Source organism: Papio anubis, chromosome 9 (genome assembly GCF_008728515.1).
Source record: "Papio anubis isolate 15944 chromosome 9, Panubis1.0, whole genome shotgun sequence".
Taxonomy (NCBI): domain Eukaryota; kingdom Metazoa; phylum Chordata; class Mammalia; order Primates; family Cercopithecidae; genus Papio; species Papio anubis.
The window spans coordinates 82,848,433-82,992,611 of NC_044984.1; the positions used below are offsets into that span (position 1 = coordinate 82,848,433).

The 144,179-nt window shown below is 37.1% G+C and overlaps 1 protein-coding gene and 1 non-coding gene across 3 annotated transcripts; one reads left to right on the forward strand and one right to left on the reverse strand.

Moving 5' to 3' along the window:
* Positions 1 to 14,905: 14,905 nt before the first annotated feature.
* On the reverse strand, positions 14,906 to 103,842 carry KITLG (KIT ligand). 2 transcript variants are annotated; one of them, XM_003906933.5, is made up of 10 exons: positions 103,168 to 103,842; positions 67,111 to 67,224; positions 53,170 to 53,232; positions 39,177 to 39,347; positions 36,814 to 36,970; positions 36,012 to 36,095; positions 29,303 to 29,412; positions 28,586 to 28,653; positions 27,407 to 27,483; positions 14,906 to 19,308 (listed from the first exon to the last, which is right to left on the reverse strand). In XM_003906933.5, the coding sequence occupies exons 1-9, from the start codon at positions 103,180 to 103,182 to the stop codon at positions 27,444 to 27,446; spliced, it is 822 nt and encodes a 273-aa protein (XP_003906982.1). In that variant the 5' UTR covers positions 103,183 to 103,842; the 3' UTR covers positions 14,906 to 19,308; positions 27,407 to 27,443. The 2 variants fall into 2 exon arrangements, with proteins under 2 accessions (XP_003906982.1, XP_003906983.1); XM_003906934.5 differs by lacking the exon at positions 36,012 to 36,095.
* Positions 103,843 to 104,532: 690 nt separating this feature from the next.
* On the forward strand, positions 104,533 to 104,703 carry LOC116269096. Its single transcript, XR_004176406.1, has one exon. It is a non-coding gene; the product is annotated as a U1 spliceosomal RNA (small nuclear RNA).
* The last annotated feature ends 39,476 nt before the right edge of the window (positions 104,704 to 144,179 follow it).

Consider the following 144,179-nt stretch of genomic DNA (forward strand, 5'->3'; position numbering starts at 1 on the left):
GAAGATAGAGGATAGTGATGCTCTTTAGTTGTGATATTTTATGTTGGTCAGATATATTGATACATACTGCATTCAGAAGTATCATTAAAAACAGGAGATTATTAATATTTTGCCTTGTATTTCTAATTGCATATTGTTAGGTTTTGGGCTATTTACTGACAAGATTGTAATTCATGACATCATTGTCCTTGTGTTTAAAAGATCATGCCAACACAATGACTAACCAGGTAGATGGCTATATACAGAAAAATCCAGCCATTGGTATTCATTTCTGTACCCCATGTATAAGAAGTTCATTTATGCTGTCCTGTTTTCAGTGCTAGAAGTTATTTGATTCAGTGAAATTCTATGTGCTCACAATATGCCCGGAACTGTGGTATAAATACTTGAATGGACAAAAAAGAAGTCCCCTAGAGAACTTTTGTTTAGATCCTGTTTGAATTGTGATTCCTAATTCTTGCCAAGTTGTTTGTTGGAATTAACTTTTAAAGAATGCTTTCAAAGGGTAATAGTTTATTCTCTCCCCAACTTCCCCCAAATTAAAGACCCATTAATGTGTGAAGCAAAACTAAAAACAATTTTCAAGAACACAGTGAGTCAAATAGATGGGTGCTTGAGGAGGAAAAAAGTGCCAGATCAAACAGAATTGACAGTTCTAGAAATAAACCCAAAATACACATGGGAATTTAGTGTGTGGCAGATCTGTTATTTCAAGTCAGTGGGGAAAGATCAATTAGTTAACAGGCATTGTTGAGATAGCTGGCTAGTCACTTGGATGAAGAGGAAGCTGCATCTATATTTTAGAACCCAAATAAATCCCTGGTAAAGCAATGATTTAAAATAATAACAACAACAATAATAATAATAATGCTAAAAGGAACCATAAAATTAGAAAAAATACTATTATAAAATGAGCAAGGTCTTTTAAAAAGATATATCACCTATAGGATATAGAAAAAAGAAATGGCACAGTTGACTACAAAAATATTTTAAAAATCCATACAGAAAAATTATACAAAATACAGCTGAAAAATGTCCATATAGCAGAAATTACCAGAAAAGTGTCAAAAGAAAAATCAGAAAATATTTGGTGAGCATGTAATAAGCAAAAGCAGTAATTTTCTAGACATACGAAAACATTCATAGACCTGTAAAAAGATAACAGCTGAAAGAAAAATTGGCAAAAATGTAAAACAAAGAGTTCACAGAAAAAGAAACATAGTCAATAACCATTGATTTTACAAATATAACCTGAAAACCTACATATCCCAGGATTATTGAAGGTGCTTAGCATATATCAGAGAAAAAAACAGAGAAATTTCTGTGCCCCGCTACAGTCTACTATAAAGGTGATGGTGGAGAAGACAATAAATAATGTAAATAATAAGTAACTAATTACACAGTATGTTAGAATCATGGTTCCCAAACTGTGTGCCAAAGCACCCCGGGATGTTACAGCAAAATTATAGGTTCACTGCAGTTTATTTGCAATTTTAAGGGAAACATAGTGCTATGGTCTTAATGTTGGTGTCATCCCAAAACGTATCTTGGAATTTAATCTGCAATGTGATAGTATTAACGGGTGCAGCCTTTTGGGAACTGATAAAGTCTTAAGTGTCCTGCCCTTAAGAATGGGATTAGTACCCTTATAAAAGCAGGTGAAGGGAGTGTGTTTGTCCTCTTCCCTATTTCTGCCATGTGAGGACAGAGTGAGAAGACATTGTATACAAGCTATGGGCCTTTAACAGACACCAAATCTGCTGGCATGTTGATTTTTGACTTTCCAGCCTCTAGAACAATAAGCAATGGATTTATTTTGTTTACAAGTTACTCAGTCTAAGGTATTTTGTTATAGCAGCATACTAAGTCACACAGCAGGATCTGTCAGAAAATACACAAATTACTAGCTGATAAATCTCATATTTTCAACATTAGTTTATACTAAATTTCTTTTAGTGACATCATATCTTTTCAAAACCAGCTTTTTGGTGATTGTGACAAGTAAGTAACTACACAAAAAGCAATGTGCATTGGGAGATGAGGGTGGTGTTGACTCCAAGCATTGACGAGCCATTTAGTGTTCAATAGGCATACACATCCCATTAATGAGTAATTGTTGGTATTTTCAAACAATGTATACATATCATTTTCTTTCAATTTATGTATATTATTTTTTCAAATGACTAGTAATTTGTTAGTACATAAATACTTATTGTTTGAACCTATTTAATAAATGAAATAATTAGATGTTTCTTTTGGCCAGAGGTGCTAATTTTTTGTATTTTTAATAGAGACAGGGTTTCACCATGTTAGTCAGGATGGTCTCAATCTCCTGACCTCATGGTCTGTCTGCCTTGGCCTCCCAAAGTGTTGGAATTACAGGCGTGAGCCACCGCGCCTGGCCAGGGACTGCAATTCTTAGGCAAGTCCTTGTGCCGTGCTGGGCTCCAAACCAGTGGAAATAGGGGACACATGACCTAGTGAGACATCAGCTGGGTTGGCTAAGGGGATGTTTGTGCCACCCCTCCCTCAACCCCAGGCAGTGCAGCTCACAGCAACGAAAAGGAATTCCTTCCTTCTGCTTGAGGAGAGGAGAAAGAAGAGTAAAGAGGATTTTGTCTTGCATCTTGTAGCCACAGTAAGACAGGGCACCAGGCAGCATCATCAGGCCCCCATTCCAGACCGTAGCTCTTGGACGACATTTCCAGACACACCTTAGGCCCTGTGGGAACCCACTGTCTTGAAGGAAAGAACTTATTCTTGGCAGATTTTATTACCTACTGACTAAAGAGGCTTCGAGCCCTGAATAACCAGTGGTGGTACCCAGGTAGTATGCCGTGGGCCTTGGGTAAGGCTCTGCGATATACTGGCTTCAGGTGAGATCCAGCATGTTTGCTGGGGTGATGGCTATGGTGAGAGACTCCTTCTGCTTGAGAATAGCAGAGGGAAAAGAAAAAGGACTTTGTCTTGCACCTTAGGTATGAGTTTGGTCACAGTGGGATAGAGCACCAAGTGGGCTCTTGGGGATCCAATTTCAAGCCTTGGCTTTTGGATGGCATTTCCAGACCCACTCTGGGCCAGAGGGGACCCCATGACCCTGAAAGATGAGTCTCAGGCCTGGCAACATTCACCACAAGCTGGTGAAGAGCCCTTGGGACTTAAGTGAACACTGACAGTAGCCTGGCAGTACTTCCCTTGGACCTTTGGTGGTGGTGGCCATGAGAAGATGCTCCTCTGTCTGTGGAAAAGGGAGGAAAAAGTGGAAAGGACTCTGCCTTGTGATTTAAGTGCCAGCTTAGCTTCAGCAGTACAGAGCACCAAGTAGATTTCTAAAGTTTTTGACTCTAGGTCCCTGGCTCCGGAACAGCATCTCTGGATCAACCTGGGGCCTCAGAAAACTCACTGGCCTGAAGGAAAAGACACAAGCCTGGCTGGCTTCACTACCTGCTGACTGTAGAGTCCTACCACCTTGAACAAACATAGGCAGTAGCCAGATAGTGGTTACGGTGGACCTTGGGCAAGACCCAGTGTCGTGCTGGATTCAGGTATAACCCAGTACAGTCCCTGGTGGTGAACATTGAGTTGCCTGTGTTGTCCCACCCACAGTTCCAGGTGGCACAGCACAGAGAGAGAGAGACTACATATGTTCCAGAGAAAGTTAAGAGAGTGAGAGTTTCTGCCTGGTAATTCAGAGAATTCTTATAGATTTTATCCAAGACCACAAAGGCAGTATCTTTACAAGGCTCTAAGCACAACAGCATTACTGGGGTTGGGGTAATTAGGGGTGTCCCCTAATCCAGATGCATCTTAGATCACAACACCCAAGTCCCTTCGAATACCTGGAAAGCCTTCCCAAGAGAGGCAGGTACAAACAAGCCCACACTGTGAAGACTACAATAAATACCTGACTCTTGAATACAGAGACACCAACATAATATCCACAAGTATCAAGACTATTCAGGAAAACATGTCCTCACCAAATGAACTAAGCAAGGCACCGAGGAAATGCAGATATGTGACCTTTCAGACAAGAATGCAAAACAGCTGTTTTGAGGAAACCTGAAGAAATTCTAGGTAACACAGAGAAGGAATTTAGTAATCTGTCAGATAAATTTAACAAAGAGTTTTAAATAATTAGAAAGAATCAAGTAGAAATTCTGGCGCTAAAAAATGCAATTGACAGGTTTAAGAATGCATCAAAGTTTCTTAATAGCAGAATTAATCAATCAGAAGGAAAAATTAGTGAGCTGGAAGACAGGCTATTTGAAAATACACAGTTAGAGGAGACAAAATAAAAAAGAATGAGAGAGAAAGAGAGAGAGAGAGGTAGAAAGTTTATTCAAAGAGGTAAAAACAGAGAACTTCCCAGACATAGAGAAAGCTATTAATATCCAAGTACGAGAAGGGTACTGAATACCAACCAGATTTAACCCAAAGAAGACTTCCTAAAGGCATTTAATAATTAAACTCTCAAAGGTCAAGGATAAAGAAAGGATCCTAAAAACAACAAGAGAAAAGAAATAAATAACAAACAATGGGGCTCCAATCTGTCTGGAAGCAGACATTTTAGTGGAAACCTTACAGGCCAGGAGAAAGTGGCATGACATATTTAAAGTGCTGAAAGAAAAAAAAAAAAAAACTTTTACACTAGAATAGTAGTTCAGGAAAAATATCCTTCAAACATGAAAAAGAAATAAAGACTTTCCCAGACAAATAAAAGCTGAGGAATTTCATCAACACCAGATCTGTCTTATAAGAAATGCTAAAGAGAATTCTTCAGTCTGAAAGAAAAGGAAGTTAATGAGCAGTAAGAAATCATCTGAAGGTATAAAATTCACTGATAATAGTAATTACACAGACAAACACAGAATATTACAACACTAATTGTGGTGTATAAAATACTCATATCTTAAGTACAAAGACACAAAGATGAACCAATCAAAAATAATAATAACTTTTCAAGAAATAGAAAGCACAATAAGATATAGAGACAACAAAAGTTGTCAGAGCTCTGAGACGAAGTTAAAATGTAGATTTTTATTAGTTTTTTTCTTGCTTGTTTATGCGATCAGTGTTAAATTGTCATCAATTTAAAATAATGGGTTGTAAGATATTATTCGCAAGCAACATATAACATCAAATCTAAAAACATACAATGGATACCCAAAAAATAAAAAGGAAGAAATTAAATTATACCAACAGAGAAAATCACCTTCAACAAAAGGAAGACAGAAAGGAAGGAAAGAAGTAAGAGAAGATCAGAAAACAACAAAATGACAGGAGTAAGTTCTTACTTATCAATAATAACATAGAGTGTAAATGGACTAAACTCTCCAATAATAAAAAATAGAGTGACTAAATAGATTTTTAAAAATAGAGTGGCTGAATGGATAAAAAGAAAACAGACCAAATGATCCGTTTCCTATGATAAACACACTCCACCTATAAAGATACATATTGACTGAAATTAAAGGAATGTAAGTAGATATTCCATGACAGTGGAAACCGATAAAGGGCAGAAGAAGTAGCTATACTTACATCAGACAAAACGGATTTCAAGACAACAATGGTAAGAAAAGACAAAGAAGGTCATTATAGAATAATAAAGGGGGCAATCCATCAAAGGATATGACAGTTGTAAATACATATGCACACAATACTGGAGCACCCAGATATATAAAGCAAATATTATAAGAGCTAAAGAGAGAAATAGGCTCCAATACAATAATAGGTGGAGATTTCAACATCCCCCTTTCAGCATTGGATAGAGCTCTGAGACAGAAAATCAAGAAAATGTTGGACTTAATCTGCACTATAGAACAAATAAACCTAATAGATACTTACAGAAAATCTTATCCAACAGCTGCAGAATACATATTTTTCTTAGCACACAGATCATTCTCAAAAATACACAATATGTTAGGTCACAAAATAAGTCATAAAAGAGTTTAAAAATTGAAATAATACCAAGCATCTTCTCTGACCACACTGGAATAAAACTACAAATCAATAACAAGAGGAATTTTGGAAACTGTACAAGCACATGGAAATTAAACAATGTGCTCCTGAATGATCAGTGGGTCAATGAAGAAATTAAGAAGTAAATAAAAAAATTTCTTGAAGCAAACGATAAGGAAACGCAACATACCAAAACCTATGGGATACAGCAAAAGCAGTAGTAAGAGGGAAGTTTATAGTTATAAGTGCTTACATCAAAAAAGAAGAAAACCTTCAAATAAATAATCTAAGAATGAATCTTAAAGAATTGGAAAAGAAGAGCAAAACAAACCCAAAATAAGTAGAAGAAGAGAAATCATAAAAGTAGGAGCAGAAATAAATGAAATTGAAATGTCAAGAGCAATACAAAAGATCATTGAAATGAAAAGTGGGTTTTTTTGAAAAGATAAACAAAACTGACAAATCTTTAGCCAGATTTAAAAAAAGAGAGAAGACCTAAATAAATAAAATAATAGATGAAAAAGGAGACATTACAACTGATATCATAGAAATTCAAAGGATCATTAATAGCTACTGTGAGCAACTATATGCCCAAAATTGACAAATCTAGAAGAAATGGGTAAATTTCCAGACACAGTCTACTAAGATTGAACCATAAAGAAATCCAAAACATGAACAGGCCAATAACATGTAACAAGATTTAAACTGTAATAAAAAAATCTCCCAGCAAGAGAAGCCTGGGACCTAATGGCTTCACTGCTGAATTCTACCAAACATTTAAAGAAGAGCTAATACCAATCCGACTCAAACTATTTTGAAAAATAGAAGAGGAGGAAATAATTCAAAACTCATTTTACAAGGCTGGTACCACCCTTATACCAAAACTAAACAAACGCACACACACAAAAGGAAAACCATATACAGAAGAATATCCCTGATGAATGATGATGCAAAAATCCTCAACCAAATCTGGCAAACTGAATTTATCAACATATTAAAAATATCATTCATCACGACCAAGTGGGATTTATCCCAGGCATGCAAGGATGGTTCAACATACACAAATCAATCAGTGTGACACATCATATCAACAGAATGAAGGATAAAAACCATATGATCATTTCAATTGATGCCGGGAAATGCATTTGCTAAGTCAACTTCCTTTCATAACAAAATCCTCAAAAAACTGGCCTTAAAAGGAGCATACTTCAACATATGAAAAGCCATGTATGACAGACCCACAGCTAGTATTTTACTAAATGAGGAAAAACTGAAAGCATTTCTTCTAACATACAAAACACGACAAGGATGTCCACTGTCACCACTGTTACCCAACAGTACTGGAAGTCCTAGCTTGAGCAATCAGACAAAAGATGGATATAAAAGGCATCCAAATTGGAAAAGAATAAGTCGAATTATCCTTGTTTGCTGATGATATGATCTTATATTTGGAAAATCCTAAAGACTCCACAAGATAACCATTAGAACTAATAAACAAAGTCAACAAAGTTGCAGGTTACAAAATCAACATCCCCAAATCAGTGGCATTTCTATAGGCCAACAGTGAACAATCTAAAAAAGAAATTAAGAAAGCAATCCTATTCAATCCTATTTAATCCGACAACAGATGAAAATAAAATACAAATCTTAGGAATTAACTAAAGAAGAGAAAGATCTCTACAATAAAATCTACAAGAAACATTGATGCAAGAAATTGAAGAAGACACACAAAAATAATAGAAAGACATTTCATATTATGTATTGGAAGAATTGCTATTGCTAAAATGTTCATACTACCTAAAGCAAGCTACAGAGTCAATGCAATCCCTATGAAAATACCAACGACATTCTCCACAGAAATAGAAAAAAGGATCCTAAAACTTATAGGGAACCACAAAAGACCCAGAATAGCCAAAGCTGTCACAAACAAAAAGAACAAAACTGGAGTAATCACGTTACCTGGCTTCAAATTAAACTACAGAGCTATAGTAACCAAACAGCATGATACTGGCATAAAAACAGTCACAAAGACCAATGGAACAGAATACAGGGCCAAGAAACAAATCCATACATCTGTAGTAAACTCATTTTCAACAAAGCAAGAACATACATTGAGGAAAAGACAGTGTCTGTAAAGGTGCTGGGAAAATGACATCTATATGGAGAACAATGAAACTAGACCCCTATCTCTCATAATATACAAAAATCAAATCAAAATGGATTAAAGACAAATCTAAGACCTCAAACCATGAACCTACTCGAAGAAAATATTGGAGAAACCTTCCAGGATATTGGAGTGGGTAAAGATTTCTTGAGTAATACTCCTTAAGCACAGGAAATCAAAGCAAAAATGAACAAGTGGGATCACATCAAGTTAAAAAACTTCTGCACAGGAAAAGAAACAAGCAATCAACAAAGTGAAGAGACAATCCACAGAGTGAGAGAAAATATTTGCAAACTACTTTTCTGACAAGGGATTAAAAAACAGAATATATAAGGCACTCAACAACTCAATGGGAAAACATTTAATAATTTGATTTAAAACTGGGCAAAATATATGAATGGACATTTCTCAAAAGAGGACATACAAATGGCAAACAGGCATATGAAAAGGTGCTCAACATCACTGATCATCAGAGAAATGCAAATCAAAACTACAGTGAGATATCTATCATCTCCTCCCAGTTAAAATGGCTTGTATCCAAAAGACAGGCAATAATAAATGCTGGTGAGGTTGTGGGGAAAAGGGAACCATTGTACACTGTTGGTGGGAATGTAAATTAATAACATATATGATCTAGAAATCCCACTGCTAGGTATGTACCCAAAAGAAAGCAAATCACTATATTGAAGAGATATATATACTCCCATGTTTATTGCAGCACTATTTGCAATAGCCAAGATTTAATAATCCATTTTAGTGGATCCAGTTTTTTGGGGGACTCAAAACTGATACGTTTAGTGGGTTCTTTAAGAAAAATAATAGAGATATTATGAATATAGAGGTAGGTAGGAAAACAAATATTTTAAGAAGGAAAGGATATAATAAAAACTGTGAGTTATAAGAGGTTGACAAACACAAACTTTATGATAATTTTAAAAATAGTATTTTGATTCGTTGACTGCCAGACATATACCTATAACAATTATTTTCCCTTTTGTGATTATATACATTTTTATCACTTCTTCATATAGAAATAAGCAAATATGTTTTATAGAAATAATTTAGCATTCCTACCACAATCACACTACCATGATTGATATGATTGATCAATTTTATTTACTTATGTTTTTACTATCGGTAATGTAGAAGGTTTCTTTCATCTTTACGGCTCATTTTGACAATATCATGTAAATTTGTAAAACTGTCAAATTTGGGAAAAACTCTGTAAAGATTTTTCTTATACATGAGCTCTGTAAGATTTGAGGACATTTTACATTTTTCTTTTGCTGCAGTTAATTTTAAATATTTTAAAAATTGACGACATTCATTAACCTGTTTATGTCTGATACCCTTGTTGTGAAGATGTATTGTGTTTTAAGTTATTTTCATCAATGTAGTATTTTATATTAAATCAGCAAAAACTTAAAATCATTTGCCATTGTGTTCCAGTGACCCACTTTCTTTATTAATTTGATTGTAAGGCAATCAAAGGGCTTATTTATAACTACTATTGGAAAGTTATCTTTCCCTGTTAACAAATTACTGCTTTTGATGTGATACTTTTTGTTACAGTTTGCTTCTCAAAGTTAGAATAATTTAAATTTATTTTCTCAATTATTTATATTGATTTTTGTTTCATATCAGTTTATTTTGTATTTAAATATTCTCTCAGTTCTTTAGCAAAATAAATACAAAGATGTCAGAAAGAGATCCTTTGCACTCATTTCATATGTTTGAATCAGGAGCTCATAATTTCATATTTGTTTTTATAAAACATTATAAAGGAACTTTTAAAATGGGAGTTAAATGTACATGAATTCCACCAACCTTTTACTTCTCATGTGTTGGAGCCTTTTAAGTCTTTAAAAATATAGTTCTCGTCTAGGTGACAATGAAACTCTGTCTCTAAAAAAATAAGAAATGAAGATTAAAAGATATTTTAGAAGTAATTAGAACATTGTTAATTATGTTGCAAGGTCTTCTAATGAAAGAACATTTCGCTACATGAAAACTCTTAAAGATCAAAGTTTGCATGTATTTAAAATACTCCATCAAAAAGAGAAACTTGCAAAGAAAATATGATAGGTGCAAAATATCAAAGTAATCAACTTCAGGTAGGGTGGAGACTGCTTTTTCTCTGTGAGATTAGGGAATAAATCAATCAAGATATACACTCTGTTCTTAAACGTTTTAAAAAAAATGCTTGCAGCTGGTCTGTGAAAAACAGGAGAATGAAAAGACAAACCATAGACTGGAATAAAATATGTGCAAAACACATACCTACCAATGAACTTGTATAAAAATATACAAAGAACTCTTAAAACCAACAATAAGTAAAAGAACAACCCAATTTAAAAATGGACAAAAGATTTGGACAGAAATCTCATCAAACAGGATACACAGATGGCAAATAAGCATATGAAAAGATGCTCAACATCATTTGTCATTAGGGACTTGCAAATTGAAACAATAATGATATAACATTACCCTCCTATTAGAATGGCTAAAATCCAAAAAACTGACAATAGCAATTGCTAGCCAAGATGAAGGACAGTGGGAACTCTCACTTATAGCTACTGGAAATGCAAAATAGCAAAGCCACTTGGGAAGACAGTTTGGTAATTTCTTATAAATCTAAACATAGTCTTACCATATAATCTGGCAATGGTGCTTCTAGGTATTATCAAAAGGAATTGAAAACATGTTCACACAAAAGGTTGCACACTAATGTTTACAGTAGCTTTACTAATAATTGTCAAAAAGTGAAAGCAACCAAGATGTCTTTTCTTTTAGGTGAATTGATAAACAAACTGTGATACATCCTTACAATGACACATTATTCATTGACAAAAAGAAATGAGCTATCAAGGCACAAACTACATCGATGAATCTTAAATGCATGTTGTTAAATGACAGAAGCCAGCCTGAAAAGGTTCGTACTGTAGGATTTTAATTATGTGACATTCTGTAAAAGGTAAAAGACAGTTAAAACATCAGTGGTTCATTGAAATTCAGGGAGAGGGGAGAATCACTGAATACATGAAGAACAAGGGATTTTTTAAAAGGGTATTTAAATAATTATGTATGATAATATAATGGAGGATACATGATATTATGCATTTGTCAAAATATGTATGTGAGGTCACATGTTTTATGCTTCCAATGTACTTTTAGGAGCATAAAACCTGTGACCTGACATACATATTTTCTAGCTTTATAACTACAGCAGTTTTGTTAAATTCTGTTGTGTTTCTTCATTATTAACAACCAAAAAAAGGTTTTTTATGGGTTGTTTATAACTGTATACTCTACATTACTATTTTCCTGACAGGAGAAAATTTCCGTTTTGGTCAAGCACTAATAAAAGCTGAGTTCCTACTTAGAATTTCACCCATCAGGGGACTGTTATGATTGTGAGAATTTTCCACAGTGGGCTGCTGGGTCCATTCATTTCAAACCTTGTTTCTCCTCCATTACGCACATACTTTTGGTGCCACGTCTATAGGACATGTTCACATCATGATACAGCCTCTGGCCACACACCTTTGGGTCATGATGCCCTGGTGAGCTGGTGCCATGATTAGTAGAAGTGTTGCTGAAAGCCATTCCCACACCAGAACAGCCACTGATAAATGAAAGTCGCTGCAAATTTTCCAAAAACATATCACGATGTGAACACATTCCTAGGCCCCCTCCTGGAAGTTATAAATAACCTGGATAGGTTAGAGTTTTTGAAATGTAAGCTTCAGAAAATCAGCCTCTAGCTTCTAGGAGTCTTTGAAAGTTATCTTTTTTTTTTTTTCTTCAATATTCAAGGTGCCGTAGCAGTCAAGATAAGCTAAGAGTGAGAATGGGGAACAAGGTGAGTGTTTTGGAAGAGAAAATAATGTATTAAATAGTCTGTTTTGAGAATAGAAAAGCAAATGGTCTAGGGAAATAGAGTGCCTGCTTGAAGTTCATGGGAAGGAATTTACAGAGAGACCAGTAGACCTGAAGGTGCATTGTGCTCTAGCCATGTTAGCCGTAAAAGTATAGACAAAGGGTGAGTAGAGAATGGGATGTGAGCCAGGCTGTGGTTTACCAAACAAATATTAGAAAGTGAGAGGGACCAACGGTGAAGAAGGTGTATGCAGGAGGACAATGATAATGCTGGACCACAGATTTTAATAACTACCTAGGAAGAGAAGAGAGGGCATCAGAGGTTGACAGTAGTAAAAAAAAAAAAAAAAATGGTAGAATCAATAGGTTGACAGGTCCAGTGAGTTAAAGGATTGTTAGGATTGGGGTATATGAGGGAGTAAACTGGAAAGATACAAAGTCGTGCTCAGAGATGGAATGAATGCAGTTGATATAAAAATGGGATGCAGTCAATGGCAACAACAAGGTGTATAGGAAGACCATGAGACTGATCGGTTAGAATAGTGTTGAAGGCACGTTTCCCAGGAGGACAGAAGTTCAATAACCTGAAAGTGCAGGATGTTTAAAGGCCCATTTATGGTTATATTATAATCCTCAATAATTAAAAGAATAGTATTATACAAATGAATCCAGTGACAATGATCCATCCAGGTGCTAAACCCATCAAGAAACCAGGTGTAAAAACCTGGGAGTTACTACATGAAAGCAAAAATGAGTGGCAGTGGGTATATAATATGATAGCAGAAGATTCTAATCTACAAGGGTCTAAGGATGAGAAAAGAATGACCCAGAAGCTGCAATGAGGAGCAGGGAACCCACCTCCAGATCCAGTAACACCTGTAGGAGGAACAGAGCCACCAATTGAGAGTGCTTCTGAGGCTGATATGTCCTTGAAAGAGAGCTTCATTTTAATTTTGAGTTAGGCAATTAAAAAAAAAGTTCTGATAGTATGTTAGATTTTGCTGAGTACTGAAATTCCAAAGGGCACACATTATATTACAATCATAATGCCTATCTATAATTTCCTGGTTATTAGGGTGCAGTGGGTAAAGATTTATCTAGGCTAATGTAGTGTTCCACGTTCTCCTAATAAATGAGAGATAAGGTTAGAGACTAGTATTGCATATAGATACATACAGTTTGTACATGCCAAAAAATTCCAGAAGTTAATGAGGAATAATTAGCAGTATTTATCTCCAGGGAAACTAACTTTAATGTTCAAGGGGGACTTTTAACTGTATTTTATACCCTACTCTAGTGCAATACTGCAGTGTACAGTATGAGAAAGTTAAAATATAAATACTTATTGGCTCTTTGATATTAAGAAATTATTAATAACTTTTCTTAGGTATAACAAGGGTACCAGGGTTATGCTTTCTAAAAGTTAACAATTAGAGATATACATAGAAATATTTCCAGGTCAAATACATTTAAGTACTTTCCTGAAAATGATATGAAACGGGGAGTGGATAGGGAGTTTAGATAAAACAAGATTATTTAGGAGCTGAGTAAGGTTGAAGTAGAGTTATGGTTATATGAATTTATTAAATTATCTTGCCGAGTTTTGCATGTATTTCAAATTGTCTATAATTGTCCATAATAATAATCTTAAAAAATAACTTCTCAGTGCAGTAGGTGATAGCCATTTAGATCACATTTTGTTTCAATTCCACTAATTATCATTTGCACTACATTTGAGGACTGCAATTATATCAGTATTTATGGACCCAACCTTCATGTTGTTTATGCATTAAAGACAACAACGAGCAATCAAAAAAAAAAAAAAAAAAAAAGATGAGGTGGCTCAAGTTGAGCCTTGCAGGCCGTGTTGAAGAGTTTGGGTTTTATCTCAAAAATAGTGAGAAGCCATCGAAGTGTTTTAGCCAGAAACACACACATACACACACACACACAAACACACACACACACACCCCAACCAGATGTCTCCCTATTATTCACTATAATGTGATGAACTGGTTGAAAACGGGTGAAAGTAGAATCATGTGATCAGTTAGGAGGCTATTCTAATCATCTAGTCATATATTGGTCGAAGTTGGCAATATAAAATGTAAACAGAGGAGAGAGAATCAGCAAATTCTGAAAAGAAATGGTGGGTGATAAGTGTGGTGTCATATAGCAAGGGTATGTGCTTGAGAGTCAAATAGCATGCAGTGGTTAAGCAGGATGATTATCTACTGCCTAAATCACAGAAGCTGTAGTGGGTTTTGATCTTGTCATTCCTCTTCTCAGAAAAAAGCAAAGGAGTCTAGGCTTCTCAGGGACCCTAAGAATAGCGTCTGCACTCCCTGTTGTTACACTGAAGGCTCTGGTCTTATCTCTGCATATGTCTTTTTATACGGTGTGTGTTAAGGACATACCTGTTTGATTTGATAAAATAATATTAGAAATTTTATAACTTCTTTCTATGGAAAATGCTGCTCTGACTGGGCATAATTCTCACTATAAAAATTTGTCTCATCCTTCTAAGTACTAGTCCAAACATCAGCTCCTCCACAGTCCTCCTCATTCTGTATCCATTTTTCCTTCCTGCATGCCCTAAGCTATATCTATTATAGTGTTTTTCTATGTATCTATTGCATTTCTTTTCCCCAACCAAGTTATAAACCTCTTGAAAGCAAACATCGTGTTAATTCATTTTTTATTTTCCTTGATTACTTATCTTAGTAATCAATAAATATTTATTGAATTTAAATGATTTCATATCTCCTTGTGTCCATATTTCAACAAAATCTAGATTAATGACAAAAGTTTCCATAGAAAATTTTGACTGTAGTTTAATAAATGCTCAATCATGTTGTAAACATATGTGATAAACTTAAGATATAAAATGACAGGGCAAATTTATGAGAGTGCATAAAATTCTTTATTTAGAACAATAAAGTATATGTATATATAATGTAAATTTAAATTCAAACCTGTATAAAAAAGGGTTGGGACATACACCTATTTTAAAAAGTACACATACAGTATATACACATACACATCACATTTTACAATCTTTTTTATTTAATTAAATTTCAGTCATAATAAAACTATTTAGAATAGTGTTGACATACATTTACATTATTATATGCAAACTCCAATCTATGACTGAACTAAGGGTATATCTGTGCATCCATCTAAATTAATACTTTTCAAGTCCATTGATTAAAAAAATGGTGGCAAGTGGACACTATAATCACATATTAATCCTTAGAATATAGGAGAATAAAATATTTTGATTGGAAAATTATATTTAGCGAGTCTTGTAGCTCAGAGATCAAGTACTGGAAAACGGTGTGGTTTTTAGTTTAAACAATTGTTTTAATTTTATTGTTAAAAATATCATAAGGATGTAGTTGGAGATGGCAGTTATAAATAAATTCACAATGCTTAGTAAACATTTCAGGATCACGAATATCCATTTTAGCATGGATTATTTCTTTAAAAAAAACACCGTGTTATAAAATGAAAGTACCTTATTTTATTTTTACAAACAAAGGCATTTCAAGACTAGTTAATGGAAAGCAGCAACACTATGAATTGTGTGATCAAATTCCACAAATGAACTAATTAGAATTTCAACCTGAATGGTTTTATTTTAAAGCCAATTTCAAAATAATATTGTTTCAAAGATAAGCTGGTTTACTTTAGAATTCTTATCCCACTTTCCAATTTTAAAGTGTAATTAATGAATTACTCCGTTATAAATTGGTTCTAAAATATCTTTTGGCATTCAAAAACTTCATGAGCATTTTACATTTTCTGCTCTTAGTTTTCAATAAAATGAAAAGATTTAAACGCTCACTTTGGTGCATTTCCAAATGTTACACACATCTTACAGTTTCTCATCCTGACTAATATGACTAAAATGTACTACTGGTTTTCATTCTTTGGAGGTGATCCAAAATGTTTATTTAAGCAAAGGAAAAAGCCATCTCTTGTGTAAATGGTGATCCAATTCACCCTACTTGAGACTGAATTTCACTTTTACTAATGGACACTATTTACATTAGAAACAAGAACAGCAATGACTTTTTATGGTCAAGATACTTATTCACAGAGTCCAGAATTGGATATTTTCTATGGGTTAGTTTCAATGCTATTTTATCTTCTTTGTCAGTCATATTGCAATAGGATTCACCCCTAAGGAGTGATCTCTGAGTTTACCATATAGATAAATAAAAAATTGAGATCCAAAGAGGAGAGGTGATTTACCGTATCAGTTAATGACACACTGGAGGCTCTGGATGATCTTTTGCAACATCCATCCCACCAGGCCAAAATGCATTTTTGAAGAATATACTTTTTAAATATACAGAATGCCTAAAAGCTCCAAACTGGAATTACATTTTGAAATGAAAACTTGGCTGCAGTAAAACATTTTTAAATATCCATGATTTCTGAATGAATTTCTCTCTTTATTTATAACTTCAGTTGAATTAGAGTAGCAAAACGGGACCCAAAGTTTCTCCAAAGTACTTTAAAGTTCAATGAAATGTATTTATTTCTTACTAAAACCAATAATTCATTAGGTATGCATAATTTTTCATAATTTTCATTTTTTCACATACTTTTTAAGAGAATAGGCTACTTGTTCTATTATTGTATTGAAGAAAAATCAATTTGTCTCTGACTCATTACAGGGTGGCAGTGTGGTAAGCGTATTAAATTATAACACAATATCCAGCAACACTTCATTATCACTCAGGAGGCACCATTTATCATCAAGCCGTTTTTTAAATAGACTTGGTTTCTATCAAAGAGGTGCGAAGCTTTCAGTATCATTGAAAATCTGCAGACTTCTGAGATCATTTTAAAAGGTAATTTTGAAACCTTGTAAGATGGAACTATCAGATACATGGCACCAACTGAAAAGGCGATTTCATGGTTTACTATGTCAGCAGTGAGTTTTCCATGATTTATGAAGAAGGATATTCAGAACACACCTGGGATAAAATAAGCAAAGATAAATATATATTTTTATCTCAAAGCAGAAATGACACAGTTAATGTCCAAGCAGCTAGCATTCAAAATAACGTTCAGCGTTTTTCTATTGTTCATGCATTTTATTCAACTTTAGTGTTTTAAAAATTGGCAATCCATGTAACTTTCAATGGACCAATACATTTAATAAGCAGGACACATCTCCCCTCTCCTACCATGTCAGATTTAATAACTTGCTGAATTTGTTTATTTAACTCCATTGATTAAGACCATGTCCATGAGTGTTAAAATCCAGCTACTAGGTTTGAGGACAAAAGTACATTTATTATACTCTTAAGCACATTAAGCAGCATTTTCATATGCTCAAGCAAACTGAAACCACTGGTTAAATAAATCAAACTACTAGATTGAGAAGTATCTATCTTCTCAATCTATACACGACCTACACACATAACTCATATTAATCTCTATCTATTTTCCTGAAAACAATCAATGCCACACACCGAGACAGGACCTATCAGCAATTAAACTGATCTCTGGTTTTATTACTAATCAAGTGTACCATGGGATATCTGAGGGCCTGAACACCTTCATGCAGCTTCTCAAAGCACCTGGGTTACATCTTAGAGAAATTACTCATATTTAAGGAACCAAAGCATGTTAGAGAAGAAAGGGACTGTAAGAATCATCTGGGCTCTTTGGTACAAAAAAGAGCAAAGGCCACTTACTGGAGTTGCATCTGGATTAGCTTTGAACAGAAGCTAAAATCTAAATATACTAGAAATTCTTGGACTTTTGAAATGAAAGGAAAGCTAGCAGTTAGTTTTCATGCCCTTTTGTGTCACTACACTGAAAACTGTCATCTTATGGTTGTAGAACATGGCAATAATGTTATCACAAAGATTAAGTTAGAATGGAAAGCTTTGGATTCCTTTATGTGTACATTCAAGACATGTTAAAAGAAGTTCATCAAAATAAACCACAAGAAATCGTTCTTTAACTTTACTCGGACGTTTTCTTGATTATTAAAAAAACTGGCTAGGGATATTCACATAATGTCTTACAAGTTCTAGTTTAAAAGCACAATGTCCATCTTGGGAATTCCTGCCAAATTCACTCTTAATATGACAAACACTGTCACACATTTTAAATAGCAAACTGACATGCATAACTACATAAAGCTTTCTTTTTATTTTTAATTCAAAAAGCTTAATGAATATAGAGTGCCTGATTTTAAATAAATGGATCCTTTAAACTGATAATGGTGACTATACTATAAATAACTAAAGTTTCCTGATTCCTTGCATTCCAAGTAACCTAGTTTTCAACACCCATATTAGCATGTGGGCTTGGTTTTCTAATGTTAGATACTAAATGTCATAATTTATTTTTATTCTCTCCCATAGTGAAATTGAAATGGGACCATCTTACATTCAGCATTTTCTCCTAAGTCCCTTTACATAGCTCTGTAATAGTTTTAGAGTATAAACACATCATAACATATTTTGAAAACACGATTTATACATCCCATAGTGGTCAAGGGAAAAGGCAGACTTTCCCAGGATGCCAATGTCCTCCTCAGCAGACTATTCTGATGTTCAGTGTTCTTAACTTCTTCCTGCGATGACTCTTTGGGAGAGTCTCCCCTTTGCCAAGGCATAATTCAGTACTGGCTCCTTTGCATAAATGGAACCGGGCAACCATTTGCATTTGTTTAGTGGGATATAGGTGAGCATGGTTTACATCAGGAAGAGATCAAAATCAGACCCATATCACAAATCAGTAACTATAAAAGCTGACATGCTGCCAACTCCAATCACAGTTCCCACTGCTTTCCACACTGTACAGTGGCTGACACTAGTGAGTTTTAAACATTTTTTTCTAGATCCCTTTGAGAAAAATTGTTACCCCTACTATCTAAGCTGAAATCTACTTGCGAAGACCAGGATGACTACAGGCTGCAGTTTGTATCTGAAGAATAAAGCTAGGTGTTTTGTCAGCATTTAGACATTTCTGGAGCCATGCAAATGGTGCATGCAGTCTGAGACACGTGCTTTCTCTTCCAACATCAGCTGCAAGTTCTAAATGAGACCCAAGTCCTGCAGGTCCTTAAAATAGAGTCCTGCTCCATGCAAGTTCTTCTTTATAGATGATTAATTCAGTGCCAGTTTCACAGTAAAACATTCTGTTCCAATTTCTGAATCATCCATATAAAGTCATGGGTAGCAAGAACAGATAAAGATGTGGTCTGTCACTCCAGACAGAATATGAATTTGTTTAAAGCTGCTTCATTTATGAAGCAAACATGAACTGTTACCAGCCTAGAAAGGAAGGAAACAAAAAGAGAGATTATGGTGTATCTGCCTTCTGCCTTTTTAAAAATCTCAGTAGCTGAAATCATGTATGACCACAGAATGAGTAACAGATTTACAATGTATGCTTCACTTACATAGCATAAAAGAACTTGATAAATGTTTTCTTAGATGCAGTGATCAGTCATTTTCTATGATCTCCCTGGTAACACATTATATGAACAATCTTACTTATTGTTTATTATCTATGTCCTCCCATTAAAATGTAAGCTCCATGAGGGCAGGGAGCTTCTCCATCTCTTTTACCGCTGTACCTCCACTCTTATAACAATGCCTGGCACTTAACAGATACTCAATAAATATTTCACTCTGTAACTTTCATACCTCCTGGCATTCTACCAATGATCTCAGTTTGTGGTAATACAATTATCAACCTAGTTAGCTTTGAATTTCTCCAGCAAGACTATAAAAGGTAGTAGATGGGGGTGAAGGGAGAAGGATTGATGAACAAAGAAGTGTCTGGAGAGTGGAGACCAGAGAAGTGGAGATAGATGGCGTAGCATGAAAGAGATCCCTAGGACAGGTGGAGAAGCTGGTCAGTGGCCACCAACAAGTAATAGCCTCACATGGCCACTGAGCCACTCTAGTATCTTGACTATCTAGTTAGGTTCTAGCAATCATTTCTCCCAGCTGAGGAAACAGCAGCAGAAAGACTTCATCCAACACTTCCAGCCAAAAAAAGAAAGACTGAAATCTTGGCACCACATCCCACAAAGCTTCTGTGGAAGGTTCATTTGGCCTCAGTGTGGCTTATTGTACTTGTTGAAGCATGAAAGCCATATTTTGTTTTAGTTCTTCAGTACTTGTGTTAATCTACTAGGTTTCAGATGTTTCAACTTTCCAGTAAAGTATTTGTATTTCTTCTCTACTTAAAAAAATATATTTAGATGGTATCATCATCCCATCTTCAATCACAGTCTCTAAATAAATGTGTTTTGCATTTCTCATCTTCTCTGCTCAATCTCTTTCACTACTTTTGTCCTTGTTTATCAACCCAGCGTCACAGATCACTGTTTTTAAAGTATTGAGATCATTACACAGATTAGCCATAAAATTCCATAGTGTGAGTAATAAGAATTGCAATGGTTTCCCAGTCTGCCTAATTGTAATATATTAAAAACTGTCTTATACAACAATTTAACAAACAGAGAACTCTAGAAGCTAGACAACCTGTATTTAGGAAATCAGAATTAAATCTAGAACAAAAATTAACAGAAACTAAGATAAAACTTCAGAAATCCAAAATATATAGAAAATATTTTAAAAGCATGGTTAGAAAGCAAAAGGGAATCACAAAAAGCAAAAGAATGTATTTTTTAAAGGTATAAATAATTTGAAACACAAAGCTGAATGTAGAGAATTAAATGTAGGACGGGCATGGTGACTCACGCCTGTAATCCCAGCACTTTGGGAGGCTGAGGTAGGCAGATCACCTGAAGTCAGGAGTTTGAGCCCAGCCTGGCCAACATGGTGAAACCCTGTCTCTACTAAAAATACAAAAATTAGCTGGGTGTGGTAGTGCACACCTGTAGTCCCAGGTACTCGGGGGGCTGAGGCACAAAAACCCCTTTCAACCCAGGAGGCGGAGGTTGCAGTGAGCTGAGATCACACCACTGCACTCCAGCCTGGGCTACAGAGCAAGACTCTCTCTCTCTCAAAAAAAGAGCGAGAGCAAGATAATTATATGTAGAGAAGATTGGAAATCTATTTTTGATTTTGCCCCTGGGTCACTTAGCAAAGAAAATAAACTTAAAGACTGACACCTGCTTTCCCATAGAACAAAACTACAAATTTTTATAATGACAACCTGGGTCTTGCAAGAACCCTTGTGAAATAAGAAGAGAAAATTTATCATTAACCCTCATTACACATGAAAAACCAAGGTTTAAAAGACATGAACTGGTAACTGATATAAACTCATCTAGTATTATACACCAAAGAGTCAAGGCTTGAATCCAAGTCTAATCCCTTCTAATCATCTGCTTTACAATCTATCTACAGAAACCAAACTTCCAAAGCTTGGGAAGAGTCTTAGGAAATATCTGGCAAAGAATCACAGATCTTGCCATTTGGTAACCAACCATTCCCAAGCCTTGAGGCCTAAATTTCCAAGCTTGACTTGAAATTGTCCTTTATTCCAATTCTAAGATTTATTTTCTTCCCCCTTAGCTCAGATATACAGGAAATTTTGTTTGTATTTCTTTGGTGAACCTCTCCACAATCAAACCCATGCTATTTACTATCAACTACACTAGGCCATTTCTGTGACGAAGCAATTTTTCTTTCAAGGTCTCAAATAAAATTCTTTGCAGATAACTCTCAAATTGCAAATCTATTCTTTCCAGGCCTGACTGTTATCTGAAGTTCCAGTCTAACATATTTGGCCACTGGTCAGTTTCAATAATATTTACCAACAGCTTCTTCACCTGATTTCACATTTCCTGTTAATAACAGAGTGGGACACACTCTGGTAAGTCCCACAGTCTCCAAATCATTCTTGATTTCTGCCTGTAATGACAAAACTCACATCCCATTAGTAACTAGGATTTGTTGATTCTTTTACTGCAATGTCTTCAAATGGTCTATGCTTTCTTAATTCCTGGCCCTGATGCTAATTCTGTTGTCATTCTCTCTCACATCTTATTTGAAGACTGGCCTGGTAAGTGGACTCCATTTCTCTAGTTAACCATTCCCATACATCTTGCCATACCAACACCGAATTAGTTTTCCCACACCTCTGCTTTGATTGTCACCCACATCTTTCTTACAGCATTTTATCCCAATAGCTCCTTATGTGACACAAGCTTATATTTTAAGCTCCATTCCTGGAATTCAAACCCTTTCTCAAACTGATGCTCACCCTTTCTTCTCAGCATGTTAACTCTTTATATGTGACTTCCACTGGAATCCAACTGTCCAAACTGACCCTTGAACATAGTTTCTACTTTGGGACTTTCCTGACTTAGTTTACGCTGTGTGCTCTGTACAGATGCTACCTCCATCACTTACAAAGTGAAGCTTTTCTCCTATTGTTAGTGATTTCTCTCTCCTTTCAAAAATAGGTAATTGTATTTGGGTGTGCTCAATTCTAAGATGTCATCCATGCCAGTATCTAGAACTGTGTTGAATTCACAACTTGTAGGACCATATGCAGAGTATTATGTATATGTCTGATTTCCTTTTGTAGGCTATAAACAATCTGAGGACACAACGAAGTTATATTAAGCTTTGCATCCATCAGTGCACCTACTAGAGTTTGTTGGAATCACATTTGTGGGAAGAGTAAAGAGCAAAAGTTTCTTGTAATGTATTAACTTAAATAAAGCTTTTAATGTAATGTATCTGTTTTATTTATTTATCTTAATCTTTGCTATACACAACACAATATGAAAAAGGTTTTTGTAGGATGCTACTATGGATACTTGGCATAACCTATGTGACCAAGTAAATTTTTAACTTTTCACATAGCTATTCTCATGCATAGTGTCAAATAAACACAACTTCAGTTAATTTTTTATTTTTATACTTTGAGACCAGGCCTTGCTCCATCACCCAGGTTGGAATGCTGTGATTTGATCATGGCTTACTACAGCCTCAAACTCTCGGGCTTAGGCAATCCTCCTGCCTCAACCTCCTGAGTAGCTGAGACCACAGGTGCACACCACCATGCCCTCCCAATTTTTAAATTATTTGTAGAGATGGGGTCTTCCTGTGTTACCCAGGCTGGTCTCAAACTCCTGGGCTCAAGTGATCCTCCCACCTCAGCCCCCGAGGTACTGGGATAAAAGGCATGAGCCACCACTCTTGGCATATTTTTTCCTAGGTGCAACTTTCTTTGTTGTTGTTTCTAGTTCAATACATTCCTTCCACGTTTGTTCCTTGTATTTAAGATATTAAACCCTCCTTCTTTTCATTTCTCAATTATAGGTTATTTCCTTCAGAGAACTAGCCCATATGTTCTCTATTCTAGTGTTTCAATATTTGTCTTGATTTAATTTGTTTTAGTTGGTGAAACTTCCATTTCAGGGAGAAATCCTTGCCATAAACCTGAGTCATTCCTTGTATTTTCCCCTTCCTTGCTAACCAAGAAAATGATTATAATTCACATTATATATATTTTTAAACGTATAATTGCAACTCCACATTTTATTTCTATCTTGGTATTTTTTACTACAGTTATTCTTATTTTTTAGAAGATTTTCTCTCCTACCACATCATAGTTCGGTCTCCCAGACTTTCCCTCTACTACACACCTATCTAGGAACTAGACTTAAGAGTTCCTTGGAGGGTTTTCCATCTCTGTTAGTATGAGGCCAAATGTAAGGGTTTACTTCATATAATGGGTAGTCAATAGATGATTACAAATGATATACACTCATTTTTACTTTGGGTTTTCAGATTCTCGATGATGAACTGGCCCTTTTCTCCCTCTTTCCCTACTTTTCCCTCAGCATTTGAATTCTTATGTACTCATACACACATACAAGTTTATTTCTGTTTTTATCTTCATAAATTTTATTCTCATGTTATTGTAATTCTGAGATATTCATTCATCTTTCCATTAATTTATTCAACAAATAGTTATTCATCATTTATATGTGCATGGTATAAGTGACATTGTTTAGTGGGGCTCCAAAATTAAATTAAGAAAAAAAATATCCTGTCCCCTAAGAGCTTATGGTTTTGAAAAGGGCACAAAATGTTCATTTAAGTGACAGTGATGTCCTACCAAGGGTCGTATGAAATCTATTTAGAGCGCCACAAATAGAGATTATTTTCATTTGGGAAGTCAGCTTTTTGTAGGTGGTAGTATGTGACCTGCGCCTTGGCAGAGCTTTGCAGAGATGACGAGTAAGACACTTTATGAAGGAGAATGAGTCACATTTTCATTCACTCTGTGATCTATTTCCCATTGACTACTCAATAAGTGAGCTGGGTTTTTTTTTTTTTTTTTTTTTTTTTTTTTTCTGGATAATTCTGGCTTCTTTAACCCGGCTAATGTGATTCATTTTATACATGAGTAATAATTCATACCTTAAGAAAAATAATTTATTAATTTCCTATGTGATTATATTCCCTTTTCATATGCATATCTTGCTGTCTCATTAATCCAAGCCAATAAATTACACACGCACATTCACACAAAAGATAAAAACAAACCCTACTTCAGAAGAACAATCTTCTTTGCCATTTGCTTACACTTTCATTTAGGGCTGAGTCACTCACTCAGTCTCTCCTTCAACAAACATTTATAGAGAGCCAACAGTGCACAGGTAGCATGTTAGGTGTTGAGGGTACAGCAAGAAACAGAAAGATCCAGCTCTTGTCTTGGAATGCTAACTGAGTATTCAAACATACATAAGTTGTTTGACTATGGTTGCTTTAAAATACCATCTTTTTTCCTCCTAAACAAGTGGCCTGGGTTTCCGTATCCTAATCCACTCCCAAATGTCATGGGACAAATGTCATAATTAAAACCACATGATTAAAGACCTGTGTGCCAAAACAGGATCCCAGCAATGCAATCCCAAACTAAACAACAGAGGACATTACTTGAGCATTTAAGACTCAATTAACCATTTAATGTGTGGTTTGTGAATGCTGCTTGAGAGAACTGAAATGGCTGTCAAGAAGAAGAAGAAAAGGAAAAAAAAACAAAAAGAAAACAGTGAATCTCATCTTACGGTTCAAAGGCAAAAAAATGAATTTTTAGGAAAAAGCATCGTTTCAGCTTGGGAAATACTGCTCCAGAAAATAAAAAGTGTTAAGCAAAGGTTCTATCCATTTACATTATTTGACAGGAAGAATGAGCCTAGAAAGAAGTGGGAATGGGCAGCAGAAAACAGAGGGTGCTATTCATGGTATGGACATGTTAATCAAGAGTATGATTGAAGGTAAAAGTGACAGAGTATGTAGAATAAAGTATTACAGTGTTAGATAAATGTGCAACATAATTATATCATGTTATCTTGAGTTGTTAAACAAATGTTGTATAACCATAAAAGTAAGCTCATTACAGGAGGCCAGATACTTTATGACTCAGCTCCACTGAAGAAGATTCAGCCTAGAGATAAATCTCTGAAGCTGGGACAGGGGTTAAAGCTGGAAGGGCAGTGACTTGCAGGGTAAAGAAGGAACTCACCACAGACTATCTAGGTAATAAAGAGGAGAGTAAATAATCCTTTGACAATGAGGGAATGCACAGAAGAAATGAGGAATTAAAAAGAGAAGAGAATATTCGCATGCCACTGTGGTAAATGCACTCAGGATTCCATGACAGTAACAAAAATAACAGCCAATTAGCAGAAGCAAAAGTGAGGGACAGCATGAATCAATACTGATTAAGTTAACGCAGCTGTGGGTCTTCCTGCAACAGTATCTGCAGCAAGGGAGCAGAGAAAGTAGACAGGACAGGAGATAATGATCACTAGTAACTTCTAGCCACATCTTACTCTCCTTTCTCCCACAATCCTTCCGCAGACCCATACAATCACAGCATGTGTCTGCCATGCGTGTATGCTCAGTGTATCCTGGGCTCTGAAATATTATAATGCATAATTATTACTAGTCATGTGGAAAGTGGCAATTGACCTTGAAAATCTTACTCTCCTGACTGTAAGATATTTGGATGTTTTCTCTTTTTCCTTAAAATGGCAGGGAAACATTCTGGTTTTCTCTTGTTTCAGCATCTAACACATGGGACACCGTCATGTTATGGTGGTCACACCTAAATAAAATTGATTCCATATGTTTTTATTCTATTAGTAATACTTAATTTTAGTCCTAATTTGCTATATTCCCCTTGTCTAATTAATTTTCTGGCCTCAAAAACAGTCCAAGTAAACATACAACTGTTAATTTTTTTGTGCATCTCCCATACAAGATGAATCCACTAGTCAGGACAAACACTGCTTACCTTTCAAAACTGGAGAATACACAATGAATTAGATATGCACATTTCAATTATGTAACAACTTCAGCCAACATGCTGACATCTGCTTGATAGACCACTTACTAATGAAGTTTGTTTATAAATTTTGGCATCTCATATGCTGTATAGTTCTTGCTAAATACTTCAGTTTGAATTAAAATGTTTACAATCTACCCATCTGACAAAGGGCTAATATCCAGAATCTACAAAGAATTTAAACAAATTTACAAGAAAAAAATCAAACAACCCCATGAAAAAGTGGGCAAAGGATATGAACAGACACTTCTCAAAAGAAAATATTTATGCAACTAACAGACACATGAAAAAATGCTCGTCATCACTGGCCATCAGAGAAATATAAATCAAAACCACAATGAGATATCATCTCATACCAGTTAGAACGGTGATCATTAAAAGTCAGGAAACAACAGGTGCTGGAGAGGATGTGGAGAACTAGGAACACTTTTACACTGTTGGTGGGACTGTAAACTAGTTCAACCATTGTGGGAGACAGTGTGGCAATTTCTCAAGGATCTAGAACTAGAAATACCATTTGACCTAGCCATTCCATTTCTGGGTATATACCCAAAGGATTATAAATCATGCTGCTATAAAGACACATGCACACATATGTTTACTGTGGCACTATTAACAATAGCAAAGACTTGGAAGCAACCCAAAGGTCCATCAATAATACACTGGTTAAAGAAAATGTGGCACATATACACCATGGAATACTATGCAGCTGTAAAAAAGGATGAGTTCATGTCCTTTATAGCAACATGGATGAAGCTGGAAACCATCATTCTGAGCAAACTATCTCAAGGACAGAAAACCAAACATTGCATGTTCTTACTCATAGGTGGGAACTGAACAATGAGAACACCTGGACACAGGGCGGGGAACATCACACTCTGGGGCCTGTCATGGCGTGGTGGGGAGGGGGGCGGGATAGCATTAGGAGATATACCTAATGTAAATGACAAGTTAATAGGTGCAGCACACCAACATGGCACATGTATACATATGTAACAAACCTGCACTTTGTGCACATGTACCCTAGAACTTAAAGAATAAAAGAAAAAAAGAAAAAAAAAGGAAAGAAAAAAAACTTACCAATATACGAAAGTAACAGTGTTGATACAAGCCACAATTACACTTCTTGAAACTCTCTCTCTTTCTCTTGCAACATACTGAAAAACAATAAAAAATAAAAAATTTAAAAAAATAAAAAAAATCATGCTTATTTGCTCTTAGTCAGAGATTCTGAGGTACACCATGACCTGGGCATTGTAAAAGGCAGCTTTTCTGTAAATACAGTAGTAGAAGATTGCAAAATTTAATGGGGAGCTTACCTTCTTATTACTATAGGGAAGAGGTAAGACTTCATTTGTCTTAAGGTAGTCTTTCAAAGTAGTTAAAACATTTCTTTCTCTGTATATGCATATACACACACCAAACATGCCTATATGCATTTCATATGTGTCTGTGTATACAATAGGCATGACATGAGAGAATGCAACACACCAAATGAAAATTATAATCAAAGGTAAGGGAACATATGAGCACTGGGCAGTATAGGGTAAGGTGAAAGAGTAACAAGAGCCAGCTACAGAGAACGGAAAGTCATCTTACAGCAAATTTTGCATTTGGCTTTACAGAAAACAACGAGCATGCTGAGAAAAGTTAAGGGCTCTGAAAGCCAGAGTAAAATAAAAGATATATTAAATATACAAGAGAAAATCACTGAACATATTTCGAATAAGAAGTCACACTATGAACCAGTGTTTACAGAAGAGTGTGACTGAAGGTTGAGTTTAGAAGGGCAAAAGAAAAGATCAGTGGCAGCAACTCATGAGATCATAAAGATGTCAGTGATGATAATGCTTCCTACCAAAAGAACTAAGCTTAGGAAAAGGCTCTGAGAGCTGAATCAGTATGTTTTGATAAAAGTGTGGAAAAGAAAGAACATGAGCAAATATGCCTCCAGAGTTCCACAACTAGGAGTCTGAGAAGATTCTGCTGCCTTACTTAAATAAGAAAGCAGAGGTAACCCCTTTATAAACCCTAAGAAGGGTAACGAAAACAATTATGTGAAGGTATTCTACAGGTAAATCGAGATGCAGCATTGAAGAGAGAGTGAGACATCAGAAAGATGGATAAAGAGTTGGGACTCACTGGTTAGGAGCTACTGTCATGAATTAAGGACTTCTTAAAGACATTCTGGGCATGTACACAGTGTGTGAAATGGCAATGCCATGCTTGATTAGGCACACATTTAGCAAAACAAAATACCTTATCTCATTATCGTCTTCATTAATTTGTATATTTTCAACTGCCCTTGTAAGACTTGGCTGTCTCTTCTGGAAAAAGAAGAAACACACATGCTGTAAAACGATCAATGAATGGTCTAATATTTAAGAGGTAAGTGCACTCCACTTTTATCTTTTATGTCAATAACTCCAATAACAGTTTTTTTCAGCATGTAGCATGCAAAATGTTTTTGTAATAAAAAATTATGAAAGTTGCATGGTACCATCAACTCAACATTTTTAGGATGTTGGGGGAGAAAGAGTAATAAAGAAGTTGACATTTAATCAAATTCAAAAGACATTTCAAGAAGCTGAATCACAATGATTTTTGCACATTTTTAAATTTTAGACAGGCTTCAATAAGAAGAGAACAAAAGAGTAGAAATCCAAAAATAGCAGATAATACAAATGACATTTCTATTTATCTTTTAAGTATATCATATGATTTTTGGCAGATCTTCCTTTTCATATTTAGTTCAGGTTATTAACGCTAGTTCCTAATTCTTAAGTGTGAATAATCAGTTAGAGGGATTGTCTCCAGACGTAATGAGAAATGGGAAACTTTCTAAAATTTAAATTTTGTTTAGATTATAAACTAAGGTAGAATTCAGTGTTTTTGTAATGGATCATTTCTTGAGGAAAAAAGATTAATAATTTATGTAAACATGGCATATTAAAAAAAAGGAATGGCAACACTTACCTTCCAGTATAAGGCTCCAAAAGCAAAGCCAATTATAAGAGAAAAGAATGCTGGCAATGCCATGGCTGCCCAGTGTAGGCTGGAGTCTCCAGGGGGATTTTTGGCCTTCCCTATAATTTAAAGAACACAGTGATGAATACAGCATATTCATCCTAGAAGTTTTGCTCTTATGCTGTGGTTGTTTTTAACTGTTTCCGTAACACATTCTGGACCTATATCGGTTTAAAGTATTCAAAAGATTGATTTTTCTGCTGAATATTGCTTTTGCAAGGCAATATAAGTCCATGTAGTCTCCAAAAGATGAATGCATTAAAAAGGAAAGAAATCACAGAGACAGAAAGAAACCTGGCTTGGGTAATTCTGACACATATGGAACACAGACTTAATATATTTCTGGGGGGGAAATGACTTACACTATCAAACAAATCTATCTCTCATGCCTTTATCTTGGTATTTGGCTACGTTGGGTCAGCCAGATGTCTCAGAATCAAGGTATCCAAACACCATGTTCTTCCTGTTCTATACAAAGACCAAACCCAAGTCTTGAAATTCACCACTCAGACCAAAGGAAAGACCAGACTCGAAAGCAAAAAGCAGCTTACTAAAGAGGGAGATATTCTGGAATTTGCTACCTAAAACCTTTCTCAGGCAGAAGGATAGCATCTAAGGAGGGGGCTTCAAACAAAGCTGTGTGGGAGACCTCACTAAGGAAAGCAGACTTGCTCTCTGAGGGTGCGGTGACTACCATGTTGACAGTTCCATCCCTAAGACTATGAGCCAAGATGCAATCCTGGAATCTGACTAAGACACAGCAGCAATCTTCCTGCAGGAGAGAGGGAGGGAGAAAAACAGCAAAGACTAGGTGGTGGGGCGGCAGTGCGGGGGAGGGTTGGGGGAAGTGCCCATAGATTACTGAGCTTCACATCCTATAGAGGTCAACGCTACCTCACTTTTTTTATTTTACTTGTTCATGCGTGGGGCTTAAGAACCAGGTCTTTGGTCCATCAGGGATACTACTGTCCCTCTTGCAGGCAGACAAAAAGAATTTTGTCAGAAGAGATTTGCTTAGACCTCCAGGGAATGACTTTCAATACTTTCCACTGCAGCTATCCAGTAGGAATCAATGAGATTTGAATTGTATGCCTCAAGGCCCAAATGAAGGGTATTTGGGGACAAAGCTTAAGCTGACAACAAAGTTTTGATTTTATGCAAAGATAGCCTGCAGAGAATTTGTGTAGAGAGGAAGCTCATCTGGGCAGGATTTGAGTAATCCCAAATTCCTGGGTTATTACCATATTAATTATATCTCCTTATTACCAAAACTATCCACTGTCCAGAAATCTTGGGAACTGACTTGTTTCATTTGACTAATAATAACCAACATCTGTAGACATATAGAACACAAAGAATTGTGCTATAATTTTGCTGAACTTCTTTTTAGAGTGAGCATTTTTAGGAGCACCATGCCTGTGACATGGTTATCTTGGTGTTTATGAAACAAGCAAATGAATATTCTTCCTTGATTCAGATCTGGAGCTCACTAAAGGTTCAACATAATTACTGATCCAAAGTCTTATTGCATCTCATTATTCTAGTACTTAATGATGAACTCTTACAAGACATCAGGTATGTCTCCAAGCACACGTGTACTAACTCACTTAAAACTCACAGAAACTCTGTGAAGGAGGTATTATGATCTTCCATTTGACCGAAGAGTCAACAGAGTTTAACTTGACTAGTATATGAGTCCAGGAAGGTTGAGTCAAGACTATTTCTAGAAGATGTATAAGGTAATGACAAAGTTAGGATTTCTTTCTCTATCATTTAGGTACTGTCTGCAAGGATCTCAAACATAAACATCTTTTAAACATTCTCTTTACTTATCATAAAGGATATTACTGTTATGCTATAAACATAATTTCCTTTGGATAACTAGTAGTTATTGTATGTTATTCCATTATCCCATGACTTTTCCTTACACACTCACATCTCTGTAATAAGTTTTCATATGCCCTGGTCCTCTGACATGGCCAACTTTTGAGTTATCCCTGAAAACTAGCATGCTTTCTTCAAATTTCCCTAACCCTTCTCCCAAAAAACAAGTCTTACCCCCTTCGTGTTACAACTAAAAACATTTGCATAATTCTATTATGATACATATTATGTACTGTACTATGAGTATTTACTTCTGTTTCTCTTAGAATGTGAGCACCACAAAATCTTGTCTTGTGCATAGGTATCTAAGTGGCATATTCATGAGTGACATCACCTAGCTAAAAGTTGCTGACAATGCAAGACTCAAAATTTTTTAAAAAGAAAGGAAAAGGAAACAATGAACAAAAAAGAAGCTTGTCCATTCATCTTGCAATTTAAAAAGTAATCTCTAATTCAGAGGCATGGGATTAAATAGGTATTTTATGTTTAATTTGTCTCCTAAAATCAGTAGGAAAGACTTTTTGTTTCCAAACACGATGGTAGCAGACTAGCCTTTCCAACCTAAGCAATTATAATTCTGGACAAATTATGAGGCAACTCTTTTCAGAAATTAGGAAACAGCAGCACAAATGTGTAATTCGTGAGACAGGGAATCCACACTAAGTGAGGCTCATGTTTGCCCTGGCTTTCGGCTTTCAGCTCTCCTGTCTGGGGTGCACTTTCAGACTGAGGTGTGGAAGACAGAGTCCAGGCAAGGATCAACGCCCTCACTAAGGCAGGGAGTCAAAGATTGAAATTCAGGGCTGCTGATGCGGCTGGGGTTTCTAGATCTAGGTTATTTCAAAGAAGGGAGCTGTGCAAAGAAGGAGCATCAGAAATCTCTAGATGAATCTCCTTAAGTTACTGGTCCAATAATAAGCTTTATATGCACCAGTAGAGAAGTCACAAAACCTGACTAAAAAATAAAATAACAACAACAAAAGAAAACAAAAATCAAACCTTTGGGAAGCTATAATATTAATAGAGACCTTAGCAGTCACAGAACAATGGTGGACAAAGTTGTTACGACAAGCAATATTGGAGAGATTTTCTGAGTACTTTAGAGGTATCTCAGATATTCCATGCCTTAGGAATAAGGCTACTTTCGTTTGTACCCAAGAAAGTTTAAAAACAAGGCTGGGAGAAAAGATAAATCTCATCTGCTAGTATTCGAACCTCTTACCAAAACACAATTCAATAGCCTCTAAAGAAATGCTATAGAACTGAAAGATATTCAACAGCATAGAATTCATAATATCCGGCATTTAAACAATCACTAACCATTTAAAAGGAAATGTGACCCTTAATCAAGGAGGAAGAAGTCAATAGACATTAACTCTGGGATGACCTGTGTGTTGAAATTTGGAGACAAGAACTTTAGAGCAGCTATGATCATTATGCTTAAGTGATAAAAAAGAATTTTTTTCATAATGAGTATGCAGATGGAAAATTCCAGCAGACAAACATAAAACACATTAAAAAATTAACTGGACATTCTAGAAGACAAAATATAAATGTATAAATAAAATAATTCACTGGATGAAAAATTCAGCAGATCAGAGATGGTAGAAGAAAAGGTCAATGAACTTGAAAGCAGACAAGTAGAAATTACTCAGAAGAACAGAGAGAAAAGAGGATAAATAAATGAATAAAACTCTGTGACCTATGACACACTAGCAAACTGCTAACATACATGCAAGTAGTATCTCAGAAAGAGAGAAGGGATAAAATGGATTAAAAAAAATTGAAAAAATTATGGCTATTTTTTCACCAAATTTCAGGGAAAACAAATTTATGTATCCAAAAGCTTGACAAATCTCAAGAAAGATAAATACAAAGAAAACCACTCGTAGGCATATTCTAGTTTAACTGTTAAAAGGAGAACACTTTGAAAGAAGGCAGAGGAAGAAACGACCCAGTACATGCAGGGAAAAAATAAGACAAATGGTGCCTACTTTTTTTTTTTTTTTCCAGAAACAGTATCTGCAGGAACACAATAGAGTGATATTTTTAAAAGACTAAAAGAAAAAAAAAAATTCTGTTTACTCAGACTTCAATATCTAGTAAAAAGTACCTGCTACATGGAAGACAAAAAAAGATATTTTTCCAATTAAAAAGAAAAAAGAATTTGCTGCCAGCGATCTGTATTATAAGAGATGCGAAAGAATGTTTCTCAGCTTGAAGGAAATTAATACCAAACGGAAACTTGGACTGACAAGAGGGAATGAAGGGTACAGGAAATAACAAATATGCGGGTTAATATAAAAGACAATATATTTCTTCTTCTCTTACTTTAAAATACGTATGACAGTTCAAAGCAATAATTGAACTGCATTGTGTATTGTAGACTGTATTGTGAAATTTATAACTGATGTAGATATGTTACTATATGTCAATGATGACACAAAAGATGGATATGGGTAAGTACAACTATCCTGTTTCGAGGTTCTTGTATTTTTTCTCAAGTGCTACAACAGTAACTCTAAGTAGAAGATTACAAGTTAAAGTGTATACTTTAATTCCCCAAATAATCACAACATAATGCAAAAGGGTACTGTTGAAAAGCCCACAGTAATTAAAATTAAACACTAGAAAAAAATGAAGTAGCCCAAAAAAGGGTGAGAGATAAGGAACGGAAGAGCAATACACAAATGAGACAGATAAAAAACAAATAAGAAAATGGTGGATTAAAATCCAACTATACAGATGATGTATTACACAGAAATGGATGAAACACTCTAATTAACAGAGACACACTAAATAAAATAGTGAAACCCAAGTGTATGTTGTCTACCAGAAATGTACTTTAAAAATAAAGACAATAGACTGAAAATAAAGGAAAATCAAACATATACCATGAAAACAGTAAGCATAAGACTTGCTCTACTAATATCAGATAAAACACACTTCAAGCCAAAGAGCACTATCAGAGATAGAGGGATATTTCAGTAAGATTAAAAGGTCAATTAAACAGGGAAGATCTAACAACAATCAATGTATAAGCCCATAATAATAAAGCTTCAAAATATATGAAGCGAAAAACCCAAAACCAAAAGGAAAATCAGACAAATCCGTAATCAAAAGTAAACATTTTCAATTCCCCTTTCTCAATAATTAATAAAAATTAGATACAATGTTTAATAAGGAAGAGAAGATATAAACAACACTATCAACCATTTTGGCCAAATTTGAGTGCGCATTCAATAGTTAAATAATATACATAAAATAGTTTCAGCAGATTTCAAAAAAATTATAGAGTATGTTTTCTGACAACAAAATTCATAAACCAGTAACAAGAAGATATATAGGAACACCTCAAACTTTTTGACATCAAACAACTCACTTTTATATTATCTGTGAATCAAAGAAGAAATCACAATTAACAAATATTTAGAAAAATAATAAAATCACAACATAAAAATGTGTGAGGTGCAGCTAAAGCATTTGTATATAAGAAAATTTATACATTTAAGTGCTTGTAATTAGCAAAAATAGTTTAAAATCAATGATCTAATTTTTCTACTTTGAAAGGCCAGAAAAAGCGGAGTAAATGAAACACAAAGCAAATGGAAGGAAATAATAAAGATTGGAAATCAATGAAATAAAAGCAGAGAATTTAAGAAGACAGAGTTGCTTCTTTGAAAATTTAATACAATCCATAGTTAGTAAGAAAGCCCTTAATTGACTAACACACAAAGAGGGCCGTAGTCCCTTTTTGACACTTTCAGAACTGATATGTAATTTAGAATTTTAGGTTTTAGAAGATTCTGTCCTGCAAATAATGTATAACATATACTGTCCCCAGTGAATCCTGGGTAGCATCCTGTAATCAAATACATTAATATTTCATTAGTAAAATATATATTCACTTTTGGAAAGATAAATAAATACTATAAATAGCCAAAAATCACTTCAGGTCAGGTTTTGGTGGCAACGAATTCCAAAATAAGTAAATAGCAATTTACAGGTTTTTTTTTTTTTTTTAAATTTTGCATTGTAACAAGCTATTATGAATTAGTAATAAATTGCTACTTAGTTTCATAGACAGGTCTTCTAAGTCCCTGAACAAATGACAGTGCCCCATTTGTAAGTCTTAAGGGATGACCTTTTTAGCTTAGATCACAAGATGATTTTTTTTCTTCCCGCACTTTCCATGAGGCCAGAGAGTATTTAGTAAATACAATAACCTTTATAATGACCTTTGCCTGGATTTTAAAAGAAAACTGGGTTCTTGGCCAAAGAGGACAGACATTTCAGAAGAATAAGTCTATTCTCGTCAAACATATAATTCTGTAGTAAAATAACAGGATCATCAAATTTCAAAATGCACAATAGTAAATACTGATATACACAAAACTGAAAATATCTTTGGAATTCTATACAAACAGCATTTATACACTCAATTTTAAACTTCTGGTTTTGTCAGGCACATTCCACACAGAATATATTTTAATGATTCAACAAAAAGCATAAATCATATTTCTAAAATTAATTTTATGTCTTATTTAAAATAACCTTAGCAGAAAATTTATTGGCCGAATTCTCTAAACATTATCTCCAGCTCTAGGGAAATTTAATTCTACAAACTTAAGTCTCAGGAAGACCATAAAAGGAATAACAGTAACAGAACAGTATCAATAGTAATAAGTGTAGAAGTTTCCTTGAAAGCCCATGCAATACTCCTATAGGTGCTAATTGGAGCCATGCATGCATTAAATCAGATATATGTACTTACTATTACTGCTACTGCTGTCATTCCTAAGGGAGCTGGCTGCAACAGGGGGTAACATAAATGGTTTTGTGACACTGACTCTGGAATCTAAATAGAAAGCAATAATGTGTCAGTGTTATATGGTGATTTGTATGACTTATAGAGTCCCTGAAAGGTGAAGTGTAATACCAGATTACTTGCCAGGTCTGCTTCCCAAATCTAGAGTATTCAGCTCTTATTTATTTCATACTGGGTCCTGCTATTCTATTTTACTAAGAAATTCACCATTGTCACCTTGTAGAACAAATACTTATTGAATAAATATGTTAATAAATACAAATAATGACACATTGATGGTAATTTCTTATTAAAAAAGAAAGCCATGAATCCAGGTTTGTATTACAGAGACCCAGTGAAGGGAAAAGAGAGTCTCAATACAGAGTAACTGGGGAGGATCAGAATTTGTGACTTCAGAATTAGATCCTTAAGAAAAAAATTTGAGAAGGAACATTAAGTAGACTGCAGGTACAGAATAATATAATTGTAACTACTGGCAAATATTAGATGAGAAAAGGTATGAGTGGCCATCTCATATACTGTTTACTCACAAACAGCTCACTGATTTGAAATTGATGAATACTGCTTTGGCTTGGAAACCAAGAAATCTACAATCATTAGTTTCTTCTGTGCTATTGATACTTGCTTTTTTATTAGACATACATGCACATTGTCTTGCTACAGCTAAACACGGAGGTAGATTCTTACTATATAGGGAAGATTTAAGTTTGTTGTTTACATTTGAACTGGAAATGCTTACATGTATTACCTTTCTCAGGACTTAATGTCGAAGAAACCACACAATCACTAGTTTCAGATGCCACCACAAAGTCCTTGAAAGCATCAATGGATCTATTAAAAATTCTAAAGAATTCTTCAGGAGTAAAGAGCCTGGGTTCTGGGCTCTTGAATGATTTTTTTAGATCCTAGAACAAAAAAAAAATAGGATTACATTTTTCAAATAGTCTTTAGACTTAACTGAGGTCAAGATAATGGACTATAAATATGTCCCTCAAAGATTAAAGTATTTGGACTCTTACAATTAGCACTTTTAGATGGCTGTTTCAATGTATGTAATTCAAATTGGTAATGTGGGGTAGTGATCCCAGTGGGCTCACAAGTTGAATCTGGCGCAGTGAACACAATGTCATGGCAAATAATAATAATAATAATAACCTTGAAAACAAACTGGGGATATTTTTCTTTAGAGATGCTTATTAAAAACATCAGGGTTTATTTTTAAAAGACCCCTCCATTACAAGAAATTCTAGTCTTTAGAAAAAAAAAGACCTCTCCATAATGCATGCTCTAATATCCAAAAATTAGAAAGTCAGATGATACTAAATATTGGCAAGGGAACTATTATGTACTGCTGAGATAATGTAAATTGGTACATTTGATATTATCCAGTAAAGTTAGACATGTGCCCCTCCTGTGACTCAGAAATTCCATTCTCAGGTAAATACCCTAGTGAAACTATTGCACATACATACCATCAGACATATAAAAAGGTTTTTTGCAGCAATATCTGTATCACTATGTTAATCAAAAGAGAGTGGCTTAATACCTAGTGATACACTGAATTAGTGGAGTTCAGTTCAGGAGAAGGTTAACTACAGCTATATGCTTTAGAGTGGATACATCTTCTAAACCTAAAGCTGAGTGAAAGAAGCAAGTCCCAAAATAATAAAAATGGTATGATTAATTGATATAAAATTAATATAAAATTCCCCAAAGCAAATCAAAGCTATGTTGTAGGGATACATAATGGATTATAAAGAAAAGTAGGTAACCAAAATAAACAACTATCTGTCACTTACTATGGACTATTCTAAGTGCGTTATATAGATTAACTCAATCTCCAAAACAACTGCGGAAATATCATCGGTAATCTCCTGGGTTCCCACCAAAGTGTCATGATTAGTAAATGCACATTCTTTGTTGTTTTCTGTGTTCCTCCCAACATCACCATTGACTTAACTCATTTACCTAACTTATCTTTAAGGCTCTAATGCATATGTTATTTCCTTTGTGACACCTTGTGTGATATATTCTTTTTGTGACCTCTACTTCTTTTGAATGCTGTCAGCACACTATATGCAGTAGTAATATGAAAGAGTGGTTAACACTACATTCTGACTTTGGAAATTAGAAAACAAAACAATAGAAAGATTAAAGGTAGTGATTGGATTATTAGTATGGTAAGAATTATAAGATTGGAGAGCACAAATAGGATTGAAGTTGGGTCTTACAGAGTAGCTGGAATTTAGATGGGACACAGGAAAAAGAATTTAGGTATTAAGGTACAGAATCCTGTTTAAAACTTTGAATTTAAACTTATAGAAGTCTCCTAAGCTAATCTTTGGCCATTTGAACTGTATACCAAATCAGGTCTGCTAAGCATGATTCTGCTATAGACACAGTGTGATGAAAAAATGTAAAATTTTATTAATATTTATTTTGCTAGGTATGGTGTTAAAGTACTCATGACAAATCACCTAATGTCAACCCTGTTAGATGAATTCTGGCATTGTCCCCACTTTAAATATAAAGAAAGTGAGGTACAAAGAAGTTATGCTCACAAAACTCGTTAGTGACAGAGCCAGAATTTAAACTCCAATATCCCACTCTCATTTTCCGGAGTACACTGCCTATTCCATGTGTCGTGCCCACATCCTGAAGTTGGGGATGATCAGTTATCCAGTGACTCTGGGGAGCCAAAATGTATTTCTTTGTTGTGACCTATGGGGTGATTACATTATGGATAAAAGGACAGGGATATGTGTCTATTACAGACAATTTCCCATTTAAATGAACACTTGTAACTTAACAGGAAGATTTTGAGGACTTCACTTATGAAAAATGAAGATAAAGGCAGGACTGATTTTGCATTGTAATGTAAATAAGTTTTATTTTTATATTAGATGACAATATTTAAGTCTGAACGCACACTTCAGTATTGCACTATAACTGCAAATACTTGTTTTCTTTGCTCATCTGAACAAGATTTTTAAATTTGAAGTTTCTACAATCAAAATATCATAAAGGTGCCTCATTCTCCCCAACAGCACCAAGAAGCATGGGTTTTTAAAGAAGAGTAATGAAAAATAATCCCAATGAACACAAAGTTACCTTAGATGAGTTTTCTTTCACGCACTCCACAAGGTCATCCACTATATTGACAAGTTTGTCTATGATGGAATAATTACTCAAGCCTTCAGAAATATTTGAAAACTTGTCCAGAAGATCAGTCAAGCTGTCTGACAATTGTACTACCATCTCGCTTATCCAACAATGACTTGGCTGCAAGACATGAAAAAGGAGACAAAGCAGCTATTTTAATAAGTGCCATAAAACTCGGAGTACTCTTCAAAGCTATCATTTTAGTCACACAAGTGATTCTCCTTCCTCAGCCTCTCGAGTAGCTCGGATGACAGGTGCCCGCCACCACGCCTGGCTACTTTTTTATTTTTAGTAGAGACGAGCTTTCAACATGTTGGCCAGGCTGTCTCAAACTCCTGCCCTCAAATGATCCGCCCGTCTCAGCCTCCCAATGTGCTGGGATTACAGGCATGAACCACTGTGCCTGGCCAGATTTTTAAAATTAATATACATTACTTAAAATGTTGTAAAAGGAGGAGAGAGGCTATTGTAACAGGAAGAGAAGGGACTAGTGTGACAGGAGGAGGAGGGACTATTGTAATAGGAGGAGGGACTCTTGTAACAGGAGGAGGAGGTTGTAAGTTGCATCCTTTATATGATTTTAACGTGTTATCTTTTCTTTTATAAATATCTTTTAAGTGGAAACTCTGATGTATTTTGAACTCTGCTGAAATGCTGCCGTGACAAAAATAAGATTATTATTAGGAATAGCTAACATTGAATTGGCTCATTAAAAGCATAAATAATTTAATAGAACTTGTAACAAAAATATTGTACTCAGAGTAATTGATGTCATGCAAAATAAATCACACTACTAAGCTTTATTTCTCTATTTACTAGCAGAATATCTCTGTGGGAAAAGTCAAGTCTTTCATTTATTTATTTATACTTTAATTTTTTACAGAGACAGGCTCTCTCTCTGAGTCCTGGGCTATAGTGTGGGGGTGCAATCATGGTTCATGTTTCACTGCAACGTTGAATTCCTGGGCCCAAGTGATCTTCCCACTTCAGCCTCCCAAGTAGCTGGCACTACAAGACGCATGCTACCAAATCTGCTAATTTTTAAATTTTTCTATATAAATGGGGGTCTTGCTTTGTCGCCCAGGCTGCTCTTGAACTCTTGGCCTGAAGCAATCCTCCCTCTTCAGCATTCCAAAGTGCTGGGATTATAGGCCTGAGTCACTGCAGCTGGCTCAAGTCATTTATTTATTCTAAAGTATAGAAGGGACCACTTTCTATTCATTTAACAGAACAGTTTTACTTAATATAATACAGCCAAAAAGGAAACAGGTTTATCTGCAGATAGGTAAGCCCCAATTCCTGGAACCATTAAATGTCATTCAAAACTTTTAGGATTGTTGGCTCTGGCTTCAGATAAGAAGGGTAAACAAAGCTCAACATGGGAATTTAGTTCGAGTGGCCATTTCAACTCGTCAAAACCAAGTTCTCAAAGAATATGTGTTTCCAAAGTATATGTAGAATAGAGTCTTTGTTTTGTTAAATCAATGCTTATTTCAAGCACATGCAAGTTCCTACTTGCATCATTATCAGGTCTCTTTCAAAGCTGTCAGTCTTTCCTTGGATGCTGAATTGCTCTGCAAGTTTCTCTCCTTTTAGAGAGTGATAATTCCTTATAGACAGTCAGCCCTATCAACAATGAACAGATTTCCTAGGATACGGAGCACAGCATACAGTATAAATGCTATTTGAATAGTATTTATGTGATAGAGTCGCTTTCACCAATTCATTCTGCTGAAATTGTGCAAATTTTTCTAACAATGAAATTCCAGGTATTAATCTCTTAGGACTCTATTTCCTCACTTTATGAATATGCTTGCCTAGGATCTCTGGCAAGTAAGAACCAAAATGAAATTCCCTTGTTTTGAATTAAGACATTCCTTTAGTTTCTGTGGTAGTTGTCTTATATGAATAGGTACTTTGTTCATTTTGCCTTTTTTGTGTGTGTGTGTGGTTAAAGTAGAGAAGATTTTGTTGATTTGTTTCTTATTTTTAAGCTGGGGAATTCTGGGGTACTTACTGCCACTTCTGTTGATCACTATTTTCAACTGAACTCTATGTTTACATTTTATATTCTAAGTTCCTATTTAGCTATTACCCTACCTCCTCCCATTTTCACATACCTAAATCAACAGTGTAAACAATCAACTCTTTCCAGTAAAATTTCCAACCCCAATCCTGTGCTTTCTTAGAGTTAAACCATGGAAATTCCACAATCTAATCCTACTCTAATGTTTGCCCGTCTAAAGTCATGAACAATTTGTTGATAGTTGATAAAAACTACGTGCCTACGCAGTTGAAAAATCGTGTATTTCTAAAACCCTGGCAATAACATTTCATTCATTTTTTAATTTTTGCTTGTGCTATTATTTCTTTAGAAAAGGCTGAATCATAAATTCAAAGTTCTATTTTTCAGTAATTTGTTTAACCAGGTATATATTGGCTTTTTAAGATTTTTGAGTTTATCAAAGATAAAATGAAGGTAAACAAATAATATTAAATGTCAGTTTTGATCTGCCTGCTTGTAAGAAAGGGAACTAGTTTTGACTGGAATGTCTGGCAGTTTTGTAATTTTTAATTAAATATCATCAATGATTTGCAAGGAGAATAAAACACACTGAACTAAGTATTTCATTTGTGAGGTGATAGCAGGTCTTTCTGTTTTTCAATTCCTCCAAGATTATGATTATGAAAGAAATGATTACAGGTTGTCAAATTTACAAATGTACTTTTTCCTTTGCCTTAATAAACAACATTATCACTGTTTCTTATTTTTCAGAGACATTTTAAACTTAAATATTTTTATATAAATATTTACTCAATGATATTCATTAGAAGAAAGTAGGATATAATGTTCTCTCCTTCACTGGAAAATATAAAGGATTAAGAAAATTGGCGGTCATACAGGATGTCAAAGGTGACACAAATAATAGTTTTTAAATTCTTGAAGTGCATGTACAGTAATTTGATGCTTTATTCATCTGTATGTGTAGTTTCCAAATGAAGAAATATATAGATTCTGCTTTGAGTGTAAAAACTTTTTTCTTGACTCCATGCTCTCAATTTCTTACCTCCTTTCTTGATAGCTTCTGTCTTATGTTTTCTTGGCTTAATACAGCAGCTCTAGCTAGGACTACTAAAAACATGTGCTTTCTATCCCCGTGTACTTATAACATGTATGATTCTAGAATCCAAACTGACTCAATGATGTTGAATCAATATGCTTGAGCTGCTAGCATGTCACTACCACTGACAATTCAGTTAAAAACTGTGAACTTCCTTAGGAACTTTAAAGTACCATGAACACCAAATCAATGATCTCACTAAATGATTAAATAAAATGTATCATTTAAAATGAATAAAATTAAAAGTATTCTAAACATAACAAGAAATATGACTGTTTCCAAAGACCAACAACAGAAATGCATGCACATTCTAAAACTAAGCATAAATTTTTAAAAGGTAATATATTAATTCCACAAAATATGTGACACAGAATCTCTGTAGTTCTAGAACCAGTAAATCTGAGAAACTGGCTGAAATAAACTATGTGTTTTAAAATCACCCTGGGGACTTGCTAATTCTGGCATGCTTGCTCCTCTCCATCTCCTGCCTCATTCAGGAAGCTGTGCTGGTTTATTAGGTGAAATAATTTGACACATTATTCCGCATTGGTATTAGATGCACAAACAGTCTGTTTTTTGTTGTTGTTGTTGTTGTTATTTTTTGTTTTGTTTTGTTTTTTTCTGAGACATAGTCTTGCTCTTGTCCCCCAGACTGGAGTGCAATGACGTGATTTCAGCTCACTGCAACCTCCACCTCCTGGGTTCAAGCTATTCTCCTGCCTCAGCCTCCTGAGTAGTTGGGATTACAGGTACCCGCCATCACACCCAGCTAACTTTTGGTATTTTTAGTAGAGATGGGATTTCACCATGTTGGCTAGGCTGATCTTGAAGTCCTGACCCCAGGTGATCCACTCACCTCGGCCTCCCAAAGTGTTGGGATTACAGGCGTGAGCCACCGCGCCCAGCCCAAAGACAGTCTTTAAGAACAGTCACAGTAAGATTTATGGAATAAGAAGCTGAAAGTAGACAAAACATACTATAACACTTCTTCATTGATGCACTTTACACTACTTTCCATTTGGTAGCTGTTCACAGAGAGATATCTATGTGCTTTCTTATAGGGCCTAAAGCTAGTATCTACCCAGAGAGAGCGTTCTTTTCACAGGAGTTGGTGAAATATCAATTAGCGATTCTCAGAGAGAAAAGCCTGTCTCATAAACTACGATGTTTCTAAGAATATTTACAAGGAGTATTCACCCAACCTTCTAATCCGATTAATCTAATTACCGGCATTACTGCCCAATTTGTTTTTGTTTTACTTTCTTTAATTTCTGTCAAACTTCAGTCTTGCTGGAATTAGACATAAGCATGCCTAGGGCACAAAGCATGCCTTTCTGTTTGTGCTTTCGGCATCTACCTCTGGGATGAGTAATCAAAATTTAGAGCCACGTCATCAGAATCACCAGAATTTCAGACCTAGAAGGAATATTGAGGACCAGTCTCACCAACTGCATACGTGGGAAAATCAAGGCCTAGAGTAGTGAAGTGTCTCGTTCCAGGTTACATAACAAATTTACACAGAAACATGAGAAACCAGGACTCTCGATCACTCATTTTGTTCTAGTAGCCATGAGAATAGTGAAAGCACATACAACTGACGTGTTTTTTTCTGCTGAAGTCATATGACTCATGTGGTCTCACGTCTGGACCAGACACAATAATTCTTAGGCTCAATTAAGAAATCTCTTGGGAATAGAAATGGTTCTTTCTGTTTCATTTCAATTAATCCAGAGTCATACCAATGAAGGTAAATTTCTCTGAGGAATCCTGACAATTGCCATTTGTAGACTTTATTTACTGTTCTTTTGGTTTTTATCCTTGTGGCTAGAAAGCTGACATTCTACTCTCAAACATTCCATGGGCAGGCAAATTTAAAACTTTCCTATAAAAGCACTTTGCAAAATAAATATTGCATGTTCATGTTGCCAGTGTAGTCTCTGAAATCTTAACTTCTCTTTGGATAAGCTGGGTTTTGTAATGATTTATTTTAGTCTTCTCCCTAAACAATTAATTTGGGTCTTCAGTGTTCACTTTAGGCATCCTGTTTGAATTAAAGTGACGTAGAAACCTCAATCTGATTAAGATGGAAATCAACCAAAGCACTCTAAATACGTGTTATTTTCCAGGGCAGACCTATAAATGGCCCCTAGGCCAAACCTAAAATAGAAAAGTGAAGGAACAGCACAGGGGTTTGGGGATTGAGGGCAGAAACGAGGAACCAGAGGCCCAGTTTTTAGTCCCAACTCTGTCAATTCACTTTGTGATTTCAGGAAAGTCATTTAACCTATTCAGGACTTCAGTTTCTCCATCTGTAAAACAAAGGGGCCTGTCTAATTGGTGCTGGCCAATATGGGAATCCCACTATCCATCTGCAGCTCCTCTCACTCAAAATGCATCGAATGTGACTGGCAAAGCTAAAATTTTCATTTTACTTAACTATAATTTCTTTAAATTGAAAAGTCAATAATATTACCCTATTTAGAGGCTGGAAAACTTTTAAGTATGTTTGGAGAAAACAGAAATGTGACTATCTTTTCAATAGTAAATTTTATTTAAAAAAATCTAAATATGGAATAACTATTTCTAATGAAAATTTAGTGTATGAACTATAATATGTTGCTGGTGTAAAACACACTGTGGATTTTGAATAGTATGAAAAATATAAAACATTCCATTAATAATTTTTATATTGATTTTAAAGTGAAATGACAATATTTCGGATACATGGGGCTAAATACATTTCATTAGGCCGGGCGCGGTGGCTCAAGCCTGTAATCCCAGCACTTTGGGAGGCCGAGACGGGCGGATCACGAGGTCAGGAGATCGAGACCATCCTGGCTAACACGGTGAAACCCCGTCTCTACTAAAAAATACAAAAAACTAGCCGGGCGAAGTGGCGGGCGCCTGTGGTCCCAGCTACTCGGGAGGCTGAGGCAGGAGAATGGCGTGAACCCGGGAGGCGGAGCTTGCAGTGAGCTGAGATCCGGCCACCGCACTCCAGCCTGGGCGACAGAGCCAGACTCAGTCTCAAATAAATAAATAAATAAATAAATAAATAAATACATTTCATTATACTTAATTTCAGCTGCTCATTTTTATTTATTTTTTTTTTAGTGTGGCTACCAGACAATTAAGATTATGAATGTGGCTTCCATTGTATTTCTATCAGACAATAATGGCCTAGATAATCTGAACAGCATCTTAATATAATCACTTATTAGGAAGACGGCCCCCTGTACTACAGTAGAATATACAAAAGAACTACTTAAAATAGCATTTAATGTCATATTTCATTCATTCAATTAACATTTTATGCTTATTCCTTTTAAATAAATATTTTCTTATTACATGGAAGATCGAGGCAGATAAATAGTTGAGTACAAGTGTCTATTTGGCTGACGTCTATTTTCATAGGGAGAATGCCACATCATAGGAGTGGAGCCTCAGAATCCATGCTTACAAACAGTGAACTTTCCCTGTAGCCACAGTTGATGGGATGATGGTAGACACCTGTCTTGGATGGACCAATCAGAAAGTTCCTCCCCAAAATTGGTATTGATCATTAGAAACTGATAATTAGTCTCTGAGGAGGGCTGAAATTGGAATATGTAAATCTGGCAGCTCTTGGGCAGTTACATTCTACCAAGTGATTGGAACAAAGGAGAAAAAAATCTGCACAAAAAGAATGAGGCAGAGACACAGAGGTTCAGAGAAGGAGAAGGAAAAACTCATAGTTCCCAATCCTGGTTCCAGTCTTTTCATGAGACCTGTTGCATCCATGCCTTTAGGTGACATGCTATTCTTTACTGTCCTTATAATGGGACTTTTACTATTAGTGAAAACCACAGGAGTCTAAACTAATAAGATGGGCTCCTTCAAGATTTGGAAAACTAGAATTTTTGCCAAGAGTTAAATGTTTATTCATAACTATTTTTTGAGGAGCGACTATATGCATTGGATTGTCTAAAGAATGGTGAGGAGATACACAGGAGTAAAAGAGTTCAACCTTGCTCCATAGATAGTCAAAATACAGTAAAAGGAGAACACAACAACAAAATAATAATGATGGTATCTGACAATTATTATATGCACACCACAACTATTTTTGTGATTATTTCTCACAAAAATACTTTGAGACAATTATACAACACTTAAAATATTAAGCTCTATGTAAGCAATATATGATCATGTACCCAAGATGAATAGCTTCTGGACAAATTCCATAGAAGTCACAAGATAATAAACTATAAGACAGGGTCCACGTAGCAGGTGCAATGTTAATGTTGCTGACCACCAAGCCCCAGCATCAAGCAAAACACTCAGCACAGAGTAGATGTGATGCCAATTTCACCTGATCAAATGATACAGGGGAGAGAAAGTGTGGTCTGAAAGAGCAGAAAATGACCTTGTGTGAAAGAGAAATCTTAAACTGACCTTGGAGGAGATGACCACTAAGATGGTTTAAGCCCCAAGATACTGCCTAATTCTGTGGGTAGAATTTGGGTAAGTGGATAGGAGAAGAAAGGGCATCCTGAGAACAGGCACAGTGATTTTAGGAGGCCGTAGTGCATGTGGCTGTGGTTGGAAGTTTGTGTTGGGGAATAATGGGTATTCAGACGAGCTGGTTAGGGTAGGGCAGGATTACAAAGAGTCATGAACATCAGGTTCAGGAATTTGGCTCTTAGCCTTTAGTAAATGGGAACAATAAACAGGTTCTTGAATACAAAAATGACCAATTAAAGCAGTAGAACAGAAGGCTTAAAGAAGCTGTGATTCCCCAAAATCGCATAATACAATTCTTACACCTAAAATCTTTCAAAAAATGCACACTCATCTAAAAGAAGATAATGTTGCAGTACAGAAACTGTGTGATGAGTTATAGGCACTCACCACATCATCATAACCTTGTGAACTATACTCAGTTCAAATCTGTGCCTCAAGAAAATTATAAATGATTATATACTAGGGAACTTTTCTCCTTCTTTCCTTTCTTCACTTTCTTTCAGCAAATATTCATTAAATGCCTATGAGCATCCATGAGGCACTGAGAATCTAATGCAGAGCAAAAAGAATATAGTTCCTACCTTTGTGCAGTTTACAGGTTGGTGGAAGATTATCCATTAAATCATCCCACAAATACATCCAAAACTGCTACTCTGAGGAGTGTTATGAATAGTTTCCAATAGAACAATTTGGTTTCATCAAAAATCAAAACTGAAATCTAAAAGAATCAGGTGTTATCTAGACAAAAGAACCAATGAGGATTCCAGGTACAGAGAAAGCCAGGCAAGAAGATATGTGGCAGGAAGGAACCGGTAATGATAAAGGAAGAAAAGGGATATGGAAAGGTAAGTTGCCAGATCAGTATAGTCTTTTTTTTTTTTTAGATGGAGTCTTGCTCTGTCGCCCAGACAGGAGTGCAGTGGCCCCATCTCGGCTCACTGCAAGCTCTGCCTCCCGGGTTCATGCCATTCTCCCGCCTCAGTCTCCTGAGTAGCTGGCACTACAGGTGCCCACCACCACCCCCGGCTAATATAGCCAGGATGGTCTCGATCTCCTGACCTCATGATCTGCCTGTCTTGACCTCCCAAAATTCTGGGATTACAGGCGTGAGCCACCTCACCCAGCTAGATCACTATAGTCTTGGAGGCCTTGTTGAAGTAGCTCCTTTTCCTGTTTCCTAAGAGCAACAAAAAGTCACTCAATGAATATAAAGAAGGAGGAACGAAATGATTGGATGTATTTCTTTTTAAATCACTCTGTCTATTCAGGAAGAACCAAAACATCAAATAATAAATCCTGAGGTATCAAAGAAAATGGAAAGAGCCCAGAGGTAAGTAACAGGGCCAGGTAAAAGAAGATGAGAATAGCCAAGAAGTGAAATTGTGCATACCTGAGGAAGGGTACTGAAGAGGGAAGAAGGCTGGAAGGCTTACTGTTAGAGTAGCATCACATACTGCCAATCTCTTCCACATTTAGCTGTGCCTTTAAAAACTCTGAATGAAAAACTGACAATGATAGCAAAGATTGGTTCAGGTAAGTATAATCAATAGATGCTAAATCTGTGGGAGAAACTTTGATAAGGAGAAGGATTGCTTACATGGCCTTAAAGTGTCTCTCCAAAATTGTGAATGAGTAAATATACATAAATAGTTGAACACCTTAACCAGATGATCAAAACAAACAGCACCATGAGGAGAAGATGGACTTTGTGTGCCTCTGGATGTGGTAACCTGAGCACAAATCATCACTTATGTAGCATTGTCACTTGAATTGCATAAGCGCCACAGAAACATTAAGAAACATCAATCAAATGTTGCAAAGAGAAACACTTTTCTTAAAGGGGAGGACTGTCTCATTCAAAAATATCAGTGCCATAAAGACAAAGAAAGCCTGAGGAACTCTTAATGGAAACTAGAGAGACAGGATGTAGTAGCTTCTCATTGCTGCTATAACAAAGTACTACAAACTTGGTGGCTTAAAGCAGCACAAATTTGTTATTTTACAGTTCTGGAGGTCAGAAGTTTAAAATAGGTCTGAATAGGCTAATATCAAGGTGTTCATTAGGGCTGTGTTTCTTTTGGATGCTCTAAAGGAAAAATCATTTACTTTGCCTTTTCCAGCTTCCAGAGGCAACGTGCATTCCTTGACTTGTGAATCCCTCTTCCATCTTTGAACCCAGCAGTGTAATATTTTCAAATCTCCCTCTCTGGCTCTGAAACGCTTGCCTCCCTTTTATAAGGACTCATGTAAATCAGAGTGGGACCACCCAGATAATCCAAAATCTTTTCCAGCTATAAATCCTTAATTTAATTATATCTGCAAAGTCCTTTTTGCCACGTCAGGTAATTTATTCCCAAAACAAGGCATCTTTGGAAGTCATTATTTACATGGTATCAAAATGAAAATTACGATCCTACATAGGATCTTATACTGAAGGAAAAGAAATGAAAAAAAAAAAAAAGGCTAAATTGAAATACAGACCTAGATTTAAGTACTATAATTATTGTAAAATTTACTGAAGTTGCAAATGTACTGTGTTTAGGTAAGAAAACATCCCTTACATAGGAAATACACACTGAAGTATTTAAGAGTAAATGGCCATGTATACGTCAGTATACAACTTACTCAAGAAGTTCAGAAACATAATAAAACACACATGTATACATAGAAAGAAAGCAACTGATAAAGCAAATGAGGCAGAATGTTAAAAATAGGTGAAATTGGTAAATCTGAATTAAAGGACACAGGAGTGTTCTTTAAATATTCTTGCAACTTTTTGTAAATTTAAAATTATTTGCAAATAAAAAACTAAAAGAAAACTGATGAATATATACTTTAAGTAAAAATTGAAGAAGGAATAAGATATAGCATTCGGTAGCAAAATAGGTGATATAGTTAATAAAAATGTCTGTTTCAAAATAACTAAAAGAGTGGAATTGGAACGTTCCTAACACAAAGAAATGATAAAGTTGAGCTGATGAATATTCCAGTTACTCTGATTTGATCATTACACACTCTATGCTTGTATCAAAATATCATGTGCACCCCATAAATATATACAATTCTGAAGTTTGTATGTAATAGACTGAGAAAGTAATGTTTTTATGATAACATTACTAGTAAATGTAAAAGACCAGAAATATCTATGTATTCTTGAAGGTTAGGAAGTTAAAGGAAATTTTAACAGTCCAGCAATATAATAGTTTCAAAGAGTTTAAAATAGCATTGGTGATTACCGTTAGAGTTAAACACTAAGTGGCTGATCACACCCTGCTATTTGTGAGAGAGAATCTGCTAGGTAATTTTCTAAGAAGGACCTTGGAAAAGTGAACTCCCTTTTCCAGGAGAATTTAGCTGATTTTTTTTTTTTTTTAACAAAAGCAAAATAAAAAAAAAAATAAAAGTATGTTCTATTCTAGAGCTTTCTTCTGCCCAGTGCCCATTGGCAGAATTTTATTGCTTTGGCCCGAGAGAATCTTTCTGGCACCCATTCCCACTCCACCCTCTATTGTTTAAAGACAAAAGATAAGGCAGCTGGGACTCTGACCACTCGCAAATAATCAGAGGCCTCCCCACTGGGAAACTCTGGTCTTGGCAGAAACGAACATTTCAAAATGAAGGTAAAACAAAGGGTGAGACCCCTGGTTCTGCCCAATGCGCTAAGCATGGCCTTGTTTTTCTTGCCCACAGTGGTGGCCAAGAAGAACAGTGTTTCTCCAGTTGTGCCAGGACAGCATGCCAGAATCAAATAATAGCAGACTTTTCTCAATTACAGAAACAAGCACAAAATATGTGGCAGTGAATCAGCTTTATTTTCACAAGCTTGGCTCTTGCTATCACTAGCCGACACTGAAATCTATGATTTAGCACATTCTATGATTATACCAGCACAAAATATGCTATTTAGTTGTTTTCAGTTTAACATTTGTTTTTCAAAGAGCAGCAGGTTATCTTTGAGTGCTTGGCAATCACAATCCTAAATGCTGCTGCAGTCAGGAAGGATCTGGGGTGGGTCTTTATTACCAAAGGCTTCCCTTCAAACACTTTCCCTAAGTATTGAAATTATTTAGATTCTCACTTTCTGTAACCCAGGGTTAACCTAGGGGTTTCTTTTTAAGACTCTTGGCACTTTCTAATTGTATAACCTTGGGCAAAATACTTTTGAGCTGTAAAGCTCAATATATCATTTGTAAAATAGGAATCATACCTTCCTCAGAGTTTTTCTAATCAGCCAAGAAAATTAATATGTGAAATCATTTCGCAAATGGAAAAGATTTATAAAAATGCCACATAATACCCGCTTCCTGCCTTCCCAATTACTAAACTTTTTGAACATAAGATCATCGCCTAATTGATGTGTGTTTGTTTCTTAAAGTGTCTGGTAAAGTGCTGGCTCCTGGTTAGTTTTTCCTAACTAAATACTTGCCGACTAATTATCAAATAATAAAATTAATTAACTTCCAGGCTGCTAATAATTTTCCATTTCTATTTCCAGAGAACTCCCCCTAACTCAACAGGATAGACATTGACCTAGGCTTGAGGATAAATGGTTCAACATGAAGATACATGTTCTAAGGAGTTCTAAAAAACTTTAGGTAGTTCACGCTAAAATGCTTATGAATAAAAAGAAATGTAGCTTTGACATTCTCTTGAAATGACAGCCTTGTAGTCTTTGAAACGCATTTTAAGCACAGGCACATAATGATATGCTTAAATTGGTAACAACTTTGATGAACTGATCCACAAAAATTGGTCAAAACCTAAAACAACTTGCACAAAGTAGATATATATAATAAGGTTTGGTAGATTATGGAAAGATGAGAGCTGTAGAGAGGAGAGTAACTCAAATGGTTTTAAATTTACTCAACAAACAGTACAGTAGTTGAAATGAGTCAACATCAAACAACTTGTCAAAGCATGTTGAAAGATATAAGCAAACTTCAAAGTATAGAAGATTAACATAAAATTATTAAGTATTCAAAAAGTTCCATGTCTTATGTATGGGTGTATACACTGCAGTAAACATATAAGAGAATGCTTGTCCTGCTCTATGTAACACCGGCGAATGCTGTCCACATTATAAGCCCTGAAAGCACACATTGGAATGAAAAAGTCCAGCTCAGAATAAGTGTTACCACTAAGAGACAAAGTGGGGATTAATGAAGATAGAGAAGGAGCATACACAGGGCATTAGTTACATTTGTAATGTTTCATTATTAAAAAATATATTTGAAGCAAATATTGCACAATGGTAAAATCTGATAAGCTCTGTGATGGGTATACAGATATTACAGTATTCTCTATGCTTGAAATATTTCTTAATGTATGAATTCTAATACTGTGTAACAAGAAAAATCATTAAAATTTCCTGGTTTCAGCACTAGAGTAGTATTTATAACAGTAAACACATATACTTGTTGTAAGGTTCTAAATATCTATTGCATTCCTAGTAAATTCAGAAATAAAATATTTCACATTTTCAAATTAAACAAGTGAGATAGGTCAGCTATGAAAAAGAATTTACATAAACTTACACTCAAGTCCTTTTTAGGGGGATGCTTAAGGAAAATGAGAAAATCTGTGGCTAGGCCTATAGAAGATAATTATATTTACTTTGGAAGTACAGATGGCCCTCTGTATCCATGGATTCAACCAACCGAAGATGGAAAATATTCAAACAACAAGAAAACATAAAACAAATTTTAAAAGCAGAGTATAACAATTATTTATGCAATATATGCATTATATTAGGTATTAGAATTAATTTAGAACTCATTCAAAGCACACGGGAGTTCCAGTGTGCCTTCCATGGTGAAAAATAAAAATTCGAAAACAAAGTATATGAAAGAATGTGCATAGGTTATATGCAAATACTATGCCATTTCATAGGAAGGACTTGAGCATCCTAGGATTTTGGTATCCTGACGGCGGAGTGAGTGGGGAGGATGGAGGGTTGGAGGGTGTCCTGGAACCAATCCCCTAAGGATAGTGAAGAACAACTATACAGGTTTAGGACATATGTGCAGAAATGATCACTGATAAAGTTTAACAGTTGCTTAAGTGGGGGGTGAAACCCCTGCAAGTCAAATTCCAAAGATAAATTCTTCAAATCCTGACAATAAGTAAGCTCCTACATAGCAGCTAGTGTACTATCTCAATCTGAATTATCTCATTTCTTCTTTATTCATCCCAGATGAATAATTTAGCCAACAACTGACTGAGCCCATTGGGTATTAAGATAACATATGTTCAAAAGTAGTTTTGCATAATTCTTCTATGAGTTACTAAATTGAAAATCAGAAATGTAGTTTACATACCAAAACATCCATCCCGGGGACATATTTGAGGGTTATCATATAGTCTTTCGGAAGATTTGCCACCTACAGAGACAAAAAAAAAAAAAAAAAAGAATTCCATAAGAAAATTCTTACACATCAATTAATTATATTTGTAGTGCTTTGGAGAAAAGCATACAAAACTGTTGTGCTTTTTAAAGTTACCAATGAATTTCAATATTTACATGTATATTGATTTTTAATCCTTGATTTCCCTCTGTAATGAAAGGCACCCTTCAAAATAGAAAAGTGATAATGCTAATTTTTTGGACTCCAAATTCAGTTATGGCTGGCTAGGTATAATCTACTGAGTTTTGGAAACATGATCTGAATTTCAGCTTCCACCTGTGATCTTGGAATTCCCCTCCAGGACTATTTTCCTACTTGTTCCTCCACAGAATTAATCATAAAATATATGCTTTTTATGTGAGTGGTTCTCAAAATGTGGACTTCAAAGTGACGTGCCAGCAACAGGGAACCTGTCAGAAACGCAAATTCTCAGGCCATACCAGACCTACAGAATCTTACGTAACAAGTCCTCCAGGTGATTCCGATGTGCGCCTAAATTTGAGAACTACTATTTTATGTTGAACCTAAAAAATGACCAGTGAAACTTCAAAAGAACAATGCTACTTACAAGATGCAAATGCTTTACAACAAATAATTTAGAAAGACTCAGTCTGTGATGTAACTTAATTCTTTTGCCTTGGGCTGAACATTTGAGAAGTCTCAAATATTTGCCTAGGTTCTTTTGAAGGCTTTAAACAATGTCTGACTTATTTACATCAGTCATTCTGGCATAAGTGAATAAGCAACAGATTTGGGACAAGGGAATCCGGGACAAATCTAAACTCTGTACGTTGGTTCCTCTCATTTATAAAATAAAGATCAAGATACCTATGTCAAATGGTCATTTAGAATTAAGATAGATGAATGTGCCAAACACATTATAAACACTCAATCCATGTTCTTTACTGAGAGCTATATTGGCAACTGACTTTGGAGGCATATAACCCTAGTAAGTTACAGAGTTCTAGGTTCTCTTCCTTCCTACACATTGTACTAACTTTGCTGTCCCCACCCTTCTATCACCATTAAAATTCCCAGATGAATAATTTAGCCAACAACTGACTGAGCCCATTGGGTATTAGGATAACATATGTTCAAAAGTAGTTTTGCACCATTACAACTTCAAGGGTCTATCTTGCTTTGTAGACTTATTCTTTCCTTCATCTTGTCTCTAAATCTTTATCTTCCTTACAGAAAGCTAAGATCATGTGCATGTTTGCTCGACTAGGTCATCTCACACAAGTTTACCATAACATTTTCTGTATTATTCTGCTTGATCTTGTCAATAGCTTCTAGAATCTGAGAACAATTTATTGATAAATGAATTTAGGCATGGACATAAGTAGTCAGATGGGAGTTAAGGCAATAACTGATCTCATGGTGCTTACTACCATCCTACTTCCAGTAATGCTACCCTACACTCATCTCAGCTCTGAACTGAGGCACTTGGTGTGGTTCCTCTTCCCTAAGTTCACATAATCATAAAATAGTAACCGTGTCTAACACTTACCAAATATCTACTATGTGTCAGGCACTGTGCTCACTATGGGCTTAGGCTACATTATTACAATTTATCCTCAGATCCCTCTGACATATTATCTCTATTTAACAGATGAAGAAACTGAGGCTCGAAGAGGTCAAGTGCCTTGACTAAAGTCACACAGCCATCACATGTTAAGTCTATACTAGAACCCAGGTCCCCCGAGAGCAGAGCCTTCCTTGTCTCAGCTCCACTACATATGTTCACACTCTACACCCTCTAGGCACTTGTTCTGAGTATATCAACCCTCTTCATGCCACCCTAAATAAAATATTAGAATCACTGCTGCTTTTTTTATTCTTTTTGAGGGACAAGGTCTCACTCTGTCACCTAGGCTGGAGTGCAGTAGCACGATCTTGGCTCACTGCAACCTCCACCTCCTGGGCTTAAGGAATCCTCCCATGTGTCAGCCTCTGGGATTACAGGCATGCACCACTACACCTGGCTGATGTTTGTATTTTTAGCAGAGAAGGGGTTTTGCCATGTTGGCCAGTCTGGTCTCAAACTCCTGGCCTCAAGTGATCTGCCTGTCTGGGCCTCCCAAAATGCTGGCATTATAGGCATGAGCCACCGTGTCCATTCCATCGCTGCTAATTGAAAACACATCTGAGCTGCCAGACACAACGGCATTTTTTTTTTTTTCATTTATTTTTGGAGTTAACTCCCTCATTCTTTACACTTAACTTTCTTCCTCTCAAACTTTCCACCAGGTTTCCATAATTTCTTTTCTCTTCTTAATCTTCATCCTCATCTTTGAAAAGCAAAAGGGTCTAGTCATTTTATGTAAACCCTAGTGACAAGGACAAAGCAGACCTGTTGCAAGTGTGAAAGCAACAACTGAGCAGCAATATTCTATCTTATCTTGAATAAACCAGGTAAATTAAAGGCATTCCATACAGAAAAGTGCAGCAAGAAGTGGCAGGTATTCTGAACACAAGCTGCTTGAAAATCCAGCCCTTTCTTAAGCATAATTTATATTATTTTAAAAATACAAAAATACAATCAACTTGATTAGTATTTAGAAAGTGTGGGATCTGAGTATATGTCTAAAAAACAAAGAAAATGTAAAGAGCATGGTGACCAATTCCATTTCATGAATAATTTATATACAAATATTGGTTCAAATAAGGCTTATAGGAAGTTCCCTGACAAAAACACTGGAATCTACACTCTACCACTGGCAGTGGGACAGTGTATAATAATAAAGTAATTTCTTTGTTAACCTGATTTATGGATATTCAGTTTCTGGTGAGATTGAAAAATAATACTGTTTTTGAAACGTGCTTTATAATTTAAAACAAGTTTTCATATACAGTCTCTACCACAACCCCATGAGAGATCATATTAAGCTTATTTTACAAATGAGGTCACAGAAACTCAGGTTAACTGGTATCCCCAAGGTCACAGGCATTAGGAATAACTGGTGCAGGTAGGATGCAAACCCTGGCTTTCTGCGCTGGGGCTCAGCACACCTACCTATAGCGCTGTCTCCCCGTTATTACTTTCTTAGTTTTCATTGGTTTCTTTCTAATTACATTTGGAAGAGAACTTAGAAAGTCAAGTTGTAGATATTTGTGGTCACTTAATAAATTATTGTATTAATATTACTTTCTAAGCATTTATACAGGTTGAGCATCTCTAATCTGAAATCTAAAATAAAGCTGCATACATACAAGCCATGTGATCTTTGACAAAGTCAACAAACATACACAATGGGGAAAGGACTCCCTATTCAATAAATGATGCCGGGATAACTGGCTAGCTAGATGTAGAAGAATGGAACTAGACCCTTACTATTCACCACATACAAAAATTAACTCAAAAGGAATTAAAGATGTAAATGTAAAGCCCCACACTGTAAAAATCCTGGAAGAAAACTTAGTAAACACCATTCTGGACACTGGCCTTGGGGAATTATTTATGACTAAGTCCTCAAAAGCAATTCCAACAGAAACAAAAAATGACAATTGGGAGCTAATTAAACTAAAGAGCTTGTACACAGCAAAAGAAACTATTAACAGGGTAAACAGACAATCTACAGAATGGGGGAAAATATTTGTAAACTCTGCATCCAACAAAGATCTAATATCCAGAACCTAAAAGGAACTTAAACAATTCAACAATCAAAAAATAACCCCATAAACAAAAAGTACGCAAAAGACATAGATATTTCTCAAAAGAAGATATGCAAGGGGCCAAGAAATACATGAAAAATTGCTCAACATCACTAATCAATAGAGAAATGCAAATGAAAACCACAATGAGATACCATCTCATATGGGTTAGAATGGCTGTCATGTTGGTGGGAGTGTAAATTAGTTCAACCATTGTGGAAGACAGTGTGGTGATTCCTTAAGGATCTAGAACTAGAAATTCCATTTGACCCAGCAATCCCATTACTGGGTATATACCTAAAGGATTATAAATCATGCCATTATAAAGACACATGTACACGTATGTTTATTGTAGAACTATTCACAATAGCAAAGACTTGGAACCAACCCAAATGTCCATCAGTGATAGACTGGATAAAGAAAATGTGGCACATATACAGCATGGAATAATATGCAGCCATAAAAAAGGATGAGTTCATGTCCTTTGCAGGGACATGGTTGAAGCTGGAAACAATCATTCTCAGCAAACTATCACAAAAGCAGAAAACCAAACACCACATGTTCTCACTCATAAGTGGGAGTTGAACAATGAGAACACACGGACACAGGGAGGGAAATATCACACATCGGGGGAAGGATAGCACTAGGAGAAATACCTAATGTAGGCGATGGGTTGATGGCTGCAGCAAACCACCATGGCACATGTATACCTATGTAACAAACTGCACGTTCTGCACATGTACTCCAGAACTTAAAATATAATTTTTAAAAATGCCAAAAAATGACAGATGCTGGTGAAGCTGCAGAGAAAAGGGAATGCATATACACTGTTCAGCCACTTCGGAAAGAAGTTGGGGGATTTCTCAAAGAACTCAGAACTACCATTCAACCCAGCAATCCCATTGTTGGGTGTATATCCAAAAGAAGTCCTTCTACCAAATAAACCCATGCATTTGTACGTTCATCACAGTACTATTCACAATAGAAAGTCATGGAATCAACCTATGTGCCTATCATGAACTGAATAAAGACAAAGTGATACATATACACCATGGAATACTATGCAGCCACAGAAAAAGAATAAAATCATGTCCTTCGCAGGAATATGGATGCAGCTGGAGGCCATCATTGTTAGTGAATTAACACAGGAATGGAAAATCAAATATTGTATGCTCTCACTTAGAAGTGGGAACTAAACACTGCATACACATGGAAATAAAGATGGCAACAATAGATACCAGGGACAACTAGATAGGAAGAAGGAAGACAGGGTTAAAAAAATTACCTATTAGGTACCATGTTCACTACCCAGGTGATGAGATCAATCATACCCCAAACCTCCACATCACACAATATACCCAAGTAATAAACCTTCAAATGTAGCCCCTGAATCAAAAATAACAGTTGAAAGTATATTAAAAAGAAAAAACCATAAATATTCTAAAATCTGGAAAAAAAAATGAAATCTGAAACACTTTTGGTCCCAAGCATTTTGGGGAGGAAATATTCAACCCCGTAGTATACTGACGCACCTTCCAGAAAGCAGAGATAACCATGCAATAAATTCTGCTTCTCTGATATATATCACAGAGCGAGCCTATGGCCTGGAACTTGGAAAATATTCCTTAGAGGCAGTGAATTTAATGTATGGATTAATAGCACAGGTTCTGGAGACAGACCACTCAGGTTGGATCCTGGCACTGCAACCTGCTAACTCAGAAGTCTTAGGCAAGTCACTTCATCTACTTTAACCTAATTTTTCACATGTGTCACATGGCAATCATGTAGAATCTAGCTGACAGGTTTATAAGGATTAAATAACTCATGTAAAATACTAAGTGCTTAGTCATGGTATGTGAATGAGTATGAATTTCTATTAATACTAAATGCAAGGGAGTGGGACATTCTAGATAGAGGAAGGGTCCTGTGCAAAGGCAAAGAAATGGGAAAACTCATAATGTATTAGGGAGACCACAGAAGAGATAAGAAATACTCCAGGAAAACTGCATTTGAGAGAGACCCTCCAAATGTTGAGCTAAGGAGGTCAAATAAGAAGTAGTAAAGTACAGTAGGAACAGTTCTACCACCAGAACTCTACAGCAAATCGCTTCTGCTTAGACACATAGCATCATCTCTGTGGAAGTTCTACTCCCTGTCTGTAAAATAAAGAGGGCAAACTAGATAATTTCTATAAATTCAGTCTGGTTTGACTTCCTTATGTAAGTGGTGATGCAACGCTGAACGTGTTTCAGCAAAGGAATATGGTGGTAAAATAGCAACATTAGTATGGTAAGACAGTTTGGCGCAAAGAGAAAATAGAGACAGACAAAAGATTCGAAGACCACTAGGAATCTGAATATACATTAAATATTTACATGTAAACTAGAAACTAGAAAAGCAGGAGCCAGGTCTAGAGTCCAGGGAGGTATTCCCTGTTGGTAGAGTTAAATGGATAAGTAACCAAGGGTACATATTTTTAAAAACAAATCTGTTCTACTAAAAGAAATTCATGGAAAAGAAAAAAAAATTAACTGACGGAAAATTTTACCAAAGGCTAACTCATTGTAATGAGCTTTGGTTTGGAGTGCAAGGATGTCAATACTATGCCAGATTGTAAATAAGAAACTGCAAAAACAAGTCACTGGATGATGAGCTAACTGTGCTGGTGGGCCCTATTTACTGTCTTCTTTGGATATCCTAAGGATTGACCATGTCCAGTGACACTGGAAAAATATCCACGGGAGAACAGCATTCGGAAATGCTGGAGACTCGGCCAAGAAAAAGTCTTTGCAAGCCAAACTGGCACTGGCTGCATACCGCACCCTGCAGGTATTTGGACTCAGAAGAAAAATAATTCCAAATCAGAACATTTAACTTTCTCTCTAGATGACTGATCTAAAAACCTTTGAATCTCATGGTTCAAGTGTCACTGAGGTCCCTAAATCCCATGAGATCAGCAGCCACTTGGACATTTTGCAAGACCCTTACTTGTTTCGGCTGTCTCTCCCAAGTCCAAGGCAGGAATCAAAATTCAGTAGTGATCTATGACTCCCTTGACACTTTAATAAAATGCTGTGCATATGTCAACTGTTCTGGGGAAAGAGTCCATGATTTTCAGACCTAGCACTGTTTAATAATCATGGCTGTAGAGGAGAAAAGCTCTACACTTCTATCTAAATGTCATCGTTCACTCATATACAGTAGCTTACTATAATGTTAGTTGTTCAGCCTTCAGAAATAACACCGCCCAAAAAAGCTTTTTGCTGTTTTGTTTCTCCTAAAAATTTATCTACTACTAATATTGACTAAAAATCTAACCAACCATGTGTATTACCACACCTGTATAGTTTTCGAGTGTAACTGGACTTCTTAAAAATGGTAACTCAATTCATGATTTTACAAAATTGGCAGGGCACAGTGGTTCATGCCTGTAATCCTACTGCTTTAAGAAGCCAAGGTGACAGGATCACTCAAAGTCAGCAGTTTGAGACCAGACTTGGCAACAAAGTGAGAGTCCATCTCAAGAAAAAAATTTTAAAAATTAGTCAGGTATGGTGGCAACTACTTGGGAGTCTCAGCTACTAGAAAGGCTGAGGCAGGAGGATCACTTGAGCCCAGGAGTTTGAGGCTCCAGTGAGCCATGACTGCACCATTGTACCCCAGACTGGGTGACAGACATCCTGTCTCATTAAAAAAAAAAAATTAAGATGACAATTTTAGGAGGCTTTTCAAGGTCATCTTTCCTCAGTAAAGAATATCTAAACAAAGATAGATAACCATTTTTCCTTTCAAATAGAAGAGATTATAAACTATAATACTTAGGGAGTGTATAATACCTCATGATGATGACATACCTTATGATGATGACCTATCATATGATGACATACCTTATGATGATGATTCCAATTAAGTAGTACTAACTGAGCTTCTACAATATGATAGCTTCCTAATCACAGTAAGATAAGGTGACTACTATTCAGGAAATAAAATTCAGTAGGTTACAATGATAATTCATTAATTGTGGTTGAAATTTACATCTGAAACTACTGGGAATGCATTATAAATTATGAACTGCATTACTGTGCTGCAATGATATGTAGTTAGGGGGTCAAACCTCTACTCAACTATTTCCCAAGTGATAATGATCAGGTTACTAAATACCACTAGATCTCAGCTCTCTAACCAATATACTGGGCCTAAAAACAGTTACCTCATAAGGTTATGAAAAGTAAAGGAGACAATCCATGCAAAGTATTTCTGCATGGTGTCTATGTACTCGTAACTATTGTTTTAAAAAACCAAGGAGCAGGCTGCGCATGGTGGCTGACACCTATAATCCCAGAAGTTCAGGAGGCAGAAGTGGGAGGATCTCTTGAGACCAGGAGTTTGAGACCAGCCTGGGCAACACAAAGGGACCCACATCTCCACAAAAGACAAACATAAAAATTCAAGGAGCAGAAGACACATTATCTAAGCAATTTATTCTATAAAGGAAGAACAATGTTTTCCTAACAATAAGACTGATACTCTTAATAATATAGCACTCTATCTAGAGAGTTTTAATACATATTATTTCTAATAGTCCTTTTTTTAAAAAAATATAAAATGTCCTTAAATTTTAGCTTTAAATAGAGAACAAATTTTTTGCTGACCACAGGAGCAGAAGTTAAAATGCTAAATATTGCAACCTAATAAAATAAAATTTGAAGGGCCGGGCGCGGTGGCTCAAGCCTGTAATCCCAGCACTTTGGGAGGCCGAGACGGGCGGATCACGAGGTCAGGAGATCGAGACCATCCTGGCTAACGCGGTGAAACCCCGTCTCTACTAAAAAAATACAAAAAACTAGCCGGGCGCGGTGGCCGGCGCCTGTAGTCCCAGCTACTCGGGAGGCTGAGGCAGGAGAATGGCGTAAACCCGGGAGGCGGAGCTTGCAGTGAGCTGAGATCCGGCCACTGCACTCCAGCCTGGGCGACAGAGCGAGACTCCGTCTCAAAAAAAAAAAAAAAAAAAAAAAATAAAAAAATAAATAAATAAATAAATAAATAAATAAAATAAAATAAAATTTGAAAACTATCTTTCAAACTATTATTTTTCAAAGGTCAAACAAAATTATGTGAAATCTTCACTATTAATGATATACATAGGTCATTTGAAGAAAAGAATTCATCCAGAAATGGGGACATTCAGGGACTCCAATTCTTCACTTTAATGCAGTAGTAATTCTATTTGAGAAATATAATATTTGAAGAGAAAAATAATCAGAATTAATCAAGACTGTCTATTCAAAGTGTGAAAATGTGTTATCTGAGGATATTTTTATAATCTCTTATTACGTTAATCTCCATGAATCATGTATAAATATAGCCAACTTGAATTAACTGCCCACCACAAGACCAGGAAAACAATAGGTTCCTTTGTTCTAATGCTATCTTACTAATTTGTAGACTGACCTTGAAAAGACAGAATAATTCCACCTTTACGAGATGGGGACGGGACCTTAAGAAACGTTTTGAGGAAGATAAGTCATTACCCAATAGAAAGTTAAAGACAAAAACATTTTTTCTCTTTAGCAGCAAAATCATATTGAGTTAAACTGCCTCAAATGAAGAAACAACATCATCACAAACAAAGAGAAGAGGAGGGAGAATACACAGAGAAAACTAGTTTGAACTCTTTCAATATTTGAATTTCCTTCTTATATGAACAATTACAACTGCTAAAAGCTGCAACCTAACTATCCCATAGATACAAGTTATGAAAGCTTGATTCATCCTCTTCCCAGATACTTGACCCTTTCTTTAGGTAAGTCTGAGTTTGCCATTTAAAACAAGTCTTGCAACACTTTTTTTTAGAAACAAAGCAAAATGTTCTGTAAATAGATGAACTATTATGCTTAGTAAACGTGCCAGAAACATTTCAAATGAAAACCATGGGGACTGTAGGGGCAGTATAAAGTGTTCAAGAAGAAATTTAAAACAATTGACATTAAAGTCATAAATCATGTGCTTCTGTGACATGAGAATCACTTCAAGTAAATAAACTTAAAGTGTGTGGGCACAGTGCAAGTTGCCACCTAATGCAAAGACGGAACTGGTAGGGGCTGCAAAGGAATGATTTCCATTGAAGGAATAACTGTGAGTACAGGCAAAAATCAACTGTCAGGCCACTTCCTTTCCCTCACATAAAATGTAGCAAGGTTATGTCTGCAAAGCAAGTTCCTCTCATCCTATATAACCTCCTTTAGTCGAGTCATTACTGAATTATTCCAAGAGATGCAACCTGAAAAAAAAAATCATTATGGAATAAAATAATTTCAAAGCTGAAAAGGGCCTCCAAATTTCTCTAATTTAGTAGTTCTCATCTTCTTTTTTTTTTTTTTTTTTTTTTTTGAGAGCGAGTCTCGCTCTGTCACCCAGGCTGGAGTGCAGTGGCCGGATCTCAGCTCACTGCAACCTCCGCCTCCTGGGTTTACGCCATTCTCCTGCCTCAGCCTCCCGAGTGGCTGGGACTACAGGCGCCCGCCACTTCGCCCGGCTAGTTTTTTTTATTTTTTAGTAGAGACAGGGTTTCACCGTGTTAGCCAGGATGGTCTCGATCTCCTGACCTCGTGATCCGCCCGTCTCGGCCTCCCAAAGTGCTGGGATTACAGGCTTGAGCCACCGCGCCCAGCCTAGTTCTCATCTTCTTTGGGGCCATAGATTTATCTGAGAAATGATAAAACCTACACACTCTCCTCAGAAATGAACATAAGGCATACAAAGGCAGCACAATTCTGAACTTCATGTGTAAGCATTTGAAGTTTATCAGTCCTAGATTAAGACCTATTGATCATGTCCATGTTCCTCACTTGAAAAACTAGGAAATTGAATGCCAGAAAGATTCAGTGATCTGTCCAAGGCCACACAGCCAAGTAATAGTGGAGCTGGCATTAAAACAACCCAGTAATCCCGACTTCCATCAAGATGCTCTGCCCCAGCATTCTTTAGAGAAAGGCTGTTATTATCTACATCCATAAATCTCAACAGTCACTCATGTTGCTGCTTGAATAAATGAAATTAATAAGTTAGGATAGGAACACTCCACTTCAAACATTAAAACACACACACACACACACACACACACACACACACAAAGCACTATTGCCTAAGCAGTCCTGATACTTCTACATAAATAACTTTTATGTAGATGCTTGTTGGAAACATTACGGTTCTTACACCTCATCTCCACAAGTTGAGATTCGGAATAGTGATGCTCTTAGAGCTGCACCTTAAATAACTCCCTGAGAGACTGTGATCTGCTGGTTCTAAAGTAATGACCTACTTTAAACATATTTTGAAGATTTGTATTAATCTGGCATCTTTGTAAATCTATACAACACAGATAACTAGTCATAATAGGAGTTGAGATTAAATAAGAGTCAAGACATTTTCATTTCTAAACAATGACAGAAGAGACCATCTAGAGCAATTGCTCTTAAGTCTCCTTTCAGAAATTTGTTAAAAACATAGATGTTTGGATCCCTTTCTCAGACTTATCAAAGCAGTTTCTTGCTGTAGGTCCAGGCACTTGCAATTTTTAAATTATTATTATACTTTAAGGTCTAGGGTACATGTGCACAACGTGCAGGTTTGTTAACAACACGTAGGTATACACACGCCAGGTTGGTTTGCTGCACCCATCAACTCGTCATTTACATTAGGTATTTCTCCTAACGCTATCCCTCCCCCAGCGCCCCACTCCCCAAAAGGTCCCAGTGCGTGATGTTTCCCTCCCTGTGTCCATGTGTTCTCATTGTTCAATTCTCACTTATGAGTGAGAACACGTGGTGCTTGGTTTACTGTTCTTATGATATTTTGCTGAGAATAATTGTTTCCAGCTTCATCCATGTCCCTGCAAAGGACATGAACTCATCCTTTTTATGGCTGCATAGTATTCCATCATGTATACGGGCCACATTTTCTTTACCCAGTCTATTACTGATGGACATTTGTGTTGGTTCCAAGTCTTTGCTATTGCGAATACAGGCATAATTTTCATCAGCATGACAGGTGATTGTGATGCTCATTAAGTGGAGCACATCATTTCTTCTTCTTCACTCACGCAGCAAACATTTAATGAACACCTTCTACTTTGCTGTCCCCACCCTTCTCTTATATCACCATTAAAATTCCCAGATGAATAATTTAGCCAACAACTGACTGAGCCCATTGGGTATTAAGATAACATATGTTCAAAAGTAGTTTTGCACCATTACATCTTCAAGGGTCTATCTTGCTTTGTAGACTTATTCTTTCCTTCATCTTGTCTCTAAATCTTTATCTTCCTTCCTTACAGAAAGCTAAGATCATGTGCATGTTTGCTCGACTAGGTCATCTCACACAAGTTTACCATAACATTTTCTGTATTATTCTGCTTGGTCTTGTCAATAGCTTCTAGAATCTGAGAACAATTTATTGATAAATGAATTTAGGCATGGGCATAAGTAGTCAGATGGGAGTTAAGGCAGTAACTGATCTCATGGTGCTTACTACCATCCTACTTCCAGTAATGCCACCCTACACTCATCTCAGCTCTGAACTGAGGCACTTGGTGTGGTTCCTCTTCCCTAAGTTCACATAATCATAAAATAGTAACCGTGTCTAACACTTACCAAATATTTACTATGTGTCAGGCACTGTGCTCACTATGGGCTTGGGCTACATTATTACAATTTATCCTCAGATCCCCTCTGACATATTATCTCTATTTAACAGATGAAGAAACTGAGGCTTGAAGAGGTCAAGTGCCTTGACTAAAGTCACACAGCCATCACATGTTAAGTCTAGACTAGAACCCAGGTCATGCACAAAAGTTAAATTTTAAACACATACTGTCCTTTAGTGTTGTTTCTTGGGTCACAAACTAACAAGCAACTCAAGGAAAAAAACATGATCTGTTTTTAAACAGTATGGTTTTTTTTTTTTTTAAATATGCCCCCCTCACCCCCACCCTATACACAATAGCTACCCGGGTATATGCCAGGCAACTCTTGCATGGCTTTGCTCACAGTTCCCTCAAGTAAGACATACTGATACATCTGCTGCTGCTGTATGGGAGAATGCTTTTAAACCTTAACTCTCTGGGTCCTAAGGAATTTGTATAAACTGTGTCTGTAGGTTTCTACTTCTATATTGAGGCTAAGCTAGCAAGACTTCAACAGTGGCCTTAAACTTCTGTTTTGAAGTTCTATTATAAACCCAAAATAAAACACATACACCGGAAAATATGTATCAAGAAGAGGGAAGATAAATAGAGCCTCTTCTACTTCCTATCCTATTACCCCAACAAATAAACTTTTCATCCCTTTCTCTACATCACAACCCTCATTTGTTACCTATTCTCACATCACCTCGGTTCTCCAGTGAGTATTTAAATAACCAGGAATTTAAAAAAATTGCTTCTCAAGCTTTGTTCATCCTGAAATCATACATGGTTCAAACAAGCATGTAAGATCTCCCCTAGATCGCGAGGGTTGGGAAGGATGCATTCCAGACGTGTTATGCCCTCTCTGTGGCTTGATCTTGAGAGAAAGCACCTGGAAAAGCATAGCATGGAGCTGGCAGTGACTTAGGGGCAGCAATGCAAACGGCTTTCGCTGAGGGAAGAGTTCAATATCACAAACCAGGGAGATGAGTCCCTTCAGCATGTGGGCAATGAATCACCTCTCTATGTTCCCTGAAGAAGCAAACGCCCACTGACATGTGACAGGGTCTTCATACTGATGGAATGGGGAGAATAGCCATTTCAGATTTCCTTTCGTTAGGCTTTTTAGAGAAGAGTAGGAAGACATGTGAAGGGGAAATAGAACATGCTGGAGAACCCACTGGAGAGATTATGGGGAACAAGCCAGGGCAAGCCCATCAGCACATAGCGAACTCTCCAAGGTCCTTCCCTGCCTATGAAGGAGGGCGAGAAGACCAGCAAATAAGCAGTCACAGCAGCGGTGTGCAACTAGCCAGTTTTACCAACAAAGTATCCATGACCTTAAATATCTCACTACCTGCTTTCTATAAACCCTTTATAGTAACCCAATGATTCCTTTCCCCACCTTAGGAAAACAGTACTTTGGGGCAAGAAAAATCTAAATCTTTGATCAACAAGCACAGGAAAAAGAGCCACAGCTCTTTTTTACACGGCACTTTAAAGCATTCCTTACTCACCAATTTAGTGACGTCTTTTACATTATTAGTCACACGATTCCTGCAGATCCCTTCAGTTTTGACGAGAGGATTAAATAGGAGCAGTTGGAGATAAATGCAAGTGAGAATCCAAGTCTAAATGAAAACAGAAAAATTGCTTGATGATCATCAGTTAAAATCTGTAATCATTCAAACTTTTAACATTTAATGCCTTGATGCACAAAAAGGCCGGTCTAATATATATATATATATATATATATATATATATGTTATTGGCTTAAATGCAATTAAATATTACACATTCAAACTATGTTCACCAAAGTTTTAAAAAGCTTTTAGTTAAAATCCATTTTGAATTATTCTCTCAATGACAATATTGTTAACTTTTGTCAAAAACTTTCTTCAGCCAATTTCCCAATGGCAATTAGGAATAAACTTGTAACAGCATGTTAAAGACTTAGCCTTTGGGGTGTCTTCTAAAAGCTAGAGAATGCATAAAATGTATCCCTTATGGCACCAAAAGAAACATCTTATATCTACTTTAAATGTAGACCGCTTGGCAAGTAGCAGTATAACCCCTGAGCAGTGCTTTAATTCAATAATCTACAAGAGTACACCAAGTTAAAGTGACAGAGATGTGTATTTTTAGACCTAAGACAGAATTCCACTTAATTTGTGAGACATCAAAAGAATATTTTGAAACACAGCTTTTTAGTCACTTAAGGAAAATATTTCCTTAGCCAATAGGAAGGCATTCTTGAACCCTAGCAGAAAGTAATCTGTCTTCTCTCTCTCTCTCAAACACACATAACCTACACATCGGCTTGAAAACAACATTTTCTATCATGTATTATAGTTGTTTTAATGCATGACTTATTATTCCTTATTACACTATAGAGTTTCAAGGACTTGTGCATCTGATTTATCTTTGTAGTATCTTCACAACACATAACACAGTATCTTGCATATAAAAAGCCCTTAATAAATATTTGCTGGGTGAATCAGTGCTCAAGGTAAAAATATATTCTGATGCTCAAATTCAATAACCATTTATTAAACATGTATTATGCTGCAGGAACAGTGCCAGTCACTAGGGTAACAAAGATGATGAAGATGCCCTTGAAACTCAGAGGCAGGTAAATAAATAACACCCACACCTTGTGATAAACACTTTGGGAACACAGAGGAGGAAGCAATTAATCAATTAACCTTAAGGGGGAGAACCAGTTGCAGGAAGACAGTGCCAAGAAAAGCCAGAGAGAAAATGTGACTATGGCCGTATTTAGGAGGACAAGGAGGATTTGCAAGGGCTGACAAAAAAAAAGATGAGCATTCCAGGAAAAATAAACAACATGACAAAACCATGCAGATGTGAAGACATCTTAAAATATGTGTGAATTCTTTTATGAGATACCATTCTTCTGTAAAATCTTAAAATTACACAAGAGTCCAGATGCACATGACTAGAAATCTTCTCTATTTACATAGCTAGCCATATTTAAAAGGAACTGGATTATTATTTTCAATTAATATCTGCATGCTAACTAGATATTATACTAGAACAAATAATGATTATTATTTGCTAAAATTTCTAAAACTACAATGCTAATTACATGGATAAAGTGGTTTGTATTCAAAATTAAAATCCTTTTATTCCCTTACCACCATGGTCTATTTTAGCAGTAATCCTGCATAATTTAATTTAAGGCTACTTTGAGCACTGTGGGGTCACACTCTTCATAGTATCATCTTTCTTGGACCACAGCGAAGACTAAGTTGTAAAAATTATTTCTGTCTGAGGATTCTTCTTTTTGGACAACCCCTACATACAAACGCTCCTTTAATAACACAATCTTCCTTCACATGTGTAAATATAATTTATTAAACTCAGCTTTCTTTTATATTGTCATTGCTAAGACACAACCTCCCTGGAAATAAACTTCTCTAAGCCCCTCTTTCCTGATGTGATTTGGGAACTTTCTCTAAGACATCTCTGTAATGGACCAATCTCAGAAATGACCATAATCACATCCTTGGCTCAAAGAAATTTAACGGCAGAAATTCTGTTACTGGTCTTCACAATCCTTTACTCCTGGCCTTGAATAAATACTAAAGAAACATTTGTTCATTCATTCATCTAACAAGTATTTACTGAGTATCTGGTGTATACCAGGCATTGTGCTAGGTATTAGGCCTATATAATGAACAAAAAAACCCTGCCCTCATAAGGCTTAATCAACAAACATAAGTAACTAGGTTATACAGTATGTCAAAAGGTGTCAAAAGCTATGGAAAAAAAAAAAAAGATTAGAGCAAGGTTAAGGGGATTGGAATCATAATGTCTACTCTGCCTTACTGGTGATCTTGGGTTCAGAGTGACAATCACAGTCATGAGTCACAGGAGGCTTTGCTCAGCACCATGTGTACTACTGAGTTTCAAGAAAGGTTAGGTCAGCCGGTTGTGGTGGCTCATGACTATAATCCCAGCACTTTAGGAGGCCGAGGTGGGTGGATCACGAGGTCAGGAGATCGAGACCAGTCTGGCCAACATGGTGAATCCCCGTCTCTACTGAAAATACAAAAATTAGCTGGGTGTGGCAGTGTGCGCCTGTAATCCCAGCTACTGGGGAGGCTGAGGCAGCAGAATTGTTTTAACCCATGAGGCAGAGGTTGCAATGAGCCAAGATCGTGCCGCTGCACTCCAGCCTGGAGACAAAAGCTAGACTCCATTTCAAAGAAAGAAAGACAGACAGACAGACAGACAGACAGAAAGGAAGGAAGAAAGAAAGGAAGGAAGGAAGGAAGGAAGGAAGGAAGGAAGGAAGGAAGGAAGAAAGAAAGGAAGGAAGAAAGGAAGGAAGGAAGAAAGAAGGAAAGAAGGAAAGAAAGAAAGAAGGAAAGAAAGAAGAAAGGAAGAAAGGAAGAAAGAAAAGAAAGAAGGAAAGGAAGAAAAATAAAGAAAGGAAGAAGGAAAGAAGGAAAGAAAGAAGGAAAGAAGAAAGAAAGAAAGAAAGAAAGAAAGAGAAAGAAAGGAAAGAAGGAAAGAAAGGAAGGAAGGAAGGAAGGAAGGAAGGAAGAAAGGAAAAGAAAGAAAGAAAGGTTAGGTAACAAAAGAGTACATACAGCACCAGCAGAGCCAACTCCCAGGCCATCTCTAATATTAGAAAGTCACTGAACACTCAGGATATGTGTGGCAATGATAGGTGATGCTGGGTAGGTGATTCCTTCTCCTTATACCTTGCTAGCTGAGCAGTTTTTTGGGGATACAGCATGAACTTCTATTCATTTTTCTAGAGCAGCTATCCCCACCAGTACCAGTCTCAACAATAAAATATTAATACATATCAGTGCATGATATATGCTTGTAATAAAGCACACATCAGTGCTTGCTACCTAGTAACTTCAGCTGAGTTCTCTTTGAGGAAGTATAGATGAACACCTAAAAGTTTCTTGAGTCCTTGTTGAAAGAAGACTTAGAGGGAAGGTCAAATCACCAGGCATTTCTGAGTCTAGAGAAGAGCCACAGAACTAACTGTACTCTTTTCTTTCCAAAGATTGCAGTATGTATGGAAACAGCTTGGAATTTTTAACAGGGTAATATTGACAAGTGTCTCATTAAGAAGACAACATTTCACCAAAGATTGGACAAAGCTAAGGCAGTGGTCCACGCAGACATCTGTGGGAAGAGTACGGCATACAGAGAGAAAAGCTGGTGCCAAGGTCCTAAGGTCTATTTAAGACATCTGTTATTTAAGACATAGCAAGAGTAAATCAGGGAGCAGTAGAGGATGATGATGTCAGAGAGACAATGGAGAGGCCAGCTTATGTAGGGCTTATTGAAGCCCATTGCCCAGACGTTGACTCTTACTTGAATAAAATAGGATTCATTGCAAGAATTTGAGCAGAGGCAGGATATAAATATACTTCAGAATAAAAATAAATTAATTAAATAAGATCAGTCTGATTGCTATAATAAAAATAGACTTTAGGGTGACAACAGGTAGAAAATGAAACAGACAAGTTGGGAAGTTGTTGCTGTAATCCAATCAAGAAAGGGTTATAGTAATACATTGACTGAAAGTGGTTAGATTCTGGACATCTTCCTAAGGCTGAACCATGAGAATTTCCTGACAGAGTAAGATTTGAGAGAAAGAGTCAAAGATGACTATAAGAATTTTGGTATGAACTACTGGCAAGATGGTGTTGCCATCAACTGATATGGGGAACACTGGGGATAGAGAAGGTTTGGGGGGCAGATCAGGAATTAAATTTTGAGTATATTAAGTTTAAGATGTCTTTGAAGTATTCTAGTGATAATGCCAGGTCAAGATATTTAAATCTGGACTTGGGAGGGAAGCTTGGGCTGCAGATATAAATATGATAGCCTTCCATATATAAATGGGGTGTTAAGCAAATGAGTGGATGAGATCACCAAGGGAGTGAGTAAAAGTACAAAAAAGAACAAAGAACTGAGCATGCTATGGTGTTCTAACCTTAAGGGATCTGACAGAAGAGTTAGAACCCACAAAAGAGTCCAAGAGAGCAAAGCAAAAAGATTATGGAAGAAAGTCAAGACTTTAAAAAAGTACTTTAAGGAAAAGAAGGTCAAACTATGTCAAATGCTGGTTATAGGTCGAGTAAGACAAGGACTGAGAACTGAATACTGGTTTGGCAACATTAAGGTCACTGGTGATATTAACAAGAGCACTTTTATTGAAGTGGTACGGGAAAAAGCCAGTCTACGGTGGGTTTAAGAAAGTAAGAGACGAGACTAACCAGAAACAATGAGTATGAACAGTTGTTTTGAAGTTTTCTTTCAAAGGAGAGCAACTGGATAAACAAACACATAAATAAAACCAAGATGGGGAAGTAGCTGGCAAGAAATTGGGGGTGAAGAGAGTTTTCTTTGTAAGAAGGTTGAAACATCAGAATGTGTATATGCCTATGGGAATGATCCAATAGGAGGAAGCAATTGGCAATATAGGTCAGAAGAGAGGGGATTGCTTGGGCAACAGCCTTGAGCAGGAAAGAAGGGGTGAGATTCAGTTCTCAAGTAGAAAGTGTGGCTTTAAATAGGAGTATAAGTAGTTCAATTCTATCAGGCAGAGTACTGGAATGTAAATGCAGATGCTGGTGGTGTTTTGGGAACAATTCCATGAATAGAGCTTAAAGTTACTGAACATTTACTATATACCAAGCATCTTGGATATCTAATAACGAAAAAACAATAACTTTCATATGTCCTAATTTTAAAGATGAAGGAGTTGAGGTATAGGGACATTTGGTGACTTCTGAGTGGTGAAATCAGTAAGCCCAGATCTGTCCAATTCTAACTTCTGTCCTTTTAGCCCCTCTACACTGTCCCAGAACTCCCGCAAATCTGTTAGATGATTTGTGAGAACTGTGATGTGATAGCAAATCTCTAAAACTTTAATAATTTTGCAAATATCAAGCATATGGAGACAAGTCTGTTCCACATTCCATGCCACAGCTGAATATTCTATATTATTCAAACCATCATTTTTAATATATGTCATTTGATAGTTCCTTAAAATATATCAACACAGACTGCTATAATAATTGAAGAATGATTTGATCAGGGCAATATATTTTTTGTATCAGTTAAATTGAAATAGCTTACAAAGATATGGTTTTGTTCATTTTATAAAAATCTACTGGGTAAATGCTAAAATTACATCTATGTTGGCTTATGAACATTCAAATATCTCTGAAAAACCTATATTTCTTAAAGCCCTTTATTTTAAAGCCATTATAAATAAATTCATACTGTAATTTAATTTTGCAGATACTTTGCTACCATTTAAACTACCTACCTTTCATAAAATTAAAGAATTCATTCTGGCATAGCTAAACATTAGGACAGGGGGATAATCAAGTTAGAAATACTGAGGTTTTTGCGAAGCAAGGATGACACCTCCTTCATCAGTATACTCAGGAGAGAGCTGAACTGCAGAGCTTACTTCTTTATATAAAAAAGAAATTTTTCAGTATTAATTTTTCTACACAGAAGTCTTTCTAATATTGTACACACATTTTGATTTCTTAAACAGTGAATTGAAATATTAAACTTTGCTTTTCTTTGACGGTTCAGGGTCATCAAATAAAAGGAAGACTTTCAAAGTATCTCACTTAGGTAGTTGTAACTTCCCTTCTCCAAGAGGTTCCAAATTACTGTACTTGTTTGTATAACTTTTAAACATTTAGGTTTCACTTGTTTGTTCCTTAATTTTCCTGTTTCCCCCAGATTGTCATGTCATTACTTGCAACATATTTTTACCACTAACATGCCTATTTCCAGTCTCCTGCACTCTTGATGATGAGCACAACACATGTCCCATATGGGAGCTTACAGCAGGAAGTATAATGGTCCCAAAGATGTCCATGTTCTAATTCTTGGAACTTGTGAATGTATCATCACATATGGCAAAATGGACTTTCCAGACATGATTACGTTAACAACTAGAGATGAAGAGACTATCCTAGATTCCCTGGGTCTAATCTAATCCCCATGGTCCTTAAAAATGGAGACTATTTTCCAGCTCTGTTCAGAGACAGGCGCAATGATGGAAGAACAGTCAAGTAAATGTGACATGAAAAGGACTCAACATGTCCTTGCTGGCATTGAAAATAGAGAGAAGGGACCAGGAGTCAAGGAATGTAGGAAGCTTCTAGAAGCTGGAAAAGAGAAAGAAACAGATTCTCCCCTAGAGTCTTTGGAAAGCAACACACAGTCTAATTGATACTTTGATTTAAGTGAGCCCTATTTTGAACATTTGATCTTCAAAATTATAATATTTTATATATATATATATATATATTTTTTTTTTTTGATGGAGTCTGTCTCTCTCTGTTGCCCAGGCTGGAGTGTAGTGATGTGGTCTTGGTTCACTGCAACCTCCGCCTCCGAGGTTCAAGTGATTCTCCTGCCTCAGCCTCCCGAGTAGCTGGGATTAAAGGTGCCTGCCACCACGGCCGGCCTTTTTTTTTTTTCGTATTTTTGGTAGAGACGGAGTTTCACCATGTTGGCCAGGCTGGTCTTGAACTCCTGAGCTCAGGTAATCCACTTGCTTTAGCCTCCCAAAGTGTTGGGATCACAGGCGTGAGCCACTACACCCAGTCAGTCAATAAATTTGTGGCAATTTATTACAGCAGCAACAGAAAAATAAAACACAGCTCAATTGAAATACTTTTGGAATGAATGAATGAATGAATGAATGGTGCAGTGTAGTGATGGTCAAGCTATTCCAGATGAGGAAAGTGAACTGCCTCTGCCAGAATTATTGGCCCCCCACCCTTTATTTTAAGCAGAGTAGCTCAGCTTTTTTTTTTTTTTTTTAATTTGTTCATGCCTCTTAGAAAGATTCTGTTTAAACAAAGGTTTCCAAGGACCAAGAAGAAATTAGGAAAAAAACAAAACAAAACAAAACAAAAAAACGCTTTTGGAAACCATGGGCAGAATATGGATCCAGAAAACCTCTCAGTCCCTTCCCATGTGACTTCAAACAAGTCAGCTAATCCCCCTGAGTATCCATTTATCAGCCTGTAAAACGAGAATAAAAATAATTTTTGTCTTACCCATTTCATGAACTAGTAGTAAGAATCAAATGAGAAACTATTCAAACTGCGGATGCTATGCAATTATTTGTTGTGTGGTTTATGGGCTTTGCATTGGCTAGGAAACCAGGAAACAAGTACTTCAAAAATGTTTGAGTAAAACTTTCTGAGAAAAGACTTTATAGAGTAAATCTCCCATGAACAAAGAGTATGACCTTTAGCACATGAATATTTTCATACTGACTTTGAGTTCACATACCTTTTTCATTTATTTCTTAGTTCTGAACTGTGTTTAGAGTAGCTTCAGTTACCACACAATTGACTTCCAATTAAATGAGGTGTTCTAATATATCAACAAAATATTTATCTTTGTTTTCTCTTCCTCTTATTCCAATTTCTGGAAACTCTGAGGGGATAGGGTACCTAAATGTGTGGGTGTGCACACACGCTCACACACACCCTAATGGAGATATACTCCTGAAGCAAAATGTCCCTGTGTTTGTGACTTCTGCTCTAAAATGTATCTTTTCAGTTTGGGTAATCATCTGTTTTTTTTGTTTTTTTTTTTTTTTTTTTTTTTTCCTGTTAACATTCTCTGCAGCTGTATATGACATTTTTCTTTGCTACTTTGTTTAATCATTGTACAACATTTCTCTCTAGGTCAAGCTCATTGTGTGATAACCTCTCATTTCTGGATAGTCTTTCATTGTATAGACACATATTGTCGTGGGTAGTTCTCGTTTTTTTTTAGAAACATGCATCAAAATTGTCCCCCGTGTATTCCCCCACAACACACAAAATTCCAATAATCCTTTCATTGCTAAATGTTGCCTTCAAATTATTTACATGATTAGGAAAAAAAAATAATGAGAAATCAGTGTGCACTGTTACAACCAAGACATGCAGTAGAAACAGTTCTGGTAGAGGGAAGTAATACTGACTAAAATTTATGTTGACATCAGTGACAGATGTGGCAGGTCCTTTTCTGGGAGCAGGTTTTAACAGTAGCAGATAGTACTAGAAAAGCACTTTAAAGAAGTCTGGGGTGGGAGGAATTTACAAGAAGATGAGGCTGAAGACCTCAAAGGCAAAGGTCTTGCTCAATTTTCATTTTCGTTGAGAACAAACATCAGCAGACTCCAGTGGGCTATTCACCCAATAATCAATCCCTCCTGAACACAGAGCTTTCCTTACAGTAAAAAGCCATATACCAGGAAAAGAAGCTACAAAATCCCCAAACGAAATAATGGACTTAATCTGAACGTGTGTTGCAACACATAAGTCACATTGCAGATTCCTTTTCTTCAGTAGAAATTAAAATGCATGCAGCCTAAGAACATCAGGAGGACATATGCTGTTCAAGAAACCAGAAGATACCAATCTTCTAAACTTGGAAAAAAAAAAAATACAGGAAAAAAAGCCTTTCTCTCTCTATGAATATGAGAAGTGATTTTTTAAAATATGCATTGTCAGGGTCCACATTACAGACTTCACAAAGTCAAAAAGAGAGTGAAGTGTTTGTGTAGCTCATTTTCTTTATGCACAGACCTAAGAAATGGTATTAGAGCTGCCCTGAACAAAACAGCAGCTGCTGCCAAAAACAACATTCATCTTCTCTTTAATCTTGCATACCAGCTATTGAAGCAGGCAGTTCCCTTGTAGCCCAAATGTATTTTGGAAGAGAGCCAATTGGCTCAACTACCCAAAGACAGGAAAGCCAGTTACCAAGATACAGGTATGGTAATTAGTCCTGAGTTCAGGTCTTCTTAACTCATATGAACCATATCTTCCAAAAATAAACTATGTAAACCAACAACAGGATCCTCATTTGGTGAATAACCATTCAGTTCTATATGACTTCTTTTTTCAGATCCTTTTATAATTGCTTAAAGATTTATCATTAAATATTATAAGGAAAATACCTAATCATCTTACATTGACTGAAATTCTTCTCTAAGCACTGTTCAGTAATCTCAAAGGGACAAATGAAACATTTAGTAGATTTTTTAGTTTTTGAAACTTAACTACTATCAAAAAAGCAGATGTTACCAGAGTAACTAATTGAAACTCAGACCAACTTGGAACCAAATTGGTGGGTGCCAAAATCTTGTAAAGATACTCTTCTAACTTCCCTCCACAAAAATCCTTTTGTGAAGAAGTAAACTAAAAATGTTTTAAAATATGGGTGATCATTAAAATATGTAATGAATATGCTCTTATAACAAAAAACTGAACATCCTAGAAAGAAATTGCTTAATATAAAAAGGCAGACAATGTAACATAATATGACAATTTAATGTAATAAAGGAATTTAAAGATTTCAAGGTACTCAATATATGAGAAAAATTTGGGGAAATTCATCCTTTAATAATCAGTCCTTGTTCTATATGTAAATGCCACTTAAAGGGGAAATAACTCAAAATATATTGACTCCTAAGGGCTGCACATAGGACAAGCAGTTTGCAGATATTATTTCCTATAATCCTCCCATCAACCAGGTAGATATTATTACCCTATTCTGCAGGTGAGCAAAACACAATTTGGAGAGATTAGGTAACTTCCTCACGGCCACTTTGCTAGGAAATTGCTGGATTGGATATAAACCAAAACCTACACTAGCTATGCTGGAAAGAAAAATACTGGGCCAGTTAGATAATAAAACTGACTTCATTTATATTTAATGAATAACTAAATTTTATTTAAAAGGGTCATATTGCAGAAGGCATATAGGTCTCTTTAACTCAACCAGTTTCAAACTGAAACTACATGTCAAGTTATTACTAGGTTGAATAAAGTCAGCAGGTAAATCAAGTTACACTTATCTATAGCTTAAACAAAAATTTACATAGCTAGAGGGAGGGGAGAAACCCAAAAAATAAAGCGAAAAGTTGTTTCTTCTTATAAAAACAAAATTGGGTGCTTTCGGACTTATAGTAACATTATCCCAGGAGCCACTTATTCATTCAACAGACATGTCCGGAGTATCTAATAAATACATAAGCTTAAGACAGAAAGACTATGGTCATTGGCCTCAGGAAGCTCAAATTACTGGAGAACACAGCACAGAGGTGGGCGTCAGAGAGAAAAGGCCCAGCCCCTCCCTCAACCGTCCCCTGTCCCAAGTACAGCTAAACCTGACTTGGGGAGGGGAGCATTTGAGGCAGGGGCTGAGAGATAGTTTCTAGGGGGAGAAGCTTCTCCAAAGGTGATCGGGGGCAGCCAACTCAAAGACAGTGAGGGAGAAGACCCCTGACAGAGGCAGTAGCAGGTGCCCACAGAAGTGTGGAAACAAGGCATGTTCTTAGAATTCTGTGACTTTTTACTCCATTGGAAAATGAGAATAAGCAAAAAAAAAAAAAAAAAATACAAGGCTACAGAGAGAGATATAGAGGCCCTCCTAATTTTGCTAATTGATTTAGTTTCCATTTTAAAAGCACTGGGGAGACCCAGAATGATTTTAAGCAGGGGAGTGTCAAGATCTGATTTATTCTTAAAAGGTTTATCAGGCATCAGAATGAAGGATGGACTGCAGGAGGGAGGGCAACAAGCCTGGGGGCATGAGGCCCATTAGGAGGTCACTGAAGTAATCCAAAGTCGAGATGATGAGGGCCGTAACTAGGGCAGTGGCATTGAGAATGGAGAAAAATGAACACGTTCAACAGGATGTGGAAGTAGAACGGAAGATCTTGGTGACTAATGAAAAGAGGGTAGGGTCAAAAGGGGAAGAGGCACAAATGACTTCCAGGTTCCAGTTTGGGTGAATGTGTAAAAAGTGATGCTATTTGCTGATCCAGATATGTAGGAAGAGAAGAGGCAGGAGTTTATCACCAAAAACCTTAGAGAATACTACCATAGAAGGAGGACATTCTATCATGAACTATCTGTGTAGGAGATGAGAGAATGCGAAGCCAAATACATGAGAGGGAAATCAGTTGATTGTGGGGGTACTGCAGCCAATGGGGGAAAAAACAAACAAACAAACAAAGGGAGAGGGCAATGAATAAAACAAGCACTAAAAGGTGTCAATATGATGTTTACTAAAGAGTACTTAATGGAGCTGACCTTAATGAGGGCAGTTGCCATTGAGTTGATGGAACCAAAAGTCAACCTCAGTGCATGGACTACAGGACTGAATGAATATGAGGGAATTTCAAAGGTATATTACTACAGTTTGCCAAAAAAGAAAGAAGAGAGTGAGTGATCATAGAAAGGGCTAGAAAGTTCACTTCTGTCTTGGTAGAAGGGAACAGACAGCCCTGAAAGAGTGGGACTAAAATAATCAACTCAGCATTTCTCTTTTTTAAATGGCCTAGGAATAGGGAACAACTCACCTGAGGTTAACAAAGCTGGGTGAGGTCAGCAGTTTTGACCCTGTGTAACAATCCCTAATAAAAGACTGATACCTCAGGCAAGAATATAGGGCCTGCGTATTCAGGTTTTTACTGTTATTAATTTTAATAAAGATGTACATAATAGAGTAAGCATTTGTGACAGCCGTATAGACTATTCAATTAGTAACAATGGTTTAAAAAGTAGATCATTAGCTATCCATAAATAAAGCTCTTTAGCAGTTATACAAAGTAGGGGAAAAAAATCCCCTACACAATATAATCCACTGAATTTTAAGGAGATCTGAGCTAATGACTAATTCTAATTTCTATGAGGATAATGATGTATAACAGACTGAACTAGTCTAGAAAACTGATGGGTACTAGTTTAATTCTCAACTATCATGTCTAGAAAGCTAAAAACTCCATTTCTCAGATGCCCTTTAAAGTTAGCTAGATTTATATATCTACTGCCAACTCTTTGCAATAAGTGTATATTGTCAAAGAAATAAGACGAACAGACCTCCCCCAACACCGGCCAAAGTATGGAAACATAATTTTAAAAATTCATGAAAGTTCTGAAGTCTGTATCTTCAGCACTGCATGAACACTGGCACCGTTCATTCTTATGCCAATTAGCTGCTCTTAAAATTGAACTACCCTGATATACAAGAATCTGAGGGTTGTAGCTCTCCAAAAACAGCTACAGAAACATAAATCATAATTTATACTCTTTCAAATACGTGACTCGCTTCTGAAAGTGAGATCCCATGTATATCAAAAATTATGTAATTCTTTAAAATCTCTAAAATAGCTTGAACTCCAAACCATTTAGTGGTGTGAAATGAGCATAGGCTTCAGTTGCCATCTGATCCCAAGTGCCCAATCTGAGACTGAATGCCTGAATTTCCTAGGACCTTTTTGTGGTTGTTTTTTCCACTATGGATGCAGTTAAATTTGCTCATATGCATTTTCACATCTGCTACTGAAAGTCTGACAAGTTTAGTCTCACAGGACCTTTTAATTAAAATAAATAAATAAATAAAAATCTGAGGAAGCAGCTCAGAAAATTTTCAACGAAGTCCCCCACCGCCTCACCACTAACCTGGATCCTTTACTACATGAGAATAAACTAAATCTTTATACTCTACTTTAACTGCTTCCAAATGTCATCAAAATGAGTAGAACTAGAGGCATGAGGTCAAAGAACATTCACAGTCTTGATCGTTTTCTCCATCACATCAGATGACAAGCTTGATTGGCAAAGGTCACAAACTAGCTTTCCGAATTATGCAATGCGTGCAAGACATACCAATTGCCTTTTTAGTGGGATGGAATAAACTGTTGAAATGTTCCTTCTTTCACTGAAGGTGTTCCAACTGAAACCAAGGGAGTCAGCTGTGTTATGTTTAGATAAAGTGTAATCATCTGGGGTGTTTACTTAAAATGCAGATTCCTGAATGTCAGAGGGAGTCCAAATTTCTGAGGTGCATCTCAGGAAAGCACATCTTTTAATAAGCTCTCTATGTGATTATTATATACCCTATAAAGTCTGAGATATAATATTTTAGATAGTTCATGAGTGCTATATTGGTTAAGGAAAACAAAACAAAAATGTCTTAAAAGGTATACAAGGTGGTATTTGATTGAAGCGCTACATACTAGATGCTCTTGATTTACAGTAACTTGAGGGGGTGAGGGATAAGAGATGACAAATTGGGTGCAGTGTATACTGCTTGGGTGATGGGTGCACCAAAATCCCACAAACCACCATTAAAGAACTTACTCATTTAACCAAACACTCCCTGTTCCCCAATAACCTATGGAAACTAAAAAAAAAAAAAAAAAGATAAGAAAAGTTAAGTGTATTGAGTGCAGAGAATACTGTTGATTGGCTCTTTCAATTGCCATTCCAATATTCTCCTAGCATATCCCTCTAAACTATCATGGCTAGAAAGCTAAAAATTCCATTTCTCAGATGCCCTTTAAGTTAGCCAGGATTGTAGATGGGACTTCGGTTCTGCGAATTAGGCATAACTGCAAGATCTGATATGGGAAGGAAATACTTGAGAAGACGGGCTGGCTCCTGGGCATGCATTTTGTTGGTTTAGTTGGTACTACAGGCAGCAAGACCCTCCAGTTAGCAGCAGTAACAGCTTTCTGCACTGGCTGCAACATATTTACAGACTGCAGTGGACTTAAGTTCTGAGTGCTGGGAATTGCTCTGGAAGCTCAGCTTGCAGTATGCTCCTCCGGCCTTTCCAAAAATTCCATAGACCATCAAATGCACTTCAATATACTCTTTGAAGTGTATTCCAGGTTTCAACCATGCAGAGTGGATTATAGTGTCCAAAATTAAATCCTAAGCAAAACAAGGGGAAAAAGCCAAGTAATTAAGCATTTATTTCTCCTAAGGGTGGTCAAAACTTTTCTTAGAAATTTCCCATTAGTATTTCACAATTCAAGTTGTAAAATAAGGATTATTTTAAATTTTAAAAAAGACCAATTTTTGATAGGCAATCCATGAGAGTTTAATACAATTCTACCAGCTGAAACACAGCAAAGCATTTACAGTTGGCATGCATGGGACAAGTTCCTCTGGTAACAATAAACTTCAATTGCAGATTCATTGACATGCCTGAGACACGTTTCTCTGGTAATAACACTCCACAACTGCAGGTTCAATAGCATGCCCAGGACTTGTTCTTCTGATAACAATATATGTCAATTGCAGGTTCACTGCTTACGAAGGTGATATTTAAAACAAGAACGTTATCCAAGTAAGACATGAATTCAAATTCTGGTGCTGTCACTTAATTGTAATCCACAGCAAATTATGTAACCTCTCTGAGACTCAGTTTTCTTGTGATAACATGTTTTTGCAGTTTTGAAAAGATTACATAAGACAATGTTATGTAAAGCACTCACAACTCAATTGGCAGATCTAGGAGATCATTACATGACTATTAATGCTCTAATAATTATTTTGTTAATTATAGCTAATAGTTAACTACAGCTAGTTCAGTTAGCTACAGTTAAACCATAGTTGATGTTAGTTATTTTATCCTTATTAATCCCTTAAACACTGAATTCTAAAAGCTGAGCTAACAGTAAATTACTATAGAATAATTCACAGTGCAATCCATTTTTTAAAAATGTATTTTTTTTTTTTTTTTTTTTTTTTTTGAGACGGAGTCTCGCTCTGTCGCCCAGGCTGGAGTGCAGTGGCGCGATCTCGGCTCACTGCAAGCTCCGCCTCCCAGGTTCACGCCATTCTCCTGCCTCAGCCTCCGAGTAGCTGGGACTACAGGCGCGCACCACCATGCCGGCTAATTTTTTGTATTTTTAGTAGAAACAGGGTTTTACCGTGTTAGCCAGGATGGTCTCCATCTCCTGACCTCGTGATCCGCCCGCCTCGGCCTCCCAAAGTGCTGGGATTACAGGCGTGAGCCACCGTGCCCGGCTTGTATTTTCTTTTTAATTGCACATAATAATTGTAGACAATCTCATTTATGCTCTGCATCCCCACAGATTAAAGATCGGTCATGGAAAGTGAAATAAAGAGGTTGTGAAACTGCCCCTGAGCTTGGATTTGGATCCGCTCTTCCAAGCAGGCAGGCTCTTTTCTACCTAGTATAAAAGTGAGGCAAAAATTGTTTGGGCAACAGATGAATGTTAACCTAAATAGCCAAGTTTCAAAAGTCAACTTTAGCTTCACTAATATATCCAAAACAGCTTTAGAAAAGAGCCTGTTGGCTGGGCGCCGTGGCTCACGCCTGTAATCCCAGCACTTTGGGAGGCCAAGGCGGGCAGATCACAAGGTCAAGAGTTCAAGACCAGCCTTGCCAACATAGTGAAACCCCGTCTCTACTAAAAATACAAAAACTAGCCGGGCATGGTGGCGTGCACCTGTAGTCCCAGCTACTTGGGGGGCTGAGGCAGGAGAATCGCTCAAACCTGGGAGGCGGAGGTTGCGGTGAGCCGAGATCGCACCACTGCACTCCAGTCTGGGTAACAAAGCAAGACTCTGTCCCCCAAAAAAAAGAAAAGAAAAAGAAAAGAAAAAAGAAAACAGTGTGTTTACTCATGCACAGAGAAGTAAATGGTATAGAGGAGGGGGTTGGAAAACATTAACCTTAGAATCAGACTGCCCATATTTTAATTTCTACTTTGACAGAACCCTTATGGCCTTTGGAAAGTTATTTTATCATTCTGGGCCTCAGTTTCCTCATCTGTAAATGGGCATAATAACAGAACTGACTTTATAGGTTTACTGAAGATTAAATATAATTATGTAAGTAGGCATTTAGTACAGTACCTGTCAAATAATGCACCCTTATAGATGTTTGCTATGGCTACTATCATTGCTGTCTAGAACAAGCATCCCCAGTAACATCATGCCCAAACTTGAAGAAGGTTGCTTAAGCCAAAAATCTGGGCAGCATCCTTGATTTTTCCCAGTCCCCTATTTCCACATCTGATCATATTTTCTACCAGCAAAATAAATCTCAAAACTCATTTCTCTCCATTTCATCCTGTACAACTTTATTTTGTGCTAAGCTCTTAGCACACACTTACTAGAAGATTACAAGGATCCTCTAAATAGCCTTCTTTGCTTTCAGACTTATTACTCAGAATAGTATCTTCTTCTGGGAATACATAAAACACGGTCACTACCTGGTTAAAATCTCCCAATGTCTTTCCATTACATTTACAGTAAGACTTGAACTCCTAATCAAGGCCTACAGAGACCTTCAGAACAGACTTGTCCAACTCCACATTTACGTCTTAGTAACCTTTATCTTCCCACCATGCTCTAGCCACACTGGCTTCCTTTATGTTCCTGAAATACCTGGAAGGTAATTCCTGCCTCAAGTCCTTTGTCTGCTGCCAGCTTTCTCTTTTTCAGGCTTTGCCAATGGCAAGTTGTTCTTATCATTCAGGACTCAGTTCAATTACTGAGAGACATGACTATCTGGATTTCCTAGGCGGACTAAGAACCCCTAAGCCTAGCTGGGAAGGTGACTGCATTCACCTCTGAACAAGGGGCTTGCAACTTAGCCCACACTCGACCAATCAGAGAGCTCACTAAAATGCTAATTAGGCAAAAACAGAAGGTAAAGAAACAGCCAATCATCTATTGCCTGAGAGCACAGCGAGAGGGACAAGGATCAGGATATAAACTCAGGCATTCAAGCTAGCAAGGGCAACCCCCTTTGGGTCCCCTCTCCTTATGTGGGAGCTCTATCTTCACTCTATTTCACTTTATTAAATTTTGCAACTGCACTCTACTGGTCTGTGTTTTGTTACAGCTCCAGCTGAGCTTTCCCTCACCACCCACCAATGCTGTTTGCTGCGGTCGCAGACCCGTGGCTGATTTCCATGCCTCCGGATCTGGCAGGGTGGCTGATGTGCTCCTGATCCAGTGAGGCGCCCATTGCCACTCCCGATGGGGCTAAAGGCTTGCCATTATTCCTGGATGGCTAAGTGCCTGGGTTCGTCCTAATCGAGCTGAACACTAGTCACTGGGTTCCACGGTTCTCTTCCGTCACCCATGGCTTCTAATAGAGCTACAACACTCACCTCATGGCCCAAGATTCCATTCCTTGGAATCTGTAAGGCCAAGAACCCCAGGTCGGAGAACACGAGGCTTGCCACCATCTTGGAAGTGGCCGCCGCCATCTTGGGAGCTCTGGGAGCAAGGACCTCCTGCTAACAATACCATCTTCTCAGAGAAGGCTTCCCAGGTAACCTGTCTTAAGGAGCACCTCATATCACATCACATCACGGTTTTACTTTCCCTTAAGCACTTTTCATTCTCAGAAATTATCTTGATAACCCAATTAGTTTACTCTTATCATTTGTTACTCCCAACAAGAATATACATGGTATATGAATGAGGATTATATTATTCTTATCCGTCATTCTTACCTCGAGCACCCTGATTTGGTCCCTTCTCATAGTACGTAATCCTCCATATTTGTGGACTGCATGTATTGCTAACTGCTACTGAATTGCTCATAAAAGTGCTCCTTCAATAAAATTCTCTTTTATATGGTACGGACCAAGGTAGTGGCAATATCTAAATTGTGTGACTAGAGAATAAAACCAGGTACATATGATGGGGCAGAGATGAAGGCTGGCCAATGTACAATTCACTCCTCAGCAGGTGGTTTCCATATTTACACAATGGACTTGCAACATCGCCAACCAGTTTTGCTTATTATCTGTTTCTTGCACTTGACTGTGAGCACCATAAGGTTCCATATGGACTTTCAGTCCCTCCCTGTTTTGTCAGAGTGACTAAGGCAATGCTGGGTGTGAAGAAGCCCCTTGTAAATATATTTAGAATGAATGAGTGAAGGATAAACAGGAGGGCTTTGCTCATCAGTTGGATATAAACCATTGTCATCCTTCTCACTCTTACGCTCAATAACTGCTAAATTCAAACAGTGACAATTAGCTAAATGCTTCTCAGTTTGAACTTTTAACCATTTTCTTTGTACCTGTAATCCTTCTCTAGGTCCATGTAAGTGGAAAACTAGGCTATAAAACCAGGAGTAGACTATAAACTCCAGGAAGGGCAGCGATAACTTAACTGTTTTGCTTACTACTGTATCTCCGGCCTCTGGCACAGTGGTAGTAAATGCTACATAGACAATTTTAATGAACGAACAATCATTGAAAAATGCCTCTCCTGGTAGATGTGGCCCAAAATCAAAGTGCTGACCTGGCTATAAAATCCCCAGAGTTCCCTTTCTGAAGAAACTACCTAAGTATAAAGTGGACTCATTTTCCTTTATTGACAAAAAGGGGCATATAAAAAAGCAAAAACACTAAAAATATCCCACAGAGCTGAAATGTAGACACTGTCCTGCAGTAAGTTCACTGGAAGTCTCTGAGAAGTCAACGATTCCATAGTGCTTTATTTAGAATTTATTATAATACGCAACTATAAATTTCTTCTTATTTCCCCAATGAGTTGCAATGATCAACATTTCTAAAGTAGCCATTCATAAAAATTATTGATGGTGATTCTGCATTCAAAATGCATGCAAAGAATAAGATTTCACTTGGGGCAGACATACCCAGAAGTGATGACATGGGCTAAGCTTTTAAATGCTAATCTTATCTGTTCCCAAAGCATTGGTTGACTCTTATCTATCTGTCATCTTTTCTAAAGCAGGCAAAACAATGCTCATAAAACTGAATCCATTTCCAGACCTATTCCTACTTTGAATAAAACAAAACCAGCTACCTTTTCTTCAGGGTCACAGTGGCATAGTGTTGATGTTCCCCTATCATGCAACTTGTTTGCAAGAAACAGAAAGTCATGCCAGACTACTCATGAGCTAATTCAATGAAACTTCATCCCTCCCCTAAAATAGGCTGCATCATCACATTTTCATGCTAATAATCATGACTAAGTGGCAAGCTCTTTTATTCCAATTGTTTATCATGAGATTCACAGAATTATACTTAGCATTCTCTCTAATACCATTATGATGTAGGAGGAGACTCTAAATTCATTAAGAAAGGAAGATGTAAAGGAAGATGTGACCGGACGTGGTGGCTCACGCCTGTAATCCCAGCACTTTGGGAGACCAAGGTGGGCAGAATGCCTAAAGTCAGGAGTTCGAGACCAGCTTGGCCAACATGGTGAAACCCCATCTCTACTAAAAATACAAAAAATTAGCTGGACATGATGGCGGGCACTTGTAATCCCAGCTACTAGGGAGGCTGAGGCAGGAGAATTGCTTGAACCCGGGAGGCAGAGGTTACAGTGAGCCAAGATAGCCCCATTGCAATTCAGCCGGGGCAACAACAGCAAAACTCCATTTCAAAAAAGAAAAAGAAAAGAAAAGAAAAGAAAAAAGGATGTAGGACAGAAGCAAAGAAGGAGATGATTTTTTACAATGTATCAGGATAGGAGTACTGGCATCACACATCACACTTGTTATTGTTATCTTAAAAGATTCTGAACTAACAATTTTCTCAGTAAATGTAAGTTATTGTGCATTCTGAAATTCATCCTCACGGTAGGCTTGGGAAGATTATTTTGCTTTCAAGTTTAAAACAAAAGAAGAATATAGAAAATGTACCTTAAGACCTCAAGTCTTGACTCTTAATAATGCTGGGAAAATACAGAAAGAAACTTTCTTCTTGGGGCAGGAAAGAGGGAGAGTAGGTAACCATTTCAAGATAATCCTTTGAGCTGCTTTTCAAAGCAGCTGCTTTGCTGAGGAATCAGAAGGGGATGGAAAAACTAATGTAAACAGGGAAACTGTTTGGATAGCAAAGAGATTTTCTCACCATATGCGAGAGGATAGGGATCTACTTCCTCAGGAAATAAAGAGAGGGCCTCGTGAGCAGTATATTCGCTAAATGAAATTTAAGATGTACTTCAGCTGCTGTACGTTTTAAGTGCCAAATCTGCACAAACCATTTTGTACATCTACTTCATTGCTCACTATTTGTGTGTTATCGCCTCTTCTTTATGGTCCTTTTTGGAGCTTTTCTTTGCAAATTAAGGCAGAATTTAGACTTTATTCTTTGTGATATAATTATATAAAACTGGAAACATTTTATTGGTTTAAGAAATGTTAACTTTTCAGATCTACACCCAAAACCAAGAAGCTTATCTGATTTAAAAAAAAAAAAAAAGATCATGCTCCAAGGTTGCATCATTTTAAACACTTTAGAATTTTTAAAACTTGGCATCAAAGAGTATCCTCAAAATGATATATGTTTTTTAAAGTACACGCAATCTCTGTAACATTATTTTAGAGCACTATATTGTAAAGCAGTAGTATTACTGCCTTGAGTCACTAAGATAATGGCTTCTAACCACACATGAAATTTGAAAACATCACTTCTTGTTAATCCTTCTCCAACTTTCTTCCTCCACACTTAATCTCCGATCTTATGTATTGAAACATTATTTTTGCTAAACTCCTTAACCATATTTGTCTTAAATACATAAATATCCTTCTAATAGAATCATCTGAACCCTCTCATATTGTCATATTTTTGTCTTTCAACCCCTTTTAGACAGACTATACACCTCAGTATCCAAAACTACACAACATCCTTTATTTGTGTATTGCACTGACTACCTATTAACCAGCACAAATTGTTAACAGAATTTTAAAGGAAGCATCTTGAGTGTGGGTGAGCTGGGAAGGAAGAATCCATTTACTATATTTGTAATAGGCTCATGAATTATTATGCATCAAAAAAAAATCTTGGCCGGGCACACTGGCTCAGGCCTGTAATCCCAGCACTCTGGGAGGTTGAGGTGGGCGGATCATGAGATCAAAAGATCGAGACCATCCTGGCCACCATGATGAAACCTAATCCCTACTGAAAATACAAAAATTAGCCGGGTATGGTGGCACGTGTCTGTAATCCCAGCTACTCAGGAGGTTGAGGCAGGAGAATCGCTTAAACCCCGGAGGCAGAGGTTGCAGTGAGCTGAGATCACACCACTGCACTCCAGCCTGGCGACAGAGCGAGACTCCATCTAAAAAAAAAAAAAAAATCTCTAGGTAAGAAAAGAAAATGACAACAGTACTAATACTAAGCAAGAAATTAGGAACAAACAGATCAGGTTTGATGACTGAGAGTTGTAAGATGCTGAGCAATTTGCTCAACCTTTGTGAGCTCACATTCCTCCTCTTCTATTAAATAGAATAATCACACTACCACCACCCTCACAGGTGGGGAGAATCAGGAGACATAAAGTATGTAACAGATTTAGCTCAGGATCTGGCACAGGGAATAAACATTGGAAAGCAATATTTTTCATCCTTATCATCATCAACAATATTCTGCCCTAAAATCCTTTCTGGTTCTTATGTCTTCATATATCTGGCATTAGCGAGTTTCAACTGGTCCTTGTCATTCAGCCTATTGTGTTATTTCCTTAAGAATGGCAAGTCATTGCCTCACTTTCTCCTTTATTTACTTATTTATTTTTAATTTACCGTCTCCATTCTCTTCTACCACCCCAAGTGGCTCATTTATCATTTCTCTTTCTGAGGAAAATTATGTTTGAACAATGTATGTATGTTTATCCAGGACAGTGTTACATGCACAGTTTCATGTGTTGGCTGAGGTCAGCGGGCACAAAATTGTCAAATGTCTGGATCCATTCTTAGAATGCTGATAGGTGGATGCTGTCCCTTAAAGAGACGTCTGGCATTAAATTCATAGTTTAGTTCAGAAAACCTTTATCAGTATTTTGGCACTGTGCCACTAGCTAGGGATACCAGTGTTAGACAACTTAGCAAGGTAAGTAAAAAAGTAACTTTAATATAATGTGATAAGTGATATGATTTTTTTTTTAAATGCTATAAGAGCTCAGGGTAAGAACAACGTAGTAGAGAGTGGGGCTGGAGAAGAAAAGCAAACAAAAGTCAGGGAGGACTTCCTGTAGGAGAGACCATCAAAGCTACCCAAATGAGAGGCCCTCGGGACCTTGGAGACCAAGTGCAGCAATATAGGTATGTCATTGTACATAGTTAGGTGACGCTGGAATGAAACTTACCACTCAGGGAGTGGTGGAGATAAGCAACAGCCAAACCACAGAGGACCTTGTATAGCGTGCTGAGGGTTTGGACTTTATCCTGAGGGTAATGTAAAGTCGGTAGAGGATTTTAGCCAGGGTAATGACACAGTCAGACTTCTGTTAATAACTCTAGATTGTGTGCATTAGAGAGAACCTTTAAAATTATAGGATCTACCCCCACATTTTGATGGCTAACAAAATGGACATCCTGAAAGCCTCATAGAAATACAGTACTACATACATGAATTTAGGATATGGATCTCCTGTGCTGTCAGCAAGTTCTTCTTCTGACTTTCCTGTACTACCCCTCAAATGGTAGGACACAAATCATCAGGGAAAAGTGCAAAAGGAATTCCTTGTTAAATCTAATTCTGTTTCTAAGCAATTCACAAAAATAACACTTGTCAATGTTTCTATTACATTCTCCTTTGGGCCTTAAAAGCAAGGACTTTAATATATATATACTTTTTTTCTTTTTCAATATCTAAAAGAGATTTTTGCATTTTAGTCTTGGTTCAAACTGTTGTGTTAGATCCCACTGTGAACTGAACCCAAAATTACTTCCCACATTTCTGGCTTGGTAAATTACTCACTGTGGTATCCATAATCAAAGATTCAATCAATAAACTTCCAGAAAACCTTTGGAAACAAACTTTGGATTACAAAAGAGTTAGAAAACAGGAGCTGTTTTCTCTCTTTCACAAGTGTTTTGAACAAATCAGCACTCCATCAAAAAGAACATAACAGTTTAATGTTCTGTCAAAGAATGGAATGCTTGTTTACCTGAAGTAATGGACTGATAAAAGTAACTTGCGTCTGTCTTGATTGATACAAAACTTGCTCAAAGATGCATCTGGACAACCAAGCTCTTAAACTAAACAGAACCACTGACAAGAAAATAAAACCTGAATTCATAAAGGAAACATTTCCAAACTGTTGATTCTATACAGTTATTAAATTCAACACATGCAAAAAAAAGTAAAATAAAATAAAAACAACAAATAAACAACCTTCGAATGCAAAACTGCATTTTATCTGAAAGGAGTTAAAATTTACCGAGGTTTTCTGGTACCTGTCCTGGTGCCCTTCTTACACATTAGCTCATTTAATCCTCACAGCCACCTTAGGAGTTAGACATTATTATAAACCTCATTTTACAAGTGAGAAAATCAGAATGTTATCAGAAGACTCAAGTGACTCAAAGTCATACAGTTTGAAGAGATGATTCCAGATTTATGAGTCTCCAAAGCTATTCATGATCATACTATACAAAAAGTAATTTGAGGCTCATTTTAGAAGCCATTAATAAACTAAAGTTTTCGTGTATTTGGAAACTTTAAATTTTTTATTGCTCAAGGCTGAGAACAATACAACAACACTAGGCCTCTCAATGGACAGTATAGTATGTAGAACACTGCTCAATTAATTACTGTCTTGACTTTCACAAGTTGTGAGGTCACCAACATGTGTCAACATCCTTACAGACACAGAGCAGACAGTCTAATACATACTGATGTGTCTGCTGGCATAATCCATTCCCTAAAGCTTACAGATACAATTTACTGAGTATCACTTCTGGGTCAGACAATTTCCACATATTATCTCATTCATTTATTTATTTTTATTTTTTTTATTTATAATTTATTTCTTTGAGACAAGGTCTCACTATGTTGCCCAGGCTATTCTTGAATTCCTGGGCTCAAGTAATCCTCCTGCCTCCGTCTTCCAAAGTGTTTGGATTGCAGGCATATGCCACCATGCCCAGACTATAACCTAATTTAATTATTGTGTTCTTCCAACTATGTACTATTACCCCTAAGACCGCATTACACCAATGAGGATATTGGGGACTAAGGGAAGGAAATAAATATCATGCTGTAATCATAATAGTAGAGATAAGATTTAAACCTCATTCTGTCTAACTCCAAACCCCATGCTTCTTCCAGTCTGCACAAGGCCAATGAGCCAAACACTTTGAGAAATATAATTTACTGCTTAAAAGTAGGGCAGGAAAAAGTGTTAATTCTGAAAAACATTGTTTTCTAATAGTACAGTTATTGGAGTGATTGTGATTTGTGATTACAAATTAGGTATATAACATTATTTCTAGATTTTTAAAAAAAGGAAGGGAAAGAATAAGGAAAGAAGGGAGAAAAAAAAGAGGAAGCAACAGAAGGAAGCTGCAAAGTACTATTCTTCCATTTTACAGAAGGTTAAGAGAAGGTTAAGGAAAGATAAATAAATAGCCTAGGATCCCATGTCAAGCTAGGGTCAAGAGCCAGAGGTAAAATCTATGTGCTTTTCACACAAAAGCCATGTTATTTCCATTGTCTTTTGACAAGTGGCTATATTTTTATGGATGCTGAAAATGACCTCACTCATATAGGGGAAAGTAGGAAATCACTCACTTATTCAAAATAGGAATGACTCATGTTCTGTTCCCCTAATTCCAGGTAAAGCAAAGAGCTTGGGAATGCGAGCTCTGAATCCAAATCTGGTTTATAAGCCAGCCACCACATATTGGTGCTGTGATCTTGGGCACATGATAGAAAGAAGTAACTTTGGTCTAGGTAAACTCTTTTGTGATTCTAAATATATGCATGTTTTCTTTTTCAGTTTTTGTTTTTAAAAAAGAATAAAAACAGCTACGTTACTCAGGACAAAAGTGAATTTGAGGCTGGAGTTACTTGGATAAATTGCTTCAACTTTCCCTTTCACTCTGGTAGTGGAGATTTTGCAGTTAAAGTCACTTTCCTGAAGAAAGGAGTCATCACTGTTGATAAGCATTACATTACCATTTGTTTAATGGTAATAGCAAGAGTAAATGTTTATTTAGTATTTTCTTGTTGTCCAGCACTGGACTAAGTGCTTTTTTGTGGATTATTTCATTTTATCCTTATAACCACCTATGAGAAATGTACCATTGCTCATTCTGTTTGGCAGATGGGGAAATTGAGGCTAAGAGATTTTCGTTCTTAGGCAACCAAAGCAGACCAAAGCAGAGTTTGGTTAAGTAACCAAACAGAACCAAACAGAACCAGACAGTAACCAAACAGACAGTAACCAAACAGTAACCAAACAGTAACCAAACAGAACCAAACAGAACCAAACAGTAACCAAACAGAACAGTAACCAAAGCAGAGTTTGGTTAAGTACATCTCTGTTCTGTTGTCTCCTTCACCTGTGTTGAGATGATGCCAAGACTTTTTAGCCAACACTTTCATTTGTACTAAACTGCTACTGAGTAAGTTACAAGGTGATGCTGCTCATAAGGATGTGCTGACAATCACCCAAACCTGCGATATTAATGCAGAATTTTTTTTTTTTTTTTTACTATTAATGCAGTTGGATTGATAAGAAATGAACAAAACAAAGGCCACAATATAAAAGGCTGGTAGCTTTAAAACCCAGACATAAGAGACATTATTATCAAATAGTTTTCTAATATGATCGCAGACATTTAAAACTATCTTCCAAAACAGCATGTAAAGAGGGTCAGAGCAAATTGATAAAAGTAATTTCTGAAGTAGCTTTCCATTCCAAGAAGTTATTCTGAAACACAACTTTAAAATATTTTAAAATCTGCCCTCTGCCAACAAAGTACCACTTTATTTGAAAGACAGAAAGCTTTCTGGCAATGAAGTAATTCCTAATTCCATAAAGTAAGAGGACATCTTTAGAGTTTACAATGAGCTTCCCTCACAACAGTCCGATGAGTCAGGCAAGGGGTTTCCTTTGACTGCTGGGGAGATGGGTGGGAGAGCCTGATGAGGAAACCCAAGCTCCCTGACTTGTGGGAGTGTTGCTCATATACAACCATTTACACTTCTGATAAGTACTGAGGAGTGTGGGGTCAGAAGCAACACATCACTCAACCAGAGGACTCGGCTTTGCCTGCTCTCAGTCTTTCTGGTGTAAGGTTAAAATGCATCTTCATCTCCACACATAAATTCAAAAACACAAAGAAGTTCAAGCCTTACAGTTTGTATGTGTATGCATGAGTGTCTATATTGGTGCATTATATTGTAGTGATTAGAAGGAATCTGGCCTTTAGATTTAAATAGGCTCGGCTTCAAATCCAAGCTCTTCCACTTACTTGCACTTTTTAAATGCTCATTTTGGGCAAGTTTTCGTAATCTCTCTGAACTTCAGGGTTTTTTTTTTTTTTTTCTTTGTTAAAAAAATGATGCCAAATAATAATATGTACTTTACAACATTTTGCTACAATCAAATGAGATACACTTGTGCAGTTTGTGGCATGGTGCTTCACCCATGGGGAGTAATTCACAGTTATCAATTATTAATTTGTCTTAATATTTCCTTATTTGGTAAGCTCTTCTTTTACTTCTTAAACAGCTTGTCTTTGGCCTACTTTGTATAGCTATTTCCTTTGAACAGAAAGGGAAGAAAAGTAAAGGAGATAAAATTGGGAAAACTTTTAAAAATTTGCTAAGGGTGTTTATGAGTGTTAAATAAGATAGATAATGTATAAAAAAGAGAGTTAAGCTATTAGTCTCTAAGGATTGGTTTTAATTTTTTTTTATTTATGAAAGTCCTATAGCCAAAGCCAGGAATTACTAACACCGAAGTTATGTCTTACAGCATACACATTTGTATAATGCTCTGTGTGATTTACTATTCTTTTAGAGAAGGAAACGATGACCTATTAAGTAAGTGCCAGTTGCTGTGATGTTAGACAGTCCATCTCTTTTAATTATCACATCAATACTACTCCTAGGTGGTTACTTCTGTGCCCATTTTAAATACTGAGAAAGTGAAGTTCAAAGAGAAAAACTTACTGGGGCTGGTAAGTGGCAGAACCAATACTACATTTGATGTATACCCATTCAAACCTTTGCTATTCTCTCACGTCATCTCCAGTTTCACTAAGTAAATGATGTTACACATTCACTGAAAATGCTGTAAAACAGCGAACAAAGTAGCTTTGCCAGCCATGCACCAAACACATTTGTGTGTATAATAGATCTAGCACACTTGTTAAAATTTTGCCATAAAAAAAAAAAGGCTTATAAAAAATGTATCAGTATCTAACAACCTGAATTAGGTCTCCATTCATTTCACAACATTCCAAGTGTATTTACTGAGCAGCTGGCAGGAGCCATTCTTTGAGGCAACTGCAATCATGAAATTTTTGTTGTCCAAATTCTATTACTGGCAGCCGTTTTGAATATCTGAGTTGCATTTGTTTTTGATTCAATGTTCATATAAACAGAATACATATCTTTGAGGTATTAAGCTACACTAATGTGCTGTGGTTAATGCCAACTGAGTCTCTTTTGCAATAAACACCTAGGAATGGCAGGAGAGAGACCTTGTCTTAGTTTCCCTATCTGTGAAATGGGGTTTTAAAAAATAATAACTACCTCTCACCGGAAAAGTGCTGTGAATTAATTAATCTTGGAACGGTTTTCTACTAAGTGCCATTTTGGCATGATCTATTATCAGGATGGTTTGATTTTATAATACAATGATAGAAGCTATTTAAAATGGCTACACATTTAAATGCCAAACACTTGACACATAGCACAGTAAATTTCATCTCTTCAAGTTGAATCATTATGTGTGACATTTGTACAGAAGTGCAAACAATAAATGGTCAAATCAGTCTTGGATTTAAAAGTCTAATTACTGAAAAATATAAATAAATAAATGCAAAGTACTTAGAACAGGTCCTTACACTGTGAGCATTATATAAGGATTTGCTAGTATTATTAGAAGCTACTTATAATTTTAAATTAAAATTCTCTACAGTCAAATGTGTATCTGTATATGAAATAAATCAAGTAAGCTTAATGTCTATATGTATATTCTTTTCTTAAACACTCTAGTTTCAAATAAAAAAGAGGTACATTATTTTTCAAGTATTATTAAAGCATAGAGTACTGTGGCTTCAGTACATTACAAACAGGAATTAAAGTTTTAAAAACACTTTTCTGGGCAGGGGCTAAGAATAAATATAAACACGTACATATATATATACATATATATAATTTGTTACAAAGATAGTGGAAGAATTATGTAAGCCCTATTTTGTAGTTCAGTGATTTTCTACATAGAATTAATGTCATCCAAATAGTAAAAACATTATGTTAATAACTTCCTCTGCATTTTTCATGAATGTTGCCTAATCCCTTTATTATCCCCTCATTTTGTTTAGTTCCCACTTTGGACCACCTGGAAGTAGAAAGCACCAGCCATTCTCCTGTACTGTGATAATGTATCTTTCAAACAGCAGAATGACATATGTGTTAAGGTCAGTCCTCTGACTAACACAGCACATCAAAGATTTCTGACTAGGGCCCACTGAATACAGCAGTTTTCTAAAGTTGCCAGCAATCCAAACGAAAGCAATCACAGAGCTTTTGGTTGTTCATCAAAAAAGGAAATCCCTAATGTGTTAACTATTTCAGAAGCATTAAATTGTACTTTTACACGAACCATAAATAATGATGTATGACTGCTCAGTATGACCGCTGAGGTCTGTTTTGCAATCCTTGGGTTTTCTAGATCATGTTAGAAACAATTTTATATGAAAACATCTCTACCCTCCCTTCTCCCCACTCCTCCATCTCAAGTTCTGCAGTGAATATAAATTTTAACAGCCAGTACATCCATATGGATACCACATCCCAGGAGGGTGACAAGGCCTTTATAACAAAGCATGCTTTCTCTGTCACACTCTCCTTGGAAGTCAAGGAATCTGTGTGTTTTCCCAAGGCAGTTGTTTGGGAGGGCACTGAGAAAGGAACTCCAAGTAAACAGTAGAAAACTCAGTACTGCAGGGCCCTAAGAGGTTCCTTCGCAACAGACCACCGCTATTCACTTGTATTCCTCAGAGGCAACCTGGTTCACTGCCACTCAAATACTCACATTTAGGTGAAACAAGCCAATAATGAGATGCGATTCAGCCCTGGAGCAGAGGGAAGACACTGAAAGGTCCTCTGCTTTAGGGATTTTATGTCAAGGTGAAAAAGAGGGAAAAGTTCTAAGCCCTCACCGGGCTTATGTTCAGCAGATGAACTTTTGCTCCTGAAAAAGCAACACATATGAGCATACAAGACAAACACAACACCCCCCCTCCAAGCTGTGCTCTTTCCTCCCAGGTTTGCACAGGGATGCAGTTATGCAGTGGGGATGCCCTTTCTGCAAAGGTGAACAAGGCTTGCTTTTTCGAGTGAGCACTGATGAGTTTGCAGTGGTCCTTTCATGTCCTTTTACATGGTCACCCCAAAGAGCAAAGGCATTCTTTGTGAGCAACAGACAAATTTGGAGCTGCTGTCTGTGTACCTGGAACACAGAAAAGGCTACCTAATTGCCCTGCTCCCTCCCAATTTACCGTGTTCTAATCAGCAGCACTCAAGAGCTCCCAGACAATAGCTACAGGCATAAAGTCAAGTGCTGAATTCCTGCATCCAAATATCCTAATGATAGCCATTGCTCCTTTTTGTTGTTGTTGTTAATTTTCTAGACTATTGCCTCAATTCTAAACTTCGTTTTAGTGAATAGCTCAGTGGGTAATACCAGTGATTAGAGAAGAGCATTATCTTCATTGTTATGGCCCTGTTTTCTGAGAAATGTGTGTTCTTCTAGCTGGAGGAGGGTCCAGCTGATCTCGGAATATTCTCATGTCAACAAGAAAAGACTGCCATAGCTTCTGACTCCAAAAAACAAAAGGCTGCTGTTGCTGCTAGCTACCGGGTTTGCTCCAGCTCAGGTAAGCAAGCAAGGATGGTACTGGACCCAGACAAAAGCCAGTCAGGGAGAGACTTGGCATAGTATCATCTGCAGGAACCGCCTTTCCCTGAGGCTCCCTCCTCTTTCCACCTCTGTGTCTCCAGTTGCAGCCTCTCATCTTCACTATCTTCTCAGGATTAACTCTTGGGCATGATTCAGAGATGCTAAGACTGGGAGACTAGCCCAAGGTCACACACCTTGAGGCAGAGCAAAGGGTAGGATCCGTTCCTCTGATTCTCCCCTCAGGGCTCTTTCTATTACATCATCAGATCCCTTCTTGGTTTTCTTTCTCCATTTCAACTCCATGCACGTAGGTACTGGAAGTTAAATGGACAGAAAAAACAGGCAAATACAGGGAAGCATTCCCCCTTTGTAAGCTTATCTCCTCTGGTTAGCTGACTTTGTCTTAGAATTCTTTTTCATAGAACTTAAAAATTTAGAAGAGAGAACGTAAAGATCCTCTTTAACTATGGATTTTGCTAAAACAGGAAAGTGTAAATACCATTCTTTCCATACAGAAATATCAAGTAGTAGGTGAAATGGATAAAAGTAGAACAGTCTAAATTTAATCCTTCATTTCTCTCCATTGGCTTATTCATAATCATAAAACAATGGTTATAATGTGTACTCACACTGAAGCAATGGCTACATAAATCTGAGAACTGAAGGAAGCTTAAATGCCATCTGGTTCAAATCTCTATTTTACTAGTACTTTAGAAATGGAGAATTTTAGAACCAGAAGGCACTTAGAAATCACCTAGTCTCACTTACTCATTTTACAGTTGAGCAAACTAAGATCTGGAGTTCAAATAATTTCCCAAATTACTACTACTTAGTGTCCAGGTTAATAAAAGAAATCAGTCTCCTAATACCCAAGCCAAAGGGGCAGCCTAGAAAAATAGTAAAATGTAGCCAAAGGACAAAGACAGGTAATAAAGAACAGTCTTCCTTTAGATGGCACACATTATTATTTTAAAGAAAGAACCATGAGCCTCAACTATGAGAAAATCACTCCCCCACCTCTTTTTTCTATAGAGAAAGAAATAGGTAGAGATGGGATCATGACAATTCTCTTAAACTCCCAGCCCCTGTAAATAGTTTTTAGTATACTCGTAATTAAGTGAAAAGGCAAACACATCTTGCTGCATCTATAAATCAGAAAGGCTACAGTCAATGGTTTCTACAAAACAGAGCCTATAAAAAACCAACCCTGAGAGTAGCATATATTATAAAAGTATCTTGGTGTTCCCTCAATTTGTTTTGTAAATTGTTCTGGCTACACATATAACTAAGACCAAGAACGGTCTCTTGCAGCTGCTCATGATTTATCTGCTAGAAAGAAAGATAAAAGATCACTCCTCAGAGATTTATATCCAAATGTCTTGCCCTAATTTACAAAAGGGAACATTAAGATAATCCAGAAAAGAAAAAATAAAAGTCCCAAACTAGCATAATGAAAAAAAAAGTCACTGCACGTTGCCTGGTAAAGACAACAAAGACACCCCACAGAAACGAATGCATGGTCTCACTCAGAAAAGCAAGTGCGAGAACATTAGGGATGGGAAACTGACCAAGTCTCTTTGTCCAAAATAAAATAAAATAAAACAAAATAATTCCTTAGAATCATAGAAGGAGAACTTAGAAAGCAAGAATGTGGAAACATGAAACTGAGTCAGCGATAATGATAATATTTCCATTTTCCATTTCTATTTTCTCTTCTAATTATCTCATTCATTTGCACTTTAAAAGAAAAACCTTCAAAAACGTAGCACCTCTTATGCCCACATATCACCTTTGTCTTCACATATTCCTGGATTGATGTGTGTTAAGTATAGTCTATAATTAAGATATTAGCCTATTAATATAGATATTAGTCTATCATGGGAGTCACCAAATCGACAGATGTAGATTTAGGAAAACTTGGTCTCTGTGCTTGGTTCATTAGGCATCATTTAACTGCAATAAGCCAGTTTTTCTCTCGCTTGTAAAAGTAGGCCAGCAGGCACTCTCTTCTGAGGAACAGTAAATTCAAACTGTACATATAGTAAGCTACCATGCTGGTATAAAGACACATATAAAATTTCATTTAGTCCATAAAGCCATCATGTGAGAAAAATCTTTATAACTTTTATTATCATCACACAGATTACAAAAAACAAAAGTCCCCAAAAGTTTAACAAACATTTGCCTAAGGTCATTTGTCTCATGAGTAGTACAACAGGAATTAGAATCTAAGTCTTCAGAAGCTAGAGCCTAGAATCCTTCCATCAACCATATTGTAGGTGTTTCTCAGACATGGAAAGCGAAGGCCACACGTAGTGGGATTTGCCAATCCATGTAAAAAACCTCCAATATCCAGACTTGCTATTTGAGTGGGAAACTTTTATGTGATTTATGGTGATAGAAACATTTCAATCACCTATTATTAAAGAACAAATGTGACCCAGAATTTGCTCTCTTAAAATCAGCGGTTTGATGTAAATAAAATTTAGCAATTTTAATTGGTTTGGCCCAGACTTTCAGATTTCCATATGGTTATTTTCCTTGTTTTATGTTAAATGTAATCAACTTAGCACTTAGGTTTTAAAGTCTTGGCAGAATGTATCAATTAAAAGCTACATAAATTAGAATTATTCAAAGCATACATTCCAAATTGAGTGATCTTAAGGACAAGACTAAAAAAATGCTCTTTTCATAAATATGTTAATTTTCTTCTACAAAGTAAACTTGCATCGTCACCCACATGACAAACTTCATACAGACATAAAAGAGATATTTTCTTTGGAGTAGTGAAAACTAGCATTCTATTTGCTTATTCTCTGAGAGTTAGTATGCCTAAAATGGCCTTTTTACATTGTTTGCAAGATCAATCTTTCTTATCTCAGTATTTCTGAAATTGACAGCAGTTATGACACTTCTTACAAACCATCCCCAAACTAAAACGTGAGCAGAACATTGATAAATGTAACACCAGGTACATTAAGCTGATGGTACTTTTAACCAAATCTTAATCAGTGTTGCAAAATATGGTGCCTTGATTGTAGTCTAAAATGGTGTATCAGAATATTATGTTTAAAAAATAGTTACACGTTGAAAGAGACATTTTTCTAAGCCCAAGCCACAATTACCTCTAGAAACTGTAAAACCACACAATCTGAATAAAATAAAATCAAACGGAAATCTGAAAAACTCAAAAGACATTCATTTCTGTAGAACTGTGATTAAATGTATTGTCACAATTGCTCCTCATGGCTATTGCCTGTGTCATTATATTCAAAATACTGAAGTGTACCACACATGCTAAATGAATGAATCATTCATCAAACCCCAAGTGGTTGTTGATGGAATTTTCACACTTATTTAGCTTGACTGAAAGGCCAGAATACTGGAGTCTCCATGATTCTTGCAGAGCTGTGTGATTCAAATTAAAGTCCATTTTAAAATATTAAGTTTTCTTTATATGTAGGAGAGTACAGAACCAGCTGCTTTATAATAGAACCATGGTATTGATGCCATGTTTATAAATGACTATTTAGTAAATATTAATACATACTCTTCCCTGGTGAGGATAACATTAGATTCAGAACAATCGATCCTACTTCTTAGTTTACAATTTACGTAGGCTACTTTCTATCCATGCAGCATTTGCACAGAAAATGTCTTTTTAACTTTGGATTAGAAAATTTAACAATATAAAAGAAGATCTAATCCCCCCCTCCATGTCTGCAGATTATTTTATTGATTTTGGGCTATTTCCAGTGTCCCCTTTTTCAGTGACTGTGGAATTGCTAGAAGTATTCTTAAATAAAACCTTGAAGGTCATTAGATCCTAGGCAATGAATGCCTTCATTCAACAAGGGCACTGCCCTCCTTTGCCTGCAAGGCGTTTAACATCAGTAAGTTCCCCCAAAGGGCCTGCACTTTAACTTGTGTGATGTGTGACCGAACAGGTCACATATCTAAAATACTTAGCTTTCTCAAATGTCTCTGGTCGGCAGCACTGAGTCACTTAATGCCACAGCCACAGTGTTTCAGACTAGATTGACCTCTTTCTAGTTTTCAATGGAATTATTCCATGTAATCCGATTTACACAGCCATTTAATCAAAGCGAGAAAGGAGATTACAGAGCTCACATTTGTTTTGCAAAGCAAGGGTGCAAGGATCCTCAATCCTACTGCCTCTCAGAGTGTCTTGATAGTACATCCCCTGGCTTTGGAGTGTTGGACATTAACCTTATCTGTCTCTTGTGTTCTTCTTTAAATAGGAAGGTTTAGGCTCTTTTCCTGAACTAGGAGGTAGCAGCTTCTTCCCCCAGATCTCACCACTACCATTCATGGGAGCAGATGCTACTACAAAAAGGAATAGGTCTCTACCCTTCTTGTAATTCCGCAGAAAGCTCGTCTAAATCAAGAGATTACAATAAAACTTTTCTTTTGTTGCAAGCATCTGTAACATTTGCATTTCGACAGCACTCTGTGGTGATTCCAGGTGTGGCGCTCAATGCCTTGCCTGAAAGCTAACCAGCTTGCAAGAGAGGGGAGAGGCACATCGCTTCTTTTCTCTTAGAGAGTGCTCTGGAGACTACGTAAGCCTCTTTCAGCCAGGCAATGTCCCTTTTCCCTGCCTTTTACCACATCGGTACAAGGGGCTAGAGTCTTGCAACTTTCTTCCCAACGTGTACATTTGCAGGCCTAGATATCTGTTTAAAACATGATGCTAAGCAGGCCATTTGATAAAGCATTTTGAGCACATTGATGCCTTCATTCTAAACCAACGATGTGTACAAACACCCCGATTTCCTTTTTCCCCACCATTTCCACCCCTTCCACACATTTCAGGAACTGCAATCTCCGACAGAACCTCTGGGGGGTGAAAGGGCAACCCTTACCCAACCCGCGGCAGACAACACATAACAATTTCTAAGGGGGAGAAGTGAGAGGAGGTAAGAATCAACAATGGTGAAGAGAACTGTGGATAGGGGGCACCGTGGCGGCCCTTTCTAAAGGACGAACCAGGTATTTTCTTCAAAAAAAAAAAAAAAAAAAAAAAAACACTAAAAAAAATCTAATTGTCCCCCTGGGCAGCGCTTTACCCACAGTGCTTTATGTATAATGCAGAATTTAGCAGCACTAGGAATTATCTCAATCACTATCATTTAGAGGTGCCTATTTTATAAAGAGCCTTTATCCCTGCTGCAATGGGAAAAGGTGCATGCATTGTGGAGGTACTACAGCTCTTTAGAGCCCATACAGAGCCGCAAACTAGGCAGACACCGCCGAGAGCCAAGTTTCCCGGGAGGGCCGGGCAGGTTCCCGCCCCGCCGAGAGCTGCCGCTTAGGAGCTCCGCGTTGGCTTCGCTCCCCCGGCTGCACCCGCGTCCGTGCCGCTCCCGGTGCCCAGCGCCCACCTCGGGGCTACGCAAATAAATCTGAGAGAGAGAGCCAGCGAGGGTGGCGCGTGGGGTGCTGTTTCATAATCTCCCAGAATCCACGGGAAAACCGTCTCCTATGCAAAGACATGCTTTCCCGTGATAACTTAAAATTCCACGGCCCAAAAGCCAATCTTTCCACCAGACGGGAATTGCGGTTTCCGACTGACAGCTCAAAACTTAACTGCGGAATCTCCAAACTTGACACAGGCTCCCTCTCAGCACTCTCAATCCTTTTCTCCCTGGCTCAGCGGGCTCGGGATCGTACACCACGCCGGCCTCCCCCTCACCCTCTTGGCTCACCCGGCAGGTACAGCCCTGCACGCCCCAGCTGCAGGTCCCAAGGCGCGCCGGCTTCCCCGGGGCACCGGGCACGATTTTTCTTGGCGAGCCTGGGAGCTCCCGGGCGCGCCCTACTCACTTGTGTCTTCTTCATAAGGAAAGGCAGCGCTGCGATCCAGCACAAGCAGTGGTGTGGCGACTCCGTTTAGCTGTTCTGGAGCTCCAGCATATTGCACGAACAGCGGCGGCAGATAGTCCACGCATTGGGTAGCCCGAGCGCAGCGCCCTCTCCACTGTCCGTGCTTCTTGCGGCGCTTCTAGTCTCGGCGCGAGGCGGCGAGCGAAGCCCGGCTGCTGAGCCGCCGGCGCTTTTATACAGTTCCCGCCCGCCTGCTCCGGACACGCCTCCTTCCCTTCCGGAGCCCCGGGTAGGCTAGAAGCAGGCAAGGGCGCGGAGGGAAGAATCGGGAAGGCGGCCAGAGCACGATAAATGGCCCAGAAGTTGGGCAGATTAGGCCAACCTCGTCCCCTCGCCTGGGGGCCCCGGGCCTGCACCGGCGGGAGGCCGCGAAGGCGCGGGGACGCAGAGGTCGAAGCTTGGTACCCTGCAGCTACTGCTCGCGACGAGTCTCAGCTCACCCTCCCGGATCCGACGGGGCTCACCTGGCACGCCTGGGGACAGACGAAATAACCTCGTGCGCCAGAGAGGGCTCGGAGCTCCCTCTTTTATAGAGTCGGAGAGGGAGAGGAGTCGGGGAGGTTCAGAGCAAAGAATTCACCCTGCCTGCCTTAGAGAAATAAAGTTTAATTGCGATCTGTAGTTAGGCCATTGTCCCATCACCTCTATTTTTTTAAAAAAACAATTACTTTAGTGAATGAATATTTAATAATTACAAGAATTGTCGACTCAAGGTTAAGTTTTGCAAGGGGAGATGCTTCATTCGGAATGGTTTGTTACTATGTCTTTGGAAATTAAGATTGAAAGAGAAGCGATAGATTATTAAACTACAGGTCACCAACACAGCAAAGCTTTGAAAGTTGTACTTTTTTGAACGGAAAGATAATGCCACCACAGTAATAATAGCTAACATCATTATGTGATGCACTTATTCATGTACCAGGTGCCAGACTAAGAACTTCGCATAGATTATCTCATTAAATTCTTTCATCAAATCTATTAGTATAGATCTTATTATTTTATTCCCATTTTATGGACGATTAAATACAAGGTTAATTTTCTTGACCAACCATATCTAGTTAATGGCAGAGCTCTAATTTAAACCTGGAGCTCCAGCTGTACAGTCTTAAAAAATACTTAAAACAAATATTTTATTGATTTTCCAAAATGTGTCTGTCTTTGTTTGTATAACTGGAGAACATTCCAAAGCATGTCATTAATTTTTTAAAAGAAAATATTAGCTGAACATTAACATCAGTGATCTTTAAAAGAAGGAATGATGTATGAGTTTAGGAATTAGTTATTTTAATAATAGAGTAGGATTCCAAATTTGCTTTAATTAGTTCAGGTGCATTTGTTAAACACGAATATGCCAAACCTGTAATCAGGGCGAAGCTTATTTATTTCACTCCGGATGTGCTGACCTCTGTGATTTCCCCAAATGTGGGAAACTTGACTGCATAATTTAGTGGGGGACTGCGTTCTCACTTTCTCAGGTTAGAAAAAATATGTATAGACAGCACATCAATCATGATTCCAAGTTGAAAATTGCTTAGAAAGATTTTTATACATTAGGTACTCTTAGTACAAATATATCAAATATCAAATATGAAAATGAGCTGCTTAATTTGGATACTGAAGGCATTGCAAATGATTGTTTTCTAACTCTTTAAGATTTTTTTTTATTTTGTATTTTTTAGATGGAGTCTCTCTCTGTCTCCCAGGCTGAAGTGCAATAACGCAATCTCGGCTCACTGCAACCTTTGCCTCCCGGGTTCAAGCGATTCTCCGCCTTAGCCTCTCAAGTAGCTGGCATCACAGGCGCCCACCACCACGCCCAGGTAATTTTTTTGTAATTGTTTTTAGTAGAGATGGGGTTTCACAATGTTGGCCAGGCTGGTCTCGAACTCCTGACCTCAGGTGGTCCGCCTGCCTTGGCCTTCCAAAATGCTGGGATTACAGGCATGAGCCACCGCGCCTGGCCTCTTTAAGATTATTTTAAAGTGTAGCATTTTATTTTTTTCTGCAGCTTTATTAAGTTATATTTGACAAAAATAGTATCTATTTACCATGTACAATGTGATGTTCTGCTTATGTATACATTGTGAAATTATTAAATCAGGCTAAATAACATATCCATCACCTCACATACTCATCATTTTTGGGAGATGAGAATATTTAACATCTACTCTTTGTAGTTTTGAAGTACCTCAGTATATTCAGGGGATTGATTCCTGGACCTTTCAGGTATACCAAAATCTGCATATATTCAAGACCCACAGTCAGCCCTGCAGAACCTGCCCACACAAAAGTCAGCCCTGCTTATACATGGGTTTTACATCTCTAGAATCCTGTATTTTCTATCTCAGTTTGAAAAAAAAATTGCATATAAGTAGGCCACACAATTCAAACCTGTGTTGTTCAAGGGTTAACTGTATACAGTACACTAACTGTAGTTATCATTGCTGTACAATAAATCTCCAAAACCTACTCATCCTGTCTAACTAAAACTGTGTACCCTTTTACCACCATTTTCCCCCCAAGGAAAAAAAAAAAATAGTGTCAATATAAACTCATTTTAATGTATAACATTAAGTAAATAACAAGTAGTACTAAAGGAGGACAGATATGACAAAAATAATCAAAATCGTATGAGAGTTACTGAAGCCTGTGAATCGTAGATCTAACCATACGGCTTTTATGAGACCAATAAGAAGGAATGGACTGATTCGTTGGACTAGGTTTAAAGAAACCAGGCAGTGTTCCTAACAGAAATTCAGTTCAATTTCTTTTCATTCAGCTCAGTAATACATGCTACGTTCATCTCCTGCAATGCATTCTCATTCTCCTCTCTGTTCCTCCCTCTTTCCGTTCTTTTCCCTCTCAGTTCTCTCTGTCTCCTCCCACCTCCACCATTCCCTAGTTCTAGCTTCATTGATATCACTGACTTTCTCATCCATACCTGTATCTTCTGCTTCCCTCATACTGCTGCATTACAATTTTGTTGTGTAGTAATGTTACTTGAAATTAAATCAAGAGAATGTCAAAGCAAATATCCAAGAGATTAGAAAGAGCTAATATGCAAATGAAAGATTTTGGGTAGGCTTATATGGAAGTCGCAAATGGGTCAGAATGACTGAGATCTCTCCTTAAGACTGGCTTTTGATAGGGGATGCAGGCCAGCATTCAGCTGATTGGCAGAAGAAAAACCAGGGAGTTACTTTAAACTGAACAAGAGGCAGGGCTATGTTCCAGGTAGATAGGAGGCATGGGGTATGTTTTCTTATGGAAATAGCAGGCTACCATTGTACAGCTCAGGGAGTTCAACATTTAACGCACTGGGTAGAAAGGTATTTCATAATTATCTAATATTGCTTGAATACTTTCAATACTCTTCGTCAGTCATGCTATTATTGATTAATCCAATTTTGAAAAGCTTTTTTCCTGAGCTTTATCATTTTTGTTGTTAAGAGGCAGGTGTAATTTACCAAATAAGTCTTATCTTGCTTTGTGCATATGAAATATCTCTTGTTCATTCACTATTTTGTGGATATCATCTTTTAGACACACATATTGTTGTCAATATTTTTCTTTTAAAAAATGGCTCTCACAAACTGAAACTTATTGCCTGACCAAGCCAGACCAGAGGCAGGCTCTCTGTATCTGTCTTTGGGTGACTGGAGGAGGGGGAAAAGGAGAAGAATGCTTTCTCTTTGATTATGAAATTTCCTCTGTTGAAAGCTCTTTGGTGGCTTGCCATTGCTCTTGGAATAAAGAAGTTAGCACCTTACCAAAGCCTTCAGGGCCTCCAGGATCTTGCCTCTCCCTCCCTCTCCAAGGTCAATTCATTACGTGATCCCCTTTTTCCAGGGTCAAGGCTCTTCTGTCCTCATAATTCTCACCTCAGACCATTTGCAAATACCCTTCTTTCTGCCTCCATTTGGACCACTTTGTTTCACCCTATCATTGCGCCTAGTAAGTACGCACTTGTCATTTAGGTCTCAACTCAGTATTCCCTATGTTTCCTTCCTCAGGGAGGCTTTCCCTGATCTCTTTGCTTTGGTCAATTCTCCTCTTATAAAGTCAAGCATGAACTACCTATTTTTTACAAAACAACTATAGTTTTATATTTGTTTGACTATTTGGTTAAAGTCATTATGACTGCCCTTGCTCATTATTTTATTGTCAATATCTTTCACAGGGAAAAGAACAGAGTGAATCCCTTAAATATTGGTCAATTAGGTTGCTGTTGCCACATATAAGCCAGGAATTGGTCTAAGTCCTTAGTTTATATTCTGTCAATAACTTCTTATGACAATCACGTAAGACAGGTAATTTTAAACTTTTCTACTTGATAAATAAGGAAACAGGATCAAGGAAGTACAGTGATTTGCTCAAGATCCCTCAGTTGATAAGTGGGAAAACCATTATCTAACCTAGACATATGGACTATGGTTAGAAATTTTTTTTGGGGGGGAGTGGAGGAGGACAGAGTCTCACTCTTGTTGCCCAGTCTGGAGTGCAATGGCATGATCTTGGCTCATGCAACCTCCACCTCCCAGGTTCAAGTGATTCTCCTGCCTCAGCCTCCCGAGTAGTTGGGATTACAGGCATGTGCCATCATGCCCAACTAATTTTTGTATTTTTAGTAGAGACGGGGTTTCTCCATGTTGGTCAGACTGGTCTCGAACTCCTGACCTCAGGTGATCCGCCCACCTCGGCCTCCCAAAGTGCTGGGATTACATGCGTGAGCCACCGTGCCTAGCTTGGACTTTTTTTTTTTTTTTAATTTGCTTAGCACACTTTTCTGTCATTCTTCTTCCATTATTAGTACTCATTTTCCTTAGAGAATTCAGACTATTCCGTATCTTTCAGGAGAGACTGTCATTCACATGGTTCTGTTTTCCCACCTCCCTCCACTATAGGAGATAGGCTTAGTTCCCTGATCTGTCCAGTCCTGATTGGTTGAGGAATGGGTACATCACATGAGGTGGGCCAATCAGAATCCACTGTGGGACTTTTCTGCTAGAGCTAATGGGGAAGGCTATTTCCTTCCTATGGAGTTTCCAAACTATAAGAATGTAAAGTTCTCTTTGCCTATGTGAAGACGTGTGATTTTACCAGCCTTGATAATGATGAAATACATAATAAGTTTACAGAGTATTCTTTGAATAATATATTTTTTTTCTAGTATTCAGAAAACAACATCAGACTCATTTGTCTAGTTCAGGGTTGTTCTTGATTATGTAATAAGGATTAGCAGTATTGCCAAGGATAGTGTATTAGTTCATTTCCATTAATATAAAGAGATGCCTAAGACTGGATAATTTTTAAAGAAAAGAGGTTTATTTGGTTCACAGTTCTGCAGGATGCACAGGAAGGATGGTGCTGACATTTGCTTCTGGTGAGGCCTTAGGAAGCTTACAATCCTGGAGGAGGGTAAAGCGGAAGCAGGTGTGTCAGGTGGCAGGAGACAGCACAACAGAGTGAGTGGGGGAGGAAGTCTCAGATCTTAAACAACCAGATCTTTCATGAACTAACTGAGCAAGAACTCACTCATTACCAAACACATGGTGCTAAACTATTCATGGGGGGTCCACCCCCATGATCTAATCACCTCCTATCAGGTCCCACCTCCAACAATGGGAATTACATTTCAACATGAGATTTGGGGGGGGGGATTATGAGAAATCATACAGTTCTGCTTTCAGCCGCCCAAATCTCATGTTCTTCTCTCATTTCTAAACACAAGCATGCTTTCACAATAGTCCCCCAAAGTGTAAACTCCTAAGTTCTAAGTCCCAAGTCCAAAGTCTCATCTGGAGATGAGTTCCTTCCACCTATGAGCCTATAAGATAAAAAATAAGTAATTTACTCCCAAGATGCAACAATAAATAATACAGGCATTGGGCATATGTTACCATTCCAACAGGGAGAAATTGGCGGAAAGAAAGGAGCTACAGGTCCAATGCAAGGCCCAGCAGAGCAGTAATTCAATCTGAAGGCTCCAAAATGATCTTCTTTGACTCCATGATCCACATCCATGGCACACTGGTGCAAGGACTCCCAAGGTCTTGGATAGTTCTGCCCCTGTAGCTTTGTGGGTGCAGCCCCTGTGCATGCTCTCGTGAGTTGGAGTTGAGTGCCTGAGGCTTTGCAGGTTCAGGATGCAAGCTGCTTGTTGATCTACCATTCTTGGATCTGGAGGATGGTGGCCTCTTTCCCACAGCTCCACTAGGCAGTGACCTAGTGGGGGATCTGTTTAGGGTCTTCAACCCTACATTTTTCCTCTACACTGCTCTAGTAAAGGCTTCCTGTGAGGGCTCCACCCTTGCAGCAGGCTTCTGCCTGGTCACACAGGCTTTCTTGCATGTTCTCTGAAATCTAGGAGGGAGCTGCCAAGCCTCCTTCACTCTTGCATTCCATGCACCTGAAGGCTTAACACCACATGAAAGCGACCAAGGCTTACAGTGGCTTATGGTCTCCAAAGCAGTGTCTGGGGCCCTTTGAGCCAAGTCCAGAGCCAGAGCAACCAGAATGTGGGAAGCAGTGACCTGAGGTTGCACAGGGCAGTCGGGCCCATGACTAGGCCTCCAAATCCATTTGTTTTTCTTAGGCTTCTGGGCTTATGATGGGAGGGACTTCCTCAGAAACTTCTGAAATGACTTTGAGGCTTTTTTCTCATTATCTTAGATATTAGCTCTTGGTTCCTTTTTAGTTAGGCTTATCTCTCTAGCAAATGGCCACTCCAAAGCCTGCTTGTGTTATCTCCTGAAAATGACTTTTCCTGTTCTATCACGTGGACAAGCTGCAAAATTTTCAAACTTTTTTGGCTCTACTTCCCTTTTAAATATAAGTTCCAACTTTAAGTTCTTCTTTGCTCCTGCATCTGAGTATAGATTGTTAGAAGCAGTCAGGCTACATCTTGAACACTTGCTGCTTGGAAATTTCTTCCACCATATATCCTAAGTCATGACTCTTCGATTCAAAATTCTACAAATCTCTAGGGCATGAAGGCAAAGCAGCCAATTTCTTTGATAGGGCATAACATGGGTGACCTTCACTCCAGTTCCCAATAATTTCCTCATTTCCACCTGAGACTCCTCAGCCTGGCCTTCACTATTCATATTTCTATCAGTGTTTTGGTCACTACCATTTAGCCACTCTCAAAGAAGTTCCATATTTTCCCTTATCTTCCCATCTTCTGAGTGCTCCAAATTCTTCCAACCTCTTCCTGTTACCAGTTCCAAAGCTACTTCCACATTTTCAAGTATCTTGATAGCAAAATCCCACTCCCTAGTAGAAATTTTCTGTGTTAGTCTGTGTTTCTATAAGGGAATACCTGATACTAGGTAGCTTATATAAATAAAAAGAGGTTTAATTGGCTCAGAGTTCTGCAGAATGTACAGGAAATGTGGTACTGAAATCTGCTTCTTGTGAGGACTCAGGAAGCTTGCAATAATGGTGAAAGGTTAAGGGAAACAGATGTATCACATAGCAAGAGAGACCAACCAAGCAAGTAGAAGGAGCTCCCAGACTTTTAAACAACCAGATCTTGCATGAATTAATTGAGCAAGAACTCACTCATCACCAAGGAGATGGTGCTAAACCATTCATTTGGGATCCATCAGATAATCCAATCACCTCCTACCAGACCCCACCTCCAACACTGGGAATCATAGTTCAAAATGAGATTTACAAGGGACAAAACATCCAAACCATATCAGATAGCAAATACTTACATTGTTGGTGGTTGTCTTTTTTCCCCCTTAATACTATGCCTAAAAATTAGTTGTATGATCAATTTAAAAATCAACAGTAAATAATTACATTCCTGAAAAAAGTTGAGCTTGTATAATAACACATCTTAGAAATTTTTGTTTACCTCTCTTGTGAAACTCTAGAAATATTCATATTAACTCAGAATGTTCTGTTTAGTCTTATCAATAAACATTGATTACATATTAAATGGAATTTGTTTGACAAAAAATAAAAAAAGCATGAGTGTCCCTGGAGATAATTATTATATGGATAAGCAATTATACTCCATATGTATCAAATAATCAAGAAGCAAGCTCAGCTGCTCACTGCTTGTAACAAGAACGAAGTGCAGTGAAAGGAAAATTACTTTATTCCAGGGCTTGCAGTGAGGAAATGGCCAAGGCTAGTGCCTTAAAACCATTTCAAACTTTAGGCTGGGGAGAGGGGCTTAAAAAGGGAACTTTGAATGGGAGGCATGCTTGAGTGGCACTGGGTACAAGGTCTGTGTGTCTTGTACCAGTGGCTATCTTGAGTTACAGTTAGCCTAGAGTGTGGGCTGGCATCATCTCAACAAGGTTGTTGACTAACTACCTTGAGGTAATCTCTGGAATTTTGTGTCTGGGTCTTCATGCTTGGTCTGTCTCAAAATTAGCTTCTGGAACTTCTAAGAAAGCACAACTTGTAAGTGTGCATGGGGTAAGTTTAACAAGTACACAGTTAGATAAATGTTCATAGTATCAAGGAAGTGTGTGGTGAGAGAGGGACATAGTGTTCCAAAGAAGACTTCAAGGCTATATTTTAAAACTAAGGAGGAAAAAAGAAGGTTTCTGCAGTATGCTTCAAGGTTACATGTGGAGCCTAGGGGGAAAGGAGAAAAAGGAAAGAAGAAAAAGACAATTCTCAAAAGAAGAGATACAACTTGCCAACAAACATATGAAAAATGTTCAATATCACTAATTAACATGAAAATGAAAATTAAAGCCATGAGATACCACCTTACTCCTGCAAGAATGGCCATAGCTAAAATAATCAAAACATAATAGATGTTGGTGTGGATATCATGAAAAGGGAACACTACACTGCCGGTGGAAGTGTAAAGTAGTACAACTGCTATGGAAAACACTATGGAGTTTCCTTAAAGAATGAAAAGCAAAATAACCATCTGATCCAGCAATCTCACTAGTGGGTATCTACTCACAGGACATTTGCATATGCATGTTTATGGCAGCACAATTAGCAATTGCAAAAGTATGGAACCAGCCTAAATGCCCATCAACCAATGAGTAGATAAAATGTGTTATATGTACATCATGGAATACTGCTCAGGCCTAAAAAATGAAATAATGGCATTTGCAGCAACCTGGATAGAGTTGGAGACCGTTATTCTAAGTGAAATAACTCAAGAATGGAAAACTAAGTATTGTATGTTCTCATTTACAAGTGGGGTCTAAGCTATGAGACTGCAAAGCCATAGAATGATGTAATAAACTTTAGGGACTTGGAGACAAGAGTGGATGAGGGGTGAGAAATAAAAGACTACACATTGGGTACAGAGTACACTGCTCCAGGGTAGGTGCACCAAAATCTCAGAAATTACCACCAAAGAACTTACCCATGTAACCAAAAAACACTTATTCCCCTAAAACTTTTGAAATTAGAAAAGAAAAGAAAATGTTTAATGTATTTTGAAGCTAAAATGCTCATTACAATATTGGCTATCATGATCCAATGAGAAAACGAGATTACCAAGAACATCTAAAGGGATAAACTTATTTACATATTCTAGTAGCAACTTGAGGGAAAATAAATCCAGTGGATCTTAGAGATAGGATTTCTGGCATATTTCAAAAGTACAAATTCAGCTTTGCAGAGAGAACTTCAGTTATTTATTCATTAATCCCCTTGCTCGGTAAATATTTGTTAATACTTCCAGATGACACTATTTCCTTCAAAGCACATGATTAATAATTAATATTTAAATAATAACCGACTTTCTCTAACTTACTATTTTAGTGTTTAATAATTTCCTCCAAAACATATTATTCATTTCCTTTGTCACTGCCCTACTTGAGAGCCTCCTGAATCTCACGTAAACTATTCACCAGTGGTCTTCCTATCCTTGGTCTTCTATTACTAAAGTCCATTTCAACATTGCTGTCAAAGTTACAGCTGCACATGTAAAAATCTGGTCATGCCACTTTTCTGTCTGTCATGGTATATTTATCCTTCGTACCTAGAGAATAAGATCCAGGGCTCCTTACAATTTGGCCACAATATTTATAGTTCTCTATGTTCAACTGTTATCCACCTCCTTCCAAATAACCATATTGAACTTCTCAACATTTTCTCCTTTTATTTTTGTACAAATCTTTCATTGGACATATAGTTATCCATTTCTTTTGGGTAAATATGTAAGAATGAGATGTCTAGGTTGTATATTATATCTATATTTAATTTTTTTAGTATATTTTATGTTCTCGGGTACATGTGCACAACGTGCAGGTTTGTTACATATGTATACATGTGCCATGTTTGTGTGCTGCACCTATTAACTTGTCATTTACATTAGGTATATCTCCTAATGCTATCCCTCCCCAGTCTCCCCACCCCCCAACAGGCCCCGGTGTATGATGTTCCCCTTCCTCTGTCCAAGTGTTCTCATTGTTCAATTCCCAACTATGAGTGAGAACATGTGGTGTTTGGTTTTCTGTTCTTGTGATAGTTTGCTGAGAATGATGGTTTCCAGCTGCATCCATGCGCCTACAAAGGATATGAACTCATCTTTTTTATGGCTGCATAGTATTCCATAGTGTATATGTGCCACATTTTCTTAATCCAGTCTGTCATTGAAGGACATATGGGTTGCTTCCAAGTCTTTACTAGTATTGTGAATAGTGCCACAATAAACATACATGTGCATGTGTCTTTATAGCAGCATGATTTATAATCCTTTGGGTGTATATCCAGAAATGGGATGGCTAGGTCAAATGGTGTTTCTAGTTCGAGATCCTTGAGGATTCACCACACTGTCTTCAACAATGGTTGAACTAGTTTACAGTCCCACCAACAGTGTAAAAGTGTTCCTATTTCTCCACATCCTCTCTAGCACCTCCATCGTCTCAGCCCAAAATCTCCTTAAGCTGATAAGCAACTTCAGCAAAGTCTCAGGATACAAAATCAATGTGCAAAAATCACAAGCATTCTTAATAGACAAACCAATAATAGACAAACAGAGAGCCAAATCATGAGTGAACTCCCATTCACAATTGCTTCAAAGAGAATAAAATACCTAGGAATCCAACTTACAGGGGATGTGAAGGACCTCTTCAAGGAGAACTACAAACCACTGCTCAATGAAATAAAAGAGGACACAAACAGGTGGAAGAACATGTTCATGGATAGGAAGAATCAGTTTTGTGAAAATAGCCATTCTGCCTAAGGTAATTTATAGATTCAATGCCATCCCCATTAAGCTACCAATGACTTTCTTCACAGAATTGGAAAAAACTACTTTAAAGTTCATATGGAACCAAAAAAAGCGCCCACATTGCCAAGACAATCCTAAGCCAAAAGAACAAAGCTGGAGACATCATGCTACCTGACTTCAAACTATACTACAAGGCAACAGTAACCAAAACAGCATGATACTGGTACCAAAACATATATACATATATAGACCAATGGAACACAATGGAGCCCTCAGAAATAATACCACACATCTACAACCATCTGATCTTTGACAAACCTGACAAAAACAAGAAATGGGGAAAGGATTCCCTATTTAATAAATCGTGCTGGGAAAACTGGCTAGCTATATGTAGAAAGCTGAAACTGGATCCCTTCCTTACACCTTATACAAAAATTAATTCGAAATGGATTAGAGACTTAAATGTTAAACCTAAAACCATAAAAATCCTAGAAGAAAACCTAGGCAATACCCTTCAGGACATAGGCATGGGCAAGGACTTCATGTTTAAAACACCAAAAGCAATGGCAACAAAAGCCAAAATTGACAAATGGGATCTAATTAAACTAAAGAGCTTCTGCACAGCAAAATAAACTACCATCAGAGTGAACAGACAACCTACAGAATGGGAGAAAATTTTTGTGATCTACTCATCTGACAAAGGCCTTATATCTAGAACCTACAAAGAACTCAAACAAATTTACCAGAAAAAAAAACAACCCCATCAAAAAGTGGGCAAAGGATATGAACAGACACTTCTCAAAAGAAGACATTTATGCAGCCAACAGACACGTGAAAAAATGCTCATCATCACTTGCCAGCAGATAAATGCAAATCAAAACCACAATGAGCTACCATCTCACACCAGTTAGAATGGCAATCATTAAAAATTCAGGAAACAACATTTTCTCTTTGACACCTTTGCGCCTCTGCTCACATTGTTCCTTTAACATGGAGTAGCTTTTCCTCCATTTTTTGCCTGAAATCTCCTATTCATCATTCAAAGCCTGGTTCAAATATCACTTTCTCTTTGAAGCAGAGTGGTTGCTCATTCCTTACAATCTTAGGTTTACTATTAACAGGAAAATTAATTTGTAGTACATGAGCCTCCACTCAGTGAAGGAGAGGCTGTTGCTCAAAATGTGTTGAGTGAAATAGTAAAACGAGTTGTAGAAATGTGATGGGAACATTCTAGAGAACATTTATCAAGTCTTGATAAAAGTCCTATATGTGTATTCTTTTTTTGCAATTAAAAGTTTTATTAATATAAATATTTGTGACTCAAAATTTAGAAACTAGAGAAAATATAGAGATTTTTAGGAACTATGAGTTTGTGAGTTATTTCATGAACACAGGTTATAAAACTAAAAGAAATTTTTGCTAAAATGTAATTTACACAGTTAATCTGCAGGTGATGAAATTGAGGTTACAGAGGGGCTAATTTATGATAGAATGAGGAGTAGAACCCACATCTTCAGACTTGACTTATGCAAAACCTTCTGGTTAGTCCGGAAGCAGTACTTCCAAGGAATCAAGATCAAAGAGTAAATATTCTAGTGTTGTTTATAGTAGAGTGACTCATTGTTAAGGAGGTAATGATTTTAAGATTATTCAGAAAGGAATTTCTAGAGAAAAAGAAAAGGTAGAATTGATTTTCTAAGTGATGTGTATTTCTATGAATATACTTTTTTATATTCTATATTCCCAGAATATAGGAGGCTGCTGAATGCATACATTTTAGATGCTCAAATATAATGTAATACCACAATTTTAATAAATTTTACCATAGGTCCCTCTTCTTCATAAACACTTAAAAATCTATCATATAACTGTACATTTTGGCATCATTTTAGTTTGTGACTTTTTCTATGTCTAATAACCTTTATTTGTATTAGATAAATTAGTTTGGGTTGGTGGTTTTGGTAGCAATGTTATTCTTTTTGGTTATTTGATTTTTAAAAAGATTTGTGGCTTCACCTGTGGCAATGTTGTTTTTCATATTCTACTTTTGAAACATGTGTCCTCTAGTGAATCATTTTAATGAGAAGTTCCTGGAGTATGGCTTATTTCTTAATTTACAAGTTTGTTTTGCATCACTCTTGGAACGACAAAGTTAATAAAGGGTGAAGTATATAGACAAAAGTAATGTTTTGGAAAGTTCTGTCACAAGATGCAATGCAACTCCCATGGTGTCTTTTCCTATGAAAACTATAAACAGGGAATACTGAGAAGCTATCAGACATTAGGGACTTTCTTTCTTCTTTCTGCCTTTTTGGGGGTTGGGGTGGATAAGGAATGAATTTGACATTAAAGCAACTAGGGAACAGATAACTTTTACCATTTTGGGTTCCACAGTCCGAAACAGGCATTGTAATATTTCTTTTCTTTTCTTTTTTTTGGGGGGGGTGTGATGTACAACTTAGACAAGTTGTAGATTTTTCATGTCTCCTTTCAACGTCATCAGACCACTTATCAAGTTTGCATAAAATACATTCGTTAACAATGTACATTGTTGTCTGAGTTTTCTCTCAGCTAGAAACTGACTGTTTGCAATGGCCCCCATCTTCACAGGTTATGGGGATCTTAATCAGTTTTCAACCTATTTTCCAGAGGCCTTGAGGGTAGAGATGGCTTTTGGAATTTAGATATCCAAACTTAGACTGGTTAGTAAGCCCCAGGCATTGTCATCCTTGGCCACGTACACTACTCACCCTCACCTACCTGTTTTTTTTTTTTTTTTTTTTATTTTTGTTGGCAAATGCCAGACACTAACTTTCTTATTCTGAAAACTATCCCCAAGGTGAGACACAGGTTAAACAAGATGTTCATTGTCATAACCTCTGAATTTTTAAATATGTTTCCTTTATAGTTTATTTAAAAATGCATTCTTCGCCAGGCACAGTGGCTCATGCCTCTAATCCCAGCACTTTGGGAGGCCGAGGCAGGTGGATCACGAGGTCAGGAGATCGAGACCATCCTGGCTAACATGGTGAAACCCCATCTCTACTAAAAATACAAAAAAAAAAAAAAAATCAACCGGGTATGGTGGCATGCACCTGTAGTCCCAGCTTCTTGGGAGGCTGAGGCAGGAGAATTGCTTGAACCTGGGAGGCGGAGGTTGCAGTGAGCCGAGACTGTGCCACTGCACTATAGCCTTGGTGACAGAGCAAGACTCCATCTAAAAAAAAAAAAAAAAGCAAAAATGCATTCTTAAATTGGATTGATTAATGTCATGATAGCTTTCATTTACCTTAAAATATGCAGTGTGGTATTGTGTGTTTGCTATTTGAGTGAGGCCTACATCCCACATGCTAAGAGCATTCTATTCAAGAATTTCAGTCCACAGCTGACAAGCAGGCTTTCTAATGAGAGTTCCATGCTTGATATGATTTGACTGTGTTCCCACCAAAATCTCATCTTGAATTGTAGTCCCCATAATCCTCACGTGTTGTGGGAGGGACCCAATGGGAGGTAATAGAGCCATGGGGTCAGTTACCCCCATGCTGCTATTATCGTGATAGTGAGTGACTTCTCACGAGATCTGATGGTTTTATTAGGGGCTTTTTCCTGTTGCTGGGCACTTTTCCTTGCTGCCATCGTGTGAAGAATGACATGTTCGCTTTCCCTTCCACCATGATTGTAAGTTTCCTGAAGCCTCCCAGCCATGCTGAACTGTGAGTCAATTAAACCTCTTTCCTTTATAAATTGCCAGTCTCGGGTATGTCTTTATTAGCAGCATAAGAACGTATTAATACAATGCTTTAGCAGGTACTAATGCAAGCACTTATATTACCCATATGTAGCTTATCCATAGATGTTGGAAATATATTCAAAATAAGAATGTTATTAATAGATATTATTCATGAATAGCATACTATATGGGAAAATGGTTTTTTAGAGGTGAAAATAGTGACTGACTGATCAGCATCATTAATGTAAAAAGAGAGCTCTAATTGGTAAGATTAAAGTTCTTAAGAATATGTGGATTGGTTAAACTTCTTTTAGAGACATAAACATGACCAGGGTATAAGAATCCAGGGAGGCCTGAAGCTTGTAGCAATAAAAGTGATGCTAAGGACGTGAGCCCTAAACAAACTGGTTCTAGCCATTGACTGAGAGAAACTCTAAGGATATGTTTGCGTTGAGTGAATTTTTCACTTCAGATGTTAAAAGGAACACTTAACTGTACCAAGAACTGGGACTTACTCAAGCTTTAAATAATATTTTGTATGACCTGACTTGTGTCCACTTGTCAATGTATTGGTTAGTCATGTCTACATTCGTGAGAGAATTTGATCTATGATTTGCTTTCTCTATGGTCTGGTAGCCAAATAATATACTGTAAATAACCTAAGAATTATGCATAGTAAATAGACTTAAGATCAGTTCATAATTGTTTAGGGAGCATTTACCAAGCACTAAGTACTTTCCAAACATTGTTGAATCTTCAGCTTCCAATGTCTGCACCGAAAAGGTGTGCTCTACAGTAGTCCTCACAACACTGCTAAGAATGCTGTTGTTGTTTGTTTTGGTTTTGATTTTGGTAAGCTCACTGTGAATAATGTGGTGCTTATCGTTGTCATTATTTAGAGAAACGGAAATAAGATGATCAAATCCATCTATGAGATGGGTAAAATTATCCTGTTTTGCAGATGAGGAAACTAAGTCACAAGGGTACTTAAGTGACTACTCTAGGTCACAGAGCTAGAAAGTGGCCAATTTGGGATTCAGTTAGTATTTGAGTGACTCTAAAAATCCATTCTTTTAACCATAATATTTTAGTGTATCCCTTAATAGTACTTTGTTGTTAAATGGGAACATTTATGGGCTAGGAAGGCAGTTAAACATTTCTGATAATACAGCATAGTATTTACATTGCAGAGTTTCCTTATGTAGTCAAAAGGTAAAAAAGTAACTTGTCTCATCCTAGGGCATGCTGGATAGCTACCCGGACTGCAGGATAATTAGACACCTTTCAAAGAAGTACTTACAGTGTGGAAAATGTCCTTAGGGACTTTGATTCAATGACTGATTTCATGACAATGAAGGGCTCCCAAAGCAGAACGAGGTTCCTTTATGTAGAGTAAAGGAAATAGGCTAGCACTGGACCTTTTTGGTGCAGACATTGGAAGCTGAAGATTATCTGTACTGATTTTCCCCCTAATCCCCGTTATTGGGTTACTGGTTACCGACCTTAGTATAACTTGAACAATATCGTCTCTGTAACCTTTGTGTTGGCTTATCTTGATCAACTATCAGTGCAAAGTGAGAAGCTGCCTTTCATCTGATTTCCAATGGTGTTAACTAGAAAAAGAGAAACTAAAAAGTTTGCGCTGAGCAGAAATAGGTAGTCAAGGTATTAAAGCACTAACAGTGAACCTAAAAAAGGTATTTGAAGAAAGAAGGATTCCTGGAGAGAAGGTTCACTAAAAAATAGCCTACACCGTAGGATACTGTGAACAAAGAGAGTTGGTTAAAATCTGGATTATTTGCTATGGTACAAAGTTTTTCTGTTTGAACTTCAATGAAAAGTTTTTCGTCAATTTATCCTTGCACTGAAACTTTCCTCTTAAATCTAATGCATCAAAGATCTAGCATTGTTAAGGAAGAAATCCTTGAACTCTAAGCAGGGCTGGAAAAAAAAAAATAGATAATGGTACATAAATCTTCCTCTCTGGAAAAAATAAATAAATAAAGCCAGTTTGACTTTTGGAGACCAGTTAAATCAGTTAGAAGAAGAGAGAAAGAGTTTTCTAGCCAAGGAGGGAGGAGAAAGTGAACAAGGAAGTTGTAAAACACAATACGATTATTTTACAATGGCTTATTAAATGAAAGGAGGTAGCACTTTGCTTGTCTAACATAGATCGTTTTACACGGTGCCACAGTAGAAATAACATCAGCTTTGTGATACACAGACCTCAGTTTAAGGCCTGGCTCTACCACTTTCTACCTGAGAAATTCATGGCAGCTTCTTAACTCCCAGTACTTACCTCACAGTAGTATTGGGGCCTCTGTGTGACAGTAACCTTCTGTTTGACTTTGGCCAACTTAACCCCTATGTCTCAGAGGCTTCGTCTCTTAAATGGAAATAGTAATGCTTCATTGTTCCATTCTAGAACATTTTTCTGCACATGGGGACAAAACATACAGAACTAATGTTCCTAGTGGTTTCTGTTCTCTCAAATGAGGATAACAATGACCACCTATAGTAGTGGCATTTCGAAGATTAAGTCTTAATGTATTTAAGGTCCCTAATTCTTAAGCAGACAATAAATGCTACATAATAAGCATGCAGTAAATATTAGAGCTACATTATTAAATTCATGCAAGATCTATTGGTGGCATTAACTTAGTACTTACTTTTGTAGAGAAAAACATGCCACGGCAGACAACATACAGGAATATCATCTCATATCTGAATTGTGCTTGTGATTTTTCAAAGCATAATCACATTTTAATGGATAAGGGCATGCATACATCATAATTCTCACCTTCCAGAAAAGGAGGATGAGATCCAAAGAACTTTAGTGATGTTAACCAGAGATGATGTAATTTTAAATAGGGAAGTCAGGCTGGAATCTGAATACCTGAATCCTATCCTAGTGATCTTCCCATTACACCTTTTTCTTGTGTTTGTTTGTTTGTTTGTTTGTTTTGCTGTTCTATAGGTCTGGCATACTTTTCCAGAAATCCTGTGTTAGAGTAAACTATAAGAAGGAGAAATATGCAATCAAATGATATTTTGAAAATCTTTTGAGTTTATGATGCGTTCTTATCCTGAGTTTATTGTTGCAGTTTTTTGAATGTGAAAAAAGATAAATTATCTGTTACATTCAGAGAGGAACAGAGAGAACACACTTGTGCTAAATTGAGTGAACTCGTGCCACTATCAGTTTTGAGTTTTGAACTAATTTCAGACCCATGAAAGTTGAAAATTAACAAAATGCTTTGCATTTTTCAAAAAAACCTGAAATTTTTAAAAATCACAAATCAAATTTATCCACTCTAAATAACTACGGAAAGATAAATATTTTGATCAACAAAACAAATTGGAATATAAAAAAAATTATTAAATTTTCTGTGAAACATGTCTATTTAGAATAGAGTAATTGGTTACTGACTCTATATTGTTTAAAAGTGTTGGGATTATAGAATTAAGCCTGAACTGACTTTGATTCCTCAATATAGTTTGTTTCACCTACCCAGTTAAATACCTTAATATTTGATAATTCTTTTTCTTTGCAATATCAAAATACTTTTAGAAAGTAACAGAAATTTACAGCATTGTGTAAATATAATAGTTGTCTATTTTAGTTCAGTCCAGCTGAATTTCCATCATGAAGAGTCTGCAATGCCAGGCATGATGCTTTTCCCAGATAACTACAGTCTCTGCCTTTGAAGAATCCAATGTCTGAGCTTTATGGCAATAAAAGCTCATAGTTGCTATCATTCATTGACCTCTTGCAATGTATGAGCTGCTCTGCCAAGAGTTTTGAACACGTTTTCTGATTTAATCCCATTGTCCAAGGTTTTGGAAACAGTGTTTTATTAGCCCAGTTTATAGATGAGGGAACAGTGGCTTAGAATAAGGAACTTATAGTGAGATACTAACCTCATAAGTGGTTTAATCTATCTGATATGGTTTGACTGTGTCTCCACCCAAATCTCAGCTTGAATTGTATCTCTCAGAATTCCCACAGGTTGTTGAGAGGGACCCAAGTGGAGGTAATTGAATCATGGGGGCTGGTCTTTCCCATGCTATTCTTGTGATAGTGAGCAAGTCTCATGAGATCTGATGGGCTTATCAGGGGTTTCTGCTTTTGCTTCCTCGTTTTCTCATGCTGCCATGTAAGAAGTGCATTTCGCCTCCTGCCATGATTCTGAGGCCTCCCCAGCCATGTGAAACTGTAAGTCCAATTAAACCTCTTTTTCTTCCCAGGCTCACGTATGTCTTTATCAGCAGCATGAAAACGGATGAATACACTATTCTTAATTGATATGCCAACACAAATATAGAGACACATATCAACATATATACACAAAATGCAAACAAAATTGTTTGCAGCTCTAAGTAGATGTAAGTATACTTTTCCTTCTTCAGTGGAAACAAAGGTATCGTAATTGTTTCTGCCTACAGGTTATGCTTCAACATTGATTATGTGATAGTAGCATCACCGTTGTGCAGAGAAGGCAATACATTAGTAATCATAGAGGGGTGCAAAAATCCATCATGGCTAGTAACTCAAATCTCAAATGCTCTGACCTTGACCCTATAGCCTTGATTTTTATTAAAAAAAAGATTATAACCAAAATTATAGTTAAACTTTAGGTTGACTTAAAGGTCTTTAATTATTTTTAATGATTTAAGATCATTAAAGATCTTTAAATCCATCTAAAGTTTGTTAAAGATAATGAAACTTCTCATCTTAACTCTATCTTGTGCTTTTTCTAGGAAACCATAGTAATAAGAAATGCCTCAAATATACTCAGAACTGTATTTTATAAAGGGATCACAAAGACACAGTGCCAGAAGACCTTAGACAAGAGTGTATGAAGGGCACAAAAGTAGGAGAGAAATTAGTGAAGACATAGTACTCGAAAAATAATAGACTTTCCCCTCTTGTATTTCCATTTTTGAGAGCGAAAACTTGTGACAGAATATTTAGAAACATATTAGAGATACATAATTTCGTCCTTATTTATTTATTTATTTATTTTTTGAAACAGAGTCTTGCTCTGTCGCTCAGGCTGGAGTCCAATGGCCTGATCATGGCTCACTGCAACCTCTACATCCTGGTCTCAAATTATTCTCATGCCTCAACCTCCCAAGTAGCTGGGACTACAGGCATGTACCACCATGTCTGGCTAACTTTTTATTTCTTTGTAGAGATAGGGTTTTGCCATGTTGTCCAGGCTGGTCTCAAGCTCCTGGACTCAAATGACCTACCTGCCTTAGCCTCCCAAAGTGCTGAGATTACAGGTGAAAGCCACCATGCTAGGCCTCATTCATGCATTTAAATAGTAAAGTGAGTGATTGTGTTCTAAATTTGCTAAGGCTTCTGTAATAAAGTAATGCAGACTGGGTGGCTTAAGTAACAGAAATTTATTTTCTCACATTCTGGAGGATGGTAGTCCAAGATCAAAGTGCCAGCAGAGTGGTTTTGTCTTCCTTGGTTTGTAGATGGCCATCCTCTTGCTGCTTCATCACAGTGTGTCTGTGCACAGCTGGTGGCTCTCCGTGTATCTAAATTTCCACTTCTTATAAGAAAACCAGTCAGAATGGAATAAAGTCTTCCTCAGTGACCTCATTTTAACTCATTACCTCATGCCCTGTCTCCAGATACAGTCACATTCTGAGTTACTGGGTGTTAGGGTTTAAAGACATGAATCTGGATGAGGGGACACAATTCATCCTATAGAAGTGACTTTAATTGCAAAGAGCGTAGTTTCTTTAAATCTAGAATCTAGTGCAGCTTCTTCAAAATTTTCACTCTGTATAAATTAACCATGATCTAATTTGCTAATAAAATGCATTTATTTATTAAAAATGACATTCCTGAATTAGCTTAAAAGGACAATATACACATATGTGTGTACATATTTGAGTATATATAAATGCATACATACACTAAACATATACGTTAGAGTGTTGGAGAGACAGCAAGGCAGGTATGGTTATAGCTACCTGTTATTCACCCACATATTTACAACCAAAAGTATAGGTTTTATTTATTGACCAATTAGATGTGGCCAAATGAATAACCAAAATAGTACATTTTCATCATGCTGAAATCTTTCCTTTTAAAAATGCGCTTGACTAAGTTTCTCTTTCAGATTAACCTACAATTTTATTTCTACATTCAACTTCATTTTTGGAAACATTTAAATAGACTAAAATAAATTATTTGCAGTTGTACTGTGAGTTCAAAGTAATCTCAAGTACGTTAATTAAGAGATCCCATTGTTGTGGATAGTATTTTCCAAAAATGGCTATAACAATGTTCCCAGTCCGACAGACCCTTGTAACTTTCCAGCTAAGAGGTAGTTTATCGCTCCTCTTGACACAGTGTTTAAAACTTGATGGGCCTTTGTGAATGCTTGAACAAATAGAATGCAGCAGAATTGATACTATGGGACTTTGGAGAACATGTCATAAAAAAATATATAGTCCCTCTCTCTCTCTCTCTCTCTCTCTCTCTCTCTTTCTTTTTCTCTATTTCTCATTCTGGAACCCTGAGCAACTATGTAAGAAGTCTGGCTGCCATGATGCCGCCATGCTGGAGGGACCACATGGACATACCATGAAGATATATAGAGAAATGCTCTAGGAACCTCAGCTGTTCCATCTTTCAGCTATTTGAGTCTTCCTAGGCCAAGGGCCAGGTATATAAACAAAGAAGACTTGATGATGACTCCAGCCTTAGTCAACGTCTAACTGCAAGCACATGAGAGACTTTCAACCAGAACTATGCAGTAGAGCTGCTCCTGAACTCCTGACCCATAGAAACCATGAAAGATAATAAATGATTGCTTTTTTCCCTAAATGTGTGGTAGCATTTCTCAGTGAAACCATCTGTGCCTAGTATTTTCTTTCTGGAAATGTTTCAAGCTCTAAATTCAATCCTTAATTGAATTTTATATCTATGTATCTATAGACATATACAAATATCTATATATATGCAAGATAATTCAGATAATTCAGGTTCTCTCCTTCTTTTAAAATATGCATTGGCAGTTTGTGTTTGTTAAGGAATGTGTCTAATTCATTCAAATTATTGAATTTATAGGCATAAGCTTCTTCTCAATATTTCTTCACTAGTCTCTAGATATCTACAAGATCTGTAGTGATGTTATTACTCTCATTCCTGATACTAGTAATTTGTGTCTTCTCTTTTCTCTTGGTAACTCTGGGTGGTGGTTTGTTAATTTTACTGATCTTTTCAAAGATTCCAGATTTTGATGTTAATGATTTTTTTTCTACTATTGTTTGTTTTATTTTTCATTGATGTCTGTTCTTGTCTTTATTACTTCCTTTTTTGGCTTTCTGTGGGTTTAGTTTTTTTTTTAGTTTTTACTGTTTCTTAAGGTGGAAACAGATAAGCAATCTGAGATATTTCTTCTTGTCTAGTGTGAACATTCAATGCTACAGTTTATCTTCTAAGTAGCGCTTCCCCTGCCTCCTACATATTTTGATATGCTATGTTTTTATATTTATTTACTTCAAAATATTTACTAACTTCCCTTTTGACTTCCTTTTCAACATAGGGGATATTAAGAAGTGTGCATTTTGACCAGAAATATCTGGGAGTTCCTGTTGCTTTGCATCAGTGTTAGCCATACGAAGCATTAACACTTGGCATTGTATTTTTCTTTTAGCCATTCTAATAGTCATCCAATGGCATCTCAATATGATTTTAGTTACATTTCATAAGGGATTAACATGATGGCTAATTTTATGTATCAGCATTACTAGGCTATAGTACCCAGTTTCCTGATCAAACATTTCCTGACCCAGCCATGCCACATCTTCGTGTTTATTCTAGAGAAATACAAACTCCTCTTTCCTAGTTACTCTTTATTTCCTTACCTTCTTAATTTTTTCAAGATCTTTTTTATTGTTAATTTAACTATATTAGTTATTTACTTATTTACTTTTTCTGATGATGATATATACAGTTTAGAAACTTCTGCTTGTCCATGGCCCTACCTCTAGCATCCAGAGGAGTGCAGAGCACATGGTGGATAGAGCATGAAATGTATTGCTTTATAGATAAACAATATCAATGGACATTGTTTGGGAAGAGACAAGGATTAAGAGTATGTAGGATACCTAGGACAAGAATAAATGGTATGTGATGGTAAATGCAGAATGTCTTTGTCTTTACAAAAGTGCAATATTGTTTGTACTTAGACTAAGATGCTGGATGGAGAGTGGGGGCTGCCCGGACAGAGCTATAATCAGGGAATTCAAGGCCTGCCACTGTCAGTGACTTACTTTGTTTCCTTGGAGTTTTTTCACCCTAACCTGTATGCTGTCTTTCACAAATAAATTCAAGTTTATGTTATCATTTAAAAAACCCCAAGGCATACAAGTATTTTTGGATAAAATGAATATATCTATGAATCTATTGAGAATAAAGGTAGCATGTTAAAACTCCCATCAACATTCTGTTTCTTCACACTTCTATTTTAACAGTTTTTATTGCACATACATATACCGATACAATCAGCTTTATTGAAGCATAATTTATGTATAAAAATTTACCAGTTTTAAGTACATGCTTCAGTGGATTTTGAAAAAATGTATAATTTAACCGCAACCTCTGAACCTGACCAAAACATTTTCGTTATCTGAGAAAGTTTTATTATGTCCCCTTGCAGTCAGTCTCCTCCCCTAACCTTTAGGACCTGTTAACTGTAGTTTTATATCACGATAACTTTACTTTTTTCTAGAATTTTATGTAAATTGATTGATATGATTATATATAGTGTTTGTGTTGGTTTCTTTCACTTATGTTTTCAAGATTCATTTAATTTGTTTCATGAATCAATTTATTTCCTTTTATTTATCATTTCCTTTCTGTGAATCAATTTTATTCCTTTTTATTGCAGAGTAGTTACAATGGACTGAATATTCATGTTCTCCAAAATTTGTATGTTGAAATTCTAACCCCCAATGTGATGGTATTATGAGGTGAGAATGTTGGAAGGTAATTAATTTAAGGCTGGAACCCTCATGAATGGGACGAGCACTCTTCCAAAAGGGATGCCAGAGAGCTCTGTTGCTATCTTTCAACCACTTGAGAATACAATAAGAAGATGGTAGTCTGCCATTGAGAAGAAGGTCCGCACTGGAACCTGACTATGCTGACACCCTGATTTTGAACTTCTAGCTTCTAGACTGAAATAAATAAATTTCTGTTGTTTATAAGCCACTCAGTCTGTGATAAATTGTTATAGGAGCCCAAATTAAGACCATAATATTCATTATATGTATATACAACAATTTCTTTATTCATTTACAAGTGGATGGACATTTGAGTTGTTTCCACACCTTTTCTTTTTATTATTATACTTTAAGTTCCAGGGTACATGTGCACAACGTGCAGGTTTGTTAACATATGTATACATGTGCCATGTTGGTGTGGCACACCTATTAACTCATCGTTTACATTAGGTATATCTCCTAATGCTATCCCTCCCCCATTCCCCCATCTCGTGACCAGCCCCAGTGTGTGATGTTCCCCACCCTGTATCCAAGTGTTCTCATTGTTCAATTCCCACGTATGAGTGAGAACATGTGGTGTTTGGTTTTCTGTCCTTGAGATAGTTTGCTCAGAATGATGGTTTCGAGAGTCATCCATGTCCCTACAAAGGACATGAACTCATCCTTTTTTATGGCTGCATAGTATTCCATGGTGTATATGTGACACATTTTCTTAATCCAGTCTATCATTGATGGACATTTGGGTTGATTCCAAGTCTTTGCTCTTGTGAATAGTGCCGCAAAAAACATACGTGTGCATGTGTCTTTATAGCAGCATGATTTATAATCCTTTGGGTATATCCCCAGTAATGGGATGGCTGGGTCAAAGGTATTTCTAGCTCTAGATCCTTGAGGAATTGCCACACTGCCTTTCACAATGGTTGAACTAGTTTACAGTCCCACCAACAATGTAAAAGTGTTCCTATTTCTCCACATCCTCTCCAGCACCTGTTGTTTCCTGACTTTTTAATGATTGCCATTCTAACTGGTGTGAGATGGTATCTCATTGTGGTTTTGATTTGCATTTCTCTGATGGCCAGTGATGATGAGCATTTTTTCATGTGTCTGTTGGCTGCATAAATGTATTCTTTTGAAAAGTGTCTGTTCATATCCTTTGCCCACTTTTTGATGGGGTTGTTTGATTTTTTCCTGTAAGTTTGTTTGAGTTCTTTGTAGATTCTGGATATTAGCCCTTTGTCAGATGAGTAGATTGCAAAAATTTTCTTCCATTCTGTAGGTAACTTGTTCACTCTGATGGTAGTTTCTTTTGCTGTGCAGAAGCTCTTCTGTTTAATTAGATCTCATTTATCAATTTTGGCTTTTGTTGCCATTGCTTTTAGTGTTTTAGACATGAAGTCCTTGCCCATGCCTGTGTCCTGAATGGTATTGCCTAGGTTTTCTTCTAGGGTTTTTATGGTTTTAGATCTAACATTTAAGTCTTTAATCCATCTTGAATTAATTTTTGTATAAGGTATAAGGAAGGGATCCAGTTTCAGCTTTCTACATATGGCTAGCCAGTTTTCCCAGCACCATTTATTAAATAGGGAATGCACCATTTATTAAATAGGAATCCTTCTAAGTAATCTGCTATTTTATTTACTGTTTCTTCTTAGACCCAGTAGCTATTCAGGAGAAGTTGTATGTTTGTTTGTTTGTTTTTTCTTCTAAGTATTTTAGAGTAGGAGTGAACTTAGTTACTTTGAAAATGAGGAGCGAAAAGAATCAGAGAATTACAATCAGTTACAAAGCTGAGCCAATGGAGTCAGTATGAAAAAAAAATCTGAGAATAATAGCTGATCTGAGAGTAATAATTTGCACCAGGAGTTAAACTTACTGAGGAAAATTTTAAAAGATGTTGCTGTATACTACATATTTCTACATCTTCTGATATGGAAGCACTTGGTAGTTCGTGTGAGGACCAATATAATAATACAAGGTTAAAAATATTTATTACATAAAATAACTTTATTTTATAATCTTATTGTAGTATTATATGACTTCATGCACTTATAGAGTAGAAAACATTTGTATAGTTATTTTTCTTTTGCTTAGTTGACTAATTTTAGGTATGTTCTACAAACATATCTTACCTTTATGCTGTCTGTAGTTTATAATTTTACTGCCTGAAAATGATACATGCAATAAGTATTTGGTATTCTCATGCAATACATCTATTTGCCATTCTGTAAAGAATAGCCATGTGTTATTGTTCTGAAGATGATATCTCACAAAACTTAAACTGCTCTATTTTCTTGAACTATAGCAGAAGCCAACATAATATAGTGAATAGTTTATTAACAGTCTCTGTTTTAGTCACCTGTATTTCACTCCTAGATAAATTTCCTTATTTTTTTTAACAAAAAGAAGAGGTTATTCCAAGTCACATTTTCCAGACTAAGTGGTCATGAAATTACCTAAAACAGTATGTTGTAATGCTTTAAGTCACTCTTTGTGGAGATCCTGAATCAGTAGGTTTGTAGAAGTGCTCAGGAGTCTTTTTCATCTTTGTTTTTTTAATGAATCTGATAGGACTCCTACAGTTAAGCAAGTTTTGGAGTAATTTATTGTGCAATTGTTTAAAACTAGAAGATTACAGACTAAGAGTTACAGTTAATTCTGAACCATCATCAATAATGAAAACAGGATGTTAACTCAAAAAATGAATAAATCCCAGATGTTATATTTTTGGATTCCAAATGGGTTTTACCTTATTTTGTTTATAGTCATATGTTCCAAATTAGAAAACAAATAATCATTTTTCATGCAGATATAATAATTAGATTTAATTGCAAAATCTTTATCAATTATATACAGTTATACCATTACCCTTGGTGCTGTAATTAAGCAGGGGTCGACAGACACCTCATACAGGAGAGCTCCAGCTGGCATTTGGTGGGTGCGCCTGTGGGATGAAGTTTCCAGAGGAGGAAACAGACAGCAATTTTTACTGATCTGCAGGTTCCGTTGGTGATATTCAGGCAAACAGGGTCTGGAGTGGACCTCCAGCAAAATCCAGCAGACCAGCGGCAGAGGTGCCTGACTGCTAGAAGGAAAACTAATAAACAGAAAGGAATAGCATCAACATCATACAACAAGGATGTCCACACGAAATCCCCATCCAAAGGTCACCAACAGCAAAGAACAAAGGTATATAAATGCACGAAGATGAGGAAAAACCAGTGCAAAAATGCTGAACAATTCAAAAACCAGAAGGCTTCTTCTCCTCCAAAGGATCACGAGTCCTCTCCAGCACAGGAACAAAACTGGAGGGAGAATGAGTTAGATGAATTGACAGAAGTAGGCATCAGAAGGTGGATAATAACAAACTCCTCTGAGCTAAAGAAGCATGTTCTAACCCAATGCAAGGAAGTGAAGAACCTTGAAGAAAGGTTAGAGGAATTGCTAACTAGAATAACCGTTATAGAGAAGAACATAAATGACCTGATGGAGCTGAAAAACACAGCATGAGAACTTCTTGAAGCATAAAGAAGTATCAGTAGTTGAATCAATCAAGCAGAAGAAAGTATATCAGAGATTGAAGATTAACTTAATGAAATAAAGGGTGAAAACAAGATTAGAGAAAAAAGAGTGAAGAGGAAAGAACAAACCCTTCAAGAAATATGGGACTATATGAAAAGACCAAACCTATGTTTGATTGGGGTACCTGAAAGTGACAGGAAGAATGGAACCAAGTTGGAAAACACTCTTCAGGATGTTATCCAGGAGAACTTCTCAAACCTAGCAAGACAGGCCAACATTCAAATTCAGGAAATACAGAGAACGCCACAAAGATACTTTCTGACAAGGGCAACCTGAAGACACATAATTGTCAAATTCACCATGGTTGAAATGAAGGGCAAAATGTTAAGGGCAGCCAGAGAGAAAGGTCTGGTTACCCCCAAAGGGAAACCTGTGAGGCTTACCGCAGATTTATCTGCAGAAACCCTACAGGCCAGAAGAGAGTTGGTGCAAATATTCAACATTCTTTAAAAAAAAAAAGAATTTCAACCCAGAATTTCATATCCAGCCAAACTAAACTTCGTAAGTGAAGGAGAAATAAAATCCTTTACAGATAAGCAAATGCTGAGAGAATTTTGTCACCACCAGGCCTGCCTTACAAGACCTCCCGAAGGAAGCACTAAACATAGAAAGGAACAACCAGTACCAGCCACTGCAAAAACATACCAAATTGTAAAGACTATCGATGCTATGAAGAAACTGCATCAACTAACGGGCAAAATAACCAGCTAGCATCATAACGACAGGATCAAATTCACACATAACAATATTAACCTTAAATGTAAATGGACTAAATGCCCCAATTAAAAGACACAGACTGGCAAGTTGGATAAAGAGTCAAGACCCATCAGTGTGCTGTATTCAGGAGACCCATCTCACGTGCAAAGACACACATAGGCTCAAAATAAAGGGATGGAGGAATATTTACCAAGCAAATGGAAAGCAAAAAAAAAAAAAAGCAGGGTTGCAATCCTAGTCTCTGATAAAACAGACTTTAAACCATCAAAAATAAAAAAAGACAAAGAAGGGCTTTACATAATGGTAAAGGAATCAATGCAACAAGAAGAGCTAAATATCCTAAATATATATGCACCCAATACAGGAGCACCCAGATTCATAATGCAAGTTCTTTGAGACCTACAAAGAGACTTAGACTCCCACACAATAATAGTGGGAAACTTTAACACCCCACTGTCAATATTAGACAGATAACTGGACAGAAAATTAACAAGGATATTCAGGGCTTGAACTCAGCTCTGCAGTAAGCTGACTTAAACATCTACAGAACCCTCCACCCCAAATCAACAGAATATACACTCTTCTCAGCACCAATTCACACTTATTCTAAAATTGACCACATAATTGGATGTAAAACACTCCTCAGCAAATGTAAAAGAACAGAAATCATAACAAACAGTCTCTCAGACCACAGTGTAATCAAATTACAAGTCAGGATTAAGAAGCTCACTGAAAAACACACAACTACATGGAAACTGAACAACCCACTCCAGAATGACTATTGGGTAAATAACGAAATTAAGGCAGAAATAAATAAGTTAATTGAAAACAATGAGAACAAGGACACAATGTACCAAAATCTCTGGGACACAGCTAAAGCCATGTTTAGAGGGAAATTTATAGCACTAAATGCCCACAGGAGAAAGCAGGAAATATCTAAAATTGATACCCTGACATCACAATTAAAAGAACTAGAGAAGCAGGAGCAAACAAATTAAAAAACTAGAAGAAGACAAGAAATAACTAAGTTCAGAGCAGAACTGAAGGAGATAGAGACATGAAAATCCCTTCAAAAAATTAACGAATCTAAGAGCTGTTTTTTCCCAAAAAGATTAACAAAATAGATTAACTGCTAGTGAGACTAATGAAGAAAAAAAGAGAGAAGAATCAGTGAAAAATGATAAAGGGGATATCACCACTGATCCCACAGAAATACAGTCTACCATCAGAGAATACTGTAAACACCTCATGCAAATAAACTAGAAAATCTAGAATAAATGGATAAATTCCTGGACACATACACCCTCCCAAGACTAAACCAGGAAGAAGTTGAATCCTTGAATAGACCAATAACAGGTTCTGAAATTGAGGAAAGAATTAATAGCCTACCAACCAAAATAAGCCCAGGACCAGACGGATTCACAGCCAAATTCTACCAGAGGTACAAAGAGGAGCTGGTACCATTCCTTCTGAAACTATTGCAAGCAATAAAACGGAGGGACTCCTCCCTAGCTCATTTTATGAGGCCAGCATCATCCTGATACCAAAACCTGGCAGAGACACAACAAGAAAAGAAAATACCAGGCCAATATCCCTGATGAATATCAATACAAAAACCTTCAATAAAACGTTGGCAACCGAACACAGTAGAATATCACAAAGCTTATCCAGCACAACCAAGTCGGCTTCATCCCTGAGATGCAAGGCTGGTTCAACATACTCAAATCAATAAATGTAATCTGTCACATAAACAGTACCAATGACAAAAACCACATGATTATCTCAACAGATGCAGAAAAGGCTTTCAACAAAATTCAACACGCCTTCATGCTAAAAACTTTTGATAAACTAAGTATTTATGGAATGTATCTCAAAATAATAAGAGCTATTTATGACAAACCCTCAGGCAATATTATACTGAATGGGCAAAAGCTGGAAGCATTCCCTTTGAAAACCAGCACAAGACAATGATGCCCTCTCATACCTCTCCTATTCAACATAGTATTGGAAATTCTGGCTGGGGCAATCAGGCAAGAGAAAGAAACATAGGATATTCAAATAGGAAGAAAGGAAGTCAAATTGTCTCTGTTTGTAGATGACATGATTGTATATTTAGGAAACCCACTGTCTCAGCCCAAAATGTCCTTAAGCTGATAAGCAGCTTCAACAAAGTCTCAGGATAAAAAGTCAATGTGCAAAAATTACAAGCATTCCTATATACCAATCATAGACAAACAGCCAAATCATGAGCGAACTTCCATTCACAACTGCTACAAAAATAATAAAATACCTAGGAATACAATTTACAAGGCATGTAAGGACCTCTTCAAGGAGAACTACAAAATACTGCTCAGGGAAATAAGAGAGGACACAAACAAATGGAAAAACATTTTATGCTCATGGATAGGAAGAATCAATATCATGAAAATGGCCATACTGCCCAATGTACTTTATAGATTCAATGCTATCCCCATCAATGATTGTTGACTTTCTTCACAGAATTAGAAAAAACAACTTTAAATTTCATATGGAACCAAAAAAGAGCCCATATAGCCAAGACAATCCTAAGCAAAAAAACAAAGCTGGAGGCATCACGCTACCTTACTTCAAACTATACTACAAGGCTACAGTAACCAAAACAACATGATACTGGTACCAAAACAGATATATAGACAAATGGAACAGAACAGAGGGCTCAGAAATCACACCACACATCTACAATCATCTGATCTTTGACAAACCTGAAAAAACAAGCAATGGGGAAAGGGTTCCCTATTTAATAAATGGTATTGGGAAAACTGGCTAGCCATATGCAGAAAACTGAAACTGAACCTCTTCCTTACACCTTATACAAACATTAACTCGATGAATTAAAGACTTTAATGTAATACCTAAAACCATAAAAACCCTAGAAGAAAATCTAGGCAGTACCATTCAGGACACAGGCATGGACAAAGACTTCATAACTAAAACACCAAAAGCACTGGCAACGAAAGCCAAAATTGACAAATAGAATCTAATTAAACTAAAGAGCCTCTGCACAGCAAAAGTAGTCATCAGAGTCAACAGGCAACCTACCAAATGGGAGAAAAATTTTTCAATCTATCAATCTGACAAAGGACTAATATCCAGAATCTACAAGGAACTTAAACAAATTTACAAGAAAAAAACAAACAACCTCATCAAAAAATAGGCAAAGGATATGAACAGACACTTCTCAAAAGGAGACATTTATGTGACCAACAAACATATGAAAAAAAAGCTCATTATTACTGGTCATTAGAGAAATGGGATTCAAAACCACAGTGAAATACCACCTCAGGCCAGTTAGAATGGTGATGAGTAAAAAGTCAGCAAACAACAGATGCTGGACAGGATGTGGGGAAATAGGAATGGTTTTACACTGTTGGTGGGAGTGTAAATTAGTTCAACCATTGTGAAAGACAATGTGGCGATTCCTCAAGGATCCAGAACTAGAAATACCATTTGATTCAGCAATCCCATTACTGGATATATACCCAAAGGATTATAAATTATTCTACTATGAAGACACATGCGCAAGTATGTTTATTGCAGCGCTGTTCACAATAGCAAAGACTTGAAACCAACCCAAATGCCCATCCATGATAGACTGCATAAAGAAAACGTGGTACATATACACCATGGAATACTATGCAGTCATAAAAAAGGATGAGTTTATGACCTTTGTTGGGACATGGATGAAGCTGGAAACCATATTCTCAGCAAACTAATACGGGAACAGAAAACCAAACACTGCATGTTCTCACTCATAAGTGGGAGTTGAGCAATGAGAACATACGGACACAGGGAGGGGAACATCACACCCAGGGCCTGTCAAGTGTTGGGGGGCTATAGGAGGGATAGCATTAGGAGAAGTATCCAATGTAGATGATGGGTTGATGGTTACAGCAAACCACCATGGAACGTGTATACCTATGGAACAAACCTTCACATTCTGCACATGTATCCCAGAACTTAAAGTATAATAATAATAAAAAATTCCTAGGATAAAAAATTTAAAAAAAGAAAAAAAACGTGTGTGACATCCCCACCCGCTCTGTCTCTTGGTCCTGTTCATGCTATGTAAGTGGGAACATGCTTGTTCCCACTTTGCCTTCCTGCATGAGTAAAAGCTCTTGAGGCCTCCCTAGAAGCAGATGCTGCCATGCTTTCTTTATAGCCCACAGAGGCCAACTAAGCCTCTTTTCTTTATAAACTACCTAGTCTCAGGTATTTCTCTATAACAATGCAAAGATGAACTAATACAATACATCTGTACCGTGTAATACTACTCAGCAACCAACATAAACCAATTAGTGATACTCAGAAACATAAACAAATCTCAAAATACTGTTTACTTTATGGAATTTAAAAAGCCATACAAAAACGGGTACATGTTATCTGATTCCATTTATTTAAAATTCTAACAAATGCAAACTAATCTATAGTGATAAAAACCAGATCAGTCGTGGTTTGGGGACACAGATGGTAAGTAAAATGGAGGAATACAAAAGTAGATGGGAACGTTTTGATGTAATAAACACATTCATTATCTTGGTTACACTGATCGGTTAATTATATAAATTGATACTTATCCAATTATATCCCCCCAAAATTTAAAAAATAATATAAACACTTTTAAAAACACCAAAAAGTGTATAAGAGCTATGCAATGAAAATGTTAAGACTTTTTTAAAAGGTGTAGTAATCTGTGAGGCTTTTTATTAAATTCTAGGCAGAGTGTTTATGGTTTTATTGAATGTGATGCTAGATATCTGAGTTTCTAAATTTTTTATCTCATTTTTTTAAATGTTAGATTCTAGGGAGTATTACATAATAATGGGGATTGGGCTTCTAATGTACTAATCACGCAAATATTCAACATTGTACCCAGTAGGTAATTTTCAACCTTCACCACCTCTTCCACCATCTCCCCTTTTGTAGCACCCAGGATATTAGTTCCATTTTTATATCTGTGTGTACGCATTGTTTAGCTTCCACCTATAAGCGAGAACATGTAGTATTTGATTTTCTGTTTCTGAGTTAGTTCACTTAGGATAATGGCCTCCAGCTCCATCCATGTTGCTGCAAAGAACATGATTTCATTCTTTTCATGGTTGCATAATATTCTGTGGTGTATGTACATTCTTTTCATGGTTGCATAATATTCTGTGGTGTATGTATACCACATTTTCTTTGTCCAGTCAACAGTTAATGAATGCTTAGGTTTCTTCTACAACTTTGTTGTTGTTAATAGTGTTGCAACAAACATACAAGTGCAGGTGTCTTTTTGACTTAACTATTTCTTTTCCTTTAGATAGATACACAGTAGCGGGATTGTTGGCTTAAATGGTAGTTTTATTTTTAGTTATTTGAGATATTTCCCTACTGTTACACAGAGAATGAACTAATTTACATTCCCACCAACAGTGTATAAGCGTTTCCTTTTCTCCATATCCACTCTAGTATAGGTTATTCTATTTTTTTTACATTTTAGTAATAGTCATTCTGACTGGTGTAAGATGATATATCACTGTTGTTTCAATTTGCATTTCTTTGATGTTTAGTGATATGAACATTTTTTCATATGTTCATTAGTTGCTTGTATTTCTTTTGTGAAGTGACTGTTCATGTCCCTTGTTCAGTTTGTAATGACGTTGTTTGTTTTTTCTCATTGAGTTGTGTGAGTTCCTTGTAGATTCTGGATATTAGTTCTTTGTTGGAGGTATAATTTGAAAATATTTTCTCCTATTCTGTAGATTTTCTGTTTACTCTGTTAACTTTTTTTTCTCTCTCTCTGTAATTCATACCAGAGTGCACAACAGGAGTCTCTGCTTTAGCTCCTAGGCTCTGGGCAAGACCATACCCAACTCCACCTAACATGAAAGTTATCTCATCAATCTCATCATAGAGATTTTCAAGGGAAAGGATTCAATATCATGTTAACTTTTTGGTTTTTGTTTTTTGCTTTTTTAATTATACTTTAAGTTCTAGGATACATGTGCAGAATGTGCAGGTTTGTTACACAGGTATACATGTGCAATGGTGGTTGCTGCACCCATCAACCCATCGTCATCATTAAGTATTTCTCCTAATGCTATCCCTCCCCTAGCCCTCCACCCCCACGACAGGCCCCAGTATGTGATCTTCCCCTCTCTGTGTCCATGTGTTCTCATTGTTTAACTCCCACTTATGAGTGAGAACATGTGGCGTTTGGTTCTCTATTCTTGTGTTAGTTTGCTGATGGTTTCCAGCTTCATCTGTGTCCCTGCAAAGGACATGAACTCATCCATTTTTTTTGTGCTTGAAGTTCTAGGGTACATGTGCACAACGTGCAGGTTTGTTACATAGGTATACATGTGCTATGTTGGTTTGCTGCACCCATCAACTCGTCATTTACATTACATATTTCTCCTAATGCTATCCCTCCCTCAGCCCTCCACCCCATGACAGGCCCTGGTGTGTGATGTTCCCTCCCTGTGTCCCAGTGTTCTCATTGTTCAATTCCCACCTGTGAGTGAGAACGGGTGGTGTTTGGTTTTCTGTCCTTGTGATAGGCATCCTTTTTATGGATGCATAGTATTCCATGGTATATATGTGACACATTTTCTTAATCCAGTCTATCATTGATGGACATTTAGGTTGGTTCCAACTCTTTGCTATTGTGAATAGTGCTGCAATAAACATACATGTGCGTGTGTCTTTATAGTAGCATGATTTATAATCCTTTGGATATATACCCAGTAATGGGATGGCTGGTTCAATCAGTATTTCTAGTTCTAGATCCTTGAGGAATCACCACACTTTCTTCCACAATGGTCGAACTAATTTACACTCCTACCAACAGTGTAAAAGCATTCCTATTTCTCCACATCCTCTCCAGTATCCATTGTTTCCTAACTTTTTAATGATCACCATTCTAACTAGCATGAGATGGTATCTCACTGTGGTTTTGATTTGCATTTCTCTGATGACCAGTGATGACGAACATTTTTTCATGTGTCTGTTGGCTGCATAAATGTCTTTTGAGAAGTGTCTGTTCATGTCCTTTGCCCACTTTTTGATGGGGATTTTTTTTCCTATAAATTTGTTTAAGTTCTTTGTAGATTCTGGATATTAGCCCTTTTTCAGATGGGTAGATTGCAAAAATTTTCTCCCATCCTACAGGTTGCCTATTCACTCTGATGGTAGTTTCTTCTGCTATGCAGAAGCATTTTAGTTTAATTAGATCCCATTTGTCTGTTTTGGTTTTTGTTGCCATTGCTTTTGGTAAACTCATCCTTTTTTTATATCTGCATAGTATTCCATTGTGTATATATGCCACATTTTCTTTATGCAGTCTGTCATTGATGGGCATTTGGGTTGGTTCCAAGTCTTTGCTGTTGTGAACAATGCTGCAGTAAACATACATGCGCATGTGTCTTCATAGTAGAATAATTTATAATCCTTTGGGTATATATCCAGCAATGAGATTACTGGGTCAAATGGTATTTCTAGTTCTAGATCCTTAAGGAATTGTCACACTGTCTTCCACAATAGTTGAACTAATTTACACTCCCACCCACAATGTAAAAGTGTTCCTATTTCTCCACATCCTCTCCAGTACCTGTTGTTTTCTGACTTTTTAGTGATCGTCATTCTAACTGGTGTGAGATGGTATCTCATTGTGATTTTAATTTGCATTTCTCTAATGACCACTGATGATGGGCTTTTTTTGATGTTTGTTGGTTGCATAAATGTCTTCTTTTGAGAAGTGTCTGTTCATACCTTTAGCCCACTTTTTGTTAGGGTTGTTTGTTTTTTTTCTTGTTAATTTGTTTAAGTTGGATGTTGGTAAGAATTGCATTGACTCAGCAATAAAAGAAAACCAGTGGCTAATTTTCCTGATGAGTGTATGACATTGTTTGGTTGTGTGCCCACCCCAAATCTCAACTTGAATTGTATCTCCCAGAATTCCCATGTGTTGTGGGAGGGACCCAAGGGGAGGTATTTGAATTTTGGGGGCCAGTCTTTCCCCTGCTATTCTGGTGATAATGATGAAGCCTCACGAGATCTGATGGGTTTATCAGGGGTTTCCTCTTTTGCTTCTTCCTCGATTTCTCTTGCTGCCACCATGTAAGAGGTGTGTTTTGCCTCCCACCATGATTCTAAGGCCTCCCCAGCCATGTGGAACTATAAGTCCAGTTAAACCTCTTCTTCTTCCCAGTCTCAGGTATGTCTTTATCAGCAGTGTGAAAACAGACTAATATAGTAAATTGGTTCCAGTAGAGTGGGGCATTGCTGAAAACATAGCAGAAAATGTGGAAGTGACTTTGGAACTGCATAGCAGGCAGAGGTTGGAACAGTTTGGAGGGCTCAGAAGAAGACAGGAAAATATGGGAAAGTTTGGAACTTCCTAGAGACTTGTTGAATGGCTTTGCCCAAAATGATGGTAGTGATATAAACAATAAGGTCCAGGTTGAGGTGGTCTCAGATGGAGATGAGGAACTTGTTGGGAACTGGGGTAAAGGTGACTCTTGTTATGTTTTAGCAAAGAGACAGGTGGCATTTTGCCCCTGCCCTAGATACTTGTGGAACTTTGAACTGGAGAGAGATGATTTTGGGTATCTGGCAGAAGAAATTTGTAAGCAGCAAAGCATTCAAGAGGTGACTTGGGTGCTATTAATAACATTCGGTTTTATAAGGTATGGAGAGCATAAAGGTTTGGAAAATTTGCAGCCTAACTATACAATAGAAAAGAAAAACCAATTTTCTGGGGAAAAAATCAAGCCGGCTGCAGAAATTTGCATAAGTAGCAAGGAACCTGATGTTAATCCCCAATACCATTGGGGAAATGTCTCCAGGCCATGTCAGAGACCTTCATGGCAGCCCCTCCCATCATAGACCTGGAGGCCCAGGAGCAAAAAATCTTTTCATGGGCCAGGCCCAGAGTTCCCATGCTGTGTGCAGCCTAGGAACTTGGTTCTCTGTGTCCTAGCTGCTCCAGCCATGGCTGAAAGGGGTCAATGTACAACTCGGACTGTGGCTTCATAGGGTGGAAGACCCAAGCCTCCGTAGCTTCCACATGGTATTGAGCCTGTGGGTACACAGAAGTCAAGAATTGAGGTTTGAGAACCTCCACCTAGATTTCAGAAGGTGTATGGAAACACCTGGATGCCCAGGTGAAAATTTGCTGCAGGCACAGACTGTCATGGAGAATCTCTGCCAGGGCAGTACAGAACGGAAATGTGGGGTTGGAGCCCCCACACAGAGTCCCTACTGGGGCATAGCCTAGTGGAGCTGTGAGAAGAGAGCCACTGTCCTCCAGACCTCAGAATGTTAGATCCACTGACAGCTTGTGCTGTGTGCCTGGAAAAACCACAGACACCCAACACCAGCCCGTGAAAGCAGCCAGGAGGGGTGTTATACCCTGCAAAGCCACAAGACAGAGCTGCCCAAGACCATGGGAACCTGCGTCTTGCATCAGCGTGACCTGGATATGAGACCGGGAGTCAAAGGAGATTATTTTGGAGCTTTAAAATTTGACTGCCCCACTGGATTTCAAACTTGCATGGGCCCTGTAACCCCTTTGTTTTGGCCAATTTCTCCCATTTGGAATGGCTGCATTTACCAAATACCTGTACACTCATTATATCTAGGAAGTAACTAGCTTGTTTTTTATTTTACAGGCTTATAGGTGGAAGGGACTTGCCTTGTCTCAGATGGGACTTTGGACTGTGGACTTTTAGGTTAATGCTGAAATGAGTTAAGACTTTGGGGGACTGTTTGGAAGGCATGATTGGTTTTTAAATGTGAGGACATGATATTTGGAGGAGCCAGGAGTGGAATAATATGGTTTGGCTGTGTTCCCACCAAAATCTCAATTTGATTTGTATCTCCCAGAATTCCCATGTGTTGTGGGAAGGACCCAGGGGGAGGTAATTGAATCATGAGAGCCAGTCTTTCGCCTTCTAGTCCTGTAATAATCATTAAGTCTCACAAGATCTGATGGGTTTATCAGGGATTTCCACTTTTGCTTCTTCCTCATTTTATCTTGCTGCCACCATGTAAGAGGTGTCTTTTACCTCCCACCATAATTCTGAGGCCTCTCTAGCCATTTGGAACTGTTAAGTCCAATTGAACCTCTTCTTCTGCCGAGTCTCAGATATGTCTTTTTTGGCAGCATGAAAATGAACCAATACAGCATAGATGCAAAAATTCTCAACAAAATACTAGTCAATCAAATTCAACATCACATCGGAAAGATAATTCATCATAATCAGTGGACTTTATTCCAGGGATACAAAGATGATTTAACATTTGCAAATCAATAAATGTGATTCATCACATAAACAAAACTAAAAACAAAAGTTACCATCTCAATGGATGCAGAAAAGGCATTTGATAAAATCAAACATTGCTTCACAACAAACACCCTAAACAAACCTCAAAAAACTAGACATCAAAGGAACATATCTCAGAATAGTAAAAGCCATCTATTACAAACCCACAGCCAACATTGTACTTAATGGGGGAAAATTGAAAACATTCTCTCTAAGAACTGGAACAAGTCAAGGATATCCACTTTCACCCCTCTTATTTAACATAGTACTAGAAGGTCTAGCCAGAACAATCAGGCAAGAGAAAGAAATAAAGGGCAATAAAATAAGAAAAGAGGAAGTCAAGTTATCTCTGCTGATGATATGATTGTACACCTAGAAAACTTTAAAGATTCCTCCAAATGATTCCTAGAGCTGATGAACAACTTCAGTAAAGTTTCAGGATACAAAATCAATGGACAAAAATTCGTAGCATTTCTATACACCAAGAATATTCAAACTGAAAACTAAATCAAAAACTCAATCTCATTTACAATAGCTACAATAGGAATAGATTTAATCAAGGAGGTGAAAAATCTCTTCAAGGAGTACTACCCAGCATTGCTGAAAGAAATCACAGATGACACAAAGAAATGGAAAAGCAGTCCATGTTCATGGGTTGGAAGAAACGATATCATTATAATTACCATATTGCCAAGAGATTTAATGCTATTTCTGTGGAACTACCAATGTAATTTTTCACAGAATTAGAAGAAAACAGTCATAAAATTCATATGGAACAATGACAACAGCAACAACAACAAAAAAAACCTGAATGGCCAAAGCAATGCTAAGCAAAAATACCAAAGCTAGAGGCATCACATTACCCAACTTCAAACTAGACTGCAAGGGTACAGAAACCAAAACAGCAATATAATGGTACAAAAACAGACACATAGACCAAGGAACAAAACAGAGAACCCAGAAATAAAACCATGCATCTACAAGCAACTGATCTTTGACAAAGTCAACAAAAATAAGCAGAAGGGAAAGGACACCCTATTTAGTAAATAGTGCTGAGAAAACTGGCTAGCCATTTGCGGAAGAATGAAACTGAACCCCCTACCTCTCACCATATGTAAAACTTACCTCAAGATGGATTAAGGACTTAAATGTAGTGCTTCAAACTCTAAAATTCCTGGAAGAAAACCTAGGAAAATCTCTTCTGGACGTTGGCCCAGTCAAAGAATTTGTTACTAAGACCTCAAGAGCAAATGCAAAACAAACAAACAAACAAAAAACCCCTAAATTAACATTTGAGACCTAATTAAGTAAAGGGCTTCTGTACAGAAAAAACAAAAACAAACAAACAAAAAACTATCAACAAAGTAAACAGAAAACCTATCAAATGGGCAAAAATATTTCGAAACTATGCATTTGACAAAAGAATAATATCCAGAATCTATCAGGAACTTGAATCAATAAGATAAAAGAAATAAACAGATTAAAAAGCAGGCAAAGGACATAAACAGATATTCTCAAAATAAGATGCAGAGGCAGCCAACAAATACATGAAAAGATTCTCAACAACACTATTAGATAAAGGCTAATTAAAATGACAATGATGTATCATATCAGTTCATTTTGAGTGGCTGTAAAGGAATATTCTAGGCTGGATAATTTGTAGAGAAAAGAGGTTTATTTGGCTCACAATTCTGCAGGCTGTACACACTTAGTAACAGCACCTACTCAGCTTTTGGTGAGACCTCAGAAAGATTTTACTTATGGCAGGAAGCAAAGGGGGAACAAGCATGTCATATGGCGAGAGAGGGAGTAAGAGAGAAAGGAGAAGATTCCAGGCTTTTTTAAACAACCAGTTCCTGTGTGAACTAATAGAGTGAAAACTCATTCATGCCATAGGGAGGGCACCAAAGCATTCATGAGGGATCCACCCCATGACCTAAACACTTCCCACAAGGCCCACCACCAATACTGAGAATAGTATTTATTTGTTTGTTTGTTTGTTTGTTTGTTTTGAGATGGGGTCTTGCTTTGTTGCCCTGGCTAGAGTACAGTGGCATGATCTTGACTCACCACAACCTCTACCTCCCAGGTTAAAGTGATTCTCCTACCTCAGCCTCCCAAGTAGCTGGGACTGCAGGCATGCGCCACCATGCCAGCTAATTTTTGCATTTTCAGTAGAGATGGGGTTTCACTATGTTTGCCAGGCTGGTCTCAAACTCCTGACCTCATGATCCACCCACATTTGCCTACCAAAGTGCTGGGATTACAGGAGTGAGCCACTGCGCCCAGCCTTGGGATGATATTTCAATATGAGATTTGGAAGGGACAAGCATCCAAACTGTATTTAAGATACCATCTCACACCAGTCAGAATGGCCATT

Coding starts and splice junctions, on each gene's coding strand:
- KITLG (XM_003906933.5), bottom strand. Junction 28,654..29,302: donor TTGGAGCCTTATACTGGAAG/GTAAGTGTTGCC, acceptor TTCTTTTTCCAG/AAGAGACAGCCAAGTCTTAC. Junction 27,484..28,585: donor GAAGACGATAATGAGATAAG/GTATTTTGTTTT, acceptor ATTGTTTTTCAG/TATGTTGCAAGAGAAAGAGA.